This window comes from Lipophrys pholis (genome assembly GCF_963383615.2).
Source record: "Lipophrys pholis genome assembly, chromosome: 8".
Taxonomy (NCBI): domain Eukaryota; kingdom Metazoa; phylum Chordata; class Actinopteri; order Blenniiformes; family Blenniidae; genus Lipophrys; species Lipophrys pholis.
Window position 1 is genome coordinate 27616131 of NC_137630.1, and position 123069 is coordinate 27739199.

At 42.2% G+C, this 123069-nt stretch overlaps 7 protein-coding genes across 16 annotated transcripts; 4 read left to right on the forward strand and 3 right to left on the reverse strand.

Moving 5' to 3' along the window:
• Positions 1-1408: 1408 nt before the first annotated feature.
• tspy (testis specific protein Y-linked) lies at positions 1409-8149 on the forward strand. 4 transcript variants are annotated; one of them, XM_080469728.1, is made up of 8 exons: positions 1409-2827; positions 2919-2996; positions 3084-3186; positions 4894-5048; positions 5655-5731; positions 5847-6037; positions 6275-6322; positions 6517-8149. In XM_080469728.1, the coding sequence occupies exons 1-8, from the start codon at positions 1871-1873 to the stop codon at positions 6573-6575; spliced, it is 1668 nt and encodes a 555-aa protein (XP_080325854.1). In that variant the 5' UTR covers positions 1409-1870; the 3' UTR covers positions 6576-8149. The 4 variants fall into 4 exon arrangements, with proteins under 4 accessions (XP_080325854.1, XP_080325852.1, XP_080325853.1 ...); XM_080469726.1 differs by having other exon boundaries at positions 1425-2827; positions 3084-3195; XM_080469727.1 differs by having other exon boundaries at positions 1462-2827; positions 3084-3195; positions 5850-6037.
• A 7586-nt stretch (positions 8150-15735) lies between these two features.
• Positions 15736-31996, forward strand: sema3ga (sema domain, immunoglobulin domain (Ig), short basic domain, secreted, (semaphorin) 3Ga). Of its 3 annotated transcripts, XM_080468614.1 has the most exons (19): positions 15736-16216; positions 16288-16353; positions 18059-18195; positions 22709-22869; positions 23003-23065; positions 23171-23290; positions 23510-23603; positions 24829-24948; positions 25069-25214; positions 26810-26924; positions 27021-27090; positions 27262-27406; positions 27520-27742; positions 27821-27909; positions 28008-28049; positions 28149-28306; positions 29182-29249; positions 29374-29501; positions 30787-31996. In XM_080468614.1, exons 3-19 carry the CDS (start codon positions 18084-18086, stop codon positions 31162-31164), a joined length of 2232 nt encoding a protein of 743 aa, XP_080324740.1. In that variant the 5' UTR covers positions 15736-16216; positions 16288-16353; positions 18059-18083; the 3' UTR covers positions 31165-31996. The 3 variants fall into 3 exon arrangements, with proteins under 3 accessions (XP_080324740.1, XP_080324738.1, XP_080324739.1); XM_080468612.1 differs by lacking the exon at positions 16288-16353 and having other exon boundaries at positions 23000-23065; XM_080468613.1 differs by lacking the exon at positions 16288-16353 and having other exon boundaries at positions 15739-16216.
• A 108-nt stretch (positions 31997-32104) lies between these two features.
• On the reverse strand, positions 32105-37669 carry wasb (WASP actin nucleation promoting factor b). 2 transcript variants are annotated; one of them, XM_080468620.1, is made up of 11 exons: positions 37401-37669; positions 35772-35912; positions 35555-35641; positions 35291-35387; positions 34875-34904; positions 34751-34786; positions 34470-34656; positions 34193-34371; positions 33534-34075; positions 33334-33442; positions 32105-33234 (listed from the first exon to the last, which is right to left on the reverse strand). In XM_080468620.1, exons 1-11 carry the CDS (start codon positions 37500-37502, stop codon positions 33176-33178), a joined length of 1569 nt encoding a protein of 522 aa, XP_080324746.1. In that variant the 5' UTR covers positions 37503-37669; the 3' UTR covers positions 32105-33175. The 2 variants fall into 2 exon arrangements, with proteins under 2 accessions (XP_080324746.1, XP_080324747.1); XM_080468621.1 differs by having other exon boundaries at positions 32111-33234; positions 37408-37513.
• A 1131-nt stretch (positions 37670-38800) lies between these two features.
• On the reverse strand, positions 38801-51817 carry LOC308112851 (sodium-coupled neutral amino acid transporter 3-like). 4 transcript variants are annotated; one of them, XM_080468623.1, is made up of 17 exons: positions 51679-51817; positions 51381-51483; positions 46959-47077; positions 46769-46853; positions 46540-46655; positions 44790-44863; positions 44501-44593; positions 43553-43634; positions 43347-43429; positions 43097-43155; positions 42876-43010; positions 42296-42375; positions 42083-42183; positions 41776-41900; positions 39411-39555; positions 39223-39326; positions 38801-39132 (listed from the first exon to the last, which is right to left on the reverse strand). In XM_080468623.1, the coding sequence occupies exons 3-17, from the start codon at positions 46997-46999 to the stop codon at positions 39028-39030; spliced, it is 1428 nt and encodes a 475-aa protein (XP_080324749.1). In that variant the 5' UTR covers positions 47000-47077; positions 51381-51483; positions 51679-51817; the 3' UTR covers positions 38801-39027. The 4 variants fall into 4 exon arrangements, with proteins under 4 accessions (XP_080324749.1, XP_080324751.1, XP_080324750.1 ...); XM_080468625.1 differs by lacking the exons at positions 51381-51483; positions 51679-51817 and adding exons at positions 49372-49446; positions 49758-49911; XM_080468624.1 differs by lacking the exon at positions 51679-51817 and having other exon boundaries at positions 51381-51609.
• Positions 51818-53785: 1968 nt separating this feature from the next.
• Positions 53786-58041, reverse strand: apex2 (APEX nuclease (apurinic/apyrimidinic endonuclease) 2). The gene is made up of 6 exons (XM_080468619.1): positions 57875-58041; positions 57686-57769; positions 56718-56898; positions 56147-56290; positions 55852-55921; positions 53786-55473 (listed from the first exon to the last, which is right to left on the reverse strand). Exons 1-6 carry the CDS (start codon positions 57987-57989, stop codon positions 54469-54471), a joined length of 1599 nt encoding a protein of 532 aa, XP_080324745.1. The 5' UTR covers positions 57990-58041; the 3' UTR covers positions 53786-54468.
• Positions 58042-60177: 2136 nt separating this feature from the next.
• Positions 60178-76421, forward strand: LOC308112842 (protein bicaudal D homolog 2). The gene is made up of 10 exons (XM_080468604.1): positions 60178-60397; positions 61975-62307; positions 64165-64377; positions 64555-64707; positions 66320-66829; positions 67895-68764; positions 69345-69524; positions 70628-70779; positions 72563-72923; positions 74005-76421. Exons 2-10 carry the CDS (start codon positions 62056-62058, stop codon positions 74008-74010), a joined length of 2697 nt encoding a protein of 898 aa, XP_080324730.1. The 5' UTR covers positions 60178-60397; positions 61975-62055; the 3' UTR covers positions 74011-76421.
• Positions 76422-82837: 6416 nt separating this feature from the next.
• Positions 82838-93727, forward strand: nt5dc2 (5'-nucleotidase domain containing 2). The gene is made up of 14 exons (XM_080468618.1): positions 82838-83307; positions 86362-86546; positions 86629-86703; positions 86792-86847; positions 87784-87877; positions 88790-88918; positions 89323-89383; positions 89485-89587; positions 89688-89789; positions 90486-90567; positions 90674-90760; positions 91582-91722; positions 91960-92024; positions 92442-93727. The coding sequence occupies exons 1-14, from the start codon at positions 82950-82952 to the stop codon at positions 92701-92703; spliced, it is 1800 nt and encodes a 599-aa protein (XP_080324744.1). The 5' UTR covers positions 82838-82949; the 3' UTR covers positions 92704-93727.
• The last annotated feature ends 29342 nt before the right edge of the window (positions 93728-123069 follow it).

Genomic DNA, 123069 nt, shown 5'->3' on the forward strand with positions numbered 1-123069 from the left:
TTCAGTTTTCCTGGAGATCATCTACAAATATTAATTTCAGCTTAAATGATCATTTTTGAGGGAGTGAGCTGGAATGCAACATCCATTTACATAAATGGATGGGGGCAGGGGCCACTATTAAGAGTGTAAAAGAGGTAGCTGTTTAAAAATGTAATTTAAAATTAAAACAATTTTTATGTACTGGATCACTTGTTTCACTATGAATTTTTCCCATCTCAAAATGTTTTTTAATTCTCTTAAATATGTCTTGTTGCCAAGAGGACATGTGAGAGGTTTCTGATTGAGAGCAGATAGTATAAGATGTTTCAGGCATCTACCTTTTGCTTCTGCCACCAAATGAAACACATTGGCATCTGAAATCAGGTTGCATTTCATTTGATCCTTTTACCCCACGTCCGGTTGGGTCTCTAATTTCAAGTGATGTGGATTAAACATCTGGTAGTCTGAAGTCATCAGGCCATGAACAAGGTACACATTGGAAAGGTTACTTGTCTAACACATAGAAAAGGACAGTTGTACACATTCATATTGACACCGTGGTGCAAATTATAGTCACTAGTTAGCCCCAAATGCACTATATTTGACAATGGAAGGAAACCAGAGAGCCAGAGAAGAACTAAAAAGAGGGAAAACATGTAAACTCTGCACAGAAAGTTACTCAGACTAATACATATCCTTAATGTGGGGCAAAATGACACCATACAACTGTACATGCTCAGTAGTGCATGAATCAAAAGTTCAAAAAAAACATCCGTCACACATAAACTACATCAGAAATGAACTAAAAACAAACAGCCAGAAAGATCAAACAAATGCATAACATGCCACATACATCTTAGGGCAATTCATGCTCACCACTATTTCCAGTGTGAGCAAATAACTAGTATCCAGAAAGTCCTGCAGAGAAAGAACATGCAAACTACCCATTCTTCCTATCAGGTAAAAATATTAACCTCTACACCAATGTGCAGCTCCTTGGTTTCATGTCAATTTATTCTAAAACATATATTTTTTAATCTATCAACAGTGCTAGTTTTGCTAAATGTACTGTCTCACTTCAGAACATGCTGAAAATGTTCCTTATATAAAGCGTGTAGTTCCGTTACAAGACACAGAAACAGATTTTGTTGTTCTTGCATGATATTACATTTAAAATAAACGCGGCAGCTGGGATCAAACCTACATCTGGCCTGCAACATTCTAAGAAATAATTCAACCCCAACAACACAACCTAGTAAAGGGTTAATCGAGTCTGTTAGAAAGCGTTGTAATGTGAACAGTATTAGTTGTGTTTACACTGTCATCTCACGACGCCGCATCCAGCCGCCGCCGCAGGCACGTCACAGTACAAACACACCCTTGCCGCTGATTGGCTGAGACGTTTTAGCGCGGCGTGCCGCAGCCAATCAGCGCATTGTTTTTCTATCACGTCGCTGCGCGGATAGTAAGCTAACGGATAATGCAAGCCTAAAAAACTAGCATAAACAACGCGTATTGTCGCTCACCGGTGGTGAAGCACCGGGATATTTGGATATTTGGAGCTGCGCCTTCATCGTTAGGATTTTACTCGGTGCAATGCGACGCACGCGTCGCCACGAGGACACCTGGACTCGGTAACGGAGGCTAGCTTAGCGTTAGCATCGAGCGTGCTAATTTGTGGCGTTCCGCGAGGCCTCGGTTGAAACACGAGAGTTGCTTCCTGCTGTGGCTTCACTGAGAATGTAGGTTGCACTTCGACGCGAGCATCGACACGGCAAGCGCAGGTTTGTTTGTTTTTTTGAGCCAGTGCAACCGACGCGGACGATTTGCATCCAGATTCATTCGGTAAGAGCTCGCGGGGCTACCTTAGCGCGTTAGCTCGCTGGCTAGCATGAGTGAGCTGACGGACCGCAAACAGTCCGCTGACTCCGCATCGAGGAAACGCTGCCCGCCAGCCGAGCGGGATGAGGACTGCACGGTCCCGGCCAAGTCCGCAAAAGTGAGTGACGAGTCGAATGAGACGGGGGACATAAGCAAAAACAGCGAAGCCGAGAGTAAAGAGGCGGCTGCACGTGAGGGCGAGGCGAAGGACGGCGACAAGGCGACAGCCGCTGCCGCACAAGCGGGTCGTGGTTCGGAAAAGACCGACGGCAGCAGCGCTCAACCCGTCAACAGCTCCAGCGCCGCCGACGGGCCTCATGCTGGCGACACGGACAAACCACAGTCCTCTCATGCACAGAAATCTGCCGGTGCAAAGGAGAAGGCAGCGGGCCCGGAGCAGCGGGTTCCCCCGACTCCTCTGGACCAGTCCGACTCTGCAGCCATAGCAGCTGCTGAAGCACTCGCCAGTCTGACGGGAGGAGATGGAGAAGACGGCCAAGAGACTCCTTGTTCATCCGAGAAGGCTAAGCATGGGAAACAGGGGAGCAAATTCAAGCAGCGTGGGGGCCACCAGTCTGCAAGAGTAGGGTCCAAAACGCAGGCTGCAGCTGCAGACAGCTCCACATCTGTGCACAGCACCGACAGGGAGGATGCAGATGAGATGCCTGAAGCAGACGAAGGTGATGAGTCCGTGTCTGGATCTTCCTCCACGCCGAGCTCCTCTTTCCCGTCAGACAACGAGGACAATGACGATGGGGAGTGTGCCATTGTCTCTGTGAAAATGGCCCCAGAGATGAGGCAGTCGGTGGCCCTGTTAGCACAAGTACAGATGAGGCTGGAGGCTCTCGAGAAGAAAAGTGCCCGGCTTCACCAGCGGCTGGAGCTGAAGATCAGCCGCCAGCGACGTCCACATCTGGATCAGAGGAGCTCAATCACAAAAACCATCCCAGGCTTCTGGGTGACGGCTGTATCCTTTGGATGAAAAGTGTCACTTTGTCCTTCCCGTGTTTTGTTTATTTCAAACTATAACCGTTTGTTCCTTAACTTTGACATTACAGCTGTTGAACCACCCTCATCTCTCAGCTCACATTGACGAGACTGACGAAGATGCTCTTAGTTACATGACAGACCTCGAGGTAAAGGCCCTTCCATGCTTTCGTGTGGATTTTTTTCGCATCCAAATGGCAGAAGTAACCGAGCTTTTTTTTTTATTTCTTTCCCAGATTGAGTCTTTCAAGAATAACAAACTGGGCTACAGGATTCGCTTCCACTTCAGACGAAACCCGTACTTCCAGAACAACATCATCATGAAGGAGCTGCACCTTGGTATGGGAGGTAAAAAGAAATGTAGCACTGGGGACATTTTAAGAAATTGTACATTACAAGAGTGTTTCCCTCACTACTTTTTTTCTTCTCACATTTACAGATCTGTTGTTTCGTTTTGGGCTTTTTGTGTTACCAGGCTTTGGTGGCATGTGCCTTCATACTATCGACTATTTCAAACATAAAATAGATAGGTTGACCAGTAGAAATGATGTGACATGACGCATATACAGGTTACAAGAGAAAAAAGGGGGCGACTCAAAGTTTTCACTACTTATACGTAGTGAAAAGTTTACAACCGTGTCAGAGATTTTTTTTTAGTTTTCAACATAACTGAACATGAACCAGATGACACTGACAATAGAGGCACTCTATTTGTTAAATAGGTATTCTTGTTTAAAACAGAGGTCATTTCAAACATTTTAAAGTGTATGTATCACATGAGAAAACGTTGAGCTCTCAAAGTACCACTACTATGCTGAATCTGACCGTGCAATAGTGGAAGATTACCCAAATCGATATGGACAGTTTACAGACGCGTTTAATCCTATTATGAGGTGTAGTCATTACTTTTATTCCCCTGCCACACTGTACAAAGCATTATAACATGCACATAAACCTGTCAAAACAAAGTGCAAAACCTCTTTGTTGCTCATAAATGCAGAAAATCAGAACACAAGGATTAACAGCATTTTTTCACTCAAAATTTGAAGAAAAAAATTTGTAGCATATTGAATTTCAAGTTTTATATACTTTCAGAGTTTTGATTTTGATTAAAAACATTTTTTTTTCCGTCACGTACCACTAGAGGGAGGTCATGCACCACAGTGTGACAATCAACACATTCAAAGATTTAATAACGTCTGTCTTGGTGTCCAAGTCGGCATCAAACTCGAGCTTGTCCTGTGTCATAAAACCACTAAAATGATGTGGTGCTTCACTTAAATCTCACCTCAATCCAGCAAGAGAGGAAATGTCAACACTTCTGTGTGAAACAGTTGACACGATTGCTGAATTCCCTTATTACTATTATTATTATTATTATTATTATTATTATTATATAAACAAAAGAAACTGAATTGGGCTGATGGCAGATGAGACATTACAGTGATTACATACTGCTTATTATGTATGTATTATTATACATACTATCCTGCGCCTTAAAGTATTTTTAACCCCTGGAAATGGGTCCGTTGACACAACCATAAAAAACATCAGATAATTGTCTGACAATGATCACGTGTAATTTTCAAAAGGTGATAATCGAAAGACCCTGGTTTTATTATCCGAATGAGGTCAACTGGACCTCATCATCCAGTCGACCTGGATGAATGAGAATATTCATTAGACCAGTTCATTATCAGATTTTGTTTAATGTGCTTATGTACGTATTGACTTAAGACTTAAGATTTCATTGCCAATTTCAAATAGTCTTGTTTGACTTAAAGACTTCAACTTTACCAGGAAATTCTTCTCCTCTTCCCTCTAGAAGTCTCTGACTTTCTTCTGCATGTCATGTTTTTTATCTGCCGTTCTCTTTGCACAGTTGTAAGAGAACGCTATAAACCAGATTACACATGTGCATGTAAACAGTTAGTTTATATAACTAACGTCAACTTCAAAGAAACATTTTCACGACTCAGCAAAGTTCAAATCAACCCGTTTTTCCAGCAAAATTCTGGATCAAAATGTGATACTGCTCGATTTCAGGCTCTCCGATGTCGTTCTCCAACCCCATCCTGTGGCATCGCGGACACAACCTGACGGCCCTCAGCGAACCCAGGAAGTCGTCACGGGGCGTCTACGAGACTTTTTTCAACTGGTTCGGTGACCACAGCAACCCAGGACAAGACGATGTAGCGCAGGTACCGACGACTGCATGATGATGGTCTGTGAGTTCGTCGAACAGGAAAATCAAGATGGATTCGTTTTGAAAATCAATTTTTTTAAGTCGCAAAGCGTCCTCCCTGTGGCAGTAGGGCGTTACTATGGAGAATACCTCATGTACCTTTAGGCAATTTTTAATCCCCATCACAATGTGCAGGATGTGTTTTTCTAAGGTTTTACATCCTGAATGAACGTTTGCAGAGCTGTGCTTGTTTCAAATGTTCCCTAAAATAATCAAGACATGCACACTTTTCTTTTTTTAAGTCAGGAAACCATCTCAGTGAGTCAGACTTTTCACTTCTCCTTAAAGCTTTGAGGTCATCAAACCAAGTCTTGAGGAAAAAGTGCAAAGGATTAGAGGTTTTAATCTAAACTCTTCTCAGATTATCTTTTAATATCTTGTAGTGCTGCAACATTTAAGTTTTAATTAGATAGTTTTCCTGTTTTATTATTATAAAAGCACATTGAGATCATGTTCTTCAGTGTGAGCACGAATCTGCATTGTGCTTTGAAATCCTATTGACAACATGGACCTTCAAGTCGACTTTATTTACCCTCAAACAACCGTTTGTGTTTGTGTTTAGATCCTTAAGGACGACCTGTACAGAGACCCGCTCAGATACTACCTCACTCCTCTGTGGGAGCCGAGGGAGAACGGCAGGTAAAAGAAACGCGGCTTCATCGCTTCATGTTCCAACCGTATGTCTCGACATTATAGTTTATATTTACTGAAAGATTTGTTGTTGTTTGTTTTTTTTCCCCCTTTCCTTCTCCAGTAGTGGGACCGGGACCAGAGCCGCCGCCGACAACGGCAACGGAGACGACTGCGTCGTGATATCCGATTCAGACGACGAGCCCGGCGACGACACCGGCGAGGCCGAACAAGGCCAGAGCAGAGGGGAGGAAGAGGGGGATGAGGAGGAAGAAGATGATGAGGAAGAAGAGGCGGACAGAGCGCCGAGTGCAGGTTTGTGGAGGGATGAAAATGTCACGCATTGCAAAACACACGTTCCACGTGTCCAGGTTGATTTAAAAAAAAAAAAAACTATTTTAATCTTGTAACGAAGTGAATGTGTGTGAAATCCGACATTTTCCGCCGCCGCCGCCTCTTAGCACCGAGTTCATCGGGTTGTGTTGTAGCTGAAGTGTAAATGTCTGAGTAATGCGGGCTAAACTGAATAGACAAGAAATATCTCCCCCTCAGATGAGAGCCCAGAGGAGGAGGATGATGGTGGAGAAATTGTGATTGACGGTAAGACATCACTCTCAACAGCAGCGCTACAAATGTACCATGATTACTATAAAAACCGTCGGGGAATATCTGGGGTCGCCCTCTCATTCACACGTTCCACCTTCATTCATTTGATTCCTGCACTCGGCCGGTTTAACGCCGGTTTTTAGGAGAGTTGCAACCATTCCTAGTAAGCACACCGTCTGTTCGACTAGGCTCCGACGACAGCGACCAGGAGGAGGAAGAGGAGGAGGAGGAGGAGGAGGAGGCCTGAGTGGAGACGAGCATGAGAAGGATGCATATGCTGAAGAAGTCAAGTCACCATAGGGACCAGAGACGAGGAAGATGAAGAGGACGTTTAGTTGACGAAGACTAGCAGAACAAACATGGAATTCTTCCTGATGTTAGTCAGTTATGCACAGAATATCTCTTTTAGGTTGTTTTTTTTGTTTGTTTTTATATCTAAAATACACAAAAATATTTAAAATCAGGGTTAACTGTAATGAAAAAGCCAAGGCAGCATGTTTCCCCTATTTTATACAGTTGGTACTGTGTATTCTGATGTACTCTTATGATTTACTATTTGCCAAATGTTTTTTTTTTTTTTTTTAAACTTGTTCCTGGGCATAAAATGTCCATCGATCCTTGCGAATGTTGTTCTTCTGTGTGATGGGAACAGAAAAGAATAAATAGATAAATAAATAAAAAAAAACCTGCACAAATGTAGGTGAGAGTTTAACTACCACTGCTTTGTGGCATTAAAGCTCTAATTTCAAAATTATCCTCAAAATGAATAAACCTTAAGAGTTATTATTATTATTAATATAATTATTATTAGTTGGCATTCCAAAGTGAGGCTGCTTTCAGAACCTAAAAAAAAAATCTACAATTGATGACGGTACACTTCAGATGCACTGAGTACTGAACCAAAATTTGTTCTCAGGGATGATCATGGTGGTAATCGTCGTGTTGCAAGAACCTTACTGACTTTGGAAGACATTTACACACTCTGGTTGTTGTTGGTTGTTTATAAAGAAATGTGTATTCTACTGTAGTAAATAGAAAACCGCTCTTGTTTTTAATAGACTTCCTGTGGTCCCCCCCCCCCCCCCTTTATTCCACGTCTCGTTCCACGCCGGCCTCACGCCCCCGTTAATGATCTGTAATTCATCTCTGATGTTTGGACTCATTGTGTAACTTGCTCTTCTTTTTCTGTGACTCTTACACTTTTGTAATACGCTCCGACAATAAATAAGTAGTGCTTTTTGTATTTTTCTTTTCTTTATATTTTAACTTAATTTGAGTTTGTTCTCTGAAAAATTAAGTTTGTCTTTTCTTCTTTCTTTTTTTTTTTTATGTTCAGATTTGTGTTCTCTTCTTCAAACTATTGTATTTATTTTGGTTTTCTACGCGTCCATTATGGCATGCCCGTGAGCACGAAACGTACGGCAGGATGATTACTTACGACTGTAGAAGACATAATTTGCTGTGCACAGTGTCAGTAAATGCTAAATTCACAGCGCCATCATGGGGTGCACTGTAATAAATCTAGTATTTGTATTTGCTTACTTTTCTTAGCAATGAACCTGTAAATAATACTTAAGTGTTGTCTTTTGGATAAGGCAATACGTGTTTAACCCATGGATGAATTTATTCCGATAAATCTGGAAGGTTTGTTGTTTTTTTTTGTTTTTTTTTCATAAAACATGTTCAGAAAGTTATATTTTGTGTGCTGTGTTTTATAGAACACTGTAGTTACAAAATAGCCTCTGGTTTTGTTGATTTGATTTGCTTAAAAATTAATGTCCACCTTTTGACTCCAACCTAATAAAATAGACAGTTGTTTCATTTCGCTCCCTCTGATGATTTCAGTATGTTTGGTGAACTTTTAACATCCTCACACGTTTTCGTTTCACAAACATGAATCAGGTTTGTTCAACTCACCAGCTCGTGTCTTGTTTATTGGCTTTAAATTCAAATAAACATGCATGACACTTTGTATAGCATAAAAGCTTAAAAAATTGGGAAATTAAGTCAAGGCGAAATACATCTTTTAATTTTTTTAATTAAAATTATTCAATCCAATTTGGTTTAGTGTTTTTTTTTATAAATTACAACGCAGACATAAATTTAAAAAAACTACAGTATTTATGAAAATCGCTTGTCATAATTACTACACATTTGAAAATGTTTGAAACTTAGTTTTGTATTAGTTATGCATTATTTTAGATGCACATTTGCTGTTTCTGAAAATGAAACTTTGGAGAAAAGTTTTTTTATTTCAGGATGTTAGGTGGCCTTCCTTAATGAGTTTAACGTCAAACTGTTCTCCTGATCATAGTGGAACTGAGGTTATTGCAGAAGAAATTGCGAAAGAAAATGTATTAAAAACATCCAACTAGCTTGAGAAGAGTTAAGTTCGACTCCACCTCCTGTTATTAATATTTTATGAGGTGAAAAACATAAAACTGAGAGTTTGGGAGGCTGGATGAGGGGAATGTGGGTCAAGATCTGCGAGAGTCCTCCTCCTACCCTTTGTAAACAGATCCTGTAATAATCCTTCATTACAGCCTCAAATTCTAGAGAAATAGAAATTATGTATCTGAATAATGTGTGATAATTAAGTTTGTGTCACTATTGTTTAAAAAACACAGTTTCGTTCACATGACTTCAGTCCTGACAGAGACTTAAGGAGCACTCAGAAACAAACTCACTAACACCCACGGTAGGGTGCTGAAGACAATTGCTGAAAGGGTTCACAGAGAAATGGGTGAAAAAGAAATAACCATCATGAGGATGTGGATGCTGCTGCAGTCGGAGCATTTAGACTCAACAAACATGTCAAGAAAATCACCTACAAGGATTCGAACCAGCGGCAGCATCAGACAGAACTGAACCACTCCTCAGAGGTTCATCTCTTTTTTCAGATGGGACTTAAGTTCATTTGAGATCTTCCCACTCCAAGCTGTTTGATGCGCGTTACGCGGACACGCTTCGTCTTATAGTCAGGTTTCATTATGAAAGGTGCACACTACTTTTCATAAGTTATACACATTACTTTTTTTTTTTTTTTTTTATCAAATCATAATGTATTATATACATGAATACTTAACTATTTGTTTTACATTTCAACCAATTTTTAATACTACAATGGAATCTTTTTTTTGTTTTATCACTCTGTGTAATACATCACTATACAATTCTTTTAAAACTGCATTTTTCATTTGTGGAGGTCAATTAACACTTCAGGACAAAACATAAATCAACAATTTAAAAGACCAAGAAAATAGTTGGATTAAGTGTTTGAAAAAAACAGATGAATATCGTTGAAACAAGTCTGATAAAGGAAAATCAAATAGGTGATTTTACACTTTGCAACTAAATTATTAGAAAAATGTATTTCCTGAACACTGAGCTCAGAGAGGTGCGATGTATTATAAGACACAGCCACACGATGGCAGTGTAGATCAGTTCTTTCTGCCTCTGTCAGCCTAAGTTTGAGTCATATTGAACACAGTAATGTTATTAAAGTTCTTTGATCCCATTTAAATGAGTTTTTTTCTCAATATATTCCATATAAAGAAATCCAGCTTGAACACGAAGGTCTAAGTAAATGTGACTCGTTTAAGTTGCTCTCCTGCATTCGACTGTGACCATGTAATTATTTAATATTTGAATCAAGTGTTGAATACAGCTGCTTCTTTAACGGTTCCTCTCTTTGATATGACGGCTCTGTGTGTGTGATATCACTGACATTTTCAACGAAGGACTGCAAATAGCCCTGGGCAAGACATTTTTGGACAGGCCCAGACAAAGGAGCAGCGAGCGCTGTTGCAATGGTACACTTAAACCCTTGATTCCACTTTTAATGCACAGCTATAAATATTCCACGAGCAAAAAAAAAAAAAAAAAAAAAAGCCTGTCCTGTTGCAGGCCCAGCAGCACCCGGGGTATGCAGTCGAGGATGGGCAATATACTATTAATACTGATGATGAAACACGTTATGAACCGTGAAGTGATCCCATGTGAAACGTGGTGTTTGCCTCCTCTTTGAAGGAGCTGTATTCCAGCCCCACCTCAGAGCACAACATGTTTGTATCACCATGAATTAATGATAGTTTTGGTTCCTACAATATTGATTGTGACAAACTAAGTACAGATTGCAGGACAGGAAAAGCGTCGTCGGGCAGCTTTGCGGTCTGAGGGTTGTCTGCGAAGCCTTTGTTATGTGTCGGGTGGCGGGATCCTAAATGGATTCCCACCATGTAAACGACACTCCCCGGGGTTGAGCCCGTGTTGCTACTGTACACAAATCATTCTGTCATGCCGCCTCACGCTCTTCAGCTTTCAGCACTTCTTTGGAATCTCGGAGTGACTTTACACGAGGCTGAAAAATGAAAATACACTCAGGAGCTAATTCTTCATGTGTGTGATTGATGGTGGAAAGGACGGGGTTTTTTTTTTTTTTTTTTTGTTCCCTCCAGTAAAGTACACAACAAAAGGGCTGGAGCTGCTCTGTAAGGCTCATCTATAGTACATAATGGAAGAGGTTCAGGGAGGGCCCCCTGAATACAAACTACCTGTGTGTGTGTGTGTGTGTGTGTGTGTGTGAACCTGGTCACGGTCTTGTTTGTGGAATCACTGCATTCTTCACGCATGTTTGCAGAGGCTGTATGTAAAGTGAGTCTATTTCTGCAGGTTTTTTTATCTTTTTTTTCTTTTCAACACCGTGCGTGCGTGATTGTCTGCTTGTCAGCTAATCAAGATGAAGCACGGCATTTGAACTGTGCAGAAGGGACAACGGTGGAGGACGAGGGGAGGGGGGGGGGGGGGGGGGGGGATAGACTGAGTGTGATTGAGGGAAATGGATGAGTTGCAGTGATAAGCGGAGCTGCCCGGGCCCTGACAGATACACACAGCAGATGGATGACTCTTATCTGGGAGATCACAGAGTGCACACTCACGCCTAGGCCCAGTTACAGAGAGCCACGATCACACCAGACAGATGAATAGGCCTAACCCCCACAATCTCACTGCACATACTGTAGACACACGCACAGAAGTGCACGCGCACACCTACACCCACACACACACACACACACACACACACACACACACACACACACACACACACACACACACACACACACACACACACACACACACACACACACACACACACACCTACACACACACACACACACAGTCCTTGACAGAATGAACAGATTGCAGCTCCTGTGTTACCTTCGTGTCTTTGACATTGAAATTCACCTGGAGTCTGGTGTCTCAAGGATGTGTGCAAAGAGAGAGAGAGAGAGAGAGAGAGAGAGAGAGAGAGAGAGAGAGAGCAAGGGTGTGGACCGAGATAAGAGAAATCAATTTAGTTTTTAATTCAGGCAGAAGAAAGAAACCTGCATCTCCACAGGCGCACACTGTATACATGTATGTCGGCTTACAGATTTTGACAGATTCCTCTGCCAACTGGAGAGAGAGCCACATGCGCTCCATTCTCACTTCTTTTTTTTTTTTTCTGGGAGCATGACACATTTGTTTCACTGACTCTCTGAGCACAAACAATGTCTGTCATTAGGTTAAGATGGAGCTGGAGTGATAGATACTCAAAACAAACAACATTTCTGGTTTTTGTGCTTCAGAGAGCCTTAACCATTAACTGGTAATTACTACGTCTATTTGAAGGGCTGTTGACAGATCTACCTTTTAAAACACAAGGACTGTACTTTCACTCATACGCCAAACATCCTCACTATCCTCTTTTCCATGTACAGCGAACGCTCCCTCCCTCCCTTCCCCATACGCACCCCTTGTTATTTGGAAAGAGCTCTGCTTCAACAGCTGTTCATACTCCCAGCTGCATTTTATAACAAGGAAGAGTGCCAGTCTTGTCTTCAAGGCAGATGGCGGCGGGCCGGCCCGGTGAACACGTGGCACGTTGGACGACTGCAGTCGGCGCTTCTTCTTCTTCTTCTTGGGAGGCTGCGCCGACAATATGTCTGTGACTGTGTTCGCCGTTTAAACGGTTCCAATTGAGTGCGAGGTGAGCGGGCAGCGGCTGGAATGTGCCGCCGCGTAAGCGCCCTTCGTGTCGAAGATGTTTTCCGACCTGCTTCTCCTTTGATAATCGCTGGCGTGTGAAGTTCGTGGATGTCACACAGCACCTGTTCCCTTATCTCCCAATTCCATGTTTATATATATATATATATATATTTTTCATGACCTGTAGGATAATAATTAGAAGGCTTGTACATGTATCAGACAGATGTGGTGGTTGAATTGTGGGGAAGATGGTCGGAATGAGTGTCGCACCCCTATTTTCTCTGCTCTATAATTTCCGCTCAGGTCGTCGTCATCTGCTTCAGATTGTACTGGTGATGCCCTTCACATGCCCCCAAGTGGCAGGCATGTTCAAACACTCAATACACTGCATGAGAGGGAACATCGGTTTGTCAAATAATGGGTTGTTTTTCCTCGGGGGGACAATACTGAGCCCCTGGTGCTTCCCTGATTGATGTGTCTGAGGGCCTCGGATTCATCCGGTGTTTTGGATCGGCCTACGGGGATGAATGTCTACCTCGCATTTCACATTACCTATCCATTAGACAAGAAGGCCCTCTTGACAGAGCTTTGTGAGGATCAGAAAAACATCCAGGGCTGTTTTCCAATCCGTGTCATCGGGCGGCATGGCACAAAATCCATCATGTGGGATGTAACGGCCCTCTTCTGCTCCTGCTTCCTTCTCCTCACAGTCACGTACACAGAGCGAAAACACCCCGTTCCAATTGGGAGTGAAGAGCTTTCGCCTTGGTTCAAGCCGGAGCGGCGTAGTGCGGACGATGGTCGGATAAGACAGGAGGGGGATGATGGAGTGAAAGACACGGATGACGTTAACGGGTGCTTGTAAAGCTCTGAGGGCTGGTCAGGGTTCTGGTGTCCGCGGCCAAAGTTTAGAGCACACGGAAACCTGAACTCGGCACACACTCGTGACTCACTTCCTCAGCTGGAAACGGAGGGATGCCTCCTGTGGGGCGGGAAACAAAGACTCCCTTCCCAGACACATTTGAACACACCGCCTCCTGTATCTGGCCGATACCCAGCTCCAGATAAGGTCACTCCTCACCGATCCTGGGTGCTGATGCATCAAACCCCGGAATGTGTGTTAAAGCATAAATTTGTTCGAATTAAACAGCTGTGTGAGGTTTAGCGACACTGCCCTGCTCTGTGACCTTTCACACAGTGACACGCCACATTGCCTCATGTGTTTACGTTATTTTACTGTCCTTACAGGGCTGAACACATTCACCCTCCGCCTTTGTGCCTTCGGAGCAGCGTACTGCGTCAGAGGCGTCCACAAAGCCGGTAATGAAGAGAGACCCTCTCAAAGCAGGTTTGATTTTCCTGCCCGAGACTCTGTTAACGGGATGGATGTCCTTTACATCCAGTCCCCCCCCCCCCCTTCCCCTCTTCTTGGTGCTTTGTCACCGTTGTCATGAGCGCTGGAGCCGCTCACGGAGGAATCTCAGGAATCTTTTCGGACTGACCTGACTCTGGCGTAGAGCTGAGGAGTGATAGTGACACGGCTCCTCCGTGTTCGATAGAAAATTTCTTTTTGACACTTTGTTTTTTATTGTTTCTTTCATTTCACATAAAAATCCATCTGTGGTGTTAGTGTTGGTGTTGTTTTGGTGGTGGTGGGCAGGTCTGTGACCATTTTTCCAATCATCATTCATGGGCTTTCTGTTTTCTAAAAATACACATTCGTGTTTCCTTCCCCCCCTCCAATAAAGTCTTCCCGTCGCTGTAGCAAACAGAAGTCCGGTCTGCACCAGGCTTTAGTTTCTAATGAGCTGTCAGAGGTGGAAAGACGACAGGAAACTTGTCCCTGGCCGGAAATACATCAAAGGATGTGTGGATTCAGGCTGATTCAGACTTTAGACATCTTGCCGAGTGAGAAAATAAAGCCAAAGCTGCCGGTCGCTCTGGCAGCAGGGACGAGAGAGGCAGCGGCTCTGAAGCTCAACAAGTTTTCTCATGTACCTCAAACTTATGTACTCACAGTGAACTGTTCAAATATTACTTAATGTCATCCATCTTTTATGTTGCTGTGCCTCAAAGACTGAGTTAAAAAAAAAAAAGAATTAAACAATCGCTTTATGACAAAAAGGTCAATGAAATAGTAAGAGTTTCAGCCAAAGCTAACAGCAGGAAGCAGCCAAAGAAAGGCGGCAGCTCTGGAGCTTCACTATCTCTTATGTACGTCACAAATAATGATTTTGTCGTAAAGCACATTTACTGTTGGTGGTGTTTTGTTTCGGCTGCTCCCTCCTAGTGTTGCCTCACCAGGATGTTTGGTTTGGCACAAGGGTTATGCCTTGCTCAAGGACTTCACAGTGATGACCAGTTGGCAGTGGGATTCAAACCTGTTAAACTCCAGTCGTAAAGTCCAAACGTGTACTTAAGTCCGACAAATGTTACATTTCCTAAATTGCAGTCAGTAGCAAGTAAAAGAAATATTCTTGAAAATGCACAAGGTAATATAAAATTACTTGAAGTAATACTTTTTAAAAACATTTGTATTGCTTTTTTCCAAATCAGGCATTCAATATTTGATTTCTAAGACAAACAATGAGGTGTATAAATATAACCCTGTGTTAATTTGTTAAATTAAATGGTGTAAATTTTGCCTAAATATGAGTAAAATTAGATTCTAGTTGAAGACTTCATTTATAAAGACACCACAGTGGACCAAAGAGATGATCAACAAATAAATAAGATGTTAAAGTGCACAGTTCACACACTGGCATAAAATAGGTAAAAGATACAGACAGTACAATAAAACAAACACAATTAAAAGAAATTAAAAGTAGTAAAAACGTGGGTAGTATAAAATACTTTAAAAGATGAGTAAAAACCATTTAGATTGAAAGTCAACATTTTGCCACGTGGTGGTGAAGGTCAAAGTGAAATGGTGGTTTTTTTAAATGTACTTCATTACAGCAATGTGAGTATTTGATTAGTAACCAAGTACTATTCTCTGTCTTAAACATTTCCCCTTGACAGATCACCAAGATAAGACACAACACATTCCCAGGGTTTTGGTTTTTTTTTCCATCTCCAAGTACCAATTTCATTTAATAGCAAATTCCAGCCCCTTCATCATGTCTAACAATCGCCTTTGGTCCTGCTGATGCCTGAGAAAATGTTTCAGACAGCCCCTCTTCATATAATTACCAAAAGAATTCCCCCTGAAATGAGAGAGAGAGAGGGAAATGATCGGATTGCCACAGAGTAACAGTTGACAGTTGGGAGTGGAGTGTTGAACTCGCCGGCAGTGATGGGGTTAATCATACCCATATGGTGTACCAAGAGGTTTGGTCCAATGCTGCTGTGGGCCAACAGGAGAGGGGAGGCTGGGTGGGGGCAGAACAGAAGGGAGAGGACAGCAGGGCGGACTCTCTCTCCCTCCCAACACCTGCACCTGGTCCCTTGATTCTCCCTGCAGATCCACACAAGTCCCCTCACCGGATCCACGGAGCGGCATTTGAACGCACCTCGCTGATTCTTCAACTTTTATTTTAGGGGGGAAAAGAGTGGATTAAGCGCGTCAAGGGATCACTTTTTTTGTCCTCTTTAAAAAAAAAAGCAGAAGGTTGCTTAGGCGGCAGATTAATAGCGACTGATTAGCTTTCTTCCCCCCTCCTCCTCCTTCTTCTTCTTCTTCTTTTTTTCTCAAGAGGAATTTGCAAAGGGATTGTTTAATGCGTGCGCAGAGCCGCTGAGGGAGATTTTTCCAGTTCCAGCTTCGAGGGCGCACAACGCGGGGAATGCAGCGGTAACATCCCGCAAGTTTGGGAGCTCGCAGGCGCAACGCAGCGATCCAGAAAGGGGCAGAAATCAAAGGTAGGACCTTTAACTTCCACCTCCTCCCCCACTTTGGTTTAACTTTTAACTCCGGTTTGGTTACTCTGTAGCGCGGCGGATCACCGGCAGTGCGCACACATTTGTGCGGTTCCTATTTCTGGATGTTGAGTTCACAGGTAAGTGCGCGCCGCTCCACTGGAAGAGGACAAGGTTACTGAAGTCCTGTAATTATTTTTTTTTCTTCCTTTCCTTTTTTAAAGGCAAAACCATATATTATTACAGCAGAACTTTAATCATTCTCAGCCGTTCTCCACCCAGCCGCCACGGAATCAGGCCATCACACTCTTAAGAAGCCTCCATGCGTAAAATAATGGGTCCAAAATATTTCCCGAATTATGATTTTAAAAGATATTTCAGTAGAAATAACAACCACTTGTCTGTTTATTCTCATCTTTTATTCGGTGGCTAAATGAAATGTTCTGTCATTTTCAGTCCTGATTCATTCAGTCATAGACATGCTCGAGTGATTTATTATTATAATTAATGAACAAATAACACTTGTTTTCTTAAGATCTCCCTCTGCATGTATGTTTTTTTTTACAGTGCTGTTTTATTACCTGGTTCTCTATTTGAGGGGACAATTAGCTGCTCATGACATTAAAGAAAACGTCTCCTCCCTATTCTGAAGACACATCTCATGGTGCATATGTATTTTTAGCAGTTAATTTGCAGTGTTTGTTAGAGGAGGGGGGGTAGGGGGTAGAAATCAGGCTCCCCTGGTGATCAGATGATCATGCCAAGGAGGCTGTGAGATATCACCCATAGCTTTTCCTTTAAATTCCTCAATGTTTATGAATTCACTCATATGAACATCGGTCATTTATGGGAACATGTTTTTTAAAATCAAGTGTCGCTCATAAATTAAATGAGAAAAAGAAAACGTTAAACAATTTGTGGACACACACACACACACACACACACACACACACACACACACACACACACACACACACACACACACACACACACTTTTTTTTCCACCCACCATGAATCACTCTTCCTAAAAGCAGTCATTTTCAGCCTTGTACCTTGTGCCCTGGAGACCTCTGCTACACGGACGTCATGAGAAAAAGAAAAGCCCGTGGGGTAGCTTATAGCCCGAGCAAAGCACACCTTCAGGGAGACAATTTAATGGATGTTATGGACTCAGCTTTTAGTATTCATAATTTATATGGGATCCTCTCCAGCAAAGTGCAGATGCATAATGAATGCTTGAGTTAAGGTCTAACAGTTAGACCACGTTTCAACACCCCTAAACTGTCAGGAATTGTTTCAGCGAGGACTACCTGTTTTCTTTGAAGTGTCGTGTATTTCACTCGTCAACTTCTGAGAGTGCGTCGACATGCTTTGTTGAAAGACAGAAGGAGAGCCAAGAGGGAATCATTGATGGGCATCTTTATTATGTTATTCCCCTTTTATACTGCTTTCGATGGAGGAAAAAAAAAAAGAATCGGCAAAATCGAGGTATAAGAAAGCGTGTCACGTTTTGTAAGATGTACAAGATGAAGATGCCAGACTTTTTCCAAAGAGCTGCAAGTCCCATTATACAGGCTCGACACATACCTCACTACGTTTACACTTTAAATAAATAATAGGGCTGTCATAGTTTCCAGAGCAGGTGTGAAGATTTGGACGTTGTTCTCCCCTGCTAAACTGGAAGTCCTGTCTCGGAAGGCTGCAGGCCAAACTTCTGATCACAGAGATCAGAGAGAGAGAGAGAGAGAGAGAGAGAGTGTGTCTGTCCGTCCTTCTTTTTCTGTCTCATATTTCTCATGGGGCACTCTATAATAATAGTTCATTCCTCTTTCTTCTTTCGTCCAGATTTAGATCTCTGTGGGCTACCTGCATGACGGTTACCATGACAGCATCTGGAGCCCAACTCCTCCTGTTGGCCTTGTGTGTTTACGGAGGCTCGGGCCTGCAGCAGTCGGCGCCCAGAGTTCGCCTCTCCTTCAAAGGTGAGTTCATCATTGTTGAGCAAGTCACTGACAGTTGCAACTCCACCACAGTAACTACTCCCGCAGAAAGTTTTGGAGTTACTTTATTAGGAACTCCAAATGTTTGCCTGAACTACATCAGTTAGTTGGAGGAAGATGCTCTATCTTCTAAACGTTAAGCAAGAGAGGTAGTTTGTGGAGTAATGGGGAAGAGCCGAGATTAACTACAAACGTGCAGAAAGGTCTTATAATAGGAAACTAATGTTCATTTAGGAAGTCAAGTGAAGTGAAGCTTGAGTTGTGACAGAAACGGGAAAGATGTGAAAACAACAAGGACCAAGTTTGCGAAAAAGGAGGCGCTTAAAAGGAGTTAAGGGAAATAGTGAATTATTAGATAACAGCCTTCGAAGCTGGAAAGCCAGAGACGTCAGCTCTTCAGCTCGCCAATTTTTCTCATGAATATCAAAAGTATGACTAAAAATTCTTCTCAACCTTGTGTGATTCTTACTGCATAACCAATTTCAGAATCAAGTGTTTTTTGGACAATAAGTCCTACATTTGTTTGTATTTTCAATGAGCATGCAACTAATATTAAAAAACGGCTTCCATATTTATCAGTACAGAACTATATATACCATCTGAGACCACTAGATGTCACTGTGTGACAACAGAATGCTGCTACAGTTCCACCGAATAACCTCCATTCCTGGTGTATTTTACCGAAAGTGCAATCACAATGGCACCAAAAGGAAACGGCAAATAAAAATGGTAAAATATGGAGCAGTCAACAGAAACAAAGCAGAACAAAGAGTGCGGAGTGTCTGGGAAACCTGTGAGGGATTGGGGAAGAGCTGAGAAACTGTTGAGGTGTCGTACGGAACACAGAAAGCCAATCGACGGCCAGAGCCGAGGAACAAATTCACAGATGCTTCTGGAAGCAGCTGCTGGACGAGGATTATCGATGGTGCAGTTATGTCGGTGCATCTATGACTTTTATTGCTGCATTAATACACCTTTACATGTAAAGTTCCTCAAGTGCTCAAAAACCACTGATTGTGGGCGTATATATAGAATGTTTTATGGCGTTGTTAGCCAGCATTTAATTCAATTTGGATGTATAATCCAGGTACTTTCTCGCACATTTCTCCAGAAAACAATGAAATGTACACAATTACACTACGTCACTCAGTTTTGTGAACTAATGTAGATGTGAAAGATGAATTTTCTCTGTTGAAGAACGAAGTTATTGGCTACAAACATGCAGAGGAACGGTTTGAATACTACTTCAAATCATGTGTTTACTCAGTACGGATTCAGGATTATAAAAGTAATGAAGTACATTACCTGATGTGAATTGTACTTTCATGGTTGTTTTCTCAGTTATGTACTATCACTCATACTTCAGTACAAGTACGATAAAAGGAAAAATTATTTTCCATTCTTTTTACTTTCACTCTTTCTTCTTGTTTGTTTGTTGTTGGGTTTTTTTTCTACCTTATTAGCAGAAGTGGTGACGTGACTGCAGCTACAGTTATTCCCAACACCGGATTTCATTTTGATGAACTTAAACTCCTTTGACAGCAGGGATTATCATGGTAGTTTACGTTACTTGTTGGGTTTTGCACTGCTAAGTCGCTGGCGCACGCACCCGAGCCTGCGGTTATGTTTCCTTTTCATACATATGTAAAGAGCGTATTTCCTGCTGCATGTCAAACAGTGCGACGCTGAAAACAAAAGGTGGATATTACGTGTGGTTGGTTTGCCGCTTGTGCCCTTCGACCAAGTTTCTCCCCCCACGCCCTAAAACCCACAAACACTACCATCTGACCTGTCGGTTCTTTCGTGTTTTTTGAAGTCTGACAGCATGACACAAGGAGGAAACACCTGAAACTTGATCACAGCAGCACAATGATAGTTAGGAGTGATAATCCTATTTTTGCCGCGAGGGGTAAATTCAATATGGGATGTATGGGTGGTTGCTTTTTTTTTTTTTTTTTTTTTTTTCTTTGGCATTTGGGAGTTTCCCATGCCTGCTGCCTGTTGCCCATTAAAACTCCTAACGGTAGAGATTCGTGTTCCAAATATGTGGATGACACCTTTGATCAAAACAATTGGGGATGATTACAGTCATTGCTCCATCCCTGTCATGTTGTCACTTCAATTTGCTCAGGGACGCACGTCACGCGCCGAGGACGCGTAGGTGAGAATTAGAGGTGTGAATCAGATTTGCAACATTCCTGAGCGCTTTCATGTGCAGCAGAGATAAAAAAAAAAGAAAAACACTCTGGTTGCAGGTCAGGTCCAGGCAGCTGCTGAAATGTTTGTTTTCCCTTTATCATTTCAAAGTGCCGTGATTTCTGGCGATACTTTTTGCACAATTTCAAGCAAAGCCATCTGAAGCAGATTAGACGCGAGCCGAGCATGTGATCTGCGGTCGACGGGAGCCGGCAGTTTGAGTCGACATGCAGCTGATGTTAGAAGTGAAACTGATGTTGCAAGGCGCAAGACGTCTGTCTGCATGCTGTCGCGTACGAGACAGTTCCATTTAAAGGCTTGAGTGGGTAATTGCTCAGCGTTTTTATGTGACCTTTAACACTAATCCCCCCCTCGCAGTAAACAGCTTATATGTGTGTTTTGCAGCGGGGAGAGTGAAAAAGTAACAGTCTGACTAATTACACAAGTCTGGTCTTGATCTCGATCCTTTCGAATGAAAGAATTTACATCTGCAGAGAGCTCGTCATAACATATTCATACACGGGAGCTGGTGGAGAGTTCAGGGCAGCTGTGAGGTGTTGAATTTTAAATTGCAAGTAAGGAACTCACAGATGAAGTAGATTCACTCAGACCTCAGCCCCCCCCCCCCCCCCCCCCCACACCGCCCCACCCCCATCCCCCACCCTAATACCAAACAAGAAGGAGAAAAGTTGGATTTACTCTCCCAACTGTTTTTCTGCCACTCCGAGGATTTATTGTTCATTGTTTGTGACAGCGAGTCTCTTTGTTCCCAGAGGCGCCTGCGGAGGAGGTTTTTCGGGGCGGCTGGAGGACATGTGACTCCTCTGAACGAATAAGTGACACTCTGGGGTGCAGGAGGCCCACAGAGGACAGGGATCCTGTATTGTTTCCTCTGCCGCTGGGAGGCTGTGTGTGTTACGTTCACTTCAAAAGGGCCTGACGGAGGCCGGTTTGATAGAATTAGTCAGCATTGCTAGAGAGCAAAATGTGCGGTGTAATTGAAGCCATGTTTGAGATACTCATGCCCTCGCCATGCTGTCACCAGCGTGTTCATACTGTAGATAAGTCTGGGACTAAATGGCAGCAGTCATTAGTGCCCTAGTGACAATATGTTGTCGGGTTGTAACATGAGGAGTCGTAGTGGCCCAGCTGTACTTGAATTGTGTGTCCTTCCCAGTGTTTCCCTATCAGTGTCAGTATGTTGTTAGGGGATAAGTGTTTGCTGAATGTTTACCAGATGATGGCAGGACATTGTTTGCTATTTTGGGAGAATGGAGACATGTATAGGGGTGTGGCGTTTCCACATTTAGCCTCTTCTGTGAATTCACCATGGCCCAGTGGAGCTCGGCCAGTGGCCTGTTATCTTTTGTTTATCTCCCGGAAAACAGAACCGGACCTCGTCCCATCTCGCCGACTCCGTCGCCGCGTCTGCCGGAGATCCGATTGCATCGCTTATTTTTATTTTAGTGGCACCTTGAATGCTTCCTGTTAGCGGTGGCCTCAAAAGGAAGATGGCAGGCACTTTGATGTAAATAAAGATTGCGCTTCCTCTTGAATCCCTGTAAGCCCGCTTCTGAAGGGTCCCTGTGAACATTTGTCATTACATAAGCCCGCTGTCTTTAACATGCCTCCGCCGTGTCCCCGGCATTGACATATGGTCAATATTGTGCACATGCCACAGATGTGCTGTATGTATGCGTTTGAAGCGACGCGGTGACTCCTTGGCTGCACGAATGGAAACAAAAGGGCTGCGCGGAGTCCATTTGTCTCACAGCAGATGAAAATTGTTCAATCAAAGCTTTCAGGAGAACAAAAAAAAAAAAAAAAAAAGGGTAGAAACATTTTCTACCGCAGCATGTCTTAACAGGTCATGCTCTGCTGCGCACAGACCTGATCTTAAGAATTAGCTGTGAGTCTCGCTCACCGTGTTTCCTCGGGGACTCGCTTTTTTCGTCTAACTCCGACGAGTCACGGAGTGCCTCAAACTCAATCAGCAAGTCAGGACACATGAAATATTAAGATCTTAAAAGCGAATATGTTTCTTTAAATGCTCGAAGTCGAGTCATATTTAATCAGCGACACACATTTTCCAGTGGGGAAGTGAGAAATGTGTCGTTTGAGAGAGCAAGTCATCCAAGTCAGTAATGAAACATGTAAAAGTCATAAAGGGGATAATATGAGCACATTTCCAGAGGTTATCTTTGCTCTCCTGGTTTTTTTTTTTTTTCAAAAGGTTTATATGTGGGTGCTGTTTTATTTTTTCCAGTTTTTTTTAATCATTGCAACACTCTCCACACAGAACTCATGGACACCCGGGCAGCACGGCCCTTCAGCTTCTCCTTCAACACCAGCGATTACCGTATCCTCCTCATGGATCAGGATCAGGGCCGTCTGTACTTGGGGAGCCGCGAGTACCTGGTGGCTCTGGATATGCACAATGTCAACAAGGAGCCGCTCATTGTGCGTACACATTCCAGCAGCTTGTTTTCCTAAATCCAGTCTGCTATTCAAGCCCGTGGCATTAAGTCTCTCAAGCACAATGATCCCTAATAAATCAGCATTTCTGCGTTTTTGTGCCTTTTTGTAAAAGCAGATCCACTGGCCAGCGTCTGCTAAGAGAAAGGGCGAATGTCAGATGACGGGAAAAGGAAAACAGGTGAGGTCACACGTTTACATCCTGTTCTTTCAGGAAGGGGAGAAAAAAAAAAATCCAAAATCCTTCTGCTTTCAACAATGTTTCTGAGTCACTCTTTTTGTCCAGGGTGAATGTGCCAACTTTGTGAGGTTGATAGAGCCGTGGAACCGCACCCACCTCTACACCTGTGGGACGGGGGCGTACCAGCCCATCTGCACGTTTATCAACCGAGGCTGGAGGGCAGAGGTGAGCGAGCCATTTCACATGCCCCCGGGTGAGATTTACAGCAAAATAAAAAGACCCTCCTCCAGCAGTAGACCTGGAAAGCGCCGTTCTGCTAAATATTTCAGGACTACAAACTGGGACACCGATTTGTTTATGATTTTCTTTCCCCCCATGTTCCCTTGTGATGTCTTAGCAGTTCTATTTTTAACACAAACCTCCGTGTCTAATTTGCTTCTGCAGGACTACCTGTTCAGGCTGGTCCCTGGGTACGTGGATTCAGGGAAGGGAAAATGTTCCTACGATCCAAAACAGGAGAACGTTGCAGTTTTGATCAGTAAGACCGCCGTCACTCACAGCTGTGCTGTTGAACCCTGGTTCCTGGAGCGTCGTTGGTTCTTGTACGTTGAAGATCAGATTGGGCAACTTTGATAATTGTGCAACACTTCCACCCTTCTACTGAAGAGCCACATTGAGACCAAGAACCTGCAGTGGTGTAGCGGGTATCCTGCAAAAAAGGGTAGCCCAAACATAAGATATGAAGACTAAATTTGAGAAGAAAATTCCTTAAAACTAGTGAAATTATCCGATCTGTCCATGCAGCAAGTAAATGTGACTTTTTAAGAGATCTTGAAATGAGTTTTTTAAACTACATTTAAGATTGTACTATCAAATCAAAGATTAAAAACAAATAAATAACCTTTAAAACAAGCCAAATTATGTGTAATGTCTTAAAATAAGACTTTAAAACTTGGCCATGGCCAAATAATTTGCAGTGCAGCACTCTCACCTGACAGGACATAGTAGTCTCTTCTCACAGTCCAACAGGCATTTGAGGTGATTTGGTTTGTCACCATGAACTATAAAGAAAAATAGATGGAGTTACCTGTATGTCTCTTAATTGAGTTCTTTACAAAACTGGGTAATGGGAAGTATTTTGAATTCCTCTGCAGAGACATCATGGTTAAGTTAAGGTTAACCTTGAATAAGAGGGATTTCTTTTTGTTAGTCCTTTGAAAAGCAATAAAAATCATATTGTATTTGTAAAAAAAAAACAACCTAACCAGGATGTGAAAATAGGACAGGTCCAGGCAAACAAGTGCATTTAGTCACAGTAGTACAAAGGCATTTCATACTTGTCACAATGCATTTAATGATATAGTAAGTATCACAAAATTTACAACTGATAGCGGACCTCCTTCTCCATCTGCCAGACCTATAATTTATCAATTTTTGAAAAAATGACATGAACCACATGAGGTGTGCGATCCTCTCGTTGTTCATACCTGTTTTAAGACGTTTCCCTCTTCCCGGCACACACCTGTTTGCAATGAAGTAGTTGTTATCAGGCCTTCAGCAGAGCCTCATGGTGACATTTTCATCAGATTCAGGTGTGTTGGAGCACCGACACACCACAGACCTATAAAGAAGTTGCCCTCCAGGACCAGGATTCGACAGTCATGATTTAAGGGTGAAAACCCCTCAAATTGCTCTCAAATTCCTCAAGCTGCTGAGTTATGAAGTTTCACGTCTCGGTTCTCTTATTGCGCCCGTCTCTGCAGACAGTAACCTCTACGCGGGCGTCCATATTGACTTCATGAGCACAGACGCCGCTCTGTTCAGGACCATGGGCGGGAGGACGGCGATCAGGACGGAGCAGTACGACTCCAGGTGGCTCAACGGTGAGTAAGTGTGGGTGTGAGGCAGCAACTGCCTGGTGATTGCAGGTTATGGTTCCTCTCATTTTATTTGACAACCACTTGTCTCAATCCCTTCCCTGCTTATCCGTTCTCATCCTCCAGAGCCGGTGTTTATTCAGATCCAGCAGATCCCTGACAGTGCAGAAAAGAATGACGACAAACTTTACTTCTTCTTCCGTGAGAAGAGTCTAGACTCCAGCGGCGGGGCCAGCCCCACCGTCTTAGCCCGGGTGGGACGAGTGTGTCTGGTAAGCCCAACCAGTGGGAATGTACACAGATCAGCCGTGTCATTATGAACACCGACAGGTGAATTGAGTAAAACTGGTTATCTTCTTCCTGTGGTGCAAGTGGGCGGGAACATATCAGGCTGCAAGTGAGCATTTAGACTCAAATTGTATGTGTTGGAGGCAGAGAAATGGGAAAGCCACTTGAGCAAGCTTCACAGGGGTGAAACTGATGGATTTAACCACTGGGTCAGAACCTCTCCACAACTGCAGTTTTTGTGGGTGGAGGAACAGAAAGTGCCTTGGGGGAACTTTTCCATGTTGGACAGGGATTCCACCCAGAAGGAGAAAACCGTTTTTGACCCCTGACGCAAGGTTACACGTCTGGATGTATTGGAAATGTGAGCACGAGTGTATTGGACTCTGCAAGTTTAAATATTAATTTGAAATTAGGACTCGGACGTTCATTCATTCGACACACGAGCAGCCAGCGCACGTCAATGAAGTACCCTGGTGTTGCGTCTCAAGGGCTTAAAGCATTGGCTTGACCAGTGTGGTGTCCTTACTTTGCTTCTGAAGCTTTTTAAGGCGAATAAATGCCGTCCCTTCCGATCCAAAACCAGCTGGAGGGTTATTGTTGAATAATTAATGCTGGTTCTTATGGAAAGATGTGAGAATAAACAGTACGTCTGTGTACGTGGAAGTTTACTGATGTGCCCGACACAATATTAATTATAATAATAATTATAATAATATAGCTCACTGGAGTATTTGTAGTTGTTGTGTAGCTCAGGGTTTCACAGTGTCGAAGGATTGCCCGACAGTTCAGCAAAGTTAATAGTTTTATTTTTAAATCCAACAGAATTAAAAAGAAACATTGGCTGCTCACATTTAGAACATTTAGGTTTCTGGACGTTTCACTATTTTGCGTCCAAAATGGCGTAATGTTAAAATGGCGTATTTTTCTTTTGAATGTCTCAACTTGTTTTTGGTTAAATGGAAAATATTGAATTAACTGTGGACTTTGTCATGATGTCCTCATCCGTCTGCACTCGGAACAAGAGCTGACATTTGGAGTTTCTTATTTATAGTTTATTTTGCCATTTGAGGTCAAAATGTTCCGTATGAGGCCCTTAAATCAAAACAAGTATAAGTGAGTTTGCCAGAGGCTTTCAATTTGAAATTAGTTGTAGCCTCCAACTGCAGTCATGGATTGACACAAAATTATACTTTTAAAAAAATAATTTGTACCTTTTAAAACGCATTTAGACCTCATAAAACATGTTTTAACATAAATGATCTTGAGTTTGTCTCTTTAATTGAATGGAATAAAGTCCTGCTGGGAAAAGACATCAACCTAAATGCTGACAGACTTTGGGAAACTACTGATGTGCCATGATATCACTTGTCCAGCCGGATGTTTTTGATTTAGGAAGTTCCTCGCTGCTTGCAGAAGTTAAAACCGGTGTATTAATAGTACGTCACCAAGATGGACCCACGCAATACTAGGTGGTCGTAATGTTGTGGCTGATCGGTGTATGCCGCTTACCTTGTGATCCAAGAATAAGAGATAAACGGTTGCACTTATTGATGAACGACCTACTTTCCTTCCCGTCCAGAATGATGAAGGGGGACAGAAGTCGCTGGTGAACCGCTGGACCACGTTCCTGAAGGCTCGCCTTATCTGCTCGGTGATCGGCGAAGACGGAGTGGAGACCCGATTTGATGAACTACGTAAAGTCATACCAAAAATCTGTTTGGGCTGATTGCACTTTAATCGCAACACGCTCGCTGATTGTGTTATTGATCCACTCGTCATCCGTCTTCCAGGCGACGTGTTCATCCAGCCGACGCAGGATGAGCGGAACCCTATGGTGTACGCCCTCTTCACCACCGCAGGGTGAGGCACCGCCGGAGGCCGCGTTGAGCGATACACACTTCACACAAACTCCTTACCTCAGTTGTTTTTTTGTTGTCCTTTTTTCCCCCTCACATTGTTGTCTCTAATTCATGCTTTCATTTCATGGGTTGGGTGCAAGCTGTCTTACCTAATTGTCTGTCTGCGCTGAAGCTCTGTGTTCAAGGGCTCAGCAGTCTGTGTGTACTCCATGGCTGACATTCGCAACGTCTTCAATGGACCGTTCGCCCACAAACACGGCCATAATTACCAGTGGACTGAATACACTGGAAAGATTCCCTACCCACGGCCCGGAACGGTACGTTTCACTCATGTAATCTGCAGCCATTCAGTAGATTTAACAGCACACATATTATTATTTATATATAATTTGAAGTAAGCTGGTGATTAAAGCTGAACGTCTTCCTCCAGTGTCCAGGAGGCACCTTCACTCCAGGAATCCGCTCCTCCAAGAACTTTTCAGATGAGGCAGTGAATTTCATCAGAGCCCACCCCCTCATGTTTCACCCAGTTTACCCGATCCACCGCCGCCCCCTGGTGGTGAGAACCGGCGTGGACTATCGCTTCACGGCCCTGGTGGTGGACCAGGTGGACGCTGTGGATGGACGCTATGAGGTGCTTTTCCTGGGAACAGGTGAGGCAACTTCTTACGCAATCAAATGACCTCATCGTTCAAGGAAATCCAGGTGATTCATGGAATTATTGTCTGTAGATCGAGGGACGGTGCAAAAAGTCATAGTGTTGCCCAAGGATCCGACCAGCTTTGAGGAACTGACGCTGGAGGAAGTGGAAGTTTTTCGGGTATGTCAAAATGTCTCTTCTGAAACTACGATGCCTTGATCATAAGCATGAAGTCTAAAAACTTCTTTTTTTTCTTCTTTCTTTTAATGTATTTATAGAGCAGAGCTCCTGTCAAAACAATGAAGATATCATCTAAAAGAGTAAGGGTCGACTTTCCAAACTCGGATCTGACTGGCTTGCATTTCCCGGCATGTATTAAAATGGATACTTCACATTCTGTTTTGCTTGCGTCTCTGCAGCAACAGCTGTACGTGTCTTCAGACGCCGGGTTGACCCAAGTGTCGCTGCACCGCTGTGGCGTGTACGGCCGGGCCTGCTCAGACTGCTGCCTGGCCCGGGACCCCTACTGTGCGTGGGACGGCGAGAGCTGCTCTGCGTTCACACCGTCCACCAAAAGGTTGGAGCTGTCTCACGTCTGGGCCTAGACCTTAAAAGGGAGTAGGAGTGAGTTGTAGTTTTCAATTAGTTTCGCTTTACTGGCTACCAGCGTATGATCATTTTTTAACCACTTGAAAAGGAAGCGTAACGCTGAGTCGTGGATTCCTTAAACGTAGCCCGAGGTCCAAATGAATAATTACAAGATTAAATACAGAGGATTGGAGGCACGTTTCCTTTAAAGGTGCAGTATGCAATTTTTGTTTTAATTACTGAAGTTGGATGAAAAAAACAAAACAACTACTAGTAGAGAACAACAGTCATGTTGACGTCAAGATGACGGCAGTTTATTTTCTTCTGTGTAAGTAGTTAATAACCGTGGTTCTACCTTTCAATTTGAATCGCTGTTATCAGTGAAAAGAAATGCAAGAACCTAACAAATGCAGAGCAAAAGCAATCAAGCGTAGACACAGACGGCTTTTTAATAAGAGTGAGAACTGAGTAACTCTGTCTAGTTTGTCCTCCTTCCAACAGGAAAGATAGAAAATGAAGAGGTACGCACGACAGAAGCTGGAGCTCTTAATCAGTGACCAAATCAGAACAAACAGCCTCACTAATTCAGAAGCAGAGGACAGATGACAAACTGAGTCTTTATAGTGACTCAATACTGCCACCTATTGCAGAAAAGTGGCATTACCTAAATTTGACATCCTGCACCTTTTTTTTTCCCCAAGGAAATAAATAATTCAAATCAATCCTAGAAAAACACTTTGAAAATGTCTTTTTGGTTGTCTGCCTTTAATTTAGTCAAGAAACACTTTGCCACCTTGCTTTGAGACGTGTTTATTATTATTATTATTATTATTATTATTATTAAAAGTCTGATTTGTGTCTCAGGCGGAGCAGAAGACAGGATGTGAAACACGGCGACCCACTGAGGCAGTGCCGAGGCTTCAACGCCAAAGGTCTTTCATTCTTAAAAATGTTTTGAACATTATTTACACTTCAAATCAACTTTTATAGTTTGCTGCGCCCGTTCAGGGCGGCATATTCTGACATTTTGCGCGCCGTCTCTTTGATTGTCCTCAGTGGAGAAGCGTCTGAGGGAGACGGTGCAGTTCGGGGTGGAGGGCAGCAGCACCTTCCTGGAGTGTCAGCCTCGCTCTCCCCAGGCCACTGTCAAGTGGCTTTTCCAGAGGGAAGGAAAGAGAAAAGTGGTGAGGCAGAGGAAATCAATTGTTTTCAAAATGTGATGTATTGGTTGACGTTTGTGGGACAGCCTCCGTTTCCTCTCTGAAGGATGAAAGAGAAGGAAAATCAATGCGGTTATCGCGTCTCTCCACTGCACACGAGGCGCCTGTTTTTCCTTGTTATATACGAAAAGAAACGCTCATCTCCAGGGGATTTGTTGTTTCCACTCCTCTCAGCAAGAAAGCAACTTAATACATTTCCTGGAGGTGTTGCTTTCTTGAGGTTTTGCAGTGGTGAGCACTCCTCATCGTGACTGATTTAATGGTTTATTTCTGGTCGTAATTCAACACAGAAAATACAAACACCAACAGTGTTTACATTAACTGACCGAGAACAGGAAGAGGCTGAGACCGATGGCTTCTTTCTGCCCATCCTATAAATACTGATAAACTTACTCACTTACAAACAACAAAAGGATTTTCCTAACATACAAGAATAACATAATAAATAATATTCACTTTCCCTCATAATCCGTAAAAACTGAAATCCTTTATTTTGTATTTTACAGTATTTTTTTTAAAGTTAACGGCGAGCCACTCCCTATAAGTTGATCACTGAGTGTTCCACAGATTAACCCCCAGAACAGAAACCGTTCTACAGTATGAATAAGTTACTAAAAGTATTAGTTACTGTTTTAACTACATTGTCAACAACATTCATTAAATGCAATACATTTGTGCAGCATGTCAGATCAGAGCACATTTTACAGACCCCCCAAAAAAACGAGTAAATAAACACTTTGGCAGTTTAGTTCGTGAATAATTTATGTTTTAAAGCTTTTAGGTTCAAAGAAAAAACGTTATTTGAAAGTTAAAATATTTAAAATTCAGGCCATTTTAATTGCTTGTAAAAGTCAATTATGTAACATGAATTGTACTTTCCCAGACATAGTCCCTTTCTAGATAAAGGGTTATTAATATACATTATATAGTAGGATATTTGTACTCGATATTTGTTGATAGACTCTTTGGTTTATCATGTATAAATGGCACATCGCACTGTTTTATACTGACCTATAAGTGTTGAAATCACTTTAAGCCGTTTTTGTCCCATAAAGTCTGACGTTTGTGTAAACAAACAAACAAACAAACAAAAAAAAACCTCATGATGATAACAGTAATGTGAATATTTGTAATTTGTAACTTCCTCCACTGCCCACAACTGTAACATGGATAGTGTGAGTGAAGGATGAACTGATGAATGATTCAAAATACCGACACACATTTAAATTGGACATTTTTCCGTCCACAGCTGAACCGTGTTGCAGGAGTTCTGAAGACGAACCACGGGATCCTCCTCAAGTCTCTCAACCAATCAGACGCGGGGCTCTACCACTGCCTCGCCACCGAAAACAACTTCAAACACACGGTGGCCCGCGTGGCGCTGCGCATCCTGGACCGGGACATCGTCTTGGCCCTCACCGCCCAGGACGAGGACGAGGAGCCCAAAACGCGGCAGGCGGGGTCGTACCCACAGTCAACCTTCGTCTCCACGCCGTTCCCCCCCGAGATCAGACTGATCAACCAGTACTGCCAGTCCTACTGGGAACAGCTGAACCCCAAACAGCAGCAGCTGCGGAAGCGCACCAGCCGCAGACACACGGAGAGCCAGAACCAAGGCCTCGGCTAGAGCGCGGCACCGACGCCGTCCACAATCACTTTGTCTGGACTTTCTAGGGGACTTTTAGTTCGACCCGTGTTTTTGGGCGTCACTTCCATTCATTAGACGGACGACTCTGTCCTTCTGCCATGTCCGTGTTTCTACAAGTGTCAGCCCAGTATGAATATATTTTTTAATATATTTTACACTACTGATGACCACAAAAACATTTCTACAACGATGCATCTATCATGCTACGGTATTGACTGCACACTGGGATCAATCACATATTTCACACAAATCTTGGATTATGGTTTTGTGTTTTTTTTTTTGTTTTTTTTTTAAGGGCTGACATTGATGTAAAATGAATGCATCATATAAGTTAGTGGGCAACAATGTGCAAAAGCACAGGTATGGTCTCTTTTAAGTATCTTGAAACAGAAATGTAATATATTAATTGTGAATATAATATATATTGTCATTGGATTACTCTTGTATGAAGATAATGAAAAAGATGCATATTTTGCATGCGTACTGTCTGTTTGTTGCAAGCTGTATATTTTACTGTTGTTCCATTTTTAGTGTGTTATGATGTTTGTGAGGTGTAACGTGTTCTGTTAAGCTAATTCCATTGGATGTTGTCGTACAATGACTCCCTTACTGTCCTGTGCTTTGGTGACCTACAGTATGTGAGTATTGAAGATGTGTATAGCGTACAGTGTTCTTCCAGTGATGCACTTTGTCGGTGGTGTTGTCCGAGGGAATTTGGGTTCTTTGCACAGATGTGAGAAAAGGATACAGGAAATAGATTTTTTTTTTTTTTTTTTTGTACAGTATGTTATAAACATGGGAATGAAACTGGCTCAGATTTAGTATGGTCTTTGGGGGGGGGGGGTGTTATCACTTACTGGCTTTGCAGATTTTTATAAATCCGCAAAAAAAACCAAGTTCTAGCAATGCAGAGTTCTTTCCGATTTCAGTCCATTTTATGTCTAATTATTTTATTTAGCAAATTACATTCACAGTTTTTTTACAAATACAATATTCCAGCTTGCTTTTTTTCGGGTAAGTGACCTGATCTGTAGCGATCACAATTCTTCCAACCTATTGCAACTGGTTCATCCTCTAACACACACTTAACCCACCTAATGCATTCTGCAAGGCAACTTCAAGCTTCTGTGTTTCAAGTAACAAATTATACTGAATGATTGTTGAACCTGAAATTGTCTTTTTGCCTTTTCTCATGGAAATGCAGTGATATATATATATCTATATAACAGAAAATGGCAATGTGTGTATAATACCGTTCGGTTTTCACATGTTTCTTCTAATTTTATTGTCAAAAGTAAAATCCTCCAAAAAAATCTAACACTTATCACAAACAAACAGCCGATGTGTCCAGTAAGTCAACAAAACATATTGTAGGCTAACCTTCATAAAAATACAGTGAGATACCCCCGCCCCTCCCACCCCCCTGTTTTTAACAAAAAAAATTTAAATATGTGTAAAATGGGCCAATTGTTTTTTACACTCCTGAGCTGATTTTATTCTTGGAAATATCATATAGGGGTGTTTACATGTAAAAATAAAAATCAAAGGATGAAAATGTTAACGCGAAAAAAAACAGTTAAAACTTAAGTCACAGCTGAACGTTTCTGAAAGAACAGACAGAGGAGAGAAAAAAAAATTCCTGAACTCTTTAATCCTGAATTTCCTGCTGCAGCGTCGTGAACTTTAAAAAGCTCTGAGAAACTAATTTGAGGTCACTCGATACAACAGCATTTTGTTTTCCCATGACGTACTCTATGTACTCATAACCTTCTAAAAACATTCACACTTCATTACTCTGGCCGACTTGGTTAACCAGATACAAAAACAATCTATTTCCTATTGAAAGTGGCGAAATGATCCTGACTTCCATCTTTTCATTCATGTTCTCTTTGAGGTGAGACGGCACGGGCATCGTTCTGATGCTGTGCGTCCCGCTACCGTTTCAAGACTCGAAAGCTGGCAACATTCCAACTACTCAAGAACCACTTCATCAGTCATCCCACTCATCGTCTTCATCGTCTTCATCTCCGCCATCATCTTCACTTTCGTCTGGTAAAGAGAACAAATATACGAAGACAGATTGTTACTCACATTCACATTGTGCATCGTATGTTTGAAGACGTTTCTGAAGATGTTTTTTTAAATCACCTGAGGAATGGATGACTTTACTTCTTTTCTGCATGACTTTCATGAGAGCGCCAACGATGCCTTCACCTGATTCCGGTTCTGCAGGTGGAGTTGGATCAGAGTTCTCTACCTGTAAGCCAGCAGTACAACAATGTTTAGAGGAGTTTTGAAGCACGGTGACAAAAAACAAAAGGGTTCAGGACTCGTGCTTGTTTCTTTACATTTCTGAGCTTCTTTCCGTGACGTATCTGATCGAGCAGAGCTCCTCGGCTGTTGCCTCCTCCTCCTCCTCCGACGGATGCCGGTGCAGCTGGAGGCGGTGGGCCGCTGGAAACTGGAGGAGGACGAGGGAAGTCTGAAGGAATAGAGGTTTGGGGAGGTGGTGGAGGAGGTGGTGGAGGGCCTGCCCCACCTCCACCTCCTCTGCCGGGTGTGGATGGTACAGGGGGAGGTGGCGGGCCCATGGAGCGGTGGTTGGATGGAGGCGGCGGAGGAGTCACGTTGTGGGACTTTGAGGATAGCGGTGACATGAGCGGAGGTGGCGGAGGGCCGGCCCGGTTTGACGGGGGTGGAGGCGGTGGGACGCCCCCACGACTTGAAGAGGGCAGGTGGGGTGGGGCGTCTCGCTGAGTTTGGCCCGGGACGGGAGGCAAAGGGCCAGAGCGAGTCCGTGGGGGTGGAGGGGTTGGAGCGGAGGGACTGGAGCCCGGCAGAGGGGGCAGGGGCCCCTGTCTGCCAGGTGGAGGAGGTGGAGGTCCAGCAGCTAGAACACAATAGAACAAGACTCACATTACAGCCCAAGCTTTTCTATCATTATATTACAATTTAATGAGCAGCGACGTCATTATTCTGGATGTAAATGACCCAATCTCAGTCTAACCTGCACTGTTCACCTCCCTCTTGACCGCCTCCATGCCTCCTGACTGCTCGATGACGTTATAGATGAGCTGTGAGGTGTGTTCGTCCCTCATCTCGGCTTCACTGATACCAGCCTGAGACAGCAGCTTCCACAGGTCAGGGTCCAGGTTGTTGGGGTCCCAGCCCACATGAGTGACATGCCTGACGGTAAAACAAAAAACCCAGTGAAGGGATCAAACATTAGAAATAGATTAAAACTTTAATGCCGTGGCATCAGTTCAATACTTTGAGTGACTTACTTAAAACCACTGGGGGCTCCTATGTCTTTCTTGGAGAGTTTTGGGCCCTTTTTCTTGCTTTTCTTGTCTTTTTTGCCTTTTCCAGTGAGAGCAGCAGGTGAAAGCATTGAGCGATAGCGTGAGGGTTGTATATCTGGGTTCTGGATGTCCACTGTCGCCATATGAAGAGAGCCGGGACTGCCAGATCCTGTTTGTGGAGAAAAAAAAAAAAACACAACTTGTAGGTCTCTTCTATTTATTGAATGCCAAGTACATCACTGGTGGTAGTAATCTTTGCACACCCTTTTCCGGTGGTATTTGAGGGAGGGAAGGTCTTTCTGCAAAAGAGGAGGAAAAATATTGATTTCTAATGAATGGATTGCTTCAGAAACACAACCGCAGTGTAAAGCAAAGATGTGATCTTACCATTGCTCGGCAGGGGGCGCTGCTTCTTATCTGTCAAGTAGAAGAGAGAAGCCATTTTGCATGAACAAGAAGAGAGTTTACAGTGAGTACTTCTAAAAACAAGACATTTGGAGTTAAATCCAGGCCAAAAGGTTTTTATCAATTCGAAAAAAAAATCTAAATCAAATGTGATTGAACAAACTAAATTTGAAACTGAATGTTCAAGGTTTGATCTTGAATTTTGAAAACCTAAAAACACCTCGCATGGGCTTTCATTCAAAAGTCAAAAAAAAAGATAAATGGGTGAAGAGGACATGTAAGGTCGATTTAAAAAAAAAAAAGTAAATCTTTTCATACAAGCGTAATAATCCATTGCCACTTCAGGTTCATGGAAACATGAAAATTAACATCAAAGTTGCTAAGATGACCTCTCTGACCTTGTCGGTTGTTTCTCTGGTTGATTTTCTCCTGGATGGCGCTCTGGAAGGCCGCAGCTTCTCTCTGGTCAGAGAAGTTTAGTCCAACTTGACAGTCCTGATATTGTGTGAAAAGTTGCACATGGGATCAAATACTTGTGTCTCTGAAACGATCTGATGAAGGTTTGTGACCTGCACTGATGACCTTATCAGAAACGACTGCAGAGTTTCACACCAGAACACATCATACGGCTGCAGGAAGAGGTGAAATCAAGCTGTGCTTACATCTGCAGGAAACGTATGAAAGTACGACAGCGGTGATGAGTAAACGATTTGGTTGTAGAGCTCCTGCTCCCAAATCTGTCTCCCAGCCTGCATGGAAACATGATTAACATCATCGCCAGTCATCCAGGAATATTTGTGTAATATCATTAGGTCAGTCGTTGTCAGAAATGAGATCCGTTCGCCTTCACATTCACAGTTATTCACAGTGAGGGGTTACCTTCAAGTCAAACATGCGTATGAAGTAGGAGCGCTGAGGGTTGTCTTTGATGAAGCTGACCACCCCGGTGTGCTGCAGGCTCCACGTGGACGGACTGTGAGGCAGAGCCATGAACAGCTGTGCTATCGCCGTGGCCACCGACTATAAACACAAGGACAATACAGACAATGGCAACTGTTCAGCACAGATAAGCAACCGAGAGCTTCTCCTTCTTCTTCTTCTTCTTCTTCTTCTTCTTCTTCTTTTTTTAAGTCAAGTCAAGTCCAGTCACCTTTATTTATAGAGCACAAAGTGCTTCACATAATAGACAAAATAAAATGACAATAGAAGAGTAAAAACAGTGAAATACAGTAAAACAAACTATAAGCTTTACAGCAATAAAACCAGGCACAGAGTCTCAAACAACATGGTTCAAAGCCAAGGAATAAAAATGGGTCTTAAGATTAGTTTTAAAAGTGGACATCACAGTTTACATGAAAAGTTGCGCAGTTGTGGTGATTTGCTAAAGGAAGGCCTCAAGGAAGACGCACACACACCCCTCACTAACAATTACAAATCGACCGCAGTTAGTGAAGTTCCATCTTCTTGCTTCTAATGGCAGAGGAGTTCCTTTCTTATGCATTACAAATAAAAACATAGCTAATGTGCACAAAGTTGTGTCGTCGTCGAGACACGTGACTTGACCTGTCAGTTGGTCTGTTTAATGACTGATTCACTCATTAAGTCCAGTCGATGCTACATCACATAGTTGAAAGTCAAGTCATCCATCACTAAACTCGGATATTGCACGCCCACACACTCCTGCGAGAGCGGGTGTAACCGTTGCCACTTGTGGCCTCAACAGCGTTTTCAGGGACGACGACTGTCTTCAACTGCCTGTACAGGCTGCAGTAAACAACGTTTTTAACAACTCATATAAAGTATGCAGTTTGTGTGTTTTCTGCTTTCTTCCTTGAGTCAGTCTGAGAACACTGCAGGCTGCATGTTCACATCAGGAACAAAATGTTTCTGCTTTTACTGTCAAACTCGTCTCCACGGTCTAATTTTGACAGCAGAGGAAGAATTGGTTCAGCCACCATTTCCTGGTGCAGCTACCTCTTTTTTTCTGGTGACCTAATGTCAGCAAATAGATTTAAACTGCACACCCACACACACACACACACACACACACAGTTACACACACACACACAAATCATACAATCAAGCTACTTAAAAACAAATTAAGCCGAATTGAATATGGATTCTGAAATACTAAAGGCAAAATGTAAATAAAAACATTAGGTGATTTATAAAAAAGGACAGCAGTGGATGACACCATAGCAAAAGTTCCATCTTTAAATACACCAGCTTATTATTTAACAGTCAGTGTGTTCTTTAAAAGTCAGGATGTGGTGATTTAACCACGGAAAGCACGAAAGAGAAGTCTCTAATACCGAAACTTAAATTTACACCTTTATGCATTAAGCGCTTAGATTTTAGACACGTATTCTTCTTCTCATTCGCAGCAAAAACTTTAATCAGAAGTGATATATTCGGACAGATGAAGCAGAATATCATCCCCACAATAAAAAAAAAAATTTGAAATTTAAAAGAAACAACAATCTCCTGGCAGGTCTGGTCTGAACTTACAGCACACCTTCTGCCCAGCAGCTCCTCCAGCTTCTCATTCTCCTGCAGGCTCAGCAAAGAGCTTTGGGCGTTCTCCGATTTGCTTTTCGACCCGCGGCTCATGGTCCCCTCTTCAGTCTCTGGGTTTTATCTTGAATTTCTGTGCCTACGGCCTTTGAAGGAGCGTCCTCCCTGCACCCTGGGTCGTCCACACAGTCTACTCTGCAGTCAAGGAAGTTTCTCTTCTCTGTTCTGTTCTGCGCTCGCGTCAACTCTGACAGGAAATGGACAACCACACTGCTCTCAGCCGAGCTTTTCTTCTTTTCACCCAGCGCACACGAGTGTGGCACTTCCATTTTCAGTTGGACGCAGCGTGCTGTTATTTTCCCGCCTACACCCTTTTCTGCGAATTAAACAGCAACACAGACTCATGTACAAATTACACTTTTATTGACAGGTAACAACATTTAAATTAATTTAAAAATTTACAGGTTGAATGACAAAGTTAACAGATCTTTTTAGAGAATAAACAAACAAACAAAAAAAAATCATTTTAACTTAAAATTAAGAGGTCACCATATTAACATACTGAGTAGTTTCTTGTTCTGTGGGAACATACGCAGCATTTTCTAACACTGTATGTTTTATTGCTAAACTCTTTTTAATGGCCTTTGTGGAACATAAAAAAAAAAAAAAAGGAGCGTTACATTTCTTTCAGTTAATGCGACAATAGAAAATTCTTTGGTTTGAAAGTCTGCATATTCACTCACATACAAAAAAGAGTGTGTGTTGATTCACGTGACTGTCAGGAACTGTTTGACCTTCATGAACATCAGCAAAAGCTAATGGCAGCATACTTGTTGGATCACTGAGCCCCTCGGGCTCAGTGTGAAAGGGGATTACGACGCTCGTGTTACACGTCAGCAGACAAAAATCACATTAATCGAATAAATTCAAGTCCATTAAAAAGTCACAGAGGACTGAACTTTGATTGAATTGGTGTGGAACTGCAGAATAAACTTCACTTGTCATTAGTACCTGTTTGGGTGAAGTTTGAGGTAAATCTTAAAAAAAGAAAAACGGGCGCTCAAGCCACAACATCTTAATAAGCAAAGTGAATTCTCCAGATTCTCCTTGCAAAAGGAAACAATTGCTGTGCGACACTCTCGAGGTGCGTGTCGTGTGAAATCCGAGGTGGTAGGAGGGGGGAATAGGCTGTCGGCGGTGACTGTGCTATTCCAGGGAACCGCACACATACAAACGCCTCACTAAAATGGGATTTCCATTTTGGTCACATTGTTCCCATTCATCTTTTTGCTGCCAGTCGACACACGACCCCAAACGAGAGCCTCTCTTTTGAGCTGTGGCAGGTTTCATTCAGTCAGAAAGCATGACTTGTGTTTCTCTCTCTCTCTCTCCACTTTCTCTGCCCCGTCACATGTCAAAGCCACATAGATTTTCTTTTCTTTTTTTTTTTTGAGGGGGGGGAAACAAAGCCGAAGCTTCTTCACATATTCATTGTCTTGTGCGGCCAAATCTTCCTGTTTGACGCCGGGTGAGAACTCTTTAGATCGAGTACTAATTTACGGGGAGGGAGAGTTTTGGTTGACATTCTTTGCGTTTGAATACTTCCGCTCGTTCGCAGGGGCTAGTGGCCTCCTCCACTTCGACTCTCTCCAGTCACCCAGTCAATAATGATGAACGACAAACTCATGATCATGAAGATGAATCCAAGTGCAGCAAAACATGCAGCCTGCAGGTGCGAGAGGAAAAGAAGACTCGGTTTGGACGGTACAATGAAAATAATACAAGAACATTGACATGACTTTCTAGAAGGTTGTACCTGGATCTTGGGTCTTGACCTAAAAGGCTCCTGTTCTTCAGGAACAATCCGGATGTAGAAGATTGAGGGCAGGATGAAGATGAGGCAGGGAGCAGACGTGGCTCCTGCAGATTGACGGGGCAGAGAAGAGAAGTTTAAAGCGCTGGTGCTGTTCACGCCGCAGACAGTTCTTTCTCTGCTAAACATACCGATGAGGCCAAAGATGTCGCGTATGGAGGGCACAAATATAACGAGCAGGTTGACGATGAAGATGAGGCAAAATGCGATGGCGATGTGTCTGGCCCAGTGGAAAGGCTTTTCGGGGAACAAGATCTGAAGCAAGGCCCGGCGGATCTGCGCACGGAAAAAAAGCGCCAAAAAAGACAGGAAAGGTTAAGAATGTCACAGTTTTCTCCCTGAATACGATAATAGGGATTCAGGAATTCACACACCCAAAAGGTTGATCTCGTTAAAGCAGCGCGGTGGGAAACACCGAACTATTTTGGAACTGCGTCAGAAAGTGTTAGGTAACATTTAAGCAGTTAGTTGCCAAAGGCAAAATACCTGTGTTATTATGTTGTGAAGCGAAGGGAGACACTGGTTCAACATATTTGTAGCTTTCAGAGACTTTTAAAAGAAGCTTCAGCTTTGGTGCAAATTCAACTCTGGCAACACCTTTACAGCAGATTAGCCGGTTGATAGATATTGACATTATCATCTAAATCTACATCCAACTGACTGACAGAAGAAGTGAAATCATCAACATCACATCACTACGTGTGCGTTGGAGCCAGTTGAGATTATACATTTTCTTTATGAAATTGGTACAAATGTTAAGTTTCTTGTTGTTGAATTAGTAATGATTGTTAATTGGCTCTCCCCTCGTCCTGGTCAGACCCTCTATAATCAGGATAAAGTTCAGCTGTGAGGGTTTTCATTTGTTGTAGAAGGAGGAAGGGGTGAGGCAGTTTTTCTACCGCACACATGCACATATAGTAGGATTTGAGCAAATCAAGCCAATGGTTGTTGTTGTTTTATTATGTTTTGTAATGAAGCCAACCACAGAGAATATTCTTATTTTGTTTAAATAAATCTCTGCGGGTGCTTTTTTTTTATACTGCGAGTCGAAACTCTCCTCCTCAAAGGGCGAGGCTTACTATTTTTGACTTTTGAGAGGAAAGAGGAGCCAGAGCAGAATACATTATGTATTCTTGAAAATCTAACTAATCTAACTCTGGTTAGTCTTTTAGATTTTTTTTTCTAAATCTTAAACTCTTAAACAGAACAAGTTGGTTTCACTCGACCTGGCAGATTTAGAAGTTTCTACAGTAATTCTCAAGAGACACCTGCCGCTATTAGTTGTGCGGATCAGGGGTTTTCAAAGTGCAGGAGGCATTTGAACCACTTTACATTTTAACTGCTTCACTCCTCTCGACTTCCTCCACGCTGCTAATGTCCTCAGGTCGGCCAGTTCTTTGCTGAACCACTTGGTGTGAGTTAGACTCCCAACATCAGTACTCGCTGGTGCACAGCTGCTTTCAATACACACGAGGACACTTTACACAAGACAGACACGCATGACGAGGCTTATCTAACTCGCTGGGTTCTGTCCGTACACCCTGCACTACAGACGGCAACTTTGATGATTACGTCTTGCAAAAAAAAACAGGTATTAAGTTTTTTTTTTTTTTTTTAAACTGTTGACAAAACATAACTCAGGTTTGACAGCAGATCACAACAAGTTCAGGGAGACACCCTTTGCGCCACTCTAATAAAAGCTAATGTTCCCAAGTATCAACTTGTAATCACATTTTCAGAATAATGAGAAACTTTTTAACTAAAGGCAGGATATATTTTTTCACATTGTCGTAACATGATGACCATGTTGTGTTCTGTGACACATTGTGAAATGTGATACCTTCCTACGGTTTGTTTTATTTTCTTTATGCTTTTGCTTCTGTTTCTCTTCCGCTGCTCCCTTCCAGAGTCACAACAGCTGAGACTGTGATCCTGATCCACATGTTTGATTCTCCCTTCCTGGTGGGAATTGCTCAGGGACTCTGGGATTCCAACTACAAAACTTCCAGTTTCGAGCTCTCTGCTCTAACCTTTAGGAAATCGCTTCACCCTCAGCAGTATGCGCGTGTGACCTGTCTTATCATCATCAAAAAGGGGAAATTGTACCAATACAAATGTAGAGTAAACTCTGTCATCACTCACTGGGCAAAGATTTCTTTAAAAATGAACAGAAGATTAAACTAGTTGCCTTTTAATTCTCTGTCAAATAGTAGCAGGGGCCTTTCTAGACACTCCCCCAGACCCCAGAAGTTTAATACTGAAGGTATAGACTGGGACAAAGAGGCATAACTACTTTTCAACATAGAACTTTCTCTCATTTACACATTCTTGATTTGCTTTATCTTCATGTTTTTAATGCTTGATGTCATATCTCTAGTGATTTTATACATATTATAAAGAAATACTGTGAAATCTGATGAGTTACGGGGGATCTAACCATTATTGTGTTTATTTTTTAAGTACATTTTCATCGGCTCAAATGACACACGTCTTTACCGGGAAGAGGACCACGGGCACCGTCAGAGTGACCGCCACCAGCACCGCCAGGCGCACACCGAGCACCAGGACGTCCAGCGGGTCCACGCGACTGTAGGTGTGTAACAGCTCCGACTCCACCGCACCTACCCGAGGACAAGCATACGGCCCCACCCACCGTCACATATCTCTCACGTGGCGTAATCCCCCCGATCACAAAACTGCAAAATGCATCCGAGTTTAGTGGCTCATTCATTTGAGTCCTCGCAACATTTCACAACATCAGAACAAAGTCGCCCGGTGCTCAGAGGAGCGACGCTGATCTCACCGTAAAAGGTGAGGTAACCAAAGAGAGCCGTCAGCAGGTACATGACGAACATGGCCATGATGGAGATGTTGGCAACCGTCTGCATGCGTTTCTTGGTGGGGCTACGGTAAAGTCGGACAGGAGGAAAAGAAAAGAAAAAAAAGAGTGTAATTTGTACATTTTTATCAGCGTTCGTGGGGTTCGTTCGAAATGTTTAACAACTCTCCGGCTTACTCTCGTAGCTCGGTGTAGATTGGTAGCACCTCTGGGTGGCAGACAAACGCAAAAGCCAGAATTGGGATGGTGTAAGCAGTCTGAAAGCCAAAACACAACAAACATGAATGAGGTTGAATACTAGTACTGGCGTAACACACCCTGGTGCTGTTTAGTCAACACGATGGAGTGGATAACAGGCGGCAATAAATTTGCCGCGCGAACCACGATATGGGACACAGGACTGTCCAGTATAGTGAGTACATTTATTATATTAACCTTTATTTCGCCAGTAAAATAAAACCCATTGAGATCAAGATCTCTTTCACAATGGTGACCTGGCCAAGAGGTCCATAACACACATCACATCATTAGATTTAAAACATATAAAACTGATTTGACACAATTACCAGAATACAATAGTTAAAGTGAGAGTTCAACAGACAAAATTGAAAAGATAAAATGCAGATTTTTAAAGGCACATTAGAATAAAGTGCACTAAAATTTTAAGGTGTATTCATTAACTGTAAAAACTTTCAAAACACAAACATCGATTCATCGATCCACGTGAGCAGATGTTAAACTAGTTTTTTTCTCTCACCTGTGAGTTGATAGTGAATAGCTTTGCCTCGCAGAAATCATCTGTCGCATTGGTTATGTAGTGGTGTGCTATATCAGTTGAATTATGATGCTCACTGTCCAATGGGCATTCGATGTTGAATTTTTTGTAAATAACCTGTGAAGACACACCCATGAGATGAAGGACAAATATTTTAAAGAAGAAGCAGACGTTTTTTACTAGATGTATTTACACCCACTCACCGAAATGAGGAAGAAAACCATGCAGGAGAGGGAAAAGCCGCTTGTATAACCAAGGTAGCCTGGATCAAAATAAACAATATTGTAGGGCAATTATTCATGCGTGCCGGCGGCAAACAGGGTGTGAAAGTGGCATCGCTGACAGGTGGACAAACACAAGGAAAATGGGTAGAGGAGGCGTGGCGTGACACGCCGGAGTACGAGGAACAATAAGCAGAAGAAAATAATGTGACAACAGAATGAAGAAACGTACCAAGTTGTTTCATGAGTGCTAGAGGGAGGATGACGAAAGCACTAACAATGATGATCAAGTAGTTTCCATTCAAGAACCACTCTCTATGGGACAACCGGACAGACAGATGAGAGAAATCATTATACTACTGAACAGACAGAAAAAAGGACAGAAACTTCTACGCGTTGGTCTATACTGATGGACTGATGGACGTCTGCCAAACTCACCCTGTGTTTTCATGTCTACCGAGGAAAGCTTGGATAACTAGCGGGAGCTCGGACTTTACGATGAAGAGATAGCTGGACATGGCTAAAGAGAAGAGAAAATAGAGTTATCTTGATTTGTTTGACGCGTTCATATTCGATCCAGACAGATTAGATGGGGGGGGGGGTTGGGGAAGATTAACACTGTGCTCGCCTTCCTACTCAGTATTATTTACTTCTCAGTCACCAGCTAGTGCTCACACCAAACATGGCTTGTCCTACAATAACTAGCAGTTCTGGGTTAATTATCAGAATCTGTGATGTATTTCACTATTTTGCTGTTGAGCTGTGACAGTTATTCTCACCTGATTTACTCGAGGTTTCACAACAAATCTTATTCCAAAAAAGTAATGTCAACACAAAACCATTAATAATTATTCAAATAAAAAAATAAAAAAATCTGTTGTCCATCCTTACATCTATCCATATAATATACTGCTTTATCCAGCCGGGTCCAACACAGGACAAACTCCGAGAGAGACAGTCACATACACATTCATGCCCACAACAACTTAAGACTCACAAGTTAAACTCAAAAGCATCTGAGGGAATCTTGAGTATCCAGAGAAAACTCTCTCACACACACACACACACACACACACACACACACACACACACACACACACACACACACACACACACACACACACACACACACACACACACACACACACACACACACACACACACACACACACACACACACACACACACACACACACACACACACACACACACAGGGAGAACATGCAAGCTCCACACCGAAAGGCCTAGAAACCCAACCCGCACTGGGGCACGATGTGGCCTATAACCTATTGCTTAATGGAAAATTAACACAAATACATGATAAATATGTGAGCTTTAACAGCTATCAGACTAAAAACCCAAAGTGAGCGAGCGACAGCGTCGTACCTCCGATGTTGTGCACCGTTATGATGGAGCCAGCCAGTAGTTTTCCCGGTGGGCCAAAAGCTCGATTCCCCAGCTGCTCATATGCCCGAATGCCTGAAAACACACACACACACACACACACACACACACACACACACACACACACACACACACACACACACACACACACACACACACACACACACACACACACACACACACACACACACACACACACACACACAGTGTGCTGAGCTGCAAACGTACAACTGACAGGAAGTTCAAAGTAAATATTCAAGCCGTGTCTCACCCACAACTCCAGCGCTTTTCAGCAGGAGATGAATCGAATACGCCGAAAGAATAGCAATGAACACCAACAAGATTCTGAAAGAACAGGACAGAGGTCAAAAAGATGTTATTCATTCTTTAAAAAAAAAAAAAAAAAACTTTTTAAGGAAACTGCTTCAGAGAGCCGTCCTGTAATTTTAGCAATGCCTTGTGATTATGGTTATTGTTTTTTTTTGGGGGGGGTTTACCCCACCCCAACCCACGCAGGACAGTTTGGCTTGGAGAGACTCTCTCCACCTCGACTCCTCCCGCCACATAGCACAAAACTGATCCAAGCAGGCGTGTCTTGGATCTGATCACTCGCGTCTATATTTAACCACTCAGATCTGATTTAGAGGAGCTGCGCGTGCGTGTGAGCTCTAGCGTACATTCCCTGACGGAGCACGGTCCGTACAGTAGCGGCTGTGAGTGTGCGCGCGACTGTGTGCTTCACACGTAGAGCTCGTACACAAGGAAACGCCGTGTGACAAATACCTGTTCATACGCAAATATCCACAGGGAGTCAGATGATACACAGTCGTGTATTTCGTGGCCTTGTAGGGACCACGTCTTAACCACATCCAAGTTGTGTCCACTGACACAAACTCAAGCCTCAAATTATAGTGTTACATTTCAGCCATAATTCTTACCAAGAATATCTAATAAAGCCTTTTGAATATACTTTAATCACAGAAAGAATATGAAGTGCAAAAAAATGCTTAAACATTTAAAGGACATATTGAATAAAAATATAAAATAAACACAAAAAAACACAAATACAGAATGTAGGTATGTAAAAATGACATTGGTAAAAAATATATTTGGGACAGAAATTGCGTACTTCAGTTTGGACTAGTCTCCAATTCATCTATTTTAACACTCACATGACACAAAGCTCTCGTCTCACTTTGCAGCCTCCAGGAGAGCGCACAGTATCCAAATACTCAAAACTAGTGACAAGAGCGTGATGTCATTATGTTGCTCTTCGTTTTGCACCTTGAACTCTGACAACAAACACATTCAGCTACATGGCAGGTTGGCCTGGATTAGAAAAGATGCCGCTTGACGAGACGGTATAATTTCAAACTAAACTACACGCAAAATAGTAAAGAAACGTGTGTTTGCTGGATTATTTATTTGTTGTAACAATGCTTCTATAAAATACATCTTATACTGTTGTAAGCCCTGTTATATTTTGTTGTTTTCTCTTTGAAATTGTTTCTTCATACTTCAATAATACAATTAACCAAAAAAAAAAAAAGCTGTTTGGAATTTGCAGATGAGAATTAGCCCATTTTTCATAGGCACAACAAACATATTCAGCTCTGCTGCTCATCCCACAAATGCATGTTCCTTACAAATGTGGCACCATTTGAAAGACACATAAACAGAAGGGCTTTTCCTTACATTTTCTAATATAACAAAAATGTTTTTAAAGCTATAAAACTATAAGGAACAAGCAGTATTCCTTGTTAGTTTGTTTAATAAGGATGTAAATAGTGGTTGAAAATCCCAACCATCCATATTGAAAAATTGTGTATTGATAAGAGAATGCTCACACAGACTTCTCCCATTGGTTTCTGTTTTTGCTTGATGTTCAAGAAAAATCCCCTGTGGCGCTTTTCCAAACTCAGTTATTCTCATTCAGTGCTCAGAAGACCCATCAACAATGACGCGACTCACACATAAACTGAGAATAGGAACAAATTGAGACGTTTGACCTTCATACTTACAAAAAAAGGATGATTCCTGTGTTGGACATCGCGAATGCCAATCCCAGAATTCCGCTGCCCATTATGGCGTTACTGAGGTTAAAGACGGACATGCCGAAGGAAGTCTTTCCCTCAAACTGTGGCAGGATGACATCAGAGGACGTTACAGAGACAGTTCAGTTTATATTCTACATTAAATGTCACATCAAGAGAATTTAGTATTTCAGTCCACAGCAGGAATCGTACTCACGTCTGTAAAGTGGGTTTCTTTCTTTACACCAGGTTTATGTGGGAGGAACTCATCGTGCTCCGCCATGGCCTCCAGCCCATCGAATCTACAACATTCAGTCAGTTATCATGAGAGAGTAAAAGAAACTTGACAGTTTCAAGTACATAAATGTCTTGAAATATTGCACGGATTTAGTTTTTCTATTCCTTACCCATCATCTCTGCTGTGTCCATTCATCTTCTGCAGCTCCATTTTGATTTGTTACGATTTAATGTCCTTTTTTTTTTTTTTGAAACTCTAAAAAAAATCCCCTTTAAACTTTTTGAAGGGCTGGAAGAAAAGAAAGAGAGAATTTAATTAATGAAAAGATTTGGAAAAAAAACAAATCTTTCCTTCTAGTTAAATAAAAACACGTAGTAGTAGCGGGATCTCATCGTGTGTCATTATATCCTGTACATTGCTTCTGTATGCGTCACATTTCCTGAGTTCTGTCTTTACTCGTCAAAGTTTAGATAAGATCTCTTCAAGGAGCTGTGGGAGAGCGAGCTGTTGATGCTGTCTTGCACAACAGTAAATAAAGAGAATTATTACAGGTAGTTTGGGAAGGGTGTTCAAACAAACCCAGCCACTTAAAGGCGAATGTGCTGTTTGTACTTGAGGGGAGGCCTCAGAGCTCCGAACATGACTAATAAATGACAGTCATAAAATGTTTCTCTGCCTCAAAAGGGTGGAACTATTAATAAAGTCCTGAGACACAGCACTGTAACTGTTACTCCCAGCAAAAAATAAAAGTACTTCTTTCTCGGGTGGTGCAAAAATGGTTTAAGCCTTTAAAATTCTTAAATCATTTCATTTTAGAAGTGACTTCTTTAACCTGATAAGAACTTTTTCAAATCGATCTAGACTCTAAAATATAATGTGATTCTTCATACTAAAACTTTTAAATCTAAACTAGTAGACTTTAAATGTCACTTGTAGTCTTATTTTTTAGACCTGATCTGGACTTTTGCCCTCTTCGAACAACACAGAGACTCCTGTAAACAAACTTTCTACTCATGTTGTTAAACACTCAATCAAGTGTGTAACAACAGTGGGTATTATTCCTACCTTGACTGGAACTCCAGACAACAGATGTAGATTTTTTAAAGGGGTCATATAGTGCAAAATTCCTTTTCTAATGGCTTCTAATGGTTTTCCATTAATAATCGTCCCCATACTTGGGAATGATGCCCAGAAGTGATGAAAATCTGTCATATCTCTCCCTGGCTTGTTTAAATTTTAAAAAGTGTGTTGCTCCAATGAGCCAATCAGAAATCAAACCCTATATAGTGTCATCGGGGGTTTATCCAATCCCAATCAAGGCAGGCCCTCCCTTTGACCCTCTCCCAATGAGGCAGCTCTGCTCTGGCACATGGCACCACGAGAGGAAGTACTTCCTCCTCTTCCAAATATGGGCATGTGTGGGCAGAGCCAGTCCAGCTCACACAGACACAGCAGATTCTAAATGCAGCTCCTATGATCTAATATTCAAATGGAGGAAAATCAAGGAAAAACTGGATTTGGGCGATAAACTTTTAATACAAGGTTTTTGGGCCAACGAGACCCAATGTGAAAATGGTGAAAAGCTGTATAATTAGGCGCCTTTAAGCAAGATCCAGACTTTTAAAACTCGACTTGGCAATGTTAACATCAAAAACACTGAAACTAAACCTTGACTTTTTATAAGTTACTTTTCGAACCAGATAAAAATCTTTAAACTGATCACACACTCTTTGAAATAAAATAAAATTCTGTGAACTTCACCCTTTAAACAAGTGAATTTCTCAAACGTTTAAGCAAAAATATCAACCGAATATTAGCGTTAACAAACAGTTGAATACTATGTTAAAGTGTTAACAGGCTTTTATTTTCCTTCAATTTAAAATCCCTGAAAAAACAGAAATGCACCTTTTGTTTTGCTCGTCAATCTATTTAAGGCTTGTGGGACACGAAAGGCTTTGAATAACAAATGTTGTCAGAGGACTTATGTTGCTCTAATCTGTTGCTGGCCACACAAAGCTGGCGTGGACACGCTCTGGGAACAAGCGTGGGTGCCGCGCTCCTGTAACGGGGTCATGAGATTCGTCCCCGTGTCTGTGGGTCAAACTGCCCTCGGATTTTCACATCTGACCCCAAAGGACACGCTCGCGCTACATTTTGTCATTCCTTGAGTGTTTCACACAAAACTGGAATTTTTGACATTCCTACGCTTTGCACCGACACGAGCCTGTCGAGGGAGAATAATCCATACAACTTGGCTCCTGACAGCAGTGGGTAACGGCTAATAAACAAAGGGTGCCTGTGTAAATGGTGCGATTTCGTCTAAATACGGAGTCGCCTTTTCCCTGTGCGCTGGCCTCGGGTCAAGTTTGGTAGGAGTAACTTTCTTTAGCTTCATACCCGGTGACTTTCCCATGGCTCAGAGCCAACACATACAACCAACAAAGCACAGAGTGAATGGCAAAGACAAGCTTCAAATTTAACATTCACCAAAACGTGCTTTAGATAGAGTGATTACCTCTACCGGCATTTTAAAAACCGGACACATTTTTTTAATTTTTTTTTTGCTTCAAAACTAGACAAACCTGGTTTACAAGGATGTTGCTTAACATTTAGCAGTTTCATTGGCCACGAGTTCAGCTCTCACACAGTGGAAAACTCTGGGGGGAAAAAAAAGGTAATAAAACGCAGTCAGGAAAAAGACTCTGAAGGCGTTTCCATCCATTTCTTCAACCCAGCTGCCCCTCATTGTCTTTCCCAATGTGTTGTAACAACAAAAAAACATTTAGACGGTACAACTCTGTGTATATTTTTACTGAAGTACAGTAGGTGTCACGTTGTCTTACTGTCCGGCAGTGAGCACCACATGGTTTTTGTCTGATGCAAGAGCAGCGCACAATTGACAGTTAGGCCTTCTCTTGCTTAACATCTAAAGCAATAAGTCATCCCACAGACTTCCTCGGCAACTTACCCCGATGAGCCAGATAAAAGTACAGTTTTCCTTCAGAGTATTGGCAAAATAAATCCTTGTGCAAGGACATTCAATGTTCCGATTCCTCCAGTGTGTGTCTGTGTATGTATATATAGCTGGTCTTGGGAGTCTAGTCCCAAAGCTCCTTGGTAGTGAAGAGAGGAGAGAGTGAGAGGGATTACAGGCTGGGAGGGAGAGCAAGCGGGAATCGGTACCACCCATTGCTTAACCCTTTGCGTTAAACCAGTTCACAGGTAGTATCAGAGGCAAACTGGAAGGGTCCTCTCCTCGGGTGTCACTACTGAAATGATTTGAACGGTCATGAGTTTTTCCGGAGGTAGTTTATGGTTTTAGGGTGCAGCTCAGCCCAACATCCAATCCATCAAAATAAAAGGCTTCTGCTGCTCAGTCCAGAAAACTAACCACGTCAGTGCTGCCGAAGCGGAAAGGAGGGGTAGAGTGGTTGTAATCTGAGGTGGGCTTTGTTACAACTTGAGCGCCAACAGTTTGCATCCTGCTGGAAGTCATCGAGTTGGTAATTAGCTTAGGAGATAAGAGCCTTTTTAAGATTGCTCACATGTGATTGTGCTTAGGGGTGGAAACATTGTGAGAGCCGAATGCAAAACAGGTTGGACACATAACAAGAAACCTGCAACAGTTGGAACATTTTGACCAATGACAGAAGACCCCCCCCCCCATCCCTTTGCTTCATATGACACTAATAAAAGAAAAACTATATTTCTATAGATGATGTCCAGGGTTGTATCCTGAAAACAACATGTGTTAACCCTGTTAGTGGATCATCAGAACTAAACGACCAGCCGATTCTTAGAGAAGGCGGTTCAGATTGTTGATAAGGTCCAAACTTAACTGACATACACCCAAGCAACACCCACATTTCTCTTTATCTCACCATGACACAAATCTGTTACTGGAATATGTGTCTTTCCGTTTTTGTTTTTTTTTCTTTGTTGTTCAAGATCCTATCTAGTGCCACTGCACAAGGTTGGCTTTACTTTTAAAGACGTTTCATTACTTTAGGCGTGATATGGCTTCATGAAAAACAACTGATGTGTAACAAAGCCATTAACGTCACAGCAGATAAGCTGAATTGAAAAAAAGTAACTGATAATGATGGCTCCATGACCTAAAACGACCTCAGTGACGTGCAAAGGAATTAAACAAGGGCACTGGAGGGGGAAAATCCATCACATGACATCACATACTTGGAGAGAGAATTCATCTGGAGAGACTCGGCCTCTTGATAAAACCATGCAATAAGTATTTTCACGTCATGTTCCAGCAGTAATACCAACATGTGCAGCCAGGATAGTCTCTCATTTCATTTCCTCCCATAATATTCCACCTCTGACTGTGCGTACTGCCAACATGTCCTCCAGCGTGTGAGTCCATATATTTACATACCCAGGCAAAAAAAAGTCAAAACATACACAAAGACTGAGGGGGGGAAAAAAGTCTGTTCTCGTCTTTTAAATACATGCTTTTTCTACGAATAGTTTAATGAGGCTTCCCTCCTCCGTGGAGCCATCCGTGCGTAAAAGGAGTAGAGGAGGAGCGCAGTCATGTGCGCTTTTTTTTGTTCTTTCTTTTTCTGGTACTCACCTCTTTGGTGGTAATCTCGTGGACGTCTTTAGTCTTAAAACTTGTCGCCCTGGTTTTTAAGTCCAAAAGCTGCTGTTGAGGGGAGTCAATGAGTTCCCTGCAGCTGTGGGAGGAGAGAAGAAAAGAGAGAAGGAGGGAAATTTCCTGCCATGTCAGAAGCCAAGTCACTCCCTTAACTCGGGCCACGCGTGGGGCTCTCGCATTTCATGATGTACCACAACTCAACTGTACATTTCTTAACAACTTCGTAAACGATTTTTTTTTTTCTGATTCCCTGGAACTATTTCGTCATACTGACCTCACTTTTCCGATGTAATGTAAAAAGCAAGTTTAGACTAAAGAACCCAAAAATTACTTTATCTGACTGTCTGACAGTAAATGTGTCTCGCTGAGTTTATGCAGCTGCTCGTCTTCATGAAATCCACATGCGTGTCCGTAAAGTTATTTTTTTCTGTCTTCCCCTGTCTAAATCTGTGTTGTCGCTTATATCGCCACCTCGTGGGGAGGCCTTATGTGACATGAAAGATGTACAAAATGCTAAACAGATAATTGGTTTGTTTTACAAATAACCGACATCTTCTTCACTAACATCAGAAAGGCCAGTTTTAGACACTTTTTAGGAAGCTATATATACTAATAACAAACAGAACTATTCTGGGATTTTTATAAAATGATAAATGCAACGGCTTTCACGATTCACAGGTTAATAATAATGTAACGCATCTGTCAATTTAGTGCATTTTAATTCAGAACTGTATTTCATCTCATCTTTGGACGAAGAGGGCTAGAGTCCATCAATCGGGTGTCTATTGTAAAGGTAATTGAATTGGAATTACATAGTGTTATGAATATTTTTAACATACAAAAGACCCAGAGTCCTGTATGTGAAGCTATAACTACATTTACTTACTGTATTCCTGGATACCACAATGTCCGCAGATGTAGTCTCTTGTTTACAAAAAGTCACTTTATTGTGCACAAATGAGTTTCAGAAAACATGTCGGTCCAGAGTTTTGCTCATAGCGAGGTCTGGGTTGGATTTGGGGGAATCCCTGTGTGGGGTTTCTCTCTTTTCTTCTTCTACAGTCCAAAAACATGCATTTGAGTCTTACTGGTGACTCTTATCTGTTGGCGTGAACGTGGCCATGTGACACTCACGTCCTTCTGTTTTCTCCATGTAATAAACAGGTGATCTGTTGAGGGTGTATGGCCTCTCGCCCAATGTCAGCCGAGATCAGCTCCATGTGACGCCAATAAGTATAGAGTAGTCCTGAAACATTTATACTTGCGTGACAGATTTGTTATATTGAGTCTAGTTTCCCACCGTGATGAGCTTCTTCACTGCATGTGAACTTGTTGTTTGTTTTGTAAGGCAAAGAGATCAGTCTGTGCAACTGCAAATATAATTTCAATATTTTATTTGGTGCACCTGAGGACTTGAGTGCTTTGGATTCTGAAGAGAGAACTAGATTTAGATGAATGTGTAATAACTACAATACTACACATTTAGAACTACTATATCAGACAAAACTCAAAATAATACAAAACTACCGTCTTTATTATTCATCTAATAACAGTTCACTATTAAAAAAAAAAGAAAAAAAAACAGTTTAAAAAAAAAAAAAAAACAGCTTGCAGTTTATATTATAAACAAGTCACTTGCTCTTCTCAACCCAGGAGAAGAAATTACACCGAGCTTCAGGGTTGGAGGCATGTCCCTGAGGACGAGCGCACACGAAAAACTGCTTGCCCATGTTAGGGCATGTAATGTAAAAAGCAAGTTTAGACTAAAGAACCCAAAAATTACTTTATCTGACTGTCTGACAGTAAATGTGTCTCGCTGAGTTTATGCAGCTGCTCGTCTTCATGAAATCCACATGCGTGTCCGTAAAGTCATTTTTTTCTGTCTTCCCCTGTCTAAATCTGTTATCGCTTATATCGCCACCTCGTGGGGAGGCATTATGTGACATGAAAGATGTACAAAATGCTAAACAGATAATTGGTTTGTTTTACAAATAACCGACATCTTCTTCACTAACATCAGAAAGGCCAGTTTTAGACACTTTTTAAGAAGCTATATATACTAATAACAAACAGAACTATTCTGTGATTTTTATAAAATGATAAATGCAACGGCTTTCACGATTCACAGGTTAATAATAATGTAACGCATCTGTCAATTTAGTGCATTTTAATTCAGAACTGTATTTCATCTCATCTTTGGACGAAGAGGGCTAGAGTCCATCAATCGGGTGTCTATTGTAAAGGTAATTGAATTGGAATTACATATTGTTTTGAATATTTTTAACTTACAAAAGACCCAGAGTCCTGTATGTGAAGCTATAACTACATTTACTTACTGTATTCCTGGATACCACAATGTCCGCAGATGTAGTCTCTTGTTTACAAAAAGTCACTTTATTGTGCACAAATGAGTTTAAGAAAACATGTCGGTCCAGAGTTTTGCTCATAGCGAGGTCTGGGTTGGATTTGGGGGAATCCCTGTGTGGGGTTTCTCTCTTTTCTTCTTCTACAGTCCAAAAACATGCATTTGAGTCTTACTGGTGACTCTTATCTGTTGGCATGAATGTGGCCATGTGACACTCACGTCCTTCTGTTTTCTCCATGTAATAAACAGGTGATCTGTTGAGGGTGTATGGCCTCTCGCTCAATGTCAGCCGAGATCAGCTCCATGTGACGCCAATAAGTATAGAGTAGTCCTGAAACATTTATACTTGCGTGACAGATTTGTTATATTGAGTCTAGTTTCCCACCGTGACGAGCTTCTTCACTGCATGTGAACTTGTTGTTTGTTTTGTAAAGCAAAGAGATCAGTCTGTGCAACTGCAAATATAATTTCAATATTTTATTTGGTGCACCTGAGGACTTGAGTGCTTTGGATTCTGAAGAGAGAACTAGATTTAGATGAATGTGTAATAACTACAATACTACACATTTAGAACTACTATATCAGACAAAACTCAAAATAATACAAAACTACCGTCTTTATTATTCATCTAATAACAGTTCACGATAAAAAAAAAAAGTTTTAAAAAGAAACCAGCTTGCAGTTTATATTATAAACAAGTCACTTGCTCTTCTCAACCCAGGAGAAGAAATTACACCGAGCTTCAGGGTTGGAGGCATGTCCCTGAGGACGAGCGCACACGAAAAACTGCTTGCCCATGTTAGGCCCCTCCTTTTTAACCGTGCGGAGCACGCAGGGCTCCCCGTGGGCCTTACAGCTGGGCGGTGGCGGCGGCCCATGAAGCAACGACTTCCAAAACACAGACGACGCTCCTTTCTTGGCCTCCGAATGTCCCCCGGTGGGCTGTGGTGGCTGAGGGTTTGTCTTCAACTGTGTTTCAGCCTCCTCCATGACCCGGCTGGAGCTCAACTCGCCGTCTTCTGAGGACTCTTCTCTTGTCACGGGCGCTTCGTGTGGCTCAGTATTTGTAAGTTTGGGCTTGAAAAAGAAAAGCAAATTGCCTTTTGGCTTTGAGGAAGAATTGACCGTCTTTGTCTTCTTTCCTTTTGGGACTAACGACTCTGATGTTAACGCCCGCTTCTTTCCAGAGTTGTTCCCAGCTCCGAGCGGGTTTAAATTTTCTCTCCTTTCCTCTTGCTCTTGCGATCCGGGCAGAACGGACTTTTGGTCCACTTTCACAAGGAAACGGGAAAGTTTCTGCTGTTTTCCAGCAAATTCTGGCAGGTAGCGAGTGCAGATAGGAGGCGGTTTGGAGCTGGGGACGACGGAGCAGTCCAGCTGCCCCCGCACCGGGCAGTGGTCCGACCCTTCCACCTCCGGCATGATGTCTGCTGCCACAAAGTGCTCCACGGCCAGCCGGCAGTCAGCGAATATGTAGTCAATACGAGTGCCGTAGTTGGTCTGCCGCGCCCCGGTGAGAGTGGACCAGCAGGTGAAAGCGTTGGCGCGAGTTGGGTGGAAGTAGCGAAAGGTATCGACAAACTTCCCCCCGTGGACTGAATCAGTCTTTTCATCGGCTTCCTCCTCATCGTGGTCTTCCTTCTTCCTGCCATTGTGCAAAAACTCATCCAGCCATTTTCTTCCTGGGTGTTCACCAAAATCATCCTGAGCAAAGAGAGAAGAAACAGACAGGGATTCACGATAAGACACGACAAAGATGATGTCATGTTTTTACTCCCGCGACCTGGAACGGATGGATGGATGGATGGATGGAACGTTTTTACTGCTCTAATGTGAGTAGAAAAGCTCCATAAGGAGTCATGATTCGGTTCTTTTTTAGGGCAAATATTTTAATATTTAAATATGTAAAGTTTTAGAACAGGTAAAATATTTTTAGATGTCAGGCAAGCTGATCATTTTGGTTTGCTTTCAAACAGAAACTTTACATCAAGTTTGCAAGAAGCAAAGGTCCAACCGGATTCCAGCACATACAGAGGAAAACAGCTGAACGGTCGTTTTACACAATAGTAACATTTCACTTACGTCATCAGAGGGGTCACAGTGGTCTATTGGTCGATGGGATGTATTCACGTCTCCTAAGACGATCACATGGCTGTAAAAAAAAATAAAATAAATGAACAGAGAAAGCAACTGACTTTTATAACAGAGAAAAACCTGAAAATGCAGATACAATCAAGACTTTTCACAACACATGCAAGTGATAATTCGCTAGGGCTGAAAAATCCATTTTGGAACAGAACAAGGCTGCCAGGTTTTGATTGCTTTGCTTAGTAAGTTTGTTATTTCTAAATTTGTTCAAAGTTTGAAAATCTCCCACCTGCCATGTGTCAGTAAAGCCTCGGCCCGACATTGAAGCAGCTTGTAGAACCGCAGTTTGAACTGTTTTCGCTCCGGCTTTTCAGGGTCAGCCCTGGGACAGTATACGTTAATCACAGTCACAGTTTGTTCTCCGTCCTGACACCTGAAGGGTGAAATCAATCAGACATGCAGATAAAGGTACAGAGACCTGACAACATCTCAACACACAGAAGACACTGGAATCTCCTGCTCAGTCAAAACCTTTGAGTCAGAAGGAAATAATAATATGAGCTGCTGTTTACTCGTCATCTTGTGAGTACAAGCTTGTTTGGGTTTTAAAATGTTTCTGTCATATGTGTTTTCATTCTATTGTAGTTTGATCCTGTAAATTGTCAAAGGGTTTCTTCAAAAGAGTTGAGAAAGAAAAAAAATACATTTATATTTTTTTAGGATATCGTGATTTTTTTATAAACATTTAACAAAATGCAGGAAGCGTATTTCCCCCAAAAACATATGAGCCGACGAACAGATAGAAACCAAGGAGTTTCTCAGATGACAGTATCAACATATACAGCAATATATTTTCTTACTTGACTTTGTGCTGGGTGATCAGTGCTCGCCCTTCGTTGTCCAAAAGCTGCAGCTCCTCATTTGAGAAGTCGGCAGAGTCGCCGTAGCATCTAACAGCCCCTTCATGGTTGGTGAGCAGGCCAGTGAGACCCTCCTCAGCTGTGACCGGAGTGGCACCGTCCTTACAGTATGTGGCGACTCCTGGGCACATCAGGAAGAGGAAGCGGGAGGAAAATCCCAAGAAATAAATAGGGGTTAGTTTTTCAACAATACTTTTTAGAGTCTTTTCTAAAAAGAATGTGGGGGGGGGGGGCTTGCCTTCTGTGATGTATAAACAGGAACAGAAAGCAAAGTGAACGTTATCGTTCAACTTCCTACTTACAGCCTCATTAGGCCACTTTATTTTTGTTTTTTTTAAGATTTCTAAACGCTACCCTTTCCTCAAAGTCCCCACTGAATTCATGAATCATACTTTAAATTTAGACATTTGAAAGCTTTTTGTTCTGATTAATACATCATCCAGATCTATTCTGAAACATATAAGAAAACAAATGAGAAACTGTTGATTAATTCAATACAAACAAGTCTTTGGTGTTTAAATTCATTTTCTGAATTATTTTCTTTTTAATCTAAACTTGGCTGTGTGTGGTTTGTTTTGCTTTTTCACACATTAAAGTACAAACTGGGCTATAGATGACTTTTAGCTTGTGTTAAGAGAATTTTGTTAAAAGTTTACCTGCACGATTATTAGTTATTGTCTTTTTGGACCAACTGTCTAGATGAGGGGAAGAAAAATATGAAACTCAAGTTGTATCTCAGTGGGAGGAAAAGTGACATAACTAATAAACTGTGCATATTATGAACCTAAAGAAGGATATTTCATAGTGGGTTTTTTTCTTTCCAAAGTAGTGAATTAGAATCTAAGTGGAGAAAAAAAAACCAACATGAATCAATGTGATAAATTAGGATCAATGACGTTGTAATAAACCTGAGTATCCGCTGCGTCCTCTGCTGTAGCTGAAATACGAGTTGTATCCTTCCACTATGGCACTTCTTTCATCCAGCAAGTCCCCTGTGAAGAAAAGGCTGTTGAACTTTTTAATGTTTACAGTCTGCAGTCAGACAACACATTACACAAACTCTCGCGCTTTACAAAATCCTCCTCGCGATCACTCACTCGTCACTTTAGTCTCCTGCACGCAGATTATATCTGCATCCAGAGAGTCCAGGGCCTTTTTAATGCCTCCTCCGAAAGTCCTGATACCGTTTATATTCCAAGTAACGATCTTCATGCTTCAAAATTTACAGACATACCGCGGGAGCTCAATGTCCATACCCGGAAGTGAAAAGGAAGTCCAACATGACGCACCGGAAGTGAATTCCCGCGCCAAAGTGTCACAGCGCGCCACAATTTTAAAAATGTATTAAAGGTATTATCTTAAAAACATGATTTATCTTCTATTAGCGAAACAAATACAAGTAAAACAAATTGCCCATAAAGATTGTTCCCATTAAGCTGACACATATCAATTTAACAAATCGGTTTTCTAATAATAATGATTATCTCATTGTGTCTTTATTGACTTTTTAGACAATTTTAGATAATTGCATCCCACCTGCGTCGATGCGCAGAGACTCCAAATGACGTTTTTTTGGGTTTTTTCTTATTATTTTTCTACTTTCGTTCCTTTTTTACGGGCCTGTTTGTTGTTTTGTCTTCAGTGCTTCATCTGTCATGAATAAAAGGTAGAAATTATAAGACACTCAAATTTGCTCCTCAAATGTTCAGATTTATTGAAAATACATAAGATTTTCATGATCCCACAATTATGGGATATTAAATTATTTTCAAAGAAATGAATTTATCTAATTCTAGAATAGGTATTTGATTATTGAAAAATAAATTCTCATGGCTAAATCTTAAATCTTACATTTTCTCCTCAAAACTCTGAAGCAATTTCAGGGACTAAGACTAAGACTGCATGTTTTCCATTTTAAAAAGTCTGCATAATTCTGAGACTATTAATTTATGAAATAAGAAATGAAAGCAATATCCCCCATCCCAGTTTTGACAAATCAAGTCACATGAAATACATCTAAATATACCCCTAATAACTTTTCCTAAAAACAGAATAGCTGGGCTTTTTACGTTCACCTGTTTGAAAATATACATATTACTTTTATTTAGCTTTAGTTGTGTAAGCAATCTCCCTGTATTCGTGTATTTAATTTTTTTATTTCATTAATTTTCTTGTGTATTTACCTGAAACCTTTCTAAGGAATCAGTTTTCATATATTTATGCCTTTTTCAATTAAATAAGTAATATCTATTCACCTTCTATATAATCATTGTTTTTATATTTACAAATATTTACAAATTTCATGATTTTATAATCACATTCTCAGATTATTCTGAATTAGAACCAGATAGTTTCCATGAAATTTTTCAACTAATTTGTATGCATAAAACTTCGGTTGTGTCCAAAGCTTTATGAATATATATATACTGTCTATATCTCTTCATAGACGACCCAGATCCACTCCAGAATCTAGAGCAGAGGTGTCAAACACATTTTAGTTCAGGGGCCACACACAGCCCGATTTCCCCTCAAGTGGGGCAGACAGGTAAAATAGTGCCATAATAGCTTCAAATTTTAAACATTTAAGTTTTTATTCATTGTGGCTCAACGTGTATGTGATTCAAAACAAAACTACTAAAAATGTCTGCAATATCAACATAAAAACGATTTTAACTTTCTGCTGCTAAATACAGTGACAGCATGGTTTTGAGGATGATATTGTCAGCTGGTCAACAACAGGAGCATCTTCAGCAACACACGAGATCCTTCCCTCCTGTGGCCATCAAACTTTATTACTCCTCTGTCAATAGTATTTGTTGTGCTTTTTTCTGTTATTTTCATTCTTTCTATGTTTTTTAGTCACTGTTTAGAATTTTATACATAAATATTTATTATTACTTATTTAATTTGTGTCCTGTGTTACTGATATCTTAACTTTCTTTTATATTTATTCTGTGTTCAATGTAAAGTGTTTCTATTCTATTCTCAGTGTCTAAGTGTCATGCTGTGTCTGCTACTCTTCAAGGATTCTTTATTGTCATACTAGACCAGGACACCGTTACATGACATGGTACAAAATTCTGTACTTGAGGCCTGGTCGTCACCAAAACTTAAATAAATAAAGAATGACATAAAATAAAACAGAGTATTATGAAATAAGACAGACAAGTTTAAAAGTTTACAATAGTCAACAGATAAATAAACAGATATCAGATCAACTGTTCCTCTTAAAAGATCTCTTTTACTAATATTGAGATTTTGTTTACATTTCTTTTTGCTGTTTGTTTGGTGGCTTGGCGGGCCGGTTTTGCCCCACGGGCCTGATGTTTGGCACCCCAGGTCAAAAGGAAAGTGGCTGCCGCTGTAGTTGCGCCATTCCGTCGCTCGAGGGCGCACCTGTGCCTTCACGTTTTCGGCGCGCGTTTGACACTCGACCTCTCGGTGAAACGCGAGAACCGGGCGAGAGGAAGAGACGCGGACGCTCGGTATCCCTGGCTGGTCTCCCCGGCTCCCGTCGTGTTTCGCAGTCGTCGCTCCCCGCAGTCGGTGAGGACGGAGCGGGGTTTACTGTCTCCAGGCAGCCGACCGGCGAAGCTCCATCTTTGAGGCAGCCGCGCAGGGTGAGTTCACCGCCTGGCTAATGATGCGGCCATCCAGCTAATTAGCCTGTCTTGACGGGATCCGGCTGACGTTCCGATCCGCTGAGCGAAGAGAAGCCGGCCCGTTTATACTCTACATGCGGGATTGTGATCTCCAGGCCGGGATGCTCCTGAACGAGCCTCCGCTAAAGTTAGCATCGCGGCTTCATTTCCATCAGCGCGAGGCTAACGGCTACCGCGGCTAGCCTTCACGCCCGATCCCGCTTCCTCTCCGGTGTCGTCTTCGAGTTCGCCCCCCTCGTCGGAATAATGACATGTTTTGAAAAGGCCAGTTGACATTGAAAACTAGAGAGGACCATTTAAAGACCTAGTGTAAATGTATAGAAATAAGGAGGGACTGTTTTGTGTCGCTAAGTGGAACTGATGCTCTCGTGATGACGGACTAGTCTCAGGACCACCGGCGGTCGCTGGTTCCATCTTCGGACACGAGGAAGCGTGGGGAACGTGCCCCACCCAGGCAGGCAGCACTGCTGTGCCAACCGCCAGATCACACATAATCTGTCCCGGAGCGACGACCAGCTGTCATAAATGTCCAGCTAGTATTAGTCCCCATCTACATATTGTAGAAGATAAAGTGAGTGTTTTGAATGGATGTAACCAGTCTCACTTAACCTCTCGGTAAACATTTGCTTATTCTCACTTCTGTCCTTCACGTGTGTCAGAGGTTTTACATGACCTCTGATGTGATCTTTAGATAAAACGCAGAGCCGTGTGCGGTCATGTCTTTTCTTCAAACCCCCGAGCGAATCCTACTTACATGAGCCATGTCTCGTTATTTTTGTGTAAACCATAAGTTGATCCAGCTGAACAAAGACTTCCTTCTGTAGAATATCCCACACTTAAAGAGAACGAAGCAGCGAGCAAATGAAAAGGGATTTGTGTAACGAGAAGCAAGCACAGATTCCCCAAATACAATATAATAAAAAATTATATTAAGCTGTTTTTTTTCTTGCTTTGTCTTTATACAGAGTATTGACTTAAAAAAATTTTTTGGGCATGCAGTAATAACCTCTTTGGTCCTGTGTGGTGGACACGCTTTCCTCAGCTATCGCTCTTCACTTCACTGAGCTGCTGTATTTCTTATTGTTCTGTTTTAAAGAGAAAATCCTCAGCTTTCCAGTGACATGCCATGTGTTATAATAGACACCCCACATTATTTAAAATTACAGGCAAGAGAAGCTGAACACCACTTTTCCTGTCGGACTGCAGAAAAGAAAATCTCTATTAATATTATTCAATTTTTAATCAGATTAGCAAAGTTAAAGTAGAGGATCCATGGAATAGTTGTACCACATGGCTGTTGGTTGCCTCTGGTAATGTAACAAAGTTGTTATGCCGAGTATTGATGTATTTTCACTCTGCAGCAGTTGGTGGATTTCCTCTGGTGGTCATTTGGTCCTTGAATCTTAAGTAGTTTCCCTCTCGCCTGATCCCAAAGTTAATCTTTCCCCATGCAGTTTGACTAATTAGTGCCATAAGATGATTTATGCAAAACCAAGCGGTTGTATAACTGCGCTCTTTGTGTTTTGCCTCTGCAGTGTGGCGTGATGAGAGTTGAGGGGTGAAGCAGGCAGGTGTCCCGGTAGACCATTGGCAGACGAGCGGGAAGCCCGACCAGGATGCTGGAGGCGGATGCAGACCCGGCAGCTGCAGCAGTCGAGGGGGGAGGAGAGGCAGAGATGGGAAGCAGAGACCTGAACTCTGAGGTGATGCGCCTGACTTTGGAGCTCCAGGAGGCCACGGAGGAGAAGCTCCAGGCAGCGCGCTATGGCCTGGTGGTTCTGGAGGAAAGTGCTACTCTCAAGAGTAAACACACGCAGCTGGAGGAGGAGCATGAGGCTCTCAAAGTGGAGCTACAGCAGCTTAAAGAGGTAAGAACTCTGCCAGGCCCTCTGGATTAAAAACAACTTTAACTATATAGATTTATTTGAAGAAATTTTTATATCGTTATACACTGTATTTTGTTCATTGGGTTAAGCCTGGACCTCCTGAGGTATGTCAGAAAGGGTAACTGGTGTAAAAACTACATTACAAGCTGCATTAACATATTGTCGTAACCCATGTAGAATGGAGCAGCTCAATACACACCATGATGATAAGATTAACTTTTATGCTCCTGAAAGAAGCTCTTATTGTATTTATCAAAGATAAACCTAATGGAGACTGTTTGCTGCACACAAGAAGCATCATCATAATATCCGAGATGTACAATAAATCAGTAACGTTTTATTGGTTTTATTGCCTTATTAAATATATGATTGAATATAATTTTAAAGCTTCAATATACATAATACTGTTTGCAGAATGTAACTTCCGCTGTTTACTTGGTCACCTCATTGAAAGGGAACACTCTCATGGCGTTTATCTTAATCTTAATAGCTTGGGAGTGGCTCTGTAATGCATTAGGTCCTCCTATAAGGATGCCATTGTTGTGTTTGCGCAGCTGAACTGTGACATGAACTTGAGTCATCCCGCCTCTGCCCTCTGGCAGCTCGGAGTTTCTTCCACCACAATACCAATGCTGTTGAAGTCGTGACCTAATATTATGGTGTCAGTGAGGAGGATTGTGATCGCATGCTGAGTCAGTTATGCCTTCGCATGTCATTTGACGTGGGAGGCATCAGCAGGAGGGACCTGCTTAGCGATTAGGACATTTTCTACAGCTAGTTGGCAAGTATATTGCTTTTAATGAGCCACGGGGTCCCTGTGAATCATAAACTGACGACCAGCATGTCGATCGATATGTCTATAGTGTAGTGTATGCTTCTTACAGTTATATTGGAGACTTGACATGTTTTCCGACTTAGTGTTCATAACAATGAGCTTTCCAGTGTTTTTTCATAGCTATGTCTCAAAGTTTACACCTGCAGGCTGCTGCACACCGACTTCATGGCAAATGATTAATGTTTGAAAGGTTAATCTTGTTTCCTGATGCAAACGTTCTCACAAACGCACCAGATAGACCTTTAGGGTATTTAGTATAGCTTGAACCAGCATGTTCAAACTGCTTACGTAAGAAAGTAATCCCCTATAAAATAAAATCCCGTCATGTGGGCAGATTTTCAGTCATTTGATTTTTTTTCTTTCCATCTTCCCATTTGAATTGAGAGCTGAAAGTAATGTGTAGTTGCAGATATTTAGTAACAAATGACGCAGTAAAGGGTGAAATTGACTGCATATAGAAAACAAGTCTTTATCAGAAGGAGCGTAGTGGTACAGAACTTTGTCATTTGTTGTAATCTGCATGAACCTTGTTTCTCAGCTGGTATAGGTTTTGGCTGGATTTGACCAGATTTGACACATATGGTCTAATTTGTGAAATTAGCATGCGCATGTAACTTTACGGTGGTGTTCACTTGAGTGTAATTAGTAGGACGTTCATTTCATATATACTGGATGTAGTCCTTTATAACCAGTGATGCATAAATGTGTCAGAAAATGTGGGTTAGCACGGCGTGAGGCACACTGAGAGTATTGTATTGGTGAGCTCGATGTCCAGAGTGATGTGGCTTTTAAGGTCTAAGGATACTGGACTGCATGAACTGTTGTAATCAGATTATAAGCATCGGTTGTGAGGATTGTCCAGTTTCCTTTTCTTATTTGCGTTTTGTATTTGCGTTTGGTAGCTTGATAAGATATGCCCAGTCGGCGCATTCAACGTTGTTCAGATGGGAAACACGCTGCGCTACTTCAGCCCTTTCCTTATCTGGCTTTTGTTTTGTGTAAAGGCATTTGCAGATTCGGTGAGCAGTCAGAAGCGTGCAGCTGCAGATGGAGAGTGCCGGGAGGAGAGCCTCCTGCAGGAGACGGCCACGAAGGAGGCTGCCATGGCAACCCGCTTGGAGGAAGTTCAGGCAGAGCTCAAGCAGGCACGCCTCGCTCTGGGCAACGCCCACGCGGAAATCGATCGGCTCGGCGTGGTCTCCACCCAGCTGAAGAAGGTACGGCGCACTAACGCGGTCCACCTGTGTACTGAGGCTATACAGGGAGTACCGTTATGTCCCATCCTCTCAACGCAATGAAGACATTTCACCCCTGCAGCATCATTCCCAAACCACAATCAAATGTCCTTTTAAGACCGAATTGCAATGATCTGACAATGTTGTTTTGTTTCGCAGGAATGTGAATGTCTGGAGGCAGAGAAGGGTCATCTGAGGGATGAAATGAAGGAGTATAAAGTACGTGAGCTGCGCCAGTTGCAGGACAACAGTGAGCTTGAAGAAGAAAACATTTCTCTCCAGAAACAAGTGTCTGTGCTCAAGGAAAATCAGGTCAGTTATCGCCAAGCTCCATCAGAACTTCAAATCTAATGTTTCCATGAAGCACATCTAAGTTACTCTGCTGTCTTTTTGTGTTTTACATTTTCGGAGGATAAGGGAAGAACTTAACACCCAAAGTAGAACCTCTTGAATAGACTGGGCACTCTGGCTACTGAGTGATTAATGAGGTTATTACAAGCAAGCTGAGTCGTCCCCTCCTCACAGGGCAATAATTCTTCCAGAGTATACAAACTATAACCGTTCGTCTGTGAAGTTACATTTTCTTCGCATCTCCTGGGAGACCGATCCCAAAGCCAATAAAACATTTAACTGAAAATAAACAACCAAAAACACTAATTGTAGTTTTGGGTTAGACTAAAACAATTAAGATTCGGTGCTGCACACTCACCATATCCATGTTGAGGTGATTCCTTTCTGATGTTTAAATAAGTTTGACTCTGCTTATAATTGTCTTCAAATTAACATTTTTAAGCCTCCATGTGCATTATCATGGTGGTTCTGTACTTCAGAATGGAAACTGGCCCAAAGTATATAATTTAACAGATGTTACAAGAGGCATGCATTCTAATTTATTTTTATTATTCATTGAGTTAGGTAACTAATACTTTGCTTCAGATGGGAATGCTTGACACTGTGCTCAAGAATGAAACAAACGCTGTCCTTGGAGGTTGTACTTGTATTATGCAATAGTTTCCCTTACAATGGTTTGTGCAGGACTAAGTGCTCTCGATGGCATTTTATTTATTTATTTTCTACCAGAACTCAACTCTTTCAAATAAAACTTTGTCTTTTGCATTAACAATTAGGGAGCAGATTGAAGGAAAACCTGGAAATGTGAAGATTTGTAATAGAAAGTAAAGAAAAGAATGTGAGTTGCATTACATTTGTGAATGTTGAGCTTGTAAAGAGAAGTTTTAGTGTCTGGGCTCAGCTATGCAAAGCAGGGGGGGCTGTGAAATACAGAGTACAAGCAGTGTGGAGTGGAAGATAAGTGCCAGGAGTGATCTGTGGTGGAGGAGTCTCAGCTTGTTTGAAGGGGAAGGTCAACAGGACACTAGTGAGATCAGCTTTGTTGCCTAGTTCTGAGCCGAGGGTGTGGAGATTTTCACTGGAAGTGACCAAAATGAGAGACAAGATTGAAAAAGTTTAGTCGTGTGTAGTAAAGATAATAGCCAGGCAGCGAAAAAGAAGCTGAGGTTGGAGGAGGGGAGGATCACTCAGGAAATTATTAGATGCAGGATGAGGAGATATATGACACTGGAAGAAAATGATCCGCCGTTTCAATTCCCAACGGGGAAATGCTGAAAGGCAAAGATGAACAATTTAAAGCAGGAATTTGAAGGTAACATTGATTGTTTGGTGCTTTGAGATGTCCAATAGTGGGGGGGTGGGGTTGTGGTATTTCTGGAGCATTTCTTCTCTGGTGGATGGCATTCCACCGTTTCCACTATACATTTTTAGTAACCTTGTTGTAAACTTGTACTATCAAGCAAATGCTCTTAAGGCATAGATGAATATTTTTGCAAGATATGTGTGTTTTCCTAAAATTCCACAGAAAGGGTCTAAATAAGCCTGCTGTTGGTGCATGTTGATCGTGTTCCAGGTTGAGTTTGAATCGATAAAGCTGGAGTTGACCCACAAGAACGAGGAGCAGGACGAGCAGCGAGCACAGCTGGATGAAGCGGCGAGGCTGAGGGAGATCGCGGAGCGGCAGCTGGATGAGGCCCTGGAAGCCCTGAAGGAGGAGAGGGAGCAGAAGAACAGTCTGCGGCGAGAGCTCTCCGCCTTGACCCTCAACCCCTTCGACTCTGTGGGGAACCTGGAGCTCCACCTGGATCAGCTGGATGACAGCCAGGAGGAGGGCCAGGGCGGAGAGGGCGAAGGTGAGGAGGAGAACCAGGACAGCGGTTTTAATAACGGTCCTGGATCTGCCTCCAGTTCTGCTCACCCTCCTCACTTGGGAGGCTCGAAAAGCAACGGCCTCATCCATCGCAACTCCACCCCTCGCAACAGCGACGTTTTCCTCCGCGCCCCAGCCTCTGGGCTGGTGTCCGATCTGCTGAGCGAGCTCCACTTCTCGGACAGCCAGAAACTAAAGCAGCAGCTCCTACAGGTATGTAGCAGGGCCACGTGACCTCAGTGTCACAAAAGCTTTGGAATAATTAATTTGGCTGACATGTGATTTTGAGAAAAATTTGAATTTGCTCCTTAAGCATGACAAAGAGCATGAGAACATTCACTTTCTTCACAATATTCCAACTGTCAGCGTAAAACTGATGTTGGTTTAAGCCTGAAATTGCATTTTTATTTGACATTATCAAGGCCACTAGTGGTCTAAAGCACAGATGGGCAACTGTGGCCTTTCTGAGGGCTATAAAAATGTAATGCTCATTAACAGAAGGGAGGAGTTATGACAGAGTATGTCTTTCACAAGGATTTATGGGAATAAAGGTAGCTAATTTGATTTAAAAAAAAAAAAAAGGAAAGAAAAAAAAAGAGAGAGACTGTATGTATTTGATAATTTTTGCCTCGAAAGTAACTCAATAATGCTGTAATTTTGAGTCATTTTAATTGATACCTGCTTGAAATGAATGTCATCATACCATTACATATCAAAGCAATAATTTTGTTTGGGAAATGGAACATGGTCTGTACCATGACCGCAGGTTAAGTTTGGACGTTTTATTTGTTATGGCGGCACTGAAGGATTTGTTGTTCCACTTCCAAGTTAAGGTAAAATGTGAACACTAGACGATCGAGGAGGTTGTCAGATACCGAGACGGTGCCGTCTGCCTCTTCCTGCTCTAGACCACATCCGCTACGTGTTACTTTCATGTGTATTTTCAACAGATTGCGTCGCCCCTAACTGATACAGTTTCCCAGCTTCATAAACAGGAGGGTACTTTAGAAAATGAAGAACTGTCATCCATCTGAGTCTGGAGGAAATATATTATTCATGATGCACTTAAATTGGGGGTTGGGGGAGGAACCTTCACCCGACAGATGTTTGCAGTGCGGAATTGAATGGGGTCAGCCTTTGTTTTAAATACAAAATGGGGGACTTTACTCTCCTCATTGTCACTGTTCTGTTTTTATGGCAAATACATGTGCAACTATTACTTCAGTCATCTACATTAGAATCAAAATGATTTAGTTAATGTTTGTTGTGTGCACACAGGCAGAACGTGAGAAGTCCGGCCTCACTAGCAAAGTGGAAGAACTGCAGATGCAGCTGGTGATGTCCAAACAGGCACTTAGTCAGCAGGAAGACAAGGTTGGCTCTCTCACCCAACAGCTGGAGTCGGTGCAGAGCAGCCAGCGTCACAACCACGAGGGTGACGACAAAGGAGACGACGAGACGGAGAACGGAGAGGTCGGCATCGGGGTCTTTGATTATGAAGTGGACACTAAGAGCAAGGAGGTTCTGGAGGCGCGCATGCGCTCAGCCAGTGAGGAGCTTCTGAAGCTACGAGATGAACTGTCTCAGGCGGGGACTCGGTACAACACCCTGGAGCAGAGGTACAAGCAGGAGAAGGATCGCTGGAGGTCCGAGGCCCAGGAACTCGCCGACAAGATCCGGCAGTGCATCAAGTCCAGCAAACAAGATCAGGAGCGCATCGGCGAGCTGGAGAAGGAGATCGGAGCCACACGGAAAGTGGCGAGCGATTCTGAAGGCCACCTGAGCGTCGCCCAGGAAGAACTGCTGGCCTTCTCCGAAGAGCTCTCCAACCTCTACCACCACATCTGTGTGTGCAACAACCTCACACCCAAGCGAGTCACCCTCGACTATTATCGCGACGGCGCCAGGGCCAGCGGCGGGGCGAGCGGTACACGAAGGCCGCATAACGTCTTCCCCCAGAAGAAGCCGCGTCCCAACGACATGTTCATCTCTAAAGCCGCAGCGTTGCAGTTCATGGGAGAAGTGGACAGTGCAACAGCCAGCATAGACTCTCCCAACTGCCCCGGATCCCCGACCCTGGACTTCAGGGACCCGTCTAACGTCAGCAACTTGGTGGCGGTCATCCGTTGCCAGATCAAACACCTCCGGGTAAGACACACTTCACATCATCGCAGGGTTTTATCGAGTGGAGCTTCTTCAATGACTTCATTGTGACTTCCATGCTAACAAATGGACTCTTGCTCCATGTGAAAGTCCCTCCTCCACTAATTGTTTTGCTCAACCTAATGATAAGCTCAGACTGGTAAAGTAGCTGAGTTGCTCTGGTGTCTGCACAAATCCACCGGATGGTATGGGCTCTGTTGACACGTGTGTATGGGTTTGAATGGATTGGCTTATCGGGGGTCAGGGTTGAGTTTGGCCTTCCACTACACTGAATCCTTTGAGGGAAAAAGACAGGATAGTTTTACAATGCTAACTGTAGAAACGTTTACCCTCAGTAGTATTGCTCCAGTGAAAAATGTTTGTTACAGTAAACGTCTGAAGAGTAATTTCACTCAACTCTGTAAATCTGATTTCAATTTTTAAGCAGCTTTTGCTTTTTGGCACCAACTGTAATGTGTTACATCATTAAGGCATTACTTCAATACGGTTGAGAAAGAAAAGAAAAAAAACAGCATTTTGAGTGAAAACAAAGCCCATATGAAGAACGATCTTTGCTTTCTGTCAGGTGGCGGTGGATCTTTGTCGTCAGAGGGGCGCGATGCCTTACTCTGGGTTCAGCAGCAGCGGCGAGTCGGAGCGGGATGCTGAAAGCCTCCTGGAGGAAGTCCTGAAGCTCAAGTCTCTCCTCAGCACCAAGAGAGAACAGATTGCTACGCTCAGGACGGTCCTCAAGGCCAACAAGCAGGTAGGACAAACTGCAAGTGGAGAAAACTCATGCAAACATCACCCGGAGTCTGATTTCATCTGGAACCACAGATAATCTCACTACGTGACCAGAGTACAAACCACTGTGCAACCACTACTATGACTAGATCGTTCATCCAACTCCTGTTATTCTAATGGAAACATCCATAGTAAAAGCGGCTCTTTTTTTTTTAATCCAGTCTCTCTTGTTTGAGTAATTTTTGACCAAACCACTGCACATTCCCATGACTAAAACATGTCGACCATGCCGCTGTACAGTGAGCGTGTGTTCTGTTTTCATGGATATAAGAGGCGTATATGAGGCCATTGAAGTGTTTCCATTAGATCTATCTCCCTGTTAAAGCAAGAGAGCATGCCGCGTATTATCCATGCATAATCTAGCTGCCTGTTTGACCTGTCTTAACAGTCCCGTCTAGACGTTCCCTTTGACGCACGCGGCCCTGCACCTTGTCCATACCGTTATGATGCACTCCCCAGAGCCTCCGTTCTCCCTCCCCCCTCCTGTCTGCTCGTACCTCCAGCACTGCATGACCTGCTTCTCTCGCTCCCCGAGCCGTCAGTCGCTCCATGCATGCACACACACGTACACATGTGGCACTCAAGTGCACACACAAACACGCAGGGTCCTTCCCAGTTATCTCATGTGTTAACTGGGTAATTAGAACGATGAAGAAACGACCACATTAGTGAGACTGAAAAGGTTTCAGATTTCCAGTTTGTTGACGTTAAAGCTCAAAGATGCAGCAATGGGTTTGTTTCGTCATCCGTCTTCAGTATTGATGTTTAAATGATGTTTTTTTTTTTTTTAAAGCTCTGATAGAAGATTGTGCTTAAAGAGAAGATGTGTTGTTGTGCATGTAACTTCCAGTGATCGTTACGTGAACAGTAATGGTGATGATTAATCTTGCTGTGATTACATCTAATCACAGAGCTCGGCAAGTTCACTGCTTTGTGTTTATTTAGGTTTTTCCTCAATGTGTGCATTTTAATGTACAAAGGGCATTATTAGTATTTTTTGCCATTGACCCGACACAATAATGCACAAAAAACTGCACTTGTTATTTATATATTTGTTTATTGCAGACTGCAGAGTTGGCCTTGTCCAATCTGAAAACCAAGTACGAGACGGAGAAGAGCATGGTGTCGGAGACCATGATGAAACTGCGAAATGAGCTGAAGGCCCTGAAGGAGGACGCCGCCACCTTCTCTTCACTGCGGGTCATGTTTGCCAGCCGGTAAGAGTTCCTGTTCGTGGGATTTGGCAGTTATACTTAGAACCACATGAGCAGAAACGTTTATCTGCAGCCATGTTACGACCTGATAATGTTTTGATTCTTTTTAAAAATGATTTTGAATTGAAGAATTCAGAGGTCAGCTTCAGGGCCGGCGTTCTCTGTGCTTCGTAATGGCGCGGTACAGCTTTTGCTATGGCTCATGTAATAAGCTTACCGTGCTTATTACGCCTGTGGACAATCCACGAGTTCACGTGAAGATTAGGAGCCACATGCTCTGCCCTGTGCTGATGGGGGAGGAGGAGGAGGTGGAGGCCACGACAGATTAGTTACTTCAAACCAGGTCACCTTAAAGCAGGAGCTGCGTGGAGCAGTCGACATGTGAAGGGTTAAACTTCCTGAACACAACACTTAACTCACTAATCAGTAATCTCTTCCCTCAGCATTGGTAATTGTTTGCAGTGGTTTTATGTTTGTCTGAGTGAACGCACCAACGGTGTTTGGAAGAAATGCTTGAATTGTTATGAGCTCGTATCTGGTCATCACTAAGATGGATCAGAGAACATTGAGGACTGCAAAGTGTCTCTTTCCATCTAAATGTTCCAGTTCTAGGGGGAAAAAGAAGTCTTTCCTGGTATTTAGGTGTACTAGTGCCATCATGTGGACGACTGTGCGAGTTACATTCCTCCACTTTGTATCAAGGAGCAGGAGCTTTTTCTTCTGTTGTACTTTCACAGTCTTTCTTTGAAGTAAGAATCTTTTGATAAATATTTAATTGTACATTTCTGACAAGCAGTTCAGCAACTTCGAGGCATCCCTGAAGTTTCAAGTTATGTGTTTTTCAAGAAGTTAGGACCAAAGTTAAAGCTCTGTGAAAATAACTTGCCTTGTCTTTTGGAGTTAGAACGTCACGAAAGTGCGATATGCAAGAACTGTCTGCTGTATGATTAAATACTTGAACTCCAGTAGGTGATATTTTTTGATGTTGAGATTTGCTGTTTTTCATCCTTATGATTTACACCAGCTATATATATATATATATATATATATATATATATATATCGTGTCTATATTGCGACGCAGTAGATTTGCAATATGCTGTGCAGCCCTCTTTGTGAATTAAAAAAATATATATTTCAATAACAAAGTTAATCAATTATATAAGAATTCTTGTGTGCCTGCCACTTTAAGAGGCAAGGTGCAAAGATTACTCTCCTACGGCCGTTTTATTTTTGTCTTCATCTTTTTCCTCCACTGGATTTTCAGTGTGTAACTAGTCCCACGCAACTGGGCGCATGTACATAAAAAGAGCAGTACAATGTGCAGAACATTCAGGAATAGCGCGGTAGGACTTCTGTTGACGATTCCCCAAACTGTTTGGCAATTTTTTGTGCAGTTTTTTCCTTTTTCCTCCTTCCTTTGCAGAGTCAAAGCAGATGGAAGTTTTTTGTGAAAATGGGAGCGTGTACACAACGAGCGCATAAAATGTGCAGAACATTTGGGAATAGCGTGATCTCATGGTTTTTTTTTTAGAATTCAACAAACCATTTCTCCAAAACAACTGAACCATTTTCAACCCAGTCAAACCAGATGGGATTTTGGTGAAAAATGAAAAAGAATTCTAGTCGGCGAGCAGCAAAATTACATCTGAAAAGTTCTAGTTTCCTGTTTGTTTTACTTCTAACACACAAAAGACATGTTGAGCTTGTGTTGCGTGTGTCACTGGCTGTTTAACGCTAACCTTTGCTTGTGCATGTGGCTTCTTTGACTGTCTTGCGTCTCCCAGGTGTGACCAGTATGTCACGCAGCTGGATGAGATGCAGCGGCAGCTCGCCGCCGCTGAGGACGAGAAGAAGACACTGAATTCTCTGCTTCGCATGGCCATCCAGCAGAAACTGGCTCTGACTCAGCGTCTGGAGGACCTGGAGGTTCCATTGTCTCCCCACAGCTTGAACAGCAGTCCTCGCCGCTCCCGGGCCAAGGAGCTCGCCACCAAGTCGGGGCGGGCCCCCCGGAGCCCGCGGAGCAGTCCCGCCCGCCCGCCGCTGAGGAGCAGTCCACGGGCGAGCCCGGTCCTCGGCAGCAGCGTTCCCGCAATGGCCACTCACCACCTGCGAGCCCTAACCCGAAGCCTGCACACGAGCCCCGTAAGAACGCCTCTCACTCTCTGTCCCGACAACTCCAACCCATCCACCCGGCGCTCTCGCAAAGGCAAGGGCCTGCCGCCGCGAGACGCCACCTTCATTAGGAGCCATAGTGTCAGCGATGTCTTTAGCACAGACTCCAGCGAAGGCTATTCCCTCACCCGTAAAAGCTCCACCAGCTCTATGAGCAGCGAGTTGACGGTCAACACGAACCTCAGCGGTTCCAGGAAGGGCGAGTCCCCGCGGAGAGCTTCAGTCCCGACGCGCCAAGACACGTTCATCAAAACCCGCGTGGTGCCTGCGTCCTCCAGCAGGCTAAAAACCTCTTTGTTCTCCTCACAAGCAGAGAATCTAATCTCTTCTAAAGCTGTGCGTGTGTATCCTAACACATCTGAAGCATGGAGTGAAAGGCAGCAGCAGCAGCAGCAGCAGCAGCAGCAGCCCGACATAAAGCCGACCTCTGATGGTTCTGTGAGGCGGAAACAGTCGACTCACAGGTCCAACTCTGCACAGACCGCCGCCGCCGCATGTCGTAACGCTTTCCAGTCGGACTCGGTCACCTCGCAGTCAAACGCGAAGTCTGCAGGGTCCCAGACAGCCGCCTCGCTCTCCGGCGTTCACAATCAGCCCGCTAAGAGCAGAATGACGGGGATCTGTCGAGAGTCTAGACGTCGACTGTCCGCCTCCACCAGCAGAACCACAGAGGAATTCCACACTAGCGTCGGTAGAAGCTCCGACAGCCGAGCTCAGGAGTCCTCTTCCAGAGCCCGGAGCTCGCACTCCAAATCATCTCGCAGGAGATAAACAGGCGGGATAACCCAGCCCACATTTAAAGTCATGAATAAACTTCACCCCGATTGAAACCTAAAATAAGCTATAGTTGATTTTTGACTTTTTTTTTTTTTTAGAACTGATGCATATCGTTACTAATGAGCCCTAATCTGCTGATCCTTTACATGTTGTTTTTATTTGTTTATCCTTTATTTGCCCTTCATTGTGTTCACATACTTTTTTTTTTTCTTTTAAGTTCTAAGTTTGAACTAAATATCTGTTCTTTTGTCTCTGTCTCACCCTGTCTCCGTAGCGCTGAAACACTCCTTCCATTACTCCAAAACCCTTCTTCTTCTTCTTCTTCATAAGGACCTGTCTTCATGTTGACTCCCCGGCTCTCTCCTCCTTCCCCCCGACTCGAGACATCCTCTCCATCCCAGATACGATGCTACATTCCCCACTCTGCCCACCAGAGCCATGGATTTAAAAAACAAACAAAACAAAAAAAAGTATTAAAAGCAAAACAAACAACAAAAAAAAGTATCTCTCATCCCAGCCGCTCGGTCCTCTCTGCTCGGAGTGGAGAAACCTGCATGCAGCCCGGAGGGGGATGAAGAGACAAAATGTGCTGCTCATTTTATTTGTGAAGTCGTTGACTGTGTCTTGTCCAAAGTGGTTCCAACCTCCATCTGGTTTCAGGCTGCGTGTCGTGGTGAACCTCTGACAGTATTTATTCCAGACTGGGAGACTCTTCTTTCGCAGTAGCTTCTGTCCTCAGACTCCGATTCAAGGCTCCGACCTGTTCCCCGAAGACTGTACTGTCTTTACTCTCTTTGCCTTTAGCCTGACGTCCCCCCCCGTCAGGCCTGTCCGGCGTCTTTTTAGTGTTGGTAAGCCATTAGATCAGCTGCGATAGCTCTCCCAGGTAGTGTGATTTTTCTAGAACAATGCAGCCTTACTAACAAAATGGCTTTCCTTAACATAGACCTTGCTGTTGTCTTGAGATTCCTTCTGTTCCTCTGCTGATGCAGTTTTTTTTTTTAATCCTGTGACATCTTTGACGTAAGCCTGTCAGCCACACCCTTTAACTGGAGGCTGGTAAGACGCACCATGTCGTATGGAAATAGTTCAGCCATAAGTTCGCCGCCTCAGGTCAAACGCTTGAGTTTTCAGAAAGAAAGACAAACATTTGGGAAATCTTTAATGTGCATCCTACTATGCAGACCAATCAGGACAGTGCCTGTAGAATTCCCGCTCTTCTTTTCGGCTCAAAGTTTCAAAACTCTTGAGTTCACACTGCAGTTATTTTCCAACAGCAGTTTGGCACTTCCCATAGTAATAATCAGCTTTTCGAAGTCATTTCCGAGTACAAAGTGTCTCGGGCAGCGAACCGCACACATCGCTCAGAAAGGTAGACGGCTCGGTTCTCGTCTGGGAAAACCGTCAACGCTCCATGCTCAACTGTTCTCATTCCGCTTCAGCTCGGCAAGCAACAATAATCATGTCTCGTGTGTTTTATACTTTTTTTTTTTTTTTTCTTCTTCCTGTCATCATGCTGATGTTGTGTGCTTCCAGAGTAAGCATGTAGTGATGAACCAGTGTCGCCCACAGCAACCGCCCCGCTTCCTCTGTGGCTCCCGCATCCATTGTTTTTATTTGGATTGCTCATCGAGGGCTTGCAGGTGCTGCCAGGGTCACTACTTATAGAAACTTGAACTAATATTGATCATTTTTAAAAGCATTACACTGTATGTTTTAGAACTAGTGGCACATTATGACACGCGTTTAACAAAAAGAGAGCGTTGTTTTAACCCCTAAACGTTGCTTTGCTCGTCAGAGTTCCCGGACCTGGACCGTAAAGACGTTAAGAATTTTGCTTTCAAAGTGGTTGGATTCCAGGTCCGTGACCTCAGGACAGCATTGCGTTTAACATTGGTACATTCGCCTCACATTTCCTTCATGCAACTCAAATTCAGCTCGAGTTGACCTGATGAGCCTCATCCGGGAAACGGTTGTTTGTAAAATGAGAAGTAAATGCACCTTTATTTAGTCTCTGCTGTCCTGTCGAAGCCTCATCCTGCTGATTTTGTGTTTATTTTTTTTTGTTTGTTTTTTTCTTTTAGTGCCTTGGTTTTGGTCGTTTCTTTAGACAACATTGCGTTTTCTAAACAAAGGCTACTATCCTCCACAATAGCTGTGATTTAATGTTGTCATGATCGTATGTTTGAACTGCTTTTGAGGAAACTCATTGAGCAACGTTGGCACTGAATACGGTGACGTCTCATTTTGGTGAAGCATTCTCACTTTTTAGCTTTAAAAAAAAAAAAAAGAAGATTCATTTGATGATTTGACATTGGGCCGCCTCGATATTCAAAGAAGATTGAGAAACGAGGATCGTAATGTCTTCAGACTCCAGCTAAAAAGTGAAAATCCTTCAACACGATGCTGTATCACAATGAAGGATGTAAATGGATTTATTAATCTATTTAATTCACTCTGTGCAGATGTGTGCATATAATTTAATTCCCATTGTTGTACAATATTTTAACTGTATTTATGTGGTTTGCATTCTGTGTAAATTGCTCCAGAAGACGACGTGCGCACACACACACACACACACACACACACTCTGCATTTGATGCTCCTCAACTTTTAATGTGTATGCAAGTTGACCTTCCACTGGCCTGTGATCCACTTTTGTCATGAAGAATAAAAACAAGCCAACACTGTATCCCGGAGGTGGTGTGTTTGTGTTTACACATACAATTTGACATGGTTATTGCAGGGGTGCACAGCGAGCTGCCGTTTGTGGTTGATTGTCTTGGCCTGAATGTGATACTTAGTGGGAATCGTCTATTCCAGACTACATATTATCCGAGCAGGGGTGTAGAATATAAAACCAGCCTGCATGAGGCTGTAATTCAGCCGACAAACCCGCCAAGTGTACTATGAAAACTGCATAGAAAGCATGGATTTTTTTTTTCTTTTTAACACATCTTAAGATGCTGTCATGAAAACTCACAAACTACCATTAGCCTCAAATCCATGCAGTCATGCAACAGTTAAAATAATGTTTTTTATGACATTTCACAGTAGTTTGCATCATTAAGAGTATGGTGAGATTGCACTAATGGTTCAGTAAGTATATAGTATACTTCCAGTATAAAGTCTGCGCCACAACAAAGAAAACCTTTCGAGTGTAGCTTTAAAGGTTATTCTGGTACTATTTTACCGGTCTGGGTTTCTCAAGGTGGTTTGTGGAATGCACTGGATGAGGAAATCTAACAAAGCACAAATATTAGGCGTTTTAAAGGGTTATATAAAAATATGATGAAGCGATATAAAGAGGATTAATGTAAAGCACATTAAGGGTGATGTAAAGGGAACTGATACGGTGGTAGAGGGGTAGTTTAGTTTCAGGGATGGATTATTTTATTAATTAAAACATTGGGGTAGGGCTAGATAAGCAAGTTGCTTTTCTCTATTTCTTTTCGAACAGCAAAGTACACATTATTATGATTGATGAGTAATTGATTATTATTGTGCTGAGTATTAATATTATTGTATTTATTTACTATTTTTTCTTTCTTCTCTATCATTATTGGTACTAATGTATTGTATAATTGTCTATTAATTTTATTAGTTATTTTCTTTTTCTTTTTTAATGTTCGAAATAAAGGTATACACCATACCATACCAAATTGGGCTGCATGTGCCCTCTGAATTAAAATAAGTTTCACTCCCCTCCTCCAGAGAGTAGTTCCACATTTATGCCAAACTAACAATGGAAAATTGAGATCACTCACTCAATATGTCCATTTTCCATTCCGCTTTGTCCAAACTATGTGCAGAAATACCCAGAACATTCTTGCTGTGAGGCGAAAGCCACATTATCAAACAACTTCGAAGGGAAATTACTTGACGACGTGATGTTTTGGTGCGTTTCTCTCTCTGCCACTCGGAAGTTAAGTTTCTTTTATTGTCCGTCTTGGAGGAAATTCTTTCTTTGCAGTCAACACAGCCTTTTCATACTTACCTTATCGAAACACACTAAGAGCAGTGAGCTGTCGCACTTGGCTCCAGTGAGCTGCTGGGGGGGGGGGGTCAAAGGTCACGCACAGGGAGCCACGGCGGTGACCTGTCCATAGTGGGATTCAAACCTGTGAGATTCTTATCTCACGTCCATTTCACTAACTTCTGGCCACGAGTACATCTGAGTGATGCTTTTAATTACAATGTGAAGCATTTATCTCTTGTTCTATATGCACAAAACTGCAAAAGATCCCCTTTAGACATACATATTTTTGGATAAATATTCGCAAAAGAGTTAGTATTAGTATGTTGGATTTTTGTCGGTTTCACACTTTCCAAATGACTTTGATAGGCACCTATGTTTTATAAATATTTGAACGTCGACACAGCTTCCACTTTCGCTTTATACACCAGCACAATCGATTTGATATGAAACAATAAATATGAGCTTTAAGTGCCGACTTTCAAGTTTAATTTCAGGGTATTCACGTGTAAATCCGATTGAAGTTGCGTAGGAATGACCGCATTGTGTTTTTAATTTCCATTGATTTCAATGGTTATAAACAGTTTGTTATACTTCACGTGGCCAAACCTTGGTACACACCGGTTAAGTCTGAACTCGTGCAGTAGTAACTCAACTGCGATAAATATAAGAAATACTTCTTGAAAACAATTGAGAATAGCACATTAGACACTGTGGACATGTTCCACTTTGATTAACTCCGTTCCAAAATCCACTGCAGTGCATTAAACTCTTCAATCCACAAGTCCTGACACAATCTTCAACCTCTTCAAACAGAATAATTCAAGGAATCCAGTATGATGAGCCGTATGAGACAGCTGAACAAGTCAACGTTAATCCACTGTCACTCAAAGTTTGACCTCTGATCTACTTACGACTACGATTAAAGTTGGAAAGTTCCAACGCGGCTTCTCTCGAACATCAAACAATCAGGCTTCCTAAATCGGTTGTGATTTACTTTCTCACGCGACACACATTTTGCAGAAGACTCCGTCAGCTTGGCCGAGTCCCCAGAACGACCCGCCTTTAAACCCATTCGGAGGCCGTATCTGTGGCGGCCAGCTGGAAGAACAAGTTTGATAAGCTCCAGATCGGCTCGCTTGATTGCGACATGTTTTCAGCCGTAGAAGAAGATGAGCTGCGTGCGGACTGGTGCACAGAAGGACTTTGAAATGAAGTTAGAGGAAAAGTCACTTTATGGATTTAAAAGTGTTATAGTAAACACGAGTCTCGCGCCGTCGCTATACATGCACGATGAAGATGATTAAACACAGCTTCAAAACTGAATAGTTGGTCCACTTCCTTATTCACAGTTAATACAAAATAAGTGTTTTCAAGTGAAGAAACTCAAATGTTCTTAGTCAACAGATTTCTAGTGCTTGTGAACATTGTTGGAAGTAACCACTACTTGATTTGATAATCTTGTTTTCTTTAGCAGCGGGGATGTCCCAATGGGAAACGTTTATCAGCCTGATGTAAAGCCTCGACACGCAGCACCGTTAGATAAAGACCGAGTGACTGAACTCTTCTCTCTCTCTGTTCGTGACGGCTTCCCCTCGTCAGTTTGTGAAAGTAGCTGAAAAGCAACAAAGACATCTTGTGGGGATCTGAAAAGACGTCTTTGTTTTCTTCCTTCACGATGCACATTGTTGTCAAACCTGTTGCATTTTAGTCACACATGAGACAAATAGTAACTCGGCGAACTGCTGAGGATTGTTGTGTCAAGGTTTAAGAAGTCTGACATGTTGTTGTGAGTTAAGTTTACTTCCTTTAGAGCTACAAAGTGGTTGCCAGTGAACGTCTATCGTCCAGAGCGCTAACCTGTAACTCTAACTTGTCTAACTGAGCAGAAAACAATTAAAATGTAAGTAAAATGCTGCAGTTTGACTGCAGTCTTCAGTTCAATATGAACCAGAGATGGATTTTTACTCTGCGTACTGAAGCTCCTGTAATCACACAGATAAGGCATGATCACATACTAATCTTGTTTCCTCTGTCCTGGATCCATGTTTGTCAGAATGTCCCCGGACGCATGGAGAGTATAGGCCGGCATTAAAACTGCTCCTAGGCAACCAGATGACTGTCATTTTCCAAATAACCACCTATAGGACGCCGCAGCCTCCTGGGAGCCAACCAGGAGACTTGAACATGCTGTCAACAACCATTTCTTTTTACTGCTTTGTGCTGAACTGTGTGTCCAATATTCAGCTCGTGGGTCAGATGTAACCCCACCCTCATTGTGTAGAAATTCCAAAGAAGAGAGGAACTGCAATTAAATCAAACTAATTCCATTCCTAATTAGTCCCCGGGCAGTTACATTGCCCTCATCAGCTGCCACAACACAACACCGACACCCAGAAGTGAAGAGCAGACGTTTCCATTGTCCGTGGCGATCCATCAGAGAAAGAGCGCTACTTCGTCAACCCATGTTTTTAAAAATAATAAGCCACAAACTTTTGTCAACCTTATTCTGAAAAGAAAAACAGTGGAAGATTGATTTTCCAATGTGCCCATTTTCATTTAAATTTCAAAATTATTCAACTGAGATAACAGGGCAGTATGCAGACACCTAAACTAGAAAAAAAAAGTATCACAACCATACCCTAAATTAAAAATAATGTTCTAATAATATCTCTCCTTCCTTCAGACCCCAGGAGGATTCACTACAAGGCCTTCAAAGAGTTTCTGTAAACACACGCCTACATCCCCATGTGTTTCAATCCTCAGATCTCATCCTGTGAATAACAAAACACAGCCTGAGAATGTTAAACGTTTGAGTCTCGGAGGATCGGAGGAGGCTTTGAAAGCTTGCCTCTCTGCGGTGGGAGTGATCGGTCACTGTTTGCCTCGAGGCGTGCTGGAGGCGCGACACTCAAGTTGTGATATGAGGAGATACGGCCACTCGCCTCGCCGCCGCCGCAGTAAATTACACGCTGCAGTCTGCCCGTTGGAAACAGGAGGAAGGGTTCTTGAGGACTGAGGCTGCTGATGCCTTTCAGTTACATAAAACAAAGCTCTAAAATGAAATCCCAGCCACAGAGCTCATCAGATCCTCTCGTTGAAATTGTATTTTATTTGTTCTTTGAAGCGTGCTGAGTGTTGAAGATGTCTCCGAGCAGCTTCGGGCGCAGGCAGAGAGACACAATGTCTGGTGACGGCGTCTTTGCAGAGGTTCTGTCTTCTCCCCAGCGTGGAGAAAGTCACTATTGTGGATAGAGGGGAAGGGTGGGGTGGGGGGTGGGGGCTCTGGGCTGGGATGGAAAAACACCAGGCAAGGCGTGTGAGAATGGCGGGAATCACAGGGGGACGCTGTCAAGACTCCTTCTTTGTCTTTCAAATGAAAAGCATGACCTCATTCAGGTCAGTTGATTGGTATGAGACCTCTTCAACTTGTCGTTTACTTCCCTTTCTCACTGCTTTGATGAACCTCCAATTAGCCTGCCGGAACACTACAACTTCCTGCTTCGGCACTTCGGTTCTTTTCAAGCCTTTTGCTTTCCGAGCCGAGCTGCGAACCAGAGTTTCTTTGTTGTTTTCACTCAGTCAAGTGCAGGCTGGTATTCAAACAGAAGCTGAAGTCTGCACAACAACAACAACAACAACAACTGGTCCGAGTCAGGCGGAACTTCTGCAGTATCCACAGCACATCCATGTATTTCTACTTCACACTAATACTCCACTACATGCAAGGGACAAGAATTGTTAATTTAACTCTGCTGCATTGTCAAGCGTTATTTTACCGTGCAACAGGGAATAAAGACGTTTACGCATTAATACATCCAAATGAATGAATACAAACCTGGCAGTCTATTATGTGAAAGTATAACTACTGAAGTTTGGTATTCAGTCAGTTTGTCTTTGGTTGTTGCGTCCTCTGTGGTCCGGCTCATGTGTGCAGCTCTGACCTGCTCGATCCTTATTTAACCAGCAGGTCAGGGAGGTCTTGTGCTTATAAATAAAACTGGGGATGAATACTATAGTAGTTTTGACTCTGTTAGATAAACACGATAAACAGGACATTTATATACACTTTAACTATGTTATGACCTTTCTTGTTGCAACAAATGTACTGCATGAGTATCAGTGTTTGTCTGTGTTTTCTTCCCCACCTTTCAGTTTTTATACTCTTTTTTAAAAAAAGTTTTCATTGTCACTTTACTTAAAATGTAATTTTGAAATCTATATTTCCTTATTGTAAAAAAAAACTGCAGAAAATACAAGCATGTTACATTTTCTGAAATACTTAAAAACCTACATTGAGCGTTAACGGTAAAATTTCACATATCGCATAAATCTACATTATTGACAAAACATTCTTCCTCTCTGTGGTTCTCAATTACACAGTTGGTCTTAATATACAATATAGTTTAATAATTTTGCACACATGTAAATTATACACATTCTTCAGATCATATATACATTAAATAAAGGAATTTAAATACCTTTATGTGATCAGCAAGTCAGAGTTATTTGAGGATTAACAGACAATGGGAAAACGCTCCAGAGGAGTTTTCTATTAAATAATTTTTTAATTAACAAGACAAATTAAAGGCTCTCGGCCAGAAAACATGCATCAGTAACTTTGAGCACAGTTTGAGAACAAGTTGCAAACACATCTATCTATCTATCTCTCTATCTCTCTATCTCTCTATCTATCTATCTATCTATCTATCTATCTATCTATCTATCTATCTATCTATCTATCTATCTATCTATCTATCTATCTATCTATCTCTCTATCTATCTATCTATGCAACAAGACATTAGGAGTTAGTTTATTCGACATGACTCCCTTCAGGCTTGTGGTAAACAGACATGCAAAGTTCCCAAAAGCAGCCTGATGCACATGTTTGTTGTTTCGGGGGCCTCCAGTTCTCCGGGGCCCCCCAGGCCAGAGTGGTGAGCCTCTGGAGCTGAAAGCACAAAGAGGAGTCTTGAATCCATCTGGAGGCCCAAAAAACATTCTGAAGTCACAGAGGAAAAAGTCCCATGTGAGCGGAGTCAGTGGACGATGAGGTTGTGATTGGCCCGGGGGGGTTGGGGAGGGTGAGGAGGCCCGCCCCTTTAAAAGGAGGGGCCGGGTTCGGTTCAGGGCGTGTCCACGCTGCTTTTCAAAGCAGGGCATGTTTTCATGTGAGCTGATCCGCCTGCAGCAGCAGCAGCAGCAGCAGCGGTGATCGGGCTTGTTTACATCTGCAGACATCATGTCTCTGAAGACGGTCGGTACGTTGACACGTACGCTGTGGGCGACGGGGTGCAGGACCCCCCCGGTGGTCCGGTCCCCTAAAGCCAGCGGACTGTCCACGACGTGCGGGCTCTCCGGGGAACCCAAGCAGGGCGGCTGCGGTTGCGCGTCGGTCGGACCCACGGGCGACGCGTCTCCGTGCAGCGAGCCACCCCACGTCGGCCCCACCGCGGACAAGAAGCGGGCCAAGGAGCCGGCGGCGGGGGCCCCCGGGGGCGCCGGAGTCCGGAGGCGCTCGTACACGTCCAACGCGGCTCCCAGCGACCAGAGGTCGTACCTGTGGAGCCGCTACAATGAAATGAGGCGGCTGGTGCACGGTAAGCTCGAGGAGGGTGTCCCCGTTTTCCCCCCCTCCATTGTCCTCATTCGACCCCCCCCCACGCGAGCCAGGCATCAGCCGTGTTTATCCGTTTGACACCGGAGACATTTTGTCCGTTTGAGGGATTGTCTTCATCCTGTGTCGGACAGATGGCAGCGAGCTGGTCCTCGCGTCTCTGCGCTATTTCAGAGTAAACTTTGTGCCAAAATGCAGCAGTTCCTCTTTTATTTCTACAGGGAGGAAAACAACAGGGAGGGAATAAAAAAAAACAACCCACTTGTTTATGCACATTTAGAATTTTCCATATTCAACGTAAACATGGAGTTTTTGCTGTCTGCAGCAGACACGTCTGGTACACAACATGGTGGTTGTTTTGACTTGTTTCGTGCGTAATTGGAAAAACGTCAATCATTCTCGAGAGGCAAACGTGTCGAAACTGGTCACGACGTACCAAAACACACGTGATTTTGCACATGGCAAAAAAAACCAACAACATTTAGTAACCGTCATTTCACCTTCTAAGATTTTGTTTTCTGGATTTTTTCATTAATAGAAATGATCAAAATCAAAAAAATAATCTCTAAAATGAACTAGAATGGATTTTGAATATAATATAACAACATTGTATTTGATTGATTGGAAGACAAACCCATGGAGTTCATGTTTGGTGCAAAAATATCTGCTTTCCACAGTTGTTTGTTTTGGTCTTGCTGCCCAGCCCTGCTTTCAGCACAACGAGGAATGGAAGAAATGTGCAGGACAACAACAGCAGCAGCACCAGTAGGATGAAATAAAGGCTGAGAGCTGAGGCGTAATTAAATACTTGAGTCTAAATCCAAGATAAATGTGTCACATTATTTAAGTTTTTGCGTGTGCGCGCGCATGCGTGAAGCTCTTTGTGGGTGTGAATCTGCATCTCGAAATTTGTTTGAAATGTTCATGAATAGTCGAAATATTATTCAAAAATCTTTTTTATCCATTATATAACCAATGTAAAATCCATTTATCTGAGAAATGCATCATCACCAGACTTAATGGGATTATATTGTGATGAGTTATGAATGTAGATGAGATTATCCAGCAGAGTCTCTGTGTATACTTGAGACAGTTGCAGCAACAAGATGCTTAAACATAAACATTAAAAGTGAATTTTACTGATGCCACACTATCCATTGTGTAAAGTTATGAATCGAAGGCTTTAGGCTACGTGAAGGAGAATATATTTACTGTGTGAGGGTTGTAAGAGTCACACTACTACTTTTGAAAACTGCACGCAAACTCCCTTCTAAATGAAAGTGTGTTGACGAAATGTGATGAAAGGAAAACAGGATATTGCTCCTCCGCCAGTGTTCTTACTGTTTTTATTACGGATGCACTCGTATGCAAACAACATTTGGAAGCTGTGTGTTCACACACACACACCGTTTAAAAAAATGCTGTTTGGAAAAGTTGCATTTTTTATTTTCTAGAAATGCATTTATAAACTAGTAAGGCCAAAATTTGAACAACAACATATTTTCGGAGTCCACGGGTTCTTGTGTTGCATAATATCTGTGGATGTGTTTCAGCTTGTTTATTGAGGCACAAAGTACTTTCTGTCATTAACCTGACTCTACACACTAATTCTCAACACAGTGAGCGTTAATTAACTCCGGGTCATGCATTCTCAGTTGGAACTGCAATTTCACGGCTCTAATCCGTCTAACATGTGACTTGGCGCTGGGAAGAAAGGCTCATTTCAGGAGTAGATAGGCTGCAGGGGGACTGGCCTCAAGGTCGGTAGGTGTGTGTCTCCTGCCCAGATGCGGCCCCCGCAGAACTTTTCCCGGGACAAAAGGTCCTGACCCGCTTTCTGTTAGAGGTCAACCAACATTGGCAAGACTGACTTGGGAACCAGTTGTGAACCACTTGTTTACTCTTCATGCATGCGCTCGCTTCGGGACTCCTTATCATAACAGTGGGGCCAGATAAACAAAACCGGTTGAAGCGGTAATCAATGTTGATCTCCTGCTTTTCTTTAAATGAATTGGAAAACACGGGGCACAAAATGTCCTCTTCAGTTTTGGTTCTGAGTCAGTAGACTTCTAAACAGAGTCACAATTGCAACGTTGCACAACCTCCGGCGAGCCTGCCAGCCCCTCCTAATTTAATTCAGTTCAGGTTTATTTATGTAGCGCCAAATACAACAGTCATTTCAAGGCACTTTTACAAAGAAAAAAAAACCCAACACATGAGAGATCATAAGCGACTGCAGAAAGGAAAAACTCCTGTTTTGAAGAGGGGAAAAAAAACCTTTGCAGAGCCAGGCTCAGTGGTGGAGGCTTTCTGCTCTTCTGGGTGGGGTTAAGGGCTAGAAGGAGAGAAAAGTATAGCACTGAAAACAGCAGTAGAAGTATGTGCTGGTTTTTCGCAGAAAAACACAAACGTCACATTTCATTGAGGAAAAAGAATAGAAAAGGCATCAAAACATGATTTTCAGGAGTGGTCAGTTCTAAAGACTTGATCACAAGAAATACAAGCTGCACAAAATGCACGGGCCGTCGAGGGCTGCAGAACCTTCATCCTCATAAAGGCCAAGTTAGGTCAAGTACTCCTTCCACAAGGACTTGTAGGAATCAAGACCGATACGTCTATGAAAAAGGGTAATTTGTGTTTCAACTTTTTTCCATTAACATACATTATTTTGTTTTATGACCCTAAAATCAAGTTCATAATAAAGTATTTTCCAGTGATATGTTGAAAATGTCCAACTGTAGGCTGTTCAAACAACTTGATTCAAACATTGGAGAGCAAAGTCTGCACACATATTTAAGCCATACAAACATCCAACAGGATTTAGAGCCTCATTTAATCATTAATAATTGTTTTTTTTTGTGGTCTGAGTAATTCAGTCGACTGATTGAAGTATGTTGGAAGGATCTTCCTGCCCTGAATCACGTCTTTCTAATGATGTCTCTGCATCGACCCTCGTTTTACTTAATCGTTGTTCAGATTGAATCTTCCGGCTGTTTAAACCCAATGAGCCCCTCCTGTGTGTCCCTTCCTGGCTCAGACCTGATCCCGCCCGGTGCCTGTAAAAGTCTCAACGCCGCCGCCATCTACGCCAACAACGAGGTCAACTTGGACGAGGTGGACATCTACGGCTTCGACTACGACTACACGCTGGCTATCTACTCCAACGCGCTCAACACCATGATCTTCGACAAAGCGCGGTCGTTCCTCATTGAGCACTTTAAGGTGCGTTGTTCGCTTCTCGTTTTGAATTCATTGCCGTTACAGATGTTTTTTTATGTTTGTTTATCCTCTCTGGCTCCCACAGTACCCAGAGGAAATACGGAAATATGACTACATCCCCAACTTTACTGCCCGGGGTCTTCACTATGACATCCAGAAGGTAAACGCTTTTAAATCACAGATAAGATAAAAGATGTACATTCATTGTGCCGATGATCACCTCTGTAACGCTTTATTTTATTCTATAGGGTCTTTTGATGAAGATAGATGCTTTCCATTACATCCAGAGAGGAACGGTGTATCGGTAAGTGGTGTGTGATTTCAAACAAACGTAAATATATATATATATATATATGTTTTTTAAACATTTTTATAATCATCTAAGCAACACCAACCAAAAAATAATTATTTAAACGTCCAGTCAGGCAGCTAGTCACCAATTTGTTTTTATTTTTCTTAATTTATCTTTTAAATTCTCTATCTTTAAAGGAACATTCTATAAAATGTGGGGAGCAGTTATAAAGTGATCCACATCGTGTTAAATGGTGTTAACATGCCTTTTATTTTGACTACAGGACTGTGTGGTCGCCAATAGTTTCAGTCACTCGTGTGTTAAATGTTCATCCAGGTGCTTCTACGAGTCTCTGTCCGCCATTTTGTGGCGTAAACTCATTTCAGAAGATTAAAGTGTCCAGGGCAGGGGTCTGCAACCTGCGGCTTTAGAGGCTTTAGCCCCTGGAGCTTTCACTCGCAGACTCATTTTCACAAGGACTCAAAATATGCGTCATGTCCCTTTATGAACAAAAAAGTCATGTTGAAAGCTCTAAAGTAGGAAAAACCAGACAAAAAAAAAATGGGTAGAGAAAGGTAAAACAGCAAAGCTGTGGAAAAAATGCTTAAAGGGTAATAAATACAGCTTTTATGGTGAAAAAGTAAAAAAAAAAAAAAAAAAAAGGCTAAAACTGCTAAAATATCTTCTATTGCAAAACCTAAAAGGAAACATAAACAAAAAAAAAATGGCTAAAACTGTTAAGTGAGTCTCAAAAATGTAAAAATACACCGTTTTTGTTCTTCCAGTAAAACAAATTGTGAACTGTGTTATCTTAGTTTGAAAGGGTGAACGTCTTCTACTTGATGCAAAGTGTCCATATAAATTTTTTAAACCAAGATGTCATGATCCAAACATCCTCCATTGTTTTTAATCTTTCAAGCGGCTGTGCATGCATTTGTTTGTTATCAGGGGTCTGAGCCCGGTGTCGGACGAGGAGGTCCTGCAGCTCTATGGGGGGACTTTTCACATCCCCCTGGCAGAGGACAGCGGCTTCTATGGAAAGGTGAGGAGAAACGTTTTTTTTAACATCATGTACAGCATCGTAGTTTAGTGAGGTGGGCTGATCGGTGGAGGGGTTAGTACTTTCACCTCACACCAAGGTTATGTCTCGGTCACATTTCACAGTCTGATGCATCTGTTTGAGTATTGTGTTTGAAACTATAGTGATATCCAGAACGCTCTTTACAGTTTTTTGTATTATCATGTTAAATGTGATGTTTATCCGGGAATCATTTTTGGCGAGGCACAGATGCAAAATCCCTTTTTGACACGACGGGCTTAACAAAATACCATAATCTCATCTGATCACCACCAAACATGGAGCTGAGTCAATCTCTCTGTCCACAGTTACTCCGAATGTCGGGCTTCGCTTGGCTTATTCGTTACATGAATCCTCCCTGTGACTTCTGTAATCTAATTTCTTTACTTTTAGTTTTCCTGGATCGCCTGGAAGGCGCAGCAGTTCTCGTCCTGTGAAAACCGACCGTGGGAGCTCAGAGCTCAAACAAACGTTTTGTTTTCAGTTTGGATTTTCCACTAAATCAGTGACAAAAAGTAAAGATCGCTTGTTGAATCTGGCAGCCAGAAAGGTCAAACTGACATGCCTGCCAACAAGGAGCAATTTGGACTCTGCTTGTTGGAATCAGACTCAAATAGTTGTCTGTCCTCATGTCTTTCATGGTCCACCCTTCAACGGGAAGTCTGCCTCCGGCCTCCTCCTAATCCCCCTTCAAACAGTCTGATTCTAATACTTTCAGTGTGCTTCTAATCTAGTTTGAGGAATTGGCTCTTGTTTACAGGAAAGCCTGTAAAGCCTGCGGCCGAGTTTTTAAAAGTGCTTTCTAATAAAGTAAATCAAATTAGATTCCTCGTCCAGAAAACAGGATTTATTTTTTTCATGTCGTCTTTCACGCAGGGGCCAAGAGTGAAGCAGTTCATGGACATCTTCTCAATCCCAGAGATGACCCTGTTGGCCGTGGCGAATGATTTCTTCATCACCAACGACATTGAGTACGATCCAGTTCACCTCTTCAAGGACATCTCTGTGAGTTTCACTGGCTGGATTAGATATCACCACATGTGTTTTAGAGCGCGGCCTCGCCCTCGTAGCTCACGCTGCGGACCACGGTGACCCGGTTTGACTGTTTACATGTACTGACAGTCTTCAGCCGGGGCCTCGGGAATCTGCTGAACTCGGGGAAAGTCTCCGAAAGACCCTCCTGGGTAGAGCAAGGAACAATAATAGGCTCTTCCTCCGGGTGCCAGGGTGTTTAGTTACAGGCATGCCTGTATGTCGTCATCATTTCCTCTTGAGATAATAAGCAATCCGGCAGGTTTTGTAAGATTTTCCCCCCGAAACAATGTTCATTTTCTTCCTTCTGATTTGAATCCAGAAGAACAAGAACAGAACGGTCATGCGGCATTAACAATTGCACGTTTATCCCTCAGGAAGCTATTGGCATGGTTCACCTCAAAGGCTACATGTATAAATGGGTCATGCAAGATCTTGGTGAGCTCGACTTCACTTTGTTCCAGTTTGCAACATCAGCTCTGCACATGTGGTGAAATTGTTTTTCACAAACTGAGTTTTTTTTTTTCTTGGCCTGGTAGATAAGTTAATCCAGCGTGGCGAAGAGACTGACGCTGTTCTGCATCGACTGGCCAGCCAAGGAAAGAAGCTGTTCCTCATTACCAACAGCCCCTTCAGCTTTGTGTGAGTCCCGGCTCCCTCACTTCAACTTCTGCAGGTACCTCAAACTCATAACAAAGACAAACACTTCCCTGACAGTGTGCTCTGTTTACCATGCGTGCAGGGACAAAGGAATGACGCACATGGCAGGAAAGAAATGGAGAGACTTCTTCGACGTCGTCATCGTGCAGGCAGACAAACCCCACTTCTTCACCGACTGTGTCAAGTGAGTCACTTTTACTTGTGGCGCGGTTAAACAAGGCTACTCTACAATTCACGTGGAAGTGAAAGGCTGCTGGATGTGACAAACGTAATTCTAAAAAGCCACTTTTCAAAACCGAGTGCAACACGGCAACAACACTGTCCTCACCCATGTGTATACACACACACACACACACACACACACACACACACACACACACACACACACACACACACACACAAACACACGTATAACGCAAAGACTTTCTAAGTAAATATTCAAGAATGTGCAAGCTACAGAAATAGATTAATACAAATAGATATACACTAAATGGTTAAAAACGGTGGTCACCTCTCACAGCTCACAGGAAGAATCCCTGTGTTTGAATCCTTGTCTCTCGCCTCTGTGCTGTTGGCATATTCTCCCTGTGTGGAATCTCCTCGTGTGTTTTAGATTAATTAGTGGTTGCAAAGTATGTCTGAATGTGTTCAGGACAGTTTGTGTCTCAGTAATCTGTAACGGACTTGCAACGTGTAAGAAATAAAACTGTGTGTTTCCCGTTTGACGCAAACATTTCAAACCGATGAAAGTCCAGGAGCGAAACACAGTCAGTAAACCTTGACTATGATACGTCACCATGACATCGATAAGCCATACCGTTATTCCGGTGTCGTCCCTCAGAGGGTAATCTCAGCAGTCTCCTTTTAAAACACTTCGCAGACCTTTCAGACGCTTGGATGATAATGGAGACCTGCGGTGGGAGAAGATAAAGAGTCTGGACAAAGGGCAGATCTACAAACAGGTCAGTAACGCTCCAGTAAACGTTGCCTGTGGACATTTGAGCAATTGCCCTTATTTCTCCCCGTAACTGTGTTTTCACAAGTCTTTACTTTACTGTTGTGTTTCAGGGAAACTTGTACGACTTTCTCAGACTGACGGGATGGCGAGGGTCCAGAGTGCTCTACTTCGGAGACCACCTGTACAGTGACTTGGCTGTAAGTGTCAAAGTTATAAACCTCGACGGTTAACTGTTAACAGCCATCTAACCATTTACAGGGCGGTGATTCATATAGCCTCAACTTGTACTGATGGGAAACGGGATTTCTCACTGGGAACTCTTGTTTTTCCACTCACAAACAATGTGACACATGCATTAAAAGTCGGTCTCTGTTCATGCATGCAGATGACCACGTAGCCGGCTCACTGCCTCCACCCCTTGCACAACCCTGGAAGTATTCACAGTGGGGAAGAGGGAAAAAAATAGTCGAACACCAGGTGGCATTACTGTTTTAAAAATATCAAGTGAATAGCTTAAGCTACTGTATACTGTGAATATATATACATATATATATATAAATGTATGTATGTATATGTGTTTGTACATGAAAGAAACATAACTGGAACTTCGATTTAGATGCATATACATTTATAAAAATAGTACAAATCAAATTTTTTTTTTTTATACTTTTGATTGTCTTCAGTGATAAGATCAAATGTCACTGTTGAATAAGCGGAGCAAATGTTCCACTCGAGGAATCTTTGCATTAAAAATAAATGTCTGCAGCCGAGACGCTGAAAGCCGATCCTCAGTGTTTTGACTTGAGGTGCTGACAGCTACCAGCCACTTCCTGTAATATGTACGTGACCTACTTAGACCCACTGGAGAGGCACAAGGAGGCACACAGGAAGCTGGTCTTTCCTCTCCAAATAAAGACGTCACTCCAAAACGTGTTGTTAAAATGAAGATACCGTCTCTAAGCAAAAGTTCATTGCTTTTGTGAGTCTTTGGCGACGGCATGTTTTTTTTGTTTTCCAGGACCTGATGTTGCGACACGGCTGGCGTACAGCCGCCATCGTACCCGAGCTGGAGCACGAAACCAAAGTGGTGAGCACCAACCGGTATGCCCTGAGCCTCACGTGGCTGCAGGCTTTAACCGGCCTGATGGAGCAGCTGCAGGTGAGAAGCTGATCTGTGGTTTAACTTGTGTTCACAGTTAAAAAGCGCCGAACATTGACAGTAGCACAGGAGGGTACACACCTGAATATGTTGGTATGCAAACAGGACTGAACTGCTATCAGTTGTGAACAACAAACAAGCCATTATCTAGTGGGAAAAAAACTAAAACATTTTCTTTATCAATATTAGAGTCATTTCTTGTGTCACTAAACATATTTTGGATCTTCCTTGTCTTAGATCCACAGAGACAAGGAGTCTCAACTGGTTTTCCGGGAGTGGCAGCAGGAGCGAGATGAACTCAGGTGAGTCCAAGTGTTTTTACTTCGCCGCTGGAGAACCTCCCAGTGAACCCAGTGACTCTGCATAACAGGTCTGTTTACTCAAATACCTGCGCATGTACTTACGGACTTCCTTTTGAAAAAAATGAAAATAAAAATACTGCTTTTGAGTTATATGAATTTCTCATTAAGTGTATGGAAATTACTTGGAACTAAACCAGATATGTTGAAAAGTTGGTTTTAATGCATTAATGATAATCTAATACCATTAATGGAGTGCTTTTAGAAAAATACAGTAGGTTTAGTGATGCGTGTATATATTTGAATACTGTTTTACTAATAAGACTTTCGCTGAAGTAATTTTTAAATAAATTTGATCTACTCACTGAATAATCTTGATACGTGATGATGACTTTTTCCCCTAACTTTTCTGTTCTCCAGGGTGATGATAAAGAATTTGTACAACCCTCAGTTTGGCAGCATCTTCAGGACGGGCCACAACCCCACGTACTTTTCGAGGCGTCTGTGTCGTTTCTCGGACATCTACATGGCCTCCCTGAGCTGCCTCTTGAACTACGACATGTCGTACACCTTCTACCCCCGCCGCACCCCTCTGCAACACGAAGCTCCGCTGTGGATGGATCAGCTCTGCACAGGCTGCATGAAGACGCCGTTCCTGGAGGAGATGTCGCACATCAGATGAGAGCTGCGCTCTCCTCACTGACTGAAAGGACTTTGTATTTTAGGGGCCTGGCAAACAATTCAAATTGCCTGAGGGTATGTTTTAGAGGGATTTGTTTTATTATTTTTTTTAAACTAAGAAGTTGCCGCACAATCCCCCTTCAGGGTGGATCAAATTCAACACTTTCCCAATAGTTCCACAAGAGGGCGCTGGAGCACAGCATGTGCTTGTACACATGCTTTGCTGACAATCTGTCTTCTGCCTCAAGTAAGCAGTGGATTTCTTGGTGTACTGAGCTGCTGACGCACAATTTAAATGGGGATCATGTCTTAAAATATAATGTGATGTCTTTTTTTTCTTCCGTTTTTTAACCTTGTAACGCTCTACAAACAAATTGTGGTAAGCTACAGTGAAGGTCAATGAGTGGCTCTGAATCTGTCTTGTGTTGCATTGAGAATAAACTCTGATGAATAAAATACGTCCAGTGAGTAGTTTTGTGCGCCGAGGATGTTTCCTCTCATAAACTGTCCTCCATTTATCTGATTGGTGGGCTGGTTGCTATGGCAGCAGCATCCATTCATCACCGCCTGAGCGCAGCATCACGGATTCATTCACTCCCCGCCTGCCTACATCAAGACTACAGAGGAAAGGTAGCTGCACACACACACACACACACACACTTTCACCAGGTCTCTTCATCACATCGAGCTTGTTTTTGTGTGTCAGAGGAGTTTTGGACTTTGAAAGAGCCAGACAGGCGCTAACAGGCTCTTTAATGGTGAAGCTGTTGTGGTGCTGTCCCGTCTGGGGATGAGCTGCTGCTATTTCTGTACGTTATTTCAGTGCAACGTGGGACTGTAACGACGTGAGTGCATGCCGCGTTTTGATATCGACTGTGGTTCAATGACAAACACGAGTTTAGCTTCAGTGTTGTTGTTTTGCAGAGCAGCTATTTTCAGCTGTGTTGTACCAGTAAGTTGCAAAAGTTTGTTTTCAAAAGAGACCCAATGTGCATAAAATGGATTTCTTGTTGCATTTGCATGCCAAATGTGGAACTTATCTTTTGCAGATTTTGTACACACTTACAGGAAAATAATTGCGAACATATTTTACTTATATTTCTTAACCAAAATATTAAATATCACAATTTGTTAACAAAAAAAATGTTTAAAATGCTTTTTTTTTTTTTTTTTTTTTTTAATTTATTTATTTTTAATGTGGGGACTGATTGGATTTGATATGGCTTTTCTTATAATTGAGACATTTACGCATCTCTCAACTCCATTGAACTACTGTACATGTGCAATTTTCAAAAAGAAAAACTGTATATTTCACTCCTGGAATATACTATAAACTGGAATATATAGTATATTCCAGGAGTGAGGTATAGAGTCCTAAAGTGTCTAAATAACCACTTGATAAGCAAATTCTTTGAATAAAAAGATAATGGGAGTAGCTATTGAATTTACACACTGCAAACATTTATTCCGCAGCTAATATGGTCGATTTCTTTTGAGTGACAATTTCAAAATGCTTCCTTTTTCTTTTGCTGTGATTAACATAAACATATGCTGCCTGTACCTGAGGATGGGTGGTGTCTTAACTGCCTCGTGACACTATCCAACACTGTGATTAATTGCAGCGTGACACTTCTTGTCAGGGTTCATAGATTTTGATGACACCGTGACATTTCCTCTTGATTTAAAGCATGCTGTGTTGTATTGATCTGTTTGAGGTTAACTTTCCACTTCTGGGACCTGCGGGATGTCCTGTTTTCTCGCTCGACCCTCCAGCATGAGTAATAGCCTGCATCTTCGTACACGTCAACCACCTCTTTTGGCTGACTGCTGGTGGGCTCCACATTGTATCCTGTGTTCTGTACAGCCTGATGCTGTGTTTGGCTGTTTGGTGTAACTTGAAGTCCCAGGCTGTGGGTCTCCTAATGTCCCGTTACATCATGTACTGGAGTCTGGGCATGAGAGCACTGTAACTCCTACTCACGTGCTGCATTTGACCTACTTTAGGTTGTGTGAAATGAAACTACTTCAAGAAAGGAGGCAAATCGGCATTTTAAAGGATGTTTTTGTAGCTGCACTCGCTTACAAGTGGACAGAGGGGCTGCGTCAATTTCGTACAGTAGTGGTGGATGATGGTTATTTAACCTAGTTTTGTTTTCAAACCAACAATGACAATATCTGCTAGTCGATAGTGGAGCTACAAACGCTTCATTGTTTATTGAATGCCTCATGTGATCTTTAGTGGTGCATCTGCGTTTCTGCAGGGCTGACTGGTGTTTCAGTTTATTTCATGGTTCCATGCCTTTCACTGAACAAGTCGGCATCTGTGTTGGCTTTCATTTTCCTTCATAGCAGCTGATCTCCTCTACACTTGTGATCAACAAATAAAACACTCACAAACACATTACATTACAATTTATTTCACCAGCAAGAGACATAGTTATCACTGCACTGCTTTAAGGATGCAAAGAGGAAGATTCAAGCAAATCCTGGCTGGTTTGTGTTGAGTTGCAGTGAGTTACTATAGCTTATAGTCTGTCCTCGCTGTAGTTTTGGGTTTTGGCAGTTTGCCATTTGCTGCTCGGAGCTTTAGATCAAAACTCATAGTGTATGTCAGAGATTGCAGTTTAGTCAGTAGGATAAAAATGCATAGTTCAAAAAAAAAATTACAACAAACATAGTAAGTGCACCTTTTTAGCAGAAGTAAATGCTGTTTATTGACTGGAGACATAAGACAACACTCAGATCTGAGCCAAGAGATCAGCAATGGAGTAGTGAAAGCTGGATACTCATTGGTGTGAGGGTGACTTTGTAAAAAAAAAAAAGCAAGCATGCTGAAAAATGCTGCCCCTGAAATGCATGTTTTTCTACCTGTTTTGCCCCAGGGGCCATTGTTAAAAAGAGAACCGTATTAAAAGTGTAAGTTTTTCTTTCAAATTTTCATCTTTTAACTATTTGAATGGAATCTTTTCATTATATATTTGGTTGTTTTTTTTTAATTAAGACATTGGGAAACATTGTCAACAATGTGATTCTAAAGTTATTATGCTGCTATTTGGGCCAATGACACCCTTGCTTTGGATTATCACAGACATCTAGTGGAGAAAAGTGGTATTGCAAGATGTAAAAATGTGGCGTGTTTAAAACTCTAAAATAAATATTCAGCTGAAAAATTCATAGACATTGGTTAAAATGCAAGCCAGGATAGGGGATTCTTCACATTCTGCTTGTTTGTAACGTAAAATACATCTTGTACTTTTACAGCAACAACATGTAAGATTGCACTTACATGTAAATCAATATGACCTCGTACAATCAGCAGAATAAGACAAAACACAGTCGGAATGTAAATTGAATCACAATTTTGACATAATCTACTGGTATATATATATATATATATATATATATATATATATATATATATATATATATATATATATATATATATATATATATATATATATATACACATGACAGTAAATAATCAAAGTTGCTCCAGCTGTTTCGTCTTGTAGTACATGTTTGCACCACAAGTTGGTGTATTGAGTCACTTGACAGCAATGTGGATCACGGCAACTCGCAACCAAATATTCAAGCCAAAGAGCCGCACACTCTGAAGGTCAGGAAAAGGACAGACTCACGAATGAGGTGACTCGGGCTTTAGTGCACATTTCAAATTGAAAAACAAGTATCCCTGTATATTACACCATCAACACCAAACTTCAAATCTTTCTCACCTGTATTTCTTTCCACTTCCTCCCATCCTTAGACCTTGTTTCTTTTTCACTCTTTGCTTCCAGCTGAGTGCCTTTCTATGTGTGTCGTTCCACTTGCCTTGGGAGGCGATGTACTCAGGGTAGTTCACACTGGCAGGCAGTCCCTCCACACAGCGGTCCTTTTCCATTATTAAATGTAATGGGACCTTTTAGTTTTTCACTGTATGCTGATTTCCCAGCTGCAGATGATAATCCATCCGTCTGCCTTGCAGAACTAAAACAACAGAACCCCCCCCCCCCCCCCCCCCCCACACCCCCCACCCCCTGCAGAGGAAAGTGCAGAGTTACATGATTTGGAATACTGTGTTTTTATTCTTGCTCCTTTGCAGGAGCAGTTTACAACCACTGTGCATTTGTTAACTCCCGAGTTTTTCATTCCCGTTCACCAACGTGGGATCATCAGATGGATGAGCTGCATGGGTTTGTAAATCTTGGTTTCAGTTGCGGCAAGTGGAGAGTGAGAACAACGGCCTCGCGCCGCAAGACAACAACCTAATTGGCTGCTGCCGAAGTCCTGGAGCAGGACCATTTGAAGTCGCTGTAGTGTGATCATTAATCACACATCACTCGATAAGCAATTAGTCTCTAATGAATGGGGTTAAATGGCCATTAGCCCCAAAATAGTTTTGGTAGATATTTTACCTTCGGGGTTCGACTAAATCAATTAACACACAATCCGTCAAACCAACGAGGGAACACATCTCTCCTGTATATTTGTTCATGGAGACATCATCGGTCAGGTTTCCAAGCATGTAAACACAAATTTGAACTCGGCCCCACATTCAGTGGCGGAGGCCCCGCGGTGGCATGGAGGGGAGGGGGGGGCACCTGCTCTCCCTGCTCTCCCTGCTCTCCCTGTAATCTGATTACATGGAGAGCAGATGCCCAATGTTGAGAGAGAAAATGCAGAAGTCACACAGGGAACGAATTTACTGAGCCAACAGAAGAAAGGCGGTGAAATAAATGTAACATTTAAAGTTTATTTCCACTTAATAGTCCAAATATTAAACTGAAATGATCCAGTCTGGTTCTGCTCCTTTTTCATTTATTTTACAAAACTGATTACATGTTTCCTTTAACCTCTCTCTACTTTGACTACTTCATTTTACCAGCTTTTTTCAGTTTTACCAATAAGAAACGGTCACAGCTTTCCTTATTATTTACCTCATTAATTAGACTTTTGCTATGAACCGGATTGCACTTTTTTTTTTTAATCCTCCTTTGTATCCGCAGAGTGGTTTTCTTCATAAAATATGTGTAATTCATCTTTTGAATCGCTTCTGAGCTTTGCAGTTAATGGCTTCGATTAATCATTTCTTATTGTTTCTCCTTTCCTCTTTCTTTCTCTCTCTCTCTGCTGCTTCTACTCCTTTCATCTCGAGTCAGTTTCCACACAGGCTCCGCCAGATTTCACATAGATTATTTATATGCTGGTTTATGTGAGGCCACTGGCTGCTCCTGAGACACACTTTCATCATCATACATGTTCGACGTGCCTTCGGCTCTGTGTCGAGCGCTCATAGTCTGTGAAGATGCAGTCTTTATTCTCCCCGGTGCTCTCGCCCCGTCACGTTACGGTCTGATGCTTGATATTCGATTGAGCCCTTTTATAAATTACAGCTCCGACTGTGTGATGTCTGAGATGCTGGAATTCAGGGCTGCTCTACTTAATGTTCGTGAGCGAGGAAAGGGGCTGCTACTTTGAATAAGGCATGTCGTCCTAATGAGAACGTGTACAGAGACGATTTATGTGATTGGACAGAAGACATATTTTATTCATAACGGCCTTCTTCATGTTGCTTTTTCCTCGTAGGTTTGTTGCCCTTCTTTCTTTTCTAGAAGTCACTGTGTTGCACCTTTCAAACAGATAACTTAATTATAGAGCAATCCTGGAGCCGCGACCAAACAAACAATATTTAAAGCGTCACATAGATACCTTTTTTTTTTTTTTTTTTTTAAGATATCAGATGCATCATTTCCCCCCACTGTTGAATTATTCATCTGCAGACTGCATTTATGTGCGTTCTCCACTGAGAAGAGACTGTCATCTGGACTGCAAACAGCTTATTAGGGGGAAAGTGTACTCTCTCTTTGAAGGGCTTCGAATGAGTCACCCTCACTCCTCTTCTGTATCTGGGAGGCTTCTCTATTTACATTCTTCATTTTTCTCCACAAGTTTCCTTAGTGCCTTCTGCTTCATCACAGCTTTATTTGCATTGGTTTTATTTGCGCTATACCTCACATCCGTACTCTTTTATATAGCCTTATTAACATTCAAAGAAGTGCCTTGTCATTGCTTAGAAGCTTTGGATTCAGTGTGTCACCACCAGTATGTAATTTGTTGTTTGTAGAAGTGGCTTTTTTATTTTTTTTTAATACGATATGATTTAATGATACACAGCATAGATTAGATATAGATTGCATTTTGCAATAAACTCAGTAAGATGAAGGATTAATGAGTTTTAGGAGACCAGAGCAACAAATCCCCCCCCCAAAAAAGACAAGTTAAGTGTGGCAATGCTTTTTGGTCGCTTCACTAACAGTCCACCTTCAAATCCTCCTATTTCCTGCAGGTCTTCAGTGCATAAACCACAAGGTAATATATTGATTTAAAGGGTTTAATCAGATGCAGTTCCATTATGGTTGCGTTTTATTTCAGGCTACACAGGCTAAATGCAAAAAGGGCTGCAAGCGGTTACATAAAATGACCTCATACGATTGTCAGTGTTGCTGCAGTGTAGGGTTTGTATGAACAGTGGTAACACGATATTAAACTATTGATTATACATTCTGCTGGCTCTCTTTTGCCTTTTTCACTGCATCACCGTTTCAAAGTCCAGAAAGATAAAAAGTGGCCAAACCAAATACATTTCCAATACGACTGCATGGATAGAGGGCAGGTGAGATTAAAAATCTATTTCATTTTTTACCGTTTCAACCTTCTATTAGCGCCAAGCCAGTGATTTTAGTTTTGAATACAGTGCATATAGGACTTGATATTCATGGCTTAATACTGGAATGAATTACTGTAATTATATAGCAGTTAATTCTTGCTGGTGTGCAATTCTAAGTCCTTCTGCAATTCAACATTCATGCTCCACTCATAATAAGTGACCTATTATTTAAACCAAATGAATATTCATGAATGTACATAAAAAGTTTATTCTTTCCTAAGATGAAGTCAACAACACTGAACACGATGTGTCGTTCCTCTGCACCATAATGTCTCGGCACCACCGAGTTACAAGTTGAGGGGAGGGGGGGGAGAGAAGGATCCCACACACCAGATTGTGTGCGAGGTCCCTGTAGAGATGTTTCATTTTCAGAAGAAAGAAAGGCAAAGGAACTGCTTTCATGACAACCTTGTGAGGTAACGTCGAATATTCTGTGCTGCAGATATGGATTAGCTCGGTATGACTCATATTCCGTCTACTCGACGGCACGAAGCAACATTTCCTGATTCACCGACCCCGCTTGCCCTCTGAAGTGTGCAGAAGTTTTCCTCCATTTTCAGAGACGCCTGATGTTTCTCTGCAGACACTCTCACCTTTTCTGAAAAATAACAGCCATCAAGTCTGAACATTTGATTTGATGCAAGCTGTCCATGATGATTTCCCTTCCCTTTCTTTCTTAGTGCGCCTGTTGTGGGTTTGGCTTAAAAGGCACAAATAAACTATGCAAGAAAGTGGAAAAACCGTTATTATTACTTACAGAAAGCTTCTGTGATGAGAATCATGCGTAATGTTTTTCAAGTGGTGCACCAGTAGTTTCACAACCTTTAACAACAGACAAAATATGCACAGTAATAGTTCAAATAAATACAAAAGAATTGTGCAATACAGAAGTGACAAATCTTGCAAAAAAACCCAACAATTTAAGAGTTTTAAAAAAATTATTCCCATCAAATTTGTGTTTAGTTATCAATTAAAACATGTAGGTGAAATGTCTTTATGGTATGTAAAGTGATGCAAACAGACTGAGATGAACAGCGGAGGTCAGTGAGGTTGTGGACGGCCGTGTAATTTAAATTTAGTATACTGTAGTGGATGCAGAACGTGATATGACACAAGGATATAAATGTAAAGTGCATCATAAACAAGATGCATGTTTATTGTTATGGGATGCGTGGCAGTGTAGCAGTTAGCATTGTCGTCTCACAGCACAAAGTTCAATCAAAGCCCTTTTTTAACTAAAATTTGCATGTTGACGATATTGACCGATCAGCTGCTTCTCCAACAGGGAACAAATTGCTAGTTTGCTGGACTGCGTTTGTTCCAAAACAATTTACAAATAGTTCTTGTATTTGTCCCCCAAACCAACAAATGCAACATTGAAGATATAAAATGTTTTACTGTCCTGTGCACAGCAGAAAAACACCAGCATGCAGCAAAAATAACAACAGAACCTCTTGAACAAGCAATAAAATATAAAGTTAAAGGATCCCAAAGTGTGAATGACTTCCAATAAGAGAGAGCTAGAAAGATAGTATAGTGTCCAGAAGAGGGCGCTGTGACTCTGCGCTCTTATGAGTAAAACACATATTTCAATAATGAAATTCATGCTTCTATAGACTCATCCTTTCTACCACAACATAAAGACTCCCACTTTCATGATCACCTTTTTTTTTTCTTGCTGACCTTTTCAGGACGAGCGTCTCAGGAATACACAAGCAGCAAATATTAAATTGGCCCTTTCTTCCAGTCGTGGGAATGAAATCTATAAAACGCACTGTGGCCAGTGTGAGTTGAAAGCAAAGAGACTTAAAGTTCCCCTTTAGCTCTTTGACATTTCCCCAGCAGCCCGGGGATTTGAAGCTGAGTGGTGTCGGCCTGAGTGTGTCTCGGCTATGGCGAGTCCTCTATTGATCACCTGGCAGGAAGACAAAGTCCTTCTCAGTCGTGGGGAACCATCCATCATGGAGCTGCCTGGGACACAGCGGAGAGATAGCGTGGCACCGAGAATCCATTAGAACTGAAACAGATCTTTCTCTGCAACAAAGATCAATGGACGACATGTCTCAGTGGCTGTGAAGCTCGTCCTCTATTGGATTATGATCATCTGAAGAAGACTGGCTGTCATGATTAATTGATTTCAGGCCCCATGATTATTGTATTGGTGGATCCTTGGGAAATTCTGCCTGTTATTGGTAAAAAAGTAAATTAATTAAAACACACAGTGCAACTTAGAAGAAAACCAAATAACTCAAAAATGTAGTCAGACATCTGAAAAGTAAAAAAAAATTTAATTTGAATTGGTGTGATTTGATGTGAGCAGATTGCAACAACACCTCTTTTCTTCCGCCCCATCCACCATAACATCCTGGCCCTCGGATGCGGACGCTATGAAAGGCCACAGTGTGTCCATGTGTGCGTGAGGCCGTTTGTAGCTGCTCCCAGGGGCCCGAGGGGCACGTGACCTCCAGAGGACGACGGGTCAGTGAGCTCATCCACTCATCCACAGTCAACAATCCCGACTGTAACTTCTTCTCAGCCGTGCTATTTTCATCCTTCGGAGAGTCTGGAGACGCAGCAGAAGCTCTTGGAGACGTGACGAGGGGCGCCGAATAACAAACTAAATTTAATGCTCAGTGTTGCTTCGTGTCCGTTTGAAAGTGACAGCAAAGTGAAGTATTAAGACTTTGTTCCGTCCACGCCGACTTGACAGGTAATTTGAACCATCCCAAAATAACAAAAGGCTTTAAAGAATTACGTCTGCCTCGGCGCCGGTGGTGCTCGCCTTCACTCTGTGAGCTACTGGAGCTGAAAGAGTGGAATGGAAAAGAAACAAATCAAAGAGATAAATTCAGGCTTATATCCTCCTGCTTCAAAGCACAAACCCTCTTTGAATATTCACTCCCCTTAAATATTTGTTTGGTTTCCTCCCCCCATCTCCTGTACAAACTCTCCAAACACTCAGGTATATGTGTACTCCTTGTTGAGTCAAGTATTGGGAAAATATTTACAATGTATACAGTGGCCATAGGCGGTTTGTTCACCCTCGGCGTAGAATAAATATTGTGGAAGGATTGACCTCCTCCTTTCAGGGGCAGGTCACATCATTCAGCTTACAGGTTGTAGAAAGTCGGCCACTGTTTGGCCTCTTCAACCTACAAAATGTGGAATATTAAAGTATCGCGCATTATTAAAATCTAACGATTTGTTTTTATTCATTCCTCCACAACAAAACAACAATCTTAATTTAAAGAGAGAGCATAACACTAGATTGTTTGTTTTCCATTCAAGTTATTTTTTATTTTTTTTCCTCCATTGAACCAGTTTGACTTTTATCTGGCCTCAATGTGGAACGTTGTTACAGTGTTGATTTATGGCGCCGGTCTGACTTCAGACAAATTGAACCTCAACTTGTAGAAAATTTAATTTCTTTGCAAGAGAACTGAGCAGATAAATTACAATCCACCTCTTCAGCAAAACCCTCCTCACACGACGGCTGTTTCTAATCAGCATCTGCTCCTTTTTGAGATGAACACAACGCCCATTTACGCGGGAGCAAATTTCCTGCCCCGTGAAAGCGGCACTGAGGCTGAATGAATGATCTCACGTCTTCCCCTCGCCCCTCGCTCCTCGCCCCTCGCCCCTCGCCCCTCGCCCCTCGCCCCTCGCCCCTCGCGCCACACAGCAGGGCCGGCCTGCACACACTGCTGCAAGTCCTCTCCACCACCCAGACAGCTGCTAAATTATTGAGTTCATGTGGCTGGATTAGAGGAGGGAGGAGACGGCCCACGTTTATTTACACCTGCTGTGACCTCCTCCCATCAATGCCCACGTGAGCAAGAGTTATTTCTTTCCAATACGTGAGGTTTTTGCGGCTTTGTTGCCCAGAAACATAAAAATAAACAAGATGTCTTCCACCAACTTGTGTAGTGGGAAGTTTGCGGTTTTTGTTGATGTTGCTATAGTTTCTGTGAGTAGGATGACATGGGTACTGGCAGGGGATCTCCATTTGTTGCCCGCTTGGAGAGTCTTCCTGTCTTCCTGTCCGTCTTCCTGCCTACTCTATTTCCTTCAAGACAAAAGAGGAGCCAGAGGAACAGCCCCTGTTTCTGAGGTGATGTGATTAAAGGCTTTTGTCTGGCCCCTCTCCACACACACACACACACACACACACACACACACACACACACACACACACACACACACACACACACACACACACACACACACACACACACACACACACACACACACACACACACACACACACACACACACACACACACACACACACACACACACACACACACCACAGCTGCTTTAGTTAATTGAATTGTCAGGAAAGCAGACAGAACTGAGGGAAGACTGACACGTCGAATCAATAGAGTGGCACTTAAAGGAAGTCAAGCTGTGGCTGAAAACGAGCAAAATATATATCTTTTTGTGAAAGTTACTGAGCCAATTGTGTTTAAGATATCAAGATATAAATGATTATAGTATCTAATGCATGTATATAGTCTGAAACGCCACTAAGCTGGTTCTGCTCATTTACGTTTCTTAACTAACCTACTGCATGTTGTATTATCTTATGAGTTATTCCACATGGATTGGGTACCTGTATTGTGGTTGATGTGGTAATTCTAGATGGATGTACGGATATAATGTTTTATACGACACTTTTTCCACACAAGGCCAATACCTTTTGAACTATATTCTTTTCTATATTAAGTTTTTTCAGATTGCTTCATCATTCAATGGCAATTTTCAATCACATACTGAGAAAAGTAAAACAGACTAATGCAATTTTGTAATGAACGTTTTATAACCCCTTAAAGAAATCCAGTGAGCAACATATCCCATTAAGACATTAAGACTTCATTAAATATCTCTGAATAAATATATCTTTTGGCCAGTTTTAAAGTAAATGGTACATGATGATTTTAATTTTATGACAAAAATACTTTTAATGTGACTACCTTGAATGTAAGTATTTGAAAATCATTATTACTTTAACCGCTGAATACTGAAGTCTCAAGCATACAGCATATAGATGATACCAGCTTATTTACAGTTTCTTCTCTCAAATAATTAAAGAATCATTTCCACTATAAAAAATAACACTAGATTACCAACTTTCAAAACTTCGTTTTCTTAATTTAGTTTGTTATTGGTTCCTCTTGGAGCTCTTGTGACGCTTCTATGATGGAAAAAATGGTGGCGCAAGAGAGAACCTCACCTCGACCAACCTGTCCCTTTGTTTTTTGAGATTGTTCAGTCTGAACCAAACCCTCCAGGCACCAGACAGAGCCACGATACTCCTCATAAAATAGTCACACCGCCAATCAAATCACTAGATAGAACAGGGAGGGGAAGCTCTGGTGGCCAGAGATGTGTCCAGTTAAATAAATGAATGCACAGCCACGAGACAGAGTGAAAGTCAGCCAAGTCCTGTGGTGAAATGCTTTTTTTAATTTGAATTTTTTTTTAGGAAACTGCAGTTCCTTAGAAAAGGGATGATGTAACTGTGAGTTGATGTAATTGCGTATCGGGATGATTATACTGGTTTTGTGGGCCCATTGATTAATCAAGCGCTCGTCTGCTCAGTTACGATGAGTTCTTTGTTGCTAATTTAATGAAGGCATCATTGGTCCCTGGGGAAATTGAAGTCCTGGATTGGTGAGATTTATTTTTATTTATACATGATTTAGTGTTGATTAAACCATTGCCAGCTAAAGAGATTGCTTCCTCTCCGCAAATGCATCTGCATCTGTTCTGCACTGGCGGTGATAACAGGAGTCTGATTCATCCAAACATGCTGCAAATGCTTTTGGACGTGAATGCCTATTAGATAGCTGGCTGAGGCTTGAGACTGCAATCCTTCTTTATTCAATAATCCGTGGCAGCATTAATGCACCGTTGTCACTGCTGCCGGTTTATGAGACTCAACAGCCTACGAAAGGAGAGCCACTACCTCCAGACATTTACTCCATTTAATCAATGCAGCCAATGGGGATGTGGGACGACTCTGCACTGTGTGAACCCTTCGTTATCGTGCATACCACGAGTGGTTGGTTTACAAAGAGAAGAATCAGGTGGGAGGAAGATGAATGAACAAGATTAGAAACTTGTTCAGGGGCCACTGGTTTGCGGTTTGCAGGAGTTGCTAACCCGGCGATTAGGTCTCCTGTGAAGAATGATGAACTATTTGTCTGATGTCTACAGCTTGTTTGACCAGCTGTCTTCCAGTGACGGTGAGAGGGAGAACTGGTGTGGCCAGACTTGTTCTGAGCAAACTCCCACAATGCCAAGAATACCTTGTGATCTTGTCCCGTGGCCATTTTTACACCTTATCGGGTGAAGAAGAAAAGCCACGACAGTGATCTTGAAGACTGCGAAAGGGTGATATACGGTCGGTGAGGAAGACTGCCTCTCTACACTCCTGGTTCCCTGGGAGACTGGCATGGTCAGCAGCCCTGGCTCCAGCCCCCTCCCCTTCCCCCTCCTCCTCCTCCTCCTCCTCCTCCTCCTCCTCCTCCTCATCCTCCCTCATCCTCTTGCCGATTCTCCCCTGTTTGTGAAGGAGGCGTGTGAGCAAGGAAGAGGCAGGGCACGTTAGCCTGGGCTGGGGGAGTGGAACTCAGACGGCAGGCACACCACACACACACACACGCACACACGCACACACACACACACACACACACACACACACACATGCTCAGTCAGCGTAAGTGACACAAGTGCTGGCTCCATTCAGCTTTGAGTTGACTGACTCGCTGCCATCCATTAGCTGCTATGCCGCATAGAAAGAGGAGTTTCACTTTTGGAGCCTATGGAGGGTAAGATTGAAGCATCCTGATCATTTACAGAGTCTGTCATCGGTCTGTCTTGGACATGTTTGTGACTGTGTGTGTGTGTGTGTGTGTGTGTGTGTGTTTCTGGTTTGATGACAGTGCAGATTCTTAGTCTGCATTGGTGCCTGCATGTTTGTGCACTGGAATTCTCTCATTTACGTCATAACAGCCTTTGTTCTGAATGTCCTGCAGGGTATTTATTTAAATTTTTTTGTAGTTTTTGATGAATGGCTCTTGTCATGATTGCTGCTGCTGCTTGATGATGATCAGTCACAGAGGATCATGCTCTGTACACTACATGTTGAAAAGTACTACAGATTTTGATTGAGGGTTTGAATACGACAATGTAAACAAGATGGGGGGGGGGGGGGGGGGGATTCATAAAAATTGAATACAAACTAAGGAGGTGAGTTCTGAGTCACAGGAAAGAGCTTATATGCAATGAATGTGTGCGGAAAAATGCGACATCACAGTTTGTCATTGTGTGTGTGGACGGGGGGGGGGGGGGGGGGGGTACAGTTGTTCTTATTGTGTGTATGATCTGATAGGAAAAAAATGTGTTATGTAGTTAAGTGTTGTTGCTCCTCATTTGCAATATATTCCTGTGGTCCGCTTCAGACTTTAGGTGTAGACGCAGAGTCAGCAAAGGCTTGTTTTAATGGTCAGAAGGTGAACAGGTGGCCCCGAGCAGCCTCAACAGTGAACATGGGCGTTGAACGTAAACCCAAGAAAAAGCACAATCAGCCAACAGCCAGCAGAGACGGTTTTAACCAGGGTTACATGTGCAGCACCTTTTTGTGTGGTGCTGACAGTATTAATGTTGCTGTGTGTGTGTGTGTGTGTGTGTGTGTGTGTGTGTGTGTGTGTGTGTGTGTGTGTGTGGGGGGCTGCTGGATACAGGATAGAAGCAGATCTTTGTTCAAGTTTCATAAATGTTCCCTGGAAGAAAATCTAATTTTACAGTTTGTGTTTTATTTGCAGTCCCACTCACGGTGAACTGAAGTTATCCTCAAAGGAACAATATTGTGATTTACGAAAGTAAGAAGTATATAATCATGTTTGAACCAGTATCCTGAGTGCTGTCTCTTCTTCTGCTCCAGTGACATTTCGATGCTCCGGCAAAAAGACTGAAGGTTAACGAAATCCATATTGGTAAAACCAACCTCTGGATAGTTCACATGTAGAACTACTTGTGGCACAGCGTGACTCTCATGCATTTGTTGAATTCCTGAAGTTTGTTCTTCGGTGTGCTCAAATGTGTCTCGCTGTGGCTGTTGCACTAAATCACAACTGAGGTTTCTCACCACCTGTCAACCACCAAAGAGGTGTTGTACTCCTTCTGGCCTCAGGGGACAGTCGTGAGCTCGGAACAGCTTTAACGTTTCAACTTCAACTTGCAACAGCAGAGGTGAGATTTATGATTCTGTGGAAGAGTTTTCACACTGTGTCTTACAGATTTAAAAAGGAAAAGCTGCAGAAGGTTGAATCAGGCCCACATAATGACATTGCAAAGTGTTAATATAATGACATCATCTGCAAGCAGTAAATGACATAACTCAATGCTGAGACCTAAAGTGATCAGAGCAAGAAGCCTGAGTGAAAAGCGAACTGCCCTCCTGCGCGCGAAATAGCATTATCATGAAATCCACACCACGAGGATGAGTTCATGGAAACATGCATGCTGAAAGCTGCAGAAATGGACTGGCCGGGGAAACCAAAGTCTTTTGCCAAAATCAGTTTGAAGATAATCCCACTGTGGGCAAAACATTTTAGACTTTCTTTTCATATTGATAAATTCCAGGCCCCTTTTTAGAACAAATTCCTACTGTTTTTTGCACTGAAAGTAAATAAATAGGTGAAAATTGTCTTTGTATTTATATTGTGCTCTTGTACTTAAGTAGATTTTTAAGTTGTTTCTACTCAATTTGGCAGTTTTTGCTTTTTACTTTTAACCTTTTAACATTCGAACACAAATATTTGTACTTTTTTTTCAACTCTTACTTCTGTTACTTCTTTTAACTTCTACGGTTCTAGTTTCAGAGTTCTATTGAAGTGCTCAAAGTATCTGATGGTAACAAGTTCTACACAATGAAGGTGAAAAGGTTGAAAGGATTTATTAGGGGTCAAAGTTACATCAATAACTTCCTGTTTCTAAACTATAGGCTGTAATGGAACTCGTAGTGTTTGATAAGGTTCATTCAAGTTGTTACCTGTTTCTATTTAAGGAATAATTGATTGAACATTTAACTCAAATCTATGACACAAATTGAGTTTTAAATTGTGTCATTGCTGATTAATAGGCTGCTGTATGAAAACATAGTTTTGCAGTAATAATAATTAGAATATACTCTTGATGGAAAATACTTTCTTGCGTTTTGCTGAAGTTGATATGTACTTATTTTATCACTCTAGTATCCGTACTACTTCTGTAAAGAAAGTAGATACTTTTGGCTCCTTTGTTTATGAATAATATCCTTATATTTGCTTATTACTCAATCAGACCAACTGAAATCCGGGTCCCGTTTCCACGGCCTTTTGCAAGTGAAAAAGGAAAACTTTTATTGTGTTTTGGGTGTCTGCTTACATGACAATGGTGCTCGGAGCCACTGAAAATGCCACTTTTTGGTAGCTTTATCAAGGACAGTCACGGTAATGACACTTTTGGTCGTCTGTCCACATGTACTGGCCATTGTCGACGTTTATAGAGTGCGTGCATGTGTGTGCTGTTTCATTACAAACAACTAGTGTCCCCTGCATGAAAACTACACCGTATTCAATGTAAACGGACGTTGTTGTGGAAACACAAAACTTTTCTGAAACGAAAACTCAAAAACGATGTGGTTTTTGTTTTCTCTTGAAATGTATGTAGCCCATGAACGAGAATCAACGACACAGAATGACCGAAACATAAGCCAAGTTGACCTGTGAGTCTTGTGAGTTGTCGTCGATTTATTACATGCTTAAGTTCTCAGGATAGACTTATCTACTCCTGAGTAGCAATGGGAGAAAAAAAAAACCATTCCCTAAAGCTTTACAATAACATTTTATTATGAGGTACTTTATATTGTAACACTTTGCAAAAAGAAATTCATTATTTATTACAGCTACACTTCATGCAACAGTTTGTTGGAGACGTCTTTATACACAAAGGAAACAATTAGTTTTTAGCAGCGGCCATGACTGCCGTTACGCCTGGTGTTTTGATAGGTTGGTCTGAGGATCTGTAATGCACTCTGCTCCTGTTCCTCTCATTGGCATTCACAGAAGGGAGTCTGTTCTCTGCAGATCCGTCTGTCTTTTATGCAGCATAATTTTTGGCGTCAATAATTAATGGAATGACCACCTAACGTGATATTTTTATGTAAAGGTTTTTTTCTTAGATTTTTATGACTCTCCTTTTATTATTTCGTAATGCAATTATCATGGCAGCCAACTGCTGTCACGATGTCGCAACGCTCAACTTTCATATCCTTAAAATCTGTTTTACTGCAACTATTCCTTCTACTTTCGAGAATTCTAACTGGACTTGCATGCCAGTTCTTCACATGAAACAGTCTGTAGCTGCTTGTCGTCGTCCCACTGAGCCCGTTTCCCATCATATGGTGAAATAAACACCGAGCTGTGACCTGTTGGATGAACTCAATGCTTTGGCAGTGACGAGGCCTTCAGGCAGCCCGAACAATGCTGCATGTTGCAGCGACCCATAGAGAGACTGAGGGAAGGAATGCTCGCCTGCCCCGTTCAAAAACAAGTGACTGGATGGACGGACATTGTTTTTGAAATGGGAGCAGGCCTCAGTTGTTTGGAGGCATTCTCTGGTCATCTGATTTGAAAATGCAATTACTAAGTTTGTCATGGCTTGTATCTCACCCATCCGTGTTTCAGCCCATCTGAACTCTGGGTGAAGGCGGGATCCACCACTAGTCCATCGCAGGGCAACCACACAGGATTACACACACACACACACTCATACCAAGGGACACCAATTATCCTCAAACACTTTGTCTTTGAACTGTGGGAGGAAACCAGGGAACCTGGGAAAAAAAACAAAAACGGTCACAGAAAAACATGCAAACTCCACACAGAAAGTCCCTCAAGCCCAACCCGGACTGGAACAGGCCCCGTTCTTAAAGTGAGAGTGCTGCTACGCCACTGTGCAGACTCATATTGATCAAATTTATTTATTTTTGTCACTGACCAGATCTGGATGAGTGTTGATTGTCTTTGACATCTATAAATAGAATAGAAGAGTCGAGAAAAAAACTCACATAACTTTTCCAGTGCCATGCATATTAAAACAACAAAAACAAATGATAATTTATTTTTATGATTTAAACATGATTTTATTAATGGCATGTAGTGATTTTTGTTAAGTTCATATTTGATATCAAGTTTTCAACAGTTTAACACAGTTTGCATGGTGGTGTGGTGGTTAAGACTCTCGCGTCAGACTGAGAGGTTCCTCAGTTTGATTATGAGGCTTTAGGGCTTTTAAGTGCAGTTGTGTATCTTCACCCTGTATATGATTTATTTATTTATTTATTTTTTGCACGCACAGCTCAAAAGCATGCATTTGAGGCTGTTTGGTGACTCAAAGATCTGTCTGTATGTGTGAATGTGAGTATGGGACTTTCTGTTTGTCCTGCTTTCAGCCGTAATCAGCTGCGATTGGCTCCAGTGATCTCTGACCCCAGGTTTGAATAAGAAAAATATTAAACTATTTCATATCGATATAACAAGGAGCTTTTTTACATTTTGGCATGGTAAAATCTGATATCACTGTGTGATAATAGTTCAGGATACATACAGTACCTTTCTCTTGAGGTTGCATTAACTTCCATAAACACATGCTGTGTAAAAAAAAAAAAGAAAAAGAAGAAGTGATTTTTAATGATCTATTTTGTGAGCTTATTGCTGAATGCTGTGCTTCGGCGCGCAACAGATACACGGTCATTTTGTCTGATAAAAGCAAATGTTTACATGACAAAAGACGATTACGTTGCCTGTCAGAGACACTTGAGAACCGGAGGCCATTCAGGTAGCTTTCCAAGGGCAGTGGCAAAGTAAACAGGAGACGCGGGGCAATGAGAGGGCTCTTCAGAGCCTACTCAGTCAGTTCACCTTGAATATTTACACTGACATTCACATTCACATTCACAATGGCGAGCCATCCTTGGAGAATAATGGATAAGAAGGCATAGCCTGAGCTCCAGTTAATTATCTAATGCTCGCGGGGCTGTGAGTCTGTAACTTTACTTCACGTCAGGCTTTTAACTCCCTCATACGTTCTTGTGCAAACAGTTGCACAACTGAAATCAAATAGTGCTTGTTCTAAGTTTGTAACACGTTATACAGTTGTTAGGAAACGATGTGTATCCGATGATCTCGATCCAATTTTTTTTAAAAATGCAAACAAATTCACTGACTTCTTTGTTCTAGGTCCGTTATGGACATTAAAAGTGCAACACGTATTCAAATTATGCCTCTCATATGTATTTAGTGGCAGTAATGAGTATGAGTAGTACAAAGACTATTTTGTGATGAATTCCCATAAAAGTTTTGACAAGAATGGTTTTTAGTTGCTGAGAGTACGTTCTGCTATATGACTACACCAACAGTCCATCTCTTCTCCATCAGAGTTCTTGTACTTTAACACACAATAAAAACACACTGTTCAGCTGTCCCATATAAAAACTTTATTTCACTGCTTCACCACTGTTATACTAATACTACAGTCATTGTTTATATATATATATATATATATATATATATATATATATATATATATATATATATATATATATATATATATATATATATATATAAAATGAAGAAATATTAGCCTAAAACCTTGTGAAGTGTCATGTCACTACAATGGTTATATAGTTTGTTTCTCCAACCAAGATGGAGATAATACACCAACATCCAATGTAACTGTGTGTAAAAGCAATTCTAAAAGCTCTCATTTGGTATTTTTGTAGGTAATAACAAGAGTTAGAACATTCATGTGCCTGCTGCCCAGAAAACACAAGACTATTTATAGTTCCACGGGGACAATATGAAATACTGTCATTTGTTTGTTTTGTTTGTCGGGTAAGTTCAATATTGCTGTAACCAGCAGTCAGCGTAGCTTTGGTACCAACGTTTGTGCTTTCATACACTGTATCTTACTGTAGAGGAGCAAAAGGAGGACATTCAGCTGCTTTACACTTATTTCTCTGTCAATGGACTCATTCAGCCCATGCAAGGCACAGATACAGTAAACAGCCCACATTTCTACACATTCACTGTTGTTTGGCAGCATTTGCTTTTTGCTTTTTGTGATCACTTATCGGTGTTTATTATAAACATACAATTAATGTGCTTTTTTTCTTCTTTTTTTTTCCCTGCAGCTAATTTATTTTTTAATCGGCTCACTATACTGAGTGTGTATGTAGGTGAATGTGAGTCAGTTGAATGTCGTCTCACGTTTATTGCACTTTTTTCATCCCTTCTTTTTGCACATCAAGTGTCAGTCAAGTCATGTATTCCACACTCCACTTTATCTCTATCTATTTTTTCTATAACTTTTGAAAAGACATTTACAAAGACGCAACTCCAGCGGGCTCCGGCGATCCCTTACATTTCTTTGGTCTGTCGCACCACAGACAGGTTGACATTTGGGGATTTGTAGTAAAATACCCTGAGCAGACTCTATGAATGAATTATGTTTCCTTTCACTTCAGGTCAAAATTTCAGTTTGTCAGACTTTGTTTCAGGCTGAAATATGTGCAGAATTAATGATGAGCCCATTCAGGCTTCGTCATACTTTCCTTTTAGCGACCGTGATCAAATGTTAAGGTGGAAAATTACTACAGCTCATCGCAGCATGTTAAACATGGACATTTTAGGGATGTCATATTTTGTATGAAGAAGAACCAAAAAAGCATAAAAAAAAAGAGGACATCACACAAACTATAAATGTATAGAATATGATTATAATTATTATTTTTCCAATTCAAGGGCCACATAAAGACTAATGAGATCCTTGTTTGGCTGGACTGGTAAAATAATAAGCAGTATAAACTAGACATTTTGACGACTCCAAAAAGCTATCTTTGTTTTAGTGTGAAGGAGCACAGGTCAGTTCAGAAAAAGCTCATACATTACAGACATATGTTTGGTGTCACAAACTTTGCATCCTTCGGGGTGCGTCATCCTCACAATCTCACCTCACAGCTTCTTGCTGCAGTGGACAGTTTTGTGCTTGGTAATGGCACATGGACATTATTTCTGTAGCACATTATACTGCTAAATATCTTTTTTTTTTTTTTAAAACAGCCTGCAGTCATCCAAGAGACCAGATTGTCTGTGTGTTTGGCACTGCTGCTTATTCTGAAGGCACAGTTCATGATGTGTAACCTTTCCGCCCCTGTTTTGATCGCTGAGGATCCTGAGCTGTCCAGACTGTCTTTCAAGTCGGCCTCGTCCCACGCACACTGAACTGGGTGTAACATTTCCTCGGACTCCATCAGAATTTATAGCAGCTCCAGGGAAGTGGGGATAATTTCACTGCGATCTTAGTTCATGTATCATTTTCAGTGCATTAGTTGATGCAAATGGCTTGTTTGTGTTGTAAGATAGAGACTAACAGCACTGACCTTTTTCCATAAAAAGGTATTGACGTTGGATTGTGATTTCTGAGTCTTCAGTCTCTACATTTTTATTTGGGAGCAGTTAGGATGTTCAGGTATAGTCCCCCCCCCCCCCCCGGCCTGAATTTGCTTGCACATATGTCGTCGTCTGGGTGGATTATGCTAAATTCACAGTGCTTCGTATATGTCAGATATAGAATTAGCAGTGCAGAGACATGTTACCACTGCAGATTTGTGGCTGAACAACAAACTTGTTTGCGTTAAGCTGGATTTCCTCCGGGCCGTCTCCTCAGCCCTGTCTGTTGACCTACTTGCTGCGAGCAGTACTGCTGACTCGGGATATACGACACAGCTCAGCTAATTTCTGAAGAGAAGAAATGTTTTAAAAGTTTAGCAGAGGAGTTAGGAAATTACAAACTGCAGTCAGATTAAGTTGAATTAAGTAATTCCCACTGCTGACACAGTGGTGCTCCGGGTTTCAGAGAGCTGCTTTTGGGCTTTTTTTTTTTAATCTCTTGGTGATGTTTGTTTCTATGGCAACTACTTTTGTAGTACCTTGCAGAGAGGACAGAAACAGGATGAATAAAAAGAGCTGCTGAGCTGTAATTCCTGTAAGGGTTGTGTTGTATTGCAAAACGTGCGAGTTGACATCAGCTTGTCATGACCTGAGTATTCAGAGCAACCTGAAGCCTGAGAGGGTTTTTTTTCTTAAATAAATTAGTTTTGCATATGCTTATTTCATTATTTGAAACATGGCATATGCTTGTTATTCACTCACACCATTTAGCCTTGTTTTATTTACCAGTGGATATGGCAATATATAGTAGGTCTTCTTTAAATACGAGCCAGCTGCCTCTCACACATTATTGTCACACTGTGATTTGAATGTGCAAATCTGACTCACAGCCAATAAATGCATTAGCACACGCAAATTGGTTAAAGCCTGCTTTCCTCCACTCCAATCGGGACAGAATATTCTTTGTAATGACAGCTCTTCTGCTCTGCTCCTTCCTCATTTTTGCTTAATCCTTCTCTGTCTCATGGTTTTAGATATGTTTCCTTTTGATGACAATAGCATGAGTCAAGTTTTACACATTAATTAGAGACTTTTGCACGATTTCATGTGTCAAGCAAATGTTTTGCAGAATGTTCAGATAGATACAGGAAACTTACAATGGAGCTTATGGTATAGAGATGGTTGCCTGTTGATTTATTGATAGTGGACCTCATTGAATTTCTCTTTATCTGATTAAGCATTCATAATATGATATTTTTAAGATAGGTATTTTATGAACTGACTGACAAAAATTCATGTTTTTTTTTTTCTATTGCTGTATAATTAAACCACTTTTCTGTGACTAACTACTTTGGACAATATGCTTCACATGCACCACCTACAAATATTTCATTCGTGATAATCATATTTAATTTGATCTATAATGCAAATATCCTGGCAAGTAGAGGCAAAAGTTTATATGTTTGTGCCCAACATTTAGCATCAAACAGCTTCTCTAACGTATTTATTGCCAATTCAGGGCATCAACATTTATATAATGTACTTATATTGCTCTCATACTGTTTGAGTATTTTTAACATCCTTTAGTCTTTTTACTTTTAGCCCTAACCTTTTATACACTTTTTACTGTTTAGCCACTACTTATCTTGAGGTTAAGTAGCAGGCACATGTTGTGGTTGAGCTTTTCATGTGCTTTTTTTTTTTTTTTTTTTTTAATTTGTGTATGATAGTGTAGCATATCCCCTTCCACTTCTGTTTCTGGGTTTGACTTTGACTCAAACAGGGAGGGCCGAAGCCTCGTTTGTAATCCTGCTGCCATATTTTCTCACTGATGTTTGCCACGGGGACAGTGACAGTTGTAAATTTGTATTCAAGGGGACGTGCACTCAAACAAATCGACCTAAATAGGGCCTGTTAGTCAGGGTAAACATTTTGCTGTTGAGACTTATCCTTTGTATTTTTTGGCCCAAAGCATTTGACTAGAATTTCATGAGGATGCTCATGACTGCAATGGATGTTGAAAAAAGGAGCATAGTATGTCACCTTCAAAGCAAAATTACAAACCAGTATAATCTGTTTCAGTGTATGATGACATTTGTTTTCATGGCACAGCAAGTAAAGAGGAGCGCACGTTGCCTGGAGGACTGTAACTAATCTTTGACAAATTTATCCGTCTGTCTGTCCCAGTATGCCGAGGCCTCAGCTGCTGGGTATCATATTGTGTTGTCTTGCTGAGGGCACGTTTTATTTCAAATTTCCTGTATTGGTTTTGGTATTTCTGCTTGGAGCCTTTATCCAATGATCTCGACACGCCCTGGTTGATTTCATTTTATGGGAATTCCACGAAACCTGAGATTGGGTGACCAGCACAGGATGAGGCTTAGAAGCTGTTTTTCTTAGTGATGCAGTACAAATGAAAACAACTCGCCCCTCCTCACACTCAGCGTCTTGAGAGCAGAACCGACAGCCCAGAGGAATTTTGGCGCCCTCCCAAGGACCAGTGAGCATTCCACTTAAGATGAAGCACTGATTTATCTGCACACACACACACACACACACACACACACACACACACACACACGCACACACACACACACACACACACACACACACACACGTGGCTGTTATGCTCCGTGAAATCAACACTGGTGGTATATCGGAGCTAAAACCACCCAGCAAATTCTATTTGAGTGTCATCAGATGTCACATGGAGGCACCGGGCTTGAAAACGATGAGTGATCTTCTGCACCGAGGGGGAATCAGGTGACAACCTACTGTAACAACACAAGTCTGTTGATTCGTGACTCCACAGTGCAGTGAACAAACAACCCCCCCCCCCAGGGCCTGTTTCCTCTCACTTGCACAGTTTTCTCAGAAGGGGGAAGCTTTGTGCTTTCATTTATCTTTGGAGACGTTCTCATGACAAGAGAAGTGCAAACATTTTTACTTTTGGTTCTAATATTGCTTCTCGGGGGATTTCTTGTTGATAATGAAACTTGGAAGTTACTTTTCAAATGAATGAAAACTGGAGCTCAGTCTGTGGCCTGATTTGTGAGCACGAGCTTATTATTTTTAGACTTTGTTAAGATGATTGTTACCCAAGAGAGGAATATCTTTTACCGCTACCCGCAGGTTGACAGGTTTTAGTTTCAGCTGGGTGTGCAGTGGTGTATTGGTTAGTGGTTGGTTTTCTTCAGTTACTCTGGTTTCCTCCAAAGACTTTCCCACGTGGGTTTGTGTTTCTGGAATCGGCTCCAGATAATTTAATCCTTTCATTCTCAATATAAATTGTTAGAACTCAGCTGATGTATAATTTTTGATCTAGTGCCGCTGTCAGTTGACGACAGTATTCCCGCCACCATCAGCTGTAGTTTGGGAGCAATTAGTGCTATTTGTGCCTCCTGGAGCAGCTGCCATGACACCGTGTTGTCTGTGTTCCTACGCAGAAAGAGTCTTGTCTACTCACAGAATTGTTGCGTGTCATGCACACAAATCATGTCCACAGAAAGATGAGTAAGAGCTCTAAACCCTGGTGGTCCCACTCGGAGGGACAGGGAAGGAGCAGTAGGAGACCCAGCTTTGACATGAGGGAAGAGGCTGATGACACAGGGTCAACAACGAGGGGAGACACAACAAAAGGACAGCCTTATTCAGCATGGGTATTCTCTGTGTGATGCATTTGTTTGGTGGTGCATCATCCCGGATATTTTTCAGGGGTTAGGATGATATGACACTGAGATTCAGCTGCTGAAGTCATGAGATATTCATCATCTTCAAGACGGCTTTATTCCATTTAGTCGGAGCTGAAGCCAGCTGAATATGTTGGAAGAAGGCAGGGTGCACCCTGGACACGTCGCCAGTCAGTGCCAGACAGGGCGAACACAGAGAGACAGACAGTCACAAACACTCACATTCACATCGAAGGGCAATTCAGAGACATCAATTAGCCACAAATGTATGTTTCTGGACAGTATGAGGAAACCAGAATACTTAAAGGAAACACATACACACACAGGAAGATCATGCAAACTGGAAACAACCTTATTATTATGAAGCCAGACTTCGAATCATTGCACCACTGCAAAACCTCATGAAACATATTAGATATTAAGTTCATTCTGTGTTACTACTAATAACTATAAAACCAACATTTGAGTGTTCACTGAATTCCTCAAGTGTTTATTAAATTCTGCCTTATGGGCTTCAATTTTATAATTAATTGCTTTCTGCGAAATCTGTTATGGGAAAACTAATTACCCAGGCATTAAACAAGGCCCCTGGTTATCATGAATTTTGTCTGCCAGGCAATATGGTCATGCTGTATTTTTTCTGCACCACCAGCGCCATCTGTTGGCTGAAGCACGTCTACACATCCTCACCAAAACTTATGCTGCATCTTATGATCATTGATCCTCTTGAATCCTGCTTGAGTCCTTTTGTATAGTGATTTGAGAACAGACGATGTGCTCCTGACTGACACTGCGTAATGAGCCTCTGGCACATGACAAACCAAGACAAGGTTTATTTTGTCCCAGAATAATGCAGCCTCGTAATCATCCTTTCATTCCTCGAAAAATGCTTCTTCAACAAACGGCATGAGTTATTTCAGGGTATCTGGGTATCAGGGTAACTCAGCATCGCCGTATAACCATCCTCTCACTCCAGTTCCCTTCTTTCTATGTGGAAAGGGGGGGTCTGCAAACCCTCTGTGTTTCCTGCTCTTAAATTCAGGTTTCAAGTGTATATTGTTTGTGCAAAAAGACAATACACATACCATAAAAAGTGTGTCACGTTTCATAGCATTTATAACATGTGATGTTGATCTTTCTTTCTTTTTTTTTTTTTTAGAGTGGACAAGACATTCTCTAAAGCGAGGAGCTTATGGTAAGTTCTGTCTTTATTATTGAGTTAATTCGGGTCATGGCAGCACTACCAGACAGAGAAAATAAGACCTACGCTATAAGTGATCAAAGTGGATTACCATTTGTGAAGCTTGATGGTCTCTGAAGTGGTGTTCAGTGTCACTGATTGAGAAAGACCTTGACGGTTTTTAATGTGTGAAGCGGTCCGCAGAGTGGGCAGTAAGTGAGATGAATGAGCCAATGAAAAGGTAGAGCAGATGGGCAGCGGCAGGGAAACAGATACCAGGTCCATGCTGCCATCGCTGCAGTGCTGGCAGTGCTGGAGCACTGCTGTCGGTGGGACGTGGCGGCAGGCAGGGATCTGAGCATGCACACCTCCTGCCTCTGCAGATACGTGTCTCCATTTTTTAAAGCTTTAGGTGTGGAGGCACGAGTGTCTGACCCTCGTCCCCTTCTGTCTGAAGGCAGCAGCTTAAGCAGTGCTTCACCCCAGTATCACCACCTCTTCCCTCTGGAATACAGATATTGGAGGAGCTCTCTCTCTCTCTCTCTCTCTCTCTCTCTCTCTCTCTCTCTCTCTCTCTCTCTCGTTCTCTCTCAGGCCCGCATTACTCAGCAGTGACTGGTCTTGTTTGAACAGGCTGTGGTCTGGCAATCAGCTACTGCGGCGTGAAACAGAATGACCGCACCTCATTGTAGAGAAGAGGACAGTAAACACTGGAGCAAATTAAAGATCAAGAAGACGGGGATCTAAGAGACGATGCGAAACAGCAGAAGAGATAAAAGAATTGTGTGAGAGGAGGAAGGAAAAAAGGACTGACTGGGTGAGGTGACATGAGGAAGAGAAATTCTGATGTCTGCATTACATCAAAGAAGAAAAATACTTCAAGCAGAGCCATACTTAATCCTCCCAGCTATATTCTTTTAGCTGGCATGGACTTTTATTACATTATCATCCCCAGCAGGACAGATCAATTTCTGACTGGAAACCCTGTGGTGCACGGATAAAGCAACAAAAGCTACAGTGAAAGCGCCCCGAGACTTTTCATAAACACCTTCCCTACTTTTGTAAACACTGCAGTCTGGACATTGCAGCAGTGAGCTAAAAGGGCAGCAAGGCTGTAACCCAACGACTCAACAAAATGCCATGCTCACCTTTTCGATTTAGAAGATCAAGAAAATTCTGGTGAGTTTCTCAATAATCTCACTTATGCTTAACGCTTTATTAGGAAAGTGGCGACATTGAGCAACTTTTACATGTATTTACATTTCCTCCAAGATAGGTGATCACAGAAAACCCGATTGAACAGTTGTGCTCCATATCGACATCTGTGCTGCTTATGCGGGATTTCTCGACTTGGTATAAATGATGAGAGTAAACAACTCTCAAAACAGTGTTTTACCTTTTTGCTTCAGCAATGTTATATGTTCTTCCCACTCAGTGCACCTGATTGATGTATTTACCTTGAAAATGTGGAAAAAGAAACATGAAGTATTGTGTTAAGTTAAGCATAAACACTGTGCACCTGAAGCATAGGTCAAGTGCCAATAATTTTAATTAGGAATAAATCCAATGTATGCCAGAAGTTATATTTTGGTACCTTTAAACCCTTTATAACCCTTTATTCTTATTCATATTTTTTATTATTTGTTAGTAGAAGTCAATATTCACTATGCTATTGGAACAAGATTACAGAACCGGTAACATTTAAATCTACAGATGGTGAAAAGTGTAAAAGTATTTCAATGAGCCTGGTTAAAGAAAAGATTAAATTAAATGTTGTTAAGAGACTCTGTAAATGTTTCAAACATTGCTGTTAGTATCACAGTAAAAAGTCCCACATTATGCTTAATTCACTTTAAAATGGTTTTGGAACAGTAATATGTGTGTGTGAGGCCCCTGAAGTGAACTTTATTGCGAACGTGTGCTCATACAGGCGAATCAGATATTTTCCCTTTAAGATGTCATGAATTAACCACTCCCTCTGGTAGTGGAGCTAAACTAAGTAACATATTCAGACACACAGTATTTTTAACTTACCATTGTGAAACATCCTGCTGCTGCCACAGAGTCTGAACTTCGGTTTTTTGTTTTGTTTTGTTTTGTTTATGAGCCATCGTGATACATCTGCCATTAACATGGTACCTGAAAGCAGAGTCTTCTCCCCAAGAGGAGCGTGGAGTAGGAGTGGACAGACACAACTCATTCTGTAGACACAGAAACAGCCTGTTCTCAGAAGAGCTTCACTAGAGGGACTTTTAGACTGGCTGAAATCCAGCACCAAGGCTCGATTCGAGGAACGACACTTTGAATACAGTCGATCCTCTAACACCTATGTGAAATGATTAAAACACTGTTATATATGGGACCTTTAATATATATATTGTTCTTTTATAGTCAATAGCGGCTCTAAACATATGCTGTATATGATATGGTATATGGTTCTTCTGGAAAACTGAATTACAACATTTACATGCCAAAAAGGCTTGAGGGTCCGTTATATCAACGGCCCCCATACTGTGCTTGTCTCCTTGTTTGGATGGGTGTTCGATGAGCTCGAGGGGTTGGCCCGACGTTTTTTCTCCTCTAAAATTGTCAAAAATAGAATTGCACATATTAACAAAACAAGCAAAAAAAAACAAGCACTTTCTACAATCTAGAGAAGACTATTTCTCTTTTTTTTTCAAACCACTTGTTTTTTGTAAGTTTGTGTGCTTGCCAGTGTTTATATACGCTGTGACGTTTGGCAAATCAAAGACCGGAGAGTGGGGAGAAGGTCCTCAGGCCAGGGATTAAACATTGGCAACCACTAATCTATATAATGCCATTATATCGTTGTTATATGATCACATGCAGATAACACACACTGTACCCATACGACCGATGACACCAAATCTGTTGCTTGTATTTAATGGTTTTGATCCTTCAACTCTTGCTGTTGATTAAACGTGAAATGACCATCTTCTATCTGGTCACCGTGGGTCATACACAGTAAACAGATGATCCTTGAGCCCAGTTTCCACACTCTCCGGGGCACGCCTGTAATTGGTTGTAATCCTGTCTTGCTAAGCTCCCTTGATGGGAGGAAATGGGAGAGGAGGGTCAGTGTGGATAATGGCTGGACTGAGATGTTGTATAAGAGCCTCACTCTCTTTTTCTCTCCCTCTCGCTCACACACACACACACACACACACACACACACACACACACACACACACACACACACACACACACACACACACACACACACACACACACACACACACACACACACACACACACACACACACGCATGAGCATACATCCAAAGTGCACTCTGCCTCTCCGTCCCCTGAGCATGATGGATTATTGTTGCATTCTGCCTGTTGTATGGAACTCCCTGCCCATTCTTTAAAACAAGTTGGCCACCTGTCCTGCTCTCTTAGCCATGCTTCAGCACACCTGACCTTCCTGCAGGACAGGTCTGCACTGTTGAACCAGCCCCAGGTGCTACTTTTGCTTGTAAGAAAACAAGTCAGACAACACCCCGGAGGAACTGACACGTGTCTTTGCTTCAAATGCAGCAAGAAAAATGACGCAATTTTTTTTTTTTTTAACCTCAAAAAAAGTCTCTCTTGAAATGCTGCAGCAAAGGGTTCATAACTCCCTCTGCAGAAAAATGTGATTCAGTCATTCTTACTGTTTCAAGGTGTTGAAGCCCGACAGTGCAGAATGCTGAATTTTGCATTATTGGTGTTACTGTGTTCGCCACGACTCTAAATTGAACTTAAGTGGAGTTTAGATCTATGTGGTATTTGAACAGGCAGCCCATCGATCTGCTGATCTTGTGTGCCTGATTTAGTTAGGGTCGCAGGAGAGCTGGAGTTTATCCCAGCTGACACGAGAAAGGTTGCCCGTCTGTCACAAAGCTAACACAAAGAGACAGACAATTACCCACTTCACACACACACACACACACACACACACACACACACACACACACACACACACACACACACACACACACACACACACACACACACACACACACACACACACACACACACACCTTCAGGTCGTTTACAGTCACTAATTAACCTAACAAGCATGTGTCTGGATTGTGGGAGGAAACCAAGGCATCCAGAGAAAACCTCTGCATTTACAGGGAGAACATGAAAACTCCTCACTGAAAGGCCTGAACACGGTAATGTGAGATGACACTAATGTGCAATTAGTCATCACATATTTAAAGATTAAACATTTAGTTGTTTTTGTTATGATCAAGAATAAGTAGATAGGA

What these genes read in the sequence shown, in the direction of transcription:
- wasb (XM_080468620.1), bottom strand. Translation starts at nt 37,502, where the DNA reads ATGAGCCGCGGGTCGAAAAGCAAATCGGAGAACGCCCAAAGCTCTTTG. An exon ending in TACGCATGTTTGACTTGAAG is followed by an intron (nt 35,642 to 35,771) that starts GTAACCCCTCAC and finishes GTTTCCATGCAG; the next exon opens with GCTGGGAGACAGATTTGGGA. An exon ending in GAGGGAGGTGAACAGTGCAG is followed by an intron (nt 34,076 to 34,192) that starts GTTAGACTGAGA and finishes ATTGTGTTCTAG; the next exon opens with CTGCTGGACCTCCACCTCCT.
- apex2 (XM_080468619.1), bottom strand. Translation starts at nt 57,989, where the DNA reads ATGAAGATCGTTACTTGGAATATAAACGGTATCAGGACTTTCGGAGGA. An exon ending in AGGACGCAGCGGATACTCAG is followed by an intron (nt 56,899 to 57,685) that starts GTTTATTACAAC and finishes TGATGTGCCCAG; the next exon opens with GAGTCGCCACATACTGTAAG. An exon ending in GCTTTACTGACACATGGCAG is followed by an intron (nt 55,922 to 56,146) that starts GTGGGAGATTTT and finishes TTTTTTTTACAG; the next exon opens with CCATGTGATCGTCTTAGGAG.
- LOC308112851 (XM_080468623.1), bottom strand. Translation starts at nt 46,999, where the DNA reads ATGGAGCTGCAGAAGATGAATGGACACAGCAGAGATGATGG. An exon ending in TATTCACTATCAACTCACAG is followed by an intron (nt 42,376 to 42,875) that starts GTGAGAGAAAAA and finishes TTTGGCTTTCAG; the next exon opens with ACTGCTTACACCATCCCAAT. An exon ending in GGTCAAGACCCAAGATCCAG is followed by an intron (nt 39,133 to 39,222) that starts GTACAACCTTCT and finishes TCGCACCTGCAG; the next exon opens with GCTGCATGTTTTGCTGCACT.
- LOC308112842 (XM_080468604.1), top strand. Translation starts at nt 62,056, where the DNA reads ATGCTGGAGGCGGATGCAGACCCGGCAGCTGCAGCAGTCGAGGGGGGA. An exon ending in GCCAGATCAAACACCTCCGG is followed by an intron (nt 68,765 to 69,344) that starts GTAAGACACACT and finishes GCTTTCTGTCAG; the next exon opens with GTGGCGGTGGATCTTTGTCG. An exon ending in CGGGTCATGTTTGCCAGCCG is followed by an intron (nt 70,780 to 72,562) that starts GTAAGAGTTCCT and finishes TGCGTCTCCCAG; the next exon opens with GTGTGACCAGTATGTCACGC.
- tspy (XM_080469726.1), top strand. Translation starts at nt 1,871, where the DNA reads ATGAGTGAGCTGACGGACCGCAAACAGTCCGCTGACTCCGCATCGAGG. An exon ending in GGACAGAGCGCCGAGTGCAG is followed by an intron (nt 6,038 to 6,274) that starts GTTTGTGGAGGG and finishes TCTCCCCCTCAG; the next exon opens with ATGAGAGCCCAGAGGAGGAG. An exon ending in TGGAGAAATTGTGATTGACG is followed by an intron (nt 6,323 to 6,516) that starts GTAAGACATCAC and finishes CTGTTCGACTAG; the next exon opens with GCTCCGACGACAGCGACCAG.
- nt5dc2 (XM_080468618.1), top strand. Translation starts at nt 82,950, where the DNA reads ATGTCTCTGAAGACGGTCGGTACGTTGACACGTACGCTGTGGGCGACG. An exon ending in AACAGCCCCTTCAGCTTTGT is followed by an intron (nt 89,588 to 89,687) that starts GTGAGTCCCGGC and finishes CCATGCGTGCAG; the next exon opens with GGACAAAGGAATGACGCACA. An exon ending in ACCTGTACAGTGACTTGGCT is followed by an intron (nt 90,761 to 91,581) that starts GTAAGTGTCAAA and finishes TTTGTTTTCCAG; the next exon opens with GACCTGATGTTGCGACACGG.
- sema3ga (XM_080468612.1), top strand. Translation starts at nt 18,084, where the DNA reads ATGACGGTTACCATGACAGCATCTGGAGCCCAACTCCTCCTGTTGGCC. An exon ending in TGACGGGAAAAGGAAAACAG is followed by an intron (nt 23,066 to 23,170) that starts GTGAGGTCACAC and finishes CTTTTTGTCCAG; the next exon opens with GGTGAATGTGCCAACTTTGT. An exon ending in AGGAAGTGGAAGTTTTTCGG is followed by an intron (nt 27,910 to 28,007) that starts GTATGTCAAAAT and finishes ATGTATTTATAG; the next exon opens with AGCAGAGCTCCTGTCAAAAC.